At 44.8% G+C, this 121896-nt stretch overlaps 6 protein-coding genes across 10 annotated transcripts; 3 read left to right on the forward strand and 3 right to left on the reverse strand.

Annotated features, from left to right (window-relative positions):
- Positions 1-7786: 7786 nt before the first annotated feature.
- BATF3 (basic leucine zipper ATF-like transcription factor 3) lies at positions 7787-12856 on the reverse strand. 2 transcript variants are annotated; one of them, XM_066316165.1, is made up of 3 exons: positions 12188-12856; positions 10896-11000; positions 7787-8411 (listed from the first exon to the last, which is right to left on the reverse strand). In XM_066316165.1, the coding sequence occupies exons 1-3, from the start codon at positions 12251-12253 to the stop codon at positions 8226-8228; spliced, it is 357 nt and encodes a 118-aa protein (XP_066172262.1). In that variant the 5' UTR covers positions 12254-12856; the 3' UTR covers positions 7787-8225. The 2 variants fall into 2 exon arrangements, with proteins under 2 accessions (XP_066172262.1, XP_066172261.1); XM_066316164.1 differs by lacking the exon at positions 12188-12856 and adding an exon at positions 11617-11745.
- Positions 12857-15755: 2899 nt separating this feature from the next.
- Positions 15756-25432, reverse strand: NSL1 (NSL1 component of MIS12 kinetochore complex). The gene is made up of 6 exons (XM_066316167.1): positions 25148-25432; positions 24864-24948; positions 23029-23159; positions 20519-20573; positions 17835-17902; positions 15756-17261 (listed from the first exon to the last, which is right to left on the reverse strand). Exons 1-6 carry the CDS (start codon positions 25430-25432, stop codon positions 16983-16985), a joined length of 903 nt encoding a protein of 300 aa, XP_066172264.1. The 3' UTR covers positions 15756-16982.
- TATDN3 (TatD DNase domain containing 3) lies at positions 25398-30008 on the forward strand. Of its 3 annotated transcripts, none has more exons than XM_066316168.1 (10): positions 25400-25484; positions 25554-25586; positions 25676-25749; positions 25938-26022; positions 26706-26768; positions 27817-27926; positions 28326-28381; positions 28596-28708; positions 29469-29549; positions 29826-30008. In XM_066316168.1, exons 1-10 carry the CDS (start codon positions 25431-25433, stop codon positions 29967-29969), a joined length of 813 nt encoding a protein of 270 aa, XP_066172265.1. In that variant the 5' UTR covers positions 25400-25430; the 3' UTR covers positions 29970-30008. The 3 variants fall into 3 exon arrangements, with proteins under 3 accessions (XP_066172267.1, XP_066172265.1, XP_066172266.1); XM_066316169.1 differs by having other exon boundaries at positions 29472-29549; XM_066316170.1 differs by lacking the exon at positions 26706-26768 and having other exon boundaries at positions 25398-25484.
- A 16480-nt stretch (positions 30009-46488) lies between these two features.
- FLVCR1 (FLVCR choline and heme transporter 1) lies at positions 46489-61554 on the forward strand. Its single transcript, XM_066316171.1, has 10 exons — positions 46489-47148; positions 50219-50363; positions 50932-51072; positions 51359-51426; positions 51671-51774; positions 52926-53036; positions 54088-54193; positions 54412-54523; positions 55004-55071; positions 56462-61554. The coding sequence occupies exons 1-10, from the start codon at positions 46489-46491 to the stop codon at positions 56522-56524; spliced, it is 1578 nt and encodes a 525-aa protein (XP_066172268.1). The 3' UTR covers positions 56525-61554.
- A 9030-nt stretch (positions 61555-70584) lies between these two features.
- VASH2 (vasohibin 2) lies at positions 70585-103482 on the forward strand. Its single transcript, XM_066316172.1, has 7 exons — positions 70585-70921; positions 76111-76199; positions 78459-78515; positions 86797-86871; positions 94787-95168; positions 97023-97138; positions 101626-103482. Exons 1-7 carry the CDS (start codon positions 70628-70630, stop codon positions 101693-101695), a joined length of 1083 nt encoding a protein of 360 aa, XP_066172269.1. The 5' UTR covers positions 70585-70627; the 3' UTR covers positions 101696-103482.
- A 1409-nt stretch (positions 103483-104891) lies between these two features.
- On the reverse strand, positions 104892-120682 carry ANGEL2 (angel homolog 2). 2 transcript variants are annotated; one of them, XM_066316175.1, is made up of 9 exons: positions 120597-120682; positions 118424-118854; positions 116024-116277; positions 114741-114810; positions 112597-113018; positions 111503-111629; positions 110780-110840; positions 108777-108940; positions 104892-105691 (listed from the first exon to the last, which is right to left on the reverse strand). In XM_066316175.1, the coding sequence occupies exons 2-9, from the start codon at positions 118845-118847 to the stop codon at positions 105537-105539; spliced, it is 1677 nt and encodes a 558-aa protein (XP_066172272.1). In that variant the 5' UTR covers positions 118848-118854; positions 120597-120682; the 3' UTR covers positions 104892-105536. The 2 variants fall into 2 exon arrangements, with proteins under 2 accessions (XP_066172272.1, XP_066172270.1); XM_066316173.1 differs by having other exon boundaries at positions 120475-120613.
- Between the last annotated feature and the right edge of the window lie 1214 nt (positions 120683-121896).

A 121896-nucleotide genomic window follows, 5' to 3' on the forward strand; every position in this document is an offset into this window, starting at 1 on the left:
ATAGATTTTTATTAAGAAATATTATTAATAATTAACAAATATTAATTAAAATTTGCAACAGTTTAATATCCTTGTGACATCATTTGTGATAGTGTATTCCAAAATTTTTGAGAGCAGACCAGGAAAATGACAGCTAAGAGTCTCTGTATATGCATTTGATGTCAGATATTGAAATAAAAATGAAATTAAAACACATAATCTAGTTTTTCTTTTGAATGTATACACCTGGTACTTAATAAGTAAAATAATTTCATTTTCTTGAACATTATAAAATGTATAATGTGGTGCCAAAGTAATTATCTACAAATGTATGTTGTTTTGTGAATGTGTAGTTGGAGGTGTACAGAATAAAGCCTCAAATGAATAACAATGGAAAACCAGTTAGTGGGAAGTGTGGGAATTGTTTTTCATGTGAATTAAGTGGAATATTTGGAGCTTTGCAAAATATGAATCAAAATTATATAAAAAAGCTGATAAAATAATAATTTGGGGTAGAAATGTTTTGATTACACAGTCTCTTAACACGATAGCAAAAATACAGGTGTGTTCACATGTGAGTGTCATTCAGCATTTCTCACAAAAGGCCTGACTGCTTATGCAACTTTATATTCCAGCCCTCAATCACCCATATTCCCATTTATGCTTCTCTACTTGAATTGTGTCCACAGGAAGACCCTGTTCTTGCTGTAAGCTGCTCTGCATGGGCTGACTTCACTGATTCTTTGATCTGAAACTCCAGATGGAAGAAGGGTGAAAGCACCAGCAGGACAAAGGTTCACACACACAGGAAGGCTCCCTCAACATTTTATTCACCTGGAAAACAGGACAATGCCCAAGCTGTGGTCAGTAATTTCCTCACCTGTATGATTAAAAAGACTCTTTCAAACTTGGTTGTTCTTGGCTATTAATGAAGTCCTTAAACAGAGCTGATGAATCACCAACCCCTAGAACAGCATGAGCAAGGGTGCTTAACCTCTCAGTGCACTGACAAAATAGGTCCTGAGTCCATACTGGAACTTAGCAAACAAATAGGATGACCAGAATTGACAAGGGAAATTTCTAGCTTATGTACTATTGTCATTTACTGTAAGAAATGAAAGAAAAAAAAATATTCATCTCTAGAGATTATTTACCTCGCAACCCAATAGTGCACTTGGAAATTACTGTACCCTAAAACAGCTCTGATAAGCAAAGCTGAAACTCAAATAGCTAAAAGGGAACTAAAAGAGTTCTTGCTTAGTATCAAATCCTGTTTTAAAACTTTCTGCTCTTAAGACATCCTGTTTATATATTTAATCAATGAACTGGATGTAAGACAAACAAAAATGCATATTTGCAAAGTTGGAGTAACTCAGCTTGTAAAGTAAACAGCTAAACAGCTTGGGAAATTCCCCAAATTCCTGCTAGATTTTGTTTCTGTTTCTCTGTGAACACTGTTCTAATTTTTTTTCTGGGAACATATCATGGTTCAATGGTAGGCATTTAGAAAACTCCCTTTCTTTTCTACTCTTTCCTTACATGGATCTAATCAAAGAATTCAATTTGGTAAGAGACTCTGCCTCTGACAAAACCTTACATCTGACCTCCAGTCAAAATGAGTTTCTGGATAATGAAATCTTCGGGGATTGCTTTGTTTGTTTTAATGTCTGCTTTCTTTTAAAGTTCAATTGCAAGCCTTCTCCAAAGAAAATAAGGACATTGGGGCAGGGAGAAATATTTTGGATCACCAGCATACTCAATTCATCCCACATGAAATACCTGACCTTCATCTTAAAACTAAGTGGGTTGCACAGGCACATGCCAACCCACAAAATTGCTCATATGCACCATTTCTGCTGGAAGGCTTTTGATATCTGTCTTCTGACAGGTAGAAACTTCTTCACCTACCTAGCTAAAAAACAAGCACAAGTAATACCTATTTTTTCTTTTACTAACCCTACTACTTCTCTATGGCAGTTCTTTCCCTTACATGATCTTTACCCTGATGTTATTATATAGACAATGATCACACCACTTTCCAGACTTTGTCTCTGAAGTCTCAAAAAATACAAAGGATTCTTTATTCCCCTAACCCTCCCAGTAGCCCTTCTATGTACCTGTACTAGTTTTGGTTCATCTTTCTTTATCATGGTTGAGCAGAAATGTATGCAGGCAGTATTTCAGATGAGGTTTGGCCAGACTATCACATAATTATGTTGACATTTCTCTCTTCAAGAACACAAATAAAGAAATAACCCCATCACTATGCACCTGAGGACCTATTTTTCTTTCTTTTTCCTCCACTGCATTGGTGCCTCAGCATCAGTTGCTAATATGCTTTTGCTCCTTCGTTGCATTGGCGTTTCCAACTCAGGAGTCTCTACCTTGGGACAGAAACTCTTGTGTATTGTTCTTCCAGTTTGTGACTGTACACTTTGCATCGTGGCAGGATGCTAGATAGTCTCATCTAGGTTCCCTTGTCCCCAAAAGACTGGAGAAGATGATTTTTCAGGGTTCCTTCCAACATGGGCTGTCCCGTGACTCTCTGAGTCTGTGAATAATGGCATTTCTATTCCCTTCTGCAAGGTCATGCAGTCTCTTTTGCAGGATAATTCAGTCTTCTTCTGCAGTAATGGTCCCTTTGTATCCAAAGTCTTTACCAAAGATACTAAACAAGAGAGGTCTGTGATCAGTCCTTGAGAACTTCCACTTATAAACCATTTCTTAAGCTAATTCTTTTCAAAAAGAACTTCTGCCATTTTCCTTCAGCTAATTCTACTTTTTCAATAGCTAGTCCTATTTTTCAATTCCTGCACAACTTCTCCAGCTGAAGAAATTGTATCTTATATGGCATTGCATCAAATATCTAAGCAGAGTCTTGTTGCCTATTCCTTATTGTCAATTATTTACCTAAGACAGACAGTAAATTAGCACTCTCAAGATTTAGTTTATAATGGGAAGGCAAATTTTAGTAATCTGCTTATCCCAAGAGAGACTACGTACAACCCTTGCTTAGAATTTCAAGAGCTTTAATATTTTAATAATTTAGAATAATGAAAACACGATAGCAAGCTCATTATGAGACAGGTAAAGGACAAAGTTCTTCCACCTGACTGAGACATGTATCCACACTGTGTTCCGAGGGGAATGGGCTGGGTACACTTACTTGGACTGCAGCCAGATGGGCGTAGCAAGCTTTGCCAGCAGTCCAGAGAACTTTCTAAACACATACAATAAAAGCTCTCCTACTGCAAATTTAAAGCAAACACACCTTTTACAGATGTCATTTCCTCTTTGGCTCCATGAAGAAGCTACTTCAGGATGAGATAAGCTGTGACACTGAAGCATGGTAGCCATTCACTGCTGATTCCACAAATGAATGTTTTCATTCTACAGCAAGACCTCCGTGGTTTAGCTTTTCCAGTTCTAAAGAGAACAGTAATGATTCCTTTACAGCAGACCAAACTCATAATTAGCAGGAAACAGGTTATTTGCAAAAGCTATGCCAGCTATTTTCACAATACATTTGATGTCATGATTTCAAAATTCTGCAGTGAGAAAAGATTCCTACTCTACCATTAGAGTTTGTTTGTTTGTTTTTTTCCCATAGGCGCTATGTAGGAAAAAAACACCTGAATGACTGCCAGAAATGGAGCATGCAATCCCAGGGATGATTGTTACTACGGTTTCTTTATTAAGAATTACCCACTTGCAGTGAGCCTGTAGCTACTCCTGAGTTAAATATTACCCAAGTGAGTAAGCAAAGTCCTGCATGTCCTCTGAGGCAGCTGTAGGGCTGTTTCTACTTCCAGTGAAATCAATGTAAATCCCACATTTCTGCAAAGAATGAATCCAAATTCTTTCACTCCCTTAATGGATGTGTGCCCACACCACATGCTGTATGTACATGTAAGATGTTTCTTCAGTGACCACTTGACAGTAACCCAGGGTTTACAAACAGAAAATTCCAATCCCCCTATAAAGAGAATAACATTTAGTCTTTGTGACAGTAAATAAACTCCCCACTTCTCCTGCTAATCAGACACGCTTCCTTCCTGTAACAGGAATTATATCACTGCACTGATGGGAAGAAGAGCAAAGGGATTTTTTTAATGGTTGCTTTATCTATCACTTTCACTGACACAGAAATTCTAGACTGATTCACAGATGGAAACCCCAAATGCCATGCAGCAAAGCATTCATCTATGGTCAGGAAAAAGTATGGGTTTGATAGGTTTCAGTAAAGGTTTTGCCACCTTTAAGTACTTTTCCAAAGACTGCACAGACATCTTCCTTAGTACCCAAGTGACAAAACAAAGCACACATCAACACCTTTAATCATATGCAGGGCATACCAGTGAAATGCAACTTCTATATGGCCCTACAGATTAGCCTTGATCCTCTAATACTGATTCCATTAAGTGATATTGTCACCAAGCTATGTAGAAACAGAAGGAAACAGGAAGGAAAAAAAAAAAAAAAAAAAGTGGCATTTGAAATAATGAGAATACAAAGGCTAATGCAAGCACGAACTGCAGATGAGATAAAGAGGCATTGCAGAAGGAGCGCCCAATTACAGTCACTAGTACCAGGGCAAAGAAGGGAAAGTCTGTAGAACAGGCTGGTTCAAATTTGTTTTTTGAAAATATGTACTTTCAGTGAGACTGGATGAGTACATGAAGGCACTTATAAATGTTCACAGGCATGAATGTAAAATACCAGTGGGAAGGAGCAAGACTTTCTAATAAGCTCTCTTGAGGTATAACAATTGATCTCTGTTACACGAGCAGTTCTGGGAAGCTTGACTTTGCCTTTCTGTTGATTTTTTTTAGCTTTGGAGGCGAAAGCTAACTTTTAAAAATATAATCATTTTCAATCCGATCAACTAAACCCAAAAGAAATTAATAGATAAATAGCTGAATTGGACCCAGTCTGTTCCTAGAATAAATACTTCTGTCTGTAAGTTTGAAGTAAGCACTTTGCTTCTTCATTAGACTCATAGAAAATGCAAAAAACCGAAATTCACACAAACTGAATCTGGACAAACTGTAGCCTTCACTGTGAACCTAAGAGGCAAAATCCAGCTTTGTTAGCAACCCTCATCTACATGACACATCCACAAAAAGACTGCGATTCACAGTGTGCCTCACATGAACCATGATCTGAATATAGAAAAGATCTTCCCTATTTACCTGCATCTGAAAATCATGTGGATGTAATACAAAACCACACTTTTGTGGGGTACGAGTCAAACCAACTGGAAGCTTTTTGCATCAAGAGGGATTTTAGCCATATATAGATGTGAAACCTTTTTTTAATGGTGTAACACTGCTGCAGAAGGAGAGGTTTGGATCTGAAAAAGATTTTTCTGTTGCTTCCTTAACAAATGGGCTTTTTCCTTTCTGTTCTCCTTTCTGGTTCCCTATTCACGTAAAAATTATCCCAGGCTCCAGAAGATGCTTTCTGTTTTGAAGGTTCCTGTAAATCAATATCCTTACGAACAGCTCCTGCAAAAAGCGTAATCACTGCGTGTGTAGGGACACATAAGCCTGTGCTTTAGCAGCTCGTGGTCCTTGTTGACTCATGATTAAGCTATGACATTAATCTATAAATATATCAGAATGTTGGACTTAAGTGGCTTGGGATACTAATTTTGCTCTCTTCTTTTACTTGAGGCTCCCAGCTGCCTTTGAACATTAGTCACACAATATACTGATTGGTGAGGTGCCTTAGTAATCTACCAAATAAAAGAATGATGCAAAAGGCCCTTTGGAAATATTCCTGGGAAAAAAAGTGATGCAAGAGATGGAGGAAGAAGCAACCCATGCCCTACTGTTACTAATAGACATGATGCACAGGAAGAGCTGGAGCTATACCCTGAGGTTGCGTAAAATAAGCGGGGACAGTGAGGGCTCCCACAGGGCTCCCAGCCCTTCCAAGGAACAGCAACATGTTCTTGGACTTAGGTTGTTGTCTCCATCACACAACATTGCTGAGAACTCTGCTGTCTTCCCCTGCACACTCTGCATAGACACTATACAGTTAATAAAGCAATGAAATCCAGTGCGAAAACCATGGATTAAAACTTTTACTGCAGAACAAGAACAGCACTTATGGATGGGGAGTGTACCACAGAAATTGCAAATGACACCAAGTGATAAGCTGGAGTCAGTTTCTAGACGGAAGTTTAGAAGAATAAATATGTAAGGAGGAGGATTTTACACAGGGAACTAGATTCCTACTTCTAGAAGAGAGCATCTGTGGAACAAAAATCTTTAGAAGGATTCTGCTGGGATTGGCTGTTTTGGAACTAGCTGATCTTTCCTCCCATTTTTGAGGGTCCACAGGGCTCCATATGTTAGATCAGCTTTGTACAGTCCTGATCCAAATTAGATACTTTCCAGCCAGCTGCACATACCTAGTTAAGAGACAGGAAACATTTCCTCTCTCCCTTCATCCTAAATTATGACGGATTTTCCCAGAGTGAATGTTGTTGATTTCCACCATGCTACTCCTTCTCCACTGCATCCCCACTCTGCCCAAACAGTGGTCTCCAGTGCCTGAGGGAATGTGGGTGTGTGGATGAATATTTGCAAAAGAGCTTCCTTTGTTAAGGGTGACACACATAATAGTTTCAAGGACATTACCCAAAATGTGTATCTTGAACTGTACTGAGACTTTTGTTTTCCTAGGCAAGGAGTGCAGCAGATTCTCTTCATGGGATGACTCAGTTCTTACAGGACCATAAGGAACTTTGAAGACAGCATTTAGGCTGCAGATGCACATCCTGGAAATTCTCTTGGGAACAACCTAACAAATAATTTGAAGAAACCAACAGCTCATCTGAGTTTCTAGCCTAAGACAATAGTACAAGAGAGACCTTTAGAAGGCAAAGTTGACTACATCATTTCCCAAATTCTGTCTTGGCATTGACCAGCAATGCACCATTCCACTAAAGAAACAAAGAAGAAAAAAAAGGTTTAAAAAATTAAAACTCAGACATATCAGATCATACTCTGCTGAAAAATACTGTGATCCTGGTAAGTGGAGAAATTAATCCCATGAGTTTAATGGAAAAAAATCCAAATGCTGAAATGAGAGAGCTGGCAATGGGGAGGAGATTTTTATTATCCAAAGGTGCTCTTTGACTGGGAAATACTGTGAGAAAAAGACTCTTTGCTGGATCCCAAGCTACAGCAAGTACATTTCTAGAGCCCGACACTACTCGGAATCTTCAGAGAAAGTAAACACAATTTTCTGTGTATTTCTCAGTAACATTGCAATCATACTTCCTTTTTGTAACTAAAAAGTTAAAGAAAACAAAATGTTTTTCTTTTAAACAATTATAAAACGCCTTCAGTGTGGACACAGAACGAAATGCTTAGCAAAATTCAATCCACAGACATAATCGTCCAGAGGCAATAAGCAAGATTATTTGTTCATTTCCAGTGGGTGCATTAGAGGAGTAAATTTTAAAATCTGCTTTTTAAAATAATGTTTAAAATCATCTAACTCTGTTTGCTTTTCTTCCACACAGCGCAGACAATCATCATCAGAAACTGGCCAAGCCGTATTTTAGTATATAAAACACTCCAAGGACTAATGCCAGCAGGACTGATGATTTGGAATATTAAAGACTAAGAAAACTCTTTTGTTTTCACATGCTTCAGAAGAGGAACCAATGAAGAGGCGATAAGTAAATGATAGAACAACTAACAGGAAGGTTAGCATTAGACTTTGGCATTGACCAGCAAATGAAAAGCAAAGATGCTATAAAGACATTGATTATTAAAGAAGGTAGAGAACATTATAAAGATGAGACATCACTTTTATTAAAAAAACCTGTTTAGAGAGACAAAACCCAGCAGCCAGATCATGACATGCACAGGTGACAAGTGACAAAGGATTACTGGCAGTGGACTTGAGAGAGAAAGTCATCCCAGTCTGAGGTCAGTACTTTTCCCTGTCTACATTCCATCACTCCATAGTGGGCTGCCTGGCACTTTGACATTTTTAAAGGCAAAACCATGGCTTGAAGGGTCTACCAAGTTAGAAGCTGCTTTTCAAATTGTCTTTTTTTCCATACTGGTGTTTTCCTGAGATTCAGAAGGCTGTAACATTTCAACGTGGAAAAGAGCTGTGGGGTTGAGACCAGCCCTCTTGGATGGAAGAACTGAACACTAAGTAGGCAGTTCTTCAAACCTCCTGTTTCACACATCACATTCAGAGATGATTGAGGAGAGCACTCATCTTGGTAGGCAGCTGGCAAGTGCATCAGGCCTTGGTATGGTCACAAAGTTCATGGTGCAGTGCAATAGTGGACAGATCTTTTCATGATCCTTCAACACTTCACTCAAGTGTTTCATTTCATCTGTTAGCTTTCCAATTTCTCTTTTCAGGGAGGTATTTTCTTGCTCAAGAGACTCATATTCCTGGAAGGAGAGGAAAAGTAAAAAAAAAAAAAAACCAAAAACACCCAAAAACCCCCCCCCCAAAAACCCAAAACAAAACAACAACAACTACAACAAAAAACAACAAAAAACAAACAAACAAAAAACCACCAACCAACCCACAGTCAAAACATTCCTTTCGGTGCTTCCTACTACAACTTACAAAGTTCTGAGGAAAGACAGGCACAGCCTGGGTGCTGGAACAGGGCAAGTGCTTTATGACCTGTGCCCTCACCATGCTGTGATTCCTGTCATGGCCTTGAAGACCAGGAGGTGCCACTGGCCCTCAGGAGACCCTCCCAGGAGCCCAGGGCTGCAGCATGGATGGCTGTGTCCCCATGGTGGCCTCTTCCACCCCTGGCTGCCTCTGCTGGGAAGGACCAAAATGGACTCTGCATTGCAAGATCAGAGAAAATGAAAGCACTGACTGCCGAGAGGTGCTGGGAAAACACAGACCCTGGCACTGCTGGTGAGAGCAGAGCAGCCCCTGCTCTAGAGCAGTGCAGGGAAAAGCCATTTATCCAGGCTAGCACAACCTTCCACTGCTCCCTTCCACACCTGACAGAGCTTGTAACCTCCTGTATAGAAGCCCAAGAACTCAGGAGGAGGGAAGCATCATGCCAGCTTGATGCCAAACTCATTTTTTCACCAGAAGACCAGACCACTGCCTTGGTTATCCCTGACCTAGCTGTTTTTGAGCTAAGGCTTCTCTGGCAATAAATAAGGTGCTGTTAACTGCAGGGGAGTTTTGAGTTGCTCTGCAGCATACATGTAATGGATGCAAGACTCCTGCATCACATTTTTTGATAACTGTGTGTCCCAAGTGTCCCTGCTTCTAAGCCTTCTCACCCCAAAGAGAAGAGAACTAGAGGTTCAGAGCCAGCCCACTGAAAAACTGCAGATGGATGTCTCGCTGCTGGCCCAAGGCTCAATATCCACCCACTCAATCTCACCTCCCTGGGAAAGCTTCAGAGCAAACTTCAAAGCCTACAAGTGCATTAAAAGGCAGCAGGGAGAGCCTCTCATGCAATGTTCTTCTGGGCAGCCTGGCACTGCCTCTGCTCCCCTTTGCTGCAGAACTTTGGGCTCCCTACCCACCCTCACACCCTCCTGTCACCTCTCACAGAGTAAAATAGGCACAATCCTCCCAACACAGTATTGGAGCCAAACTCCAGCCACGTTGTCTGACCCTGATTGTCATTCTGCTCATCTCTTGTTGCCCCAAACCCCATGGTCCGGGGCTTTGGAATAAGTGTTGCTGTCCCATTGCTCTGTCCCATTTTCAGGGGCAAGACTGTCACATTGATCCTGCTAAGAATGAGTCTCTATTCAACCAGATCTGCTGACACCTGGCAAAACCTGTGTGCCTCAGAATGAAGATTCTCAGCACAAGGAAGATCCTCAGGTTCAGAAGGAACATCAGAGAGGCTGCAGGATGGCACAGGGCCCAAAAATGATTCCAAAGCCAGGGGTTACCCCCTTTCACAAGTACCCTGCACCTGGCTTTCTCAGGCGCTGACTCAGAGGAGAGCTGGGAAAAACCAAGCTCAAAACTCCCCACATTGTCCCTCTCAGTCTCTGCTAACTGCCGGCAGATCCTTCCACACTGAGAAAGAAAAAAGGTTGTGATGAACCTTCAGAGCTGAACAACTGACTCAGCCACAATGGCAGTGTGCTGCAAAACTCAAAATTGACAGTTACCCCAAAAGCTGGCTCCTGGCTACAAGAGCGCTTGTGTGAGGTAACATCCAAAACCAGAGAAAAGGGATCCCTGTCCTGCAGTGTTTGCACTGGGGACACAAGAAAACCACACCACATTGTGATATTAAGAGCTTCTGGAAGAATCAGTTGCTTTCATTTTATTTGTTTAAACACCCACTCTTACTTTTCAAAGCATACAAGTATAACAGCTACCCAAGCCGAGCTCTCACACTTGCAGGTTCCCAAGTTCCTAAGAAGGCTTATCAAGTGGGTATGTCTGGGGGACCCCGTTGCTGACACCACAGATTCTAGAACTGATTTAAGTTGCCAATGTATGGTCCCTTCCTCTTCCATCACCTCCTACCTTGTAAGACAGCAAGAATCCATCCACTGCCATAGCAAATGTGACAAGCTTAACACTAATACAGAAAAAAAAATGGTCCTGGTTTAGCCCAAAGGAGCCCTTTGATCCCATTCTTCGGGTGATCACAGAAAGAGCAAAAGATGGAGAATGAGGCAAGGACTGGACCATGTCTCTCTCTTCCTAGCAGCGTCACTGAAGGCAGAGCTGCACTGTCCAAGAGCAGCATCAGTGTCTGTGAGTTCCCAACCAAGCATCCCACTGCACACCTTTCTGTGCCTCACACCTACAGCTCTTTGAGCAGGATTAGTGTGAAGACAGGCCTGCTTAAGAATTCCTGTTTATTGTAAACTCCCGTGCTTGGTACCCAAGCCATGCCTGCAAAGCACCAAGTAGCCATTCACCTCGTGAAGTTTATCTGCTTTCTGAGTTTGCTTCTTCCGGCTCCTCTGCGCAGCAACTCGATTTTTTTCTCTCCTCCTTACTTTTCTGTCGTCTTCTTCATGACTCTGGAAGACATCAGCCAGAAACAATTTGCTAGTTTGCAAGGTGCACACAGAAGATGCCCGAAGTCGGGTGTGTAACTTTCTGAGAACGAATACTTCCAATTTCACAGCGCTGATCCTCAGTCTCCCAGAGACCGCATGGTCCCTGCAAAGAGCAGCGCATCCCTCTGCCCCACTGCACAGACGGACCCGAAGCGGAGGGGTGGAAGCCGGCAGGCTGCCCGGGGGATGCCGCAGAGCCCCGCGGGCAGGAGCGCTGCTGCCGATGGGGCAAGCTGGGTCCCCGAGCGGGGACCGGGCTCCCGCCCTGCCCGGCGGGCAGCACTTTACACCTGCCTCGCTCCAGCGCGGCCGGCGGGGCGGAGTGCGAGCAGCGGGGAGGAAATCCCTGCTCCCGTCCCGGCCGCCAGCGGCTGGGGAAAAGCCGCTGCTCGCGCCGTGCCCCCGGCAGCTGTCCGCACACCGCCCGCTCTCCCACCTGGGAAGAGCCAGCGCGGCGGCCGCCTCCCGGGAAAAGAAGGGCCGATGCCCTGGGGCGCCGGCACCCCGAGACGGCGCTGGCCGGCGTGACTCAGCCCCATGTGCCCGCCCGCAGCGCCGACCCCCGCCCGGTCCCTACCTGCTGGCCGCCCTCGGCCGCCGCGCCCCGGGGCAGCGCGCTGGCCCCCGCCGCCGCCGGGACGGGGCACGACATCCCGGCGCCGCCGAGCCGCCCGCAGGGCTCCCCCGGCCCGCGGGGGGTGCGACTGCACGGCGGCGGAGGGAAGGGAGTACAAGGGCAGGGCGGGCCGGGGCGGGCCGGGGCAGGGGACGCGCCGCCCCGGGCCGGGGGTGCCGCCGCCAGGTGCCGGGGCCGCCCACATGGCCGTCACATGGCGCCCGCCCGCCGCCGGAGCCCGGGACCACCCGGCCGCGGCCCGCGCTGCTTCCCCGCGGTGCCCGCCCCCCGGGACCGCCGCCTCTCGTCAGCCGCCGGGAGCCGGGGAAAGCCCGGGTCACGGCGCTGCCGGGCAGGAGCCGCCTGAAAATCCCCCCGGAGAGCCCCAGCCCCGGGGGCCGGATGGGCTCTGCGCCCCGCCGGGAGGCCCGACTCCCTCTTTCGCCTGCAGAAATAAACTCCCCGCGGTTTCTCTGCTCTCCAGGCTGCCCCCGGGAGCCGACCGTGCCCCCGAGTGTCTCCCGGCGCTCACCTCCGGCCGCTCCCGCCCGCCGCGCTCCTGGGACATCGGCTCTCTGAAGCGGCGGCAGCTCCGCATGAGGGACAGCCAGCTCAGCCCGGGGTCATGGGTGTGAGGGCACGGCACCCGTGCTGGGATAAAGCAATTTTCACTTTCGCTACTCGCCCTGTTCCTTTAAATAATAAGGAAATGCGACAGACTTCTTGTAAAGGCAAAGCCAGACAAAGACTGCTGGAAATACAGCTACTGCAGACAAAAATCTTTCTGTTCCACTATTCTGTCGAGAGTATTTTAACAGACTGAACACTGTTTCTTTTACCTCTTGGAACACCTTCCTTGCATTTTAATTGCACAGTTACCTTGGCCTTATGCTCTGAAAGGGGGTCTTTGCACTGCCAGCTGCTTCAACATCCTTGCTGTACTGCAAAAGAATTTGTAACTCTTGTACCTTCCTGGCTGTGCTTAAGTGACAGATGCAAACACATGACCGTGCTAGGAGGGTTCCTGCCCCAAACTGAGGGCAGTCAGTCATAAAGCCCCAGGTATCTCAATAAATCAGATACTTCCCTATTTTTCTGGTTTCCTCAGCAGCTTCAGTCATCCAGCTTTGATGAAGTTAAAAGAGTCAGCAAACTGAGTAAACATTGACTATCCTTCCAGGAAGATCTGGCTAATAGGTCATGCTAAAAGCGAGGGAGCCATGTTCCCCAGGAGTCTAAGAGTCAAACCGAAGTCTGTGCTCTGCCACAGGTTTCCTGGTAGGCTCTAGGACTGTGACTAGAAAACTTGAGTGTGACTTCCTCTGTTTGAAGCACATCTTCCCAGCTGTTCCACCTCAAAACAACTTGTGTTTCCACCCTCCAGGCTATCCAGGCATTTATTTGATTTTGTGCTTTTCCAAGAGCTTCTCCAACCCCGAAGGACCAAGTCCCTGTGAGTCTTCCCATCCTAACAGCTATGGGAAGGTAGCTGGTGACCACAACTGAGAAGCACACTCTTGCCAATATACTGTGACCTAACTTGCATCCCCAAACTGTGCTGGGTCTCCCAAGCATCTCACAGGACAGCCCCTTGGTTTCTTCAAAAGTAGTCTTAATTCTTTCTCCCTTTGTCATCTCATGTGCCAAGAGCAGGATGTTCACCAAGGGCTGCTCATGGAAGCAGCAGCAAGTTCAGTGCCACTCTCCAGGGGAATCCAAACCAGCACCTCCTGGGAAGCAGCCCTGGCCACCAGGCAGAGAGTTATTATTAATTGCTCTCAACTGCTCATTTGAAACAGCCTAATCTTGCATTAACTACACCTCATGCAGTTAAAGGAAAGCAGTACACAGGGCACGAGCAGAGACTTCGTTGGGACAGTTGCTTAAAAAGAGAGCACTGGGTTCTTGCTGCCTGTGTAGCTTAAGCTCAGTTGAAATAAACAGAAATCAGTATTTTCACAAGCTCGGGGAACAGGTATGTTCTCTTGCAATAAACGCTATAGACCACGTGGATAAAACACCTCAACAGCCCTCCGGAGTGATCTGTGGGAAAGAAAGTCCCCTTCGACAGAGGGACTTTGAACTCCCTGCCCCAGGAGCAATGCTGCCCCAAATGGCACCTGCACAAGCTACCTGACAAATCATGAGCAGCTCACCAAGAACTTATTAGCCCTGAATAAATATCCACTTCACTGAGTCATTCCCAGCAGCTGCAGAATAAGGTTTCCAGGATAACACAAGCATGGGACAAGCCAGGGGACAGTCCCCTTTAACCTGAACAGTCTGTTCTTGCTCAGAACAAATGACAAAGGAAATGACAAGTCAAAATTTGCTTGTGGGAACAAGTTTCTACTTAGTATTAAAGCTATCTCTGGTACATCTGTAGAAATGCCTACACAGTAATTCCAGATAGTGCAGCAGTAAAGGCAGAGCGTTTCTGTGCAGGAGAGAAAAAACAGCCCAGAAAGCAGCCTAGTCAGCTGAGCTTACATTTTATAATGGCAGTTTATCAATGATTTTTGTCTGCACTGAAGCAGCCTACACACATGCAGACTAGTCTCTGATCACAGCTTAGCACAGCACAGCTCTTCTGGAGCATGGCACATGCCAGAACTGGCTCTCAAAGTGTCCAGGCTTCCAAACAGATGTCAGGGTCCATGTGAAGATTTCTGGAAAATTAGTTTCTCCTTTAGTTTGTAATCCCCTTTGTTCAGAAAGTACACACAGCAAAAGGATGCGTGGATGCCGCTCCAATTTCCAAGTTTTTCTTGGCTGGGGATGGCCCAGCGTCATGAGCAAAAAGCACACTGCAGGCAGGACACACTAACAAACAGGGAGATGTTCTGCCTCGCCCCCAAAAGCCAGGAAGTTCAAACTCAGTTTGCAAATGAACCCAAGCATCAATCACCGTGGAGCTGTCTTACAAAATTCAAAGGCTATATAAAGAAAAACTACCAGACATTTCTTGATGCAATACCAATTCACCCCAAGTTAAAAATAAGAAGTTTGGCTGTTGTGACATTTCAGTAGAAGCCCGATTAGACATGTCTTGCACAACATTGCCAATTCCTATGAAAAGTTAACTTAAGGACAAAAGGCTACTGGAGTGGGGAAAAATGAAGTGTTTCGTATATTTCTGCCAATGGGAAAAACAGCTAGTTGCAGCCATCACTGACTGCAGAATTTTTTAATAACCATTTGATAAACTGAAAATGCTGAACACTCCAGTGTTTAGCTCATCATAGAACTCGCATTTAAAGGGAGGTTCTCCTTCCAGTGCTGCTTGGCAGAAAGTAACCATCAGATTTTTAAATTCGTGGTTTATACTCTGCACCTGGAATCCTGATTGCTTTATCTTTTTCTTTACAAAATCCATTTGGCCATCTTTTCCAGATGCATTTTTCTTCATCCACCCAGCTGCCATTGAAACACAGGCTATGGAATAAAGACCGACTGCTCTAACTCAGGGCATCCATTCCCACTTAATTGAGATCCTGCACAGGCCAACTATCCCTCAGTCTCTAAGTAGAAACATGTACTGTAGTGTGAATCTAGTAATTTATTTATTAAGTCTTAAACCACAGTGCTTTCCCTTTTTATTTCTCATGGCATGTGTCCTACCCCACCCATTTCTGGCGGAACTTCTTCAAAGACATACCTACTCGCAGCTATTTTCTGTACTTGCCTATCATGTGCAGAGAATCTACCTATTAACAGAGGAAATGGCCAAACACTGTAATAGCTACCCTACAAAACCTTGCAGGGCTCACCTTAGCCCAGCAACACCCAGGACCTGTATGAAGAAAGCCGTGGTGGGGATTTTCGATGCTGCGCAGAGCACGGGCACTCAAAATAGCGAGTGGCTGTGTGAGAAGGCGCCTGAGCCACAGGTTCCGCAGCTCCAGTCCCTCTCACATCCTGTCCTCTCCTACACCAGCAGCTTTGTAGCCCCGAGATTAATAACACTTGTGAGTTCAAAGGCAGTAAATGGAACTCCTTCAGCTACTCAAGCCAGAATTTAACACAGATGTCCTCTGAAGTATGCTCACTGCTCAGCCACCATCTATTCCAGGATTAGAAGTGACAATATTATCTGAAGCTTTGATCTTCCTTAGTTGATTTAATTTACTTCATATAAAAACACACATTTGTATATACAAGGACAGGAAAAATATTTACATATGATTACAAGTCATATACAAGTACAGATGCTCGCTTTTACAAAATAAATGATGCTAAAATCTGTTTTCTTGAAAATTATCAATCTCTTAGACATTAGGTTGGATCTGTTTTCTTAGCACCAAACATGTAATTAATAAAGCTTCTAAAACCCCCCTCCATTTACTGTGTAAGAAATATGTTACATACTAGATGGGAGTAGTTACTGCAGGCACAAGCAACCATAAACTAGAAAAAGTTATAAATGGTTAAGGCACAATGCTCAGTTTAGTAATTTGCAATCTTCTAGGTATTAATGAGTAAAAAAAACAAAAGTAAGCTAGCTCAAGTGAATACCATTTACTGGTAACCTGTACTGATCTTTAGTCAAACAACATAAATGCAAACACAACCCAAGTCAAGATCCTCTCATGGGTAGACACACTGTCCAGGAAAACCCCAAGCTGTGTAATTGGATTACATGAAATGAAATATTGGACCCTAAGATGTTAATGGTTGAATTCCTGTTCAGAAGAGCGCACTGCAAGTAAATACATAGAATTACTAAAACCCCAAGTTTGAACAAACATGACTATAAATAAGCCTAGATGACCTACATTCAGGAAAGGTAGACTAGCAGGGACTAATGTCACATGTGTGCATGGACTTTCATCAAATCAAATCACATCATATCTGGTGATTTCAATATGCTGCACTGTCAGTTAATTCATTAAATTAAAAGCCACCTGCCTCAGTAATTAATGAAAGTGCATTAGGAGAACTAGATATTCTCCAACCTCTTTAGAGAAATGCTGAGTGTAAATGAGCAGTTATAGTAGTTTCCTAGAAGACTGCCCACATACATAAAGCATGTACACGAACTCTGAGAAGCACAAGGACTCAGGCTAAAAACTGCAATGTAACTGCAAATGTAAGAGCAAAAAAGGAGTTAAATGGCAAATACACTTGCTGGATATTGGATGCTACTGATACGTGTAGGCTTTCATGTACTGACGGTGTGACAGCAAAACCAGAAATATTTAAAATGGCAAAGACTACAGAAGCTCCCATGTATAGCACTGAGGGGAGATGAGTTCTTAGAAAAAAGATGGAACACATGGAACCAAAGTGCAACTGAGATTCTAATGTGAAAACATAAAAGGAGAAATTCACGCGCTGAGAGTGATCTTCCTCCGCCGCAGTGGGTAGCGCCTTCTCTCAGGGGAACCTGGAGCTTTTCTTTTTTTCAGCAAAACATAAGGATTTTTACTGGAAACAGTTCCTGTTGGTGTGACTTCTCCTGGCGGTACTACGGTTTGGACGTTGTTTTCATCCTTTGCCTTGCAAGCAGAAAAGACTTCTTGCCGCAGCTTGCAGAGTTCCAAGGTTGGTTGCAAAGTTAATGCTTGGGAAAAACCTTCTGCTTTTTCTATGAGTGCTGAAATAGACTGCAAAAACAAACCCAAGTATCTCGAGTTACATGGGAAAATCGATGGTTATAAGGCATGCAATATGCTAATGAGATTCTGACAGGCACAAAAGCTTCAGTGTCTGCAGAGATGATGCTCAGGATGGCGGGTGAGGGCTGTGAACGCAGAGCTACCACCCCAACAGTGAGGTGTCTGCACTCATAAACCATGCAAAGGGTATGTCAATGTTCCCTCATGACATCTCTAAGCTCAGGAAGTATCACAGGAACACCCCAGCTGATGCCTAAGCAGGTACTGCAGTAACAAATGTCATGCTCCAGATGAAGTCGTACAGGTCTTCAAAAGATGTTCTGTTTTTCGTGCTTCAAGTTCCAAAATCTCAGTAAAAGTATTTCCTACAGCCACAGGGTAACCTCCCTTACTACCATGTGAGGGGGAGTGCTTAACAAACACAAGGATTTACCTACTTCTTAAGCACAGGCTTTTTTCTACCAAACTATAAGGAAGATGAGTTAGAACTCCCATTTTGTGACATATTACCAGATCAAAAAGATAAAAACATGTTTCTCTTGAAGCACACAGAGGTCTCACCTGCATTGCTTCGCTGATCTGTTTAGATGCCACTTCTGTTGCCTGCTTCAGATCTGCGATGTAAGCATCTACAGACAAACACAGCCCAAATCAACTTCTGAAAGAGAACTCTTTCCCCCATCACTCACTATCTGAAAATGGACAGAAAACCAGTAAAGCCCCTGTATAAAACCTAAACCTGCAGCACATCCCTTTCACTGTAACACTGAGGATGACAGCTAGTGTGGTTTATCACACTAGTATTATTCTTTATCACCCAAATTGCAGTAGCAGTCTCAAATACAGAAAGTTCTTACTTAGAAAACACAAAGCCAGTATTTGACATAAGAGAACAGCTGTAAAGAAATAATTACACAAAAGGATTTGTTTTCAGAACTTTTAAGCTCATATTACATTTGACAAAAACCACACAGAACACACAGAATAAACACCACTGTGGAGTACATGGCATGAATAAAACCCATTTTAAGGAGGGCAAATAAATCATCCTGTGTCTCCCATAGGTTGGCTTTTACAAAAATGGCTCCTTTTTTTTTTCTTCTGGCTTAACTTACCAGGCATTAACACCAAAAAGAACATTAAGTGTAAATAACATGAACTGCCTTAATTCTGCTGTGCTAATAAGGAAAGAAAAAAACCCTCCCGCTTTCAGGAACACTGAAGCAGGCAGCAAGTGCAGAACACCAGGAGGAATACAGCATATGATAACTGTAGTAGCAATATGATAAGATCACCAGTACTTGAATTCTGTATTCAAGAGTTAAACTCTAGGACATTATGAAACTGTTTTGCATGTTCTCCATCCACAAAATTTTAAATGAGCAGATTAGTATGCTTCTGGGAAGTAGAGAGCCTCACCTCCACTATGATTAGTTTTCTGTAGGGTTTCACCAGTGCCTGCAGTAGGACATGATAACAGGCGGTGCACAGACTCCTAAACCCTGCCAGGGTTAAACACAGCATTTTGTTTTGAAGTCGATCTTATTAGTGCTGCTGAAAGTATTTTAAAGTTAGTCACTGCATTCTAGCTCAGGGTTACAGTCATTTCCTACTGAAACATGGTAACCACCAAGAGATGGTGCTTGTTGAACTGTCCATGTGTCCAGTGTGCTGGTCAGAGCTGGTTTAGGGACACATGATCCCTACGTGAACACAGACACTAAAATGCACCACCATTCACTTTGGAAGAATAACCTGTCCAGAAGCAACCTCTTAAAACCCATCACAGAGCCCTATGGAAGGGCATTCTCTAAAAGAAGGATATGTCTGTAATGAAGCATTCTTACAATAGAGTATTTGGCATGAGGAGGCTGGTAACCTTATGAAATAGTGAAGATGGAGTTAAGTAAAAGTAGAAATAATTATTTGGATTATTACACAGAAAGACTGACACACAGTTAAGTGAAATTTGCCTGCAAGAGTTTGGCTTGACATAGATGGCATTATATTCCTCAGTGTTCAAGGCTTTCCAAAACATAGGGAAATGAAACAAGGAAATGAAAGGTATTGAGTAATCTAAACATTTTTGGTTTCTGGCCACTGTACTTGCTAAAATGGGATACATAAACTTCCCAAAGACTACATAATACCAAAATTCTGCACAAACTCCATGGTATCATTGCTACAACTTTGCTGTTACCAAACCCACAATATCATAGTGCAAGTTGCTACTAACTTGCAAGTAGTTGACTGACATCAGAAAAGCCTGGATTTGGACACTAGAAACCAATAGGAACTCAGATATAAAGTGACCCACTGTACTGCTCCTACTGGCTGCTTTGCTCCACAGGCTGGCACTGCTGGAAGCCATGTCTCCCATCTATGAAGAGGAAATGATGTCTAGAATGAAGTCAGATCAGCAGGGTGAGAACTGGAAGATTCAGCTCAGCTCCTCAAACTCTGAGCACCACTGCTTGTTACACTTACACCTTTACATCCTGCAGTAATTCACAGTGAGGGTTCTCACTTCTCAAATTAGAACTGCCCTGCTGAATTCTGTCATTTTTCAATACTTAACAACAGCCAACAGAAAACTTCCCATTTATTAAAGTCAGCCTTAAGAGAGCACATCCCAATCACCCTCTACAAAATCCATCACCTTGTTCCAAAGAGTCTGTACAAGATATCTTTCTAAAGCATGCAGCAAACTTACAATGTTGTTTGCAGCTCTGTTCCTTCATCAACCCTCACAAGATGGAATCTTATGTGTCCTACTTAGCAAGTTAGGAGAGTCAACACTGCCACCACTGAGTCCTACACTGGTTAAGAAGAGAGGCTGAAGCATTTCTAGTATTCATGTACAAGAACAGATGAAGTACAATGTCAGTGATCCATCCAGTTCCCCATGAGGCCTCCAGCAGTGATGAAGGAAAGAAGCAAGGAAGCCTTCTGGGGGCAGCTGTGTGACAATTTCTCCCCAGTACACACACACAGAGGCATTTGCCAGCTTTTTGCCTTTAAGTACAGTGCCTAACTGCAGGCAGCACTCAGAACAAGAGAAATGGACATGGTAAAACTCAGGCAGAAACACATTCACTTATGACAAACTTCTAGCTTCTTAGTCAATTTATAAACAGATAATTCTAAACAAGCTTAAAGAAAGAAAACTTCTTATACATTTACATTTAGCCAGTAAGTGAGGTGGTGTTTCCTCAGTACGGCTGCCCTCCCCACAGAATTTTTACCTTGAGAAGGTAGAGGTCTTATCTCTGCTGGTTTTACCACGGGCCGATAGAGCTTCTGCATATTAAATAAATAAATAAAAAAAAAAGGAAAAGAAAGAAAAACTATTAAATTATTAAATACCCCCTTGATTTAATAGATATCTAACACATATATAGCAGTCAGAACAATTGAGATGGTGGTGGAATTATTTAGCTCAAGAATGTATTAGAGGTGCAGTTTATAGATAGTTACTGAAAGCAGTATTCTGGTTAACACAGTTACTGTAAACAGATCTCCAGAATCTGCTCTAGTTTGCAAAATTCTAATTATTACAGCATGAGAACTAACATCCAGGCATTTTGGAAGAAGCATTGCCCCCTGCTGCACGACTGAGGAAAAAGAGCTGCTCCAGCTCCTCAGGAGCTGTTCACAGAACCAGCACGCTTTCACACAGCCACAAACTCCAACAAATGGCACATCAGGACAAAAAGATAAGAAAAAGAAACCACACTCTAACCCTGCAATTACTTACATAGAACTAAGAACACTCTCCTTCACAAACTGTGAGTCCTGTGACCTCACATCAGTTAACCGAGACATGAATTCAACTAATAACTGAATACAACCCACACTTCACTATATCAGAGGTGGAATTAGAAGCAGCTAACAGGGAGGAAGGAAACAAAGCAAGGCCAAGGGAACAGAAGTTAGATCACCTGCAAGTTAGTGTTCTCCACCTCAGAAGCCGTCCCTCAACCTTCTTCACGCAAAAGCAAGTAGGGGAAAATAAATTGTGCCTTGCTGTAGTTTTGCCAGAGAAACTTTTTCACAGTTCACACAACTTCTTAGCAAGTTTGCAGTAACAGCTCCAAGCAGAACAAACATGGCTTGCATTAGCCTCAAACTCTACAGAACATATTGACCGAAAACCCACAGGATGATCTCTTGCTTTGGCAATTACAAGGAGATCACCACAATAAATGAGTGGTTCTCTCCAGGTAAATCACATCTTCATGGCTGCTCTTTATGCCTCAGAAAGCATCACATGATTAGCTATGGTCATTAAAGAACACAAGAAATCCTCAACCAAAACCAAAGAAACCAATGGTACCTGTGCAGAAATAGCTGAGAAATGAAAAAAAAAAGGGGATAAGCATTTAGAGATAAACTAAGCTTTCCATATTTCTTACACGTGTTCTTATGTGTTCTTACTACATGTTCTTACAGGGATAAAATTAACTTTTGCAGACAATTTTAATTAAAATAATCATCTAGCTGTGGTGGTATAAACTTTGAAGAGATCACCAAGAGAAAAAAAGTAGCATGAGAGGCATTCCAAATAACTAATCCACTGTGGGACTCAGGTAGCAGAAAGACTAAAAGGTCTGGTTAAACCTTGGTGTTATGCAATAGCATCTATTTTACTTGATTTTGTTTGTTTTCCATACTTATACTGACAAATATAGTGACAAGTATATGTATATTCCATACGTATACTGACAAAACCGAGAGATCACAAAAGGCAATATATGTTAGAAAGTATCTCATGTGTAAGGCAAAAGTGTACCCAAGCGCTTTTTCCTTACCATAAAAATCACCTCTGCCTGGCCAACCTAGAGAGTTAACATTTATCAATTTCAGTCCTCAGAAATGCAATGGAGGTTCCTACACAACTTTCTAAATAAATCCCTGTCTTCTTTAGTGTAGAATAGCTGAAGTTGGAAAGGACCTTTAAACACTCTCCTGAAAGTTGGGCCAACTAGGGCAGGTTGCTCAGAGCCTCATCCAGTGCTTTTGAATATCTCCATGAATTTCTCCAAGGATGAAGACTCCACAGTTTCACTGGGCAACTTGTGCCAGTGTTTGACTTGGCCTCAGCCTCTTGTTTTTTTGCCAAAGGAATCCTGATTAAAAATGAGGTAAGCAAAAGGGACGCCTAACATAACTTCAGGGAAGAAATCCAGCAGCTGAGAACACAACTGGATTGTTTAATGCCAGTAATTACCCTGTGTGTCAAAAATCCCACAGAATTTACTGTGCTGATTCATTAATCCACACTGCCTTTTCCCCCGTGCATACTCTAAGTCTTCACTCCAGGTAGCTCCAAAGAAGTGCTTAGGAAGCCACTGATATTTTGTACAGTCCTACACTGCAGGTGATACTATTTATCTGTTATGTAGTGTAACATTTAGTACCTCAGCCAGCCCTTGGGCAAGCACTTCAGGAGCTCGGAAGATAAATAGGTGCCTATTGGCTTGTAAATCCTGAGTCACCAGGCTGAAGCAATCTGCTCCAGTTTGTGCCACAGACCCAATTCAGACACAAGTCACAAGGGTTTGTAGCAACCCTTAGTAGTTACTTAGTTTAAGTACTAAGTTTAACCCTTAGTCATTGAAGAACCAGTTAATGAAAAAAGCAATTTCATTTTATGATAAAGAATCAAAAGCAACCATGGGAAGGAGCCTAAAGGTCAACACTGGATGATCGATTTCTTAATGCAAAGGTTTTCTGAAAGTCTTAGGTTACTCACCAACATCTCTTGCTCTGCTTTCATGGTTTGGATGGCATGCACCAGGATCTTTTTAGGCCACTGTTTACGCCTAGTTGCTGTCTCTACTATTAATTCATCAAATTGATCCTCCAGAATTTTAATATTGGAATCTGAAAGCGACAAACACACATAGTTACTGTGGAATTCTCAGACTTTTTTTTTTTTTTTTGAGACAAACTTATCAAGAAAAAGAAGTTTTAGATCTCAAATTAAAAAAAAATTCATGCACGATTATCAACATGGAGATAAATTTATGTCTTGAATCTCCTCGCTAAGGCAATATAGAAACTGGAGCATAACTTGATGTTGGCCAGTCATTTTGAAGTAAATAAGCTGGGGGCAGGAAGACAGAGAACCAGTCAAGGAAAACAATAAGAAGTGTATTTCCCCACGAACTCTGAATCTGTGAAGGAAGTCTTATGAAGCAATGGCTATCTTTTAAGGAGAAAAATGGTTTATCTGTGTGATTTACAAGCATTAAACAAACTTGAACTGTACAAACACTACTTGGAATCCTAACTGGTTTTATATCACACAGTGCACAAATATGCAGTTTCACGTTTAAAGTCAATATGCAGTTCCCATTAATGTGTTGAGTATAACTTACAAGCCATGCAATGTTTTCAATCTAGTGGTAAAGAATGGATTTTGAGCACCCTCTCTGGGTCACTCCAGGCAGAATCAAGTGATTGCAAAACTCAGGAAGGAAAAGTCAAGGTTTTAAGAGTTCATGGGTTTGTTTTGGTTGTTTTAAGATCATTATGAAACCATTGAAATATAGACAGGAAAGGCTTAAGCCATTGGTCAACATAAACATGGAAGGCACAAATGCGAGATCTCTTGGTGACTCAAACTGGATCAGAGATAGGTACATGAGTAAATCTACATCAGATTAAAAAGCACAATATAGTCCTTACAATTACTTTATGCCAGCTGTGGGCAGATGACAGTGTCTCAGTTTTGCATTTTGCATCATGACATCAGTGCATTTTTGACCTTGTAGTCAAAGCAGCTGGAGTTTTATCATTCTAGAACTACAACTGCAGACACTCCACAGAATCAGAGAATAGTCTGGGTTGGAAGGGTGGATCACTTTTAAAGATGCTCTAGTCCAAGCCCCCTGCAATGAGCAGGTACACCTTGAACTAGATCACATTGCTCAGAGCCCACGCTTGCTCAGAGCTTCCTGACCAAAAAACTGTTCAACGTTTTCGGTTCAACAGCTCCACAGTGAGCTCAATGTATCTGTATTTTCAGCTCTAACTGCAAAAAGCATCAAGCTGCAGGCAAATCGCACCTAATGCCAACACAGGTGAGGGAATGAACCGCACTGAAATTTTCTTTGGACACCAGACTACCAAGAATCTCCACTACTGTTATACAAAAGACAGTAATTATGTAATAGAAACAATATATTTCTATATTTGTATCTTCATATAGCAATAATTTTCAACACTTAATCTGTATATTAAATAGCAGCAACAGACTGTCTCCTAGGGTTTTTTGATAGATCTTGGTCACGGCCCCCAACACTCAGGCTGGAAGGGCCCTCCAGACGCTGCTCACAGTAGGGTCAACGCCCATTTCAAAACAGGTTGTTCAGAACACTTCTGTCCAGACGGTTTTTGGAAGCCTCCAGTGCTGGACACAAGCTCTGAGCAGCCTTTCCCAATGTCCTGTTATCCTAAGAATGAGCTTTTACTTCCTTACATCAAGTCAGAACCTCTCCTTTCAATCGGTTCCCTTTTACCTCTGGACAAGACCAAACCAAAACAAACCCACCCAGCAGGAAGCGAATGGAAACCGCCGCCTACCGCTCTGCAGCCGGGAGTCATCCGCGGCCTCCTCCCAGGGCTGCCCGTTAATGGTGACGTTCTCCCGCACCGCTGTCTCGAAGTTCTGTAAGGCACAGAAAAGGAGAATCCATCCGTGCCTCCATGCACCCATCCATGCACCCATCCATCCCTCCCGCAGAAGAGCCCGTCCCGCCTCACGGCCCTGCCCGGGGCCAGCCGCACGCTCAGCCCGGGTGCCGAGCGCTGCCAGCGGGGCTGGCCGGGCCCTGTGCGGGCACAGCACGTTCCCGCTCCCCGCTCACCCAGAGCGCGTCTGCCTCTGCGGCGGCCCCGCCGGGCTGTCCCTGCGCCAGGGCCCGCACGAAGGGCGCGCACAGCTCCAGCACCGCGTTCAGCCCGCGCCGGGAGCAGCAGCGAACCCGCGGGTCCCGCCGCGCCTCCCCCGGCGCCGGCCCCGCTCCCGCCTGTGGCTCCGGCTCCGGGCCCGGCCCCGGCGCCGCCGCCATTTCCCGCCTGGGACGCGCGGAAAATGCCGGCCCGGAAGCGGAACCCGCGGCCGCCCGGCGCCTTCCCGCGGGGCGCGGCATGGCGGGGCCGGTGGACTGTCACTGCCACCTGGCCGCGCCCTGCTTCCAGCAGGTGAGGCTTGGCGGGCAGGGGGAGTCGCGGCCGCGGCCCCGGCGCTGAGGCGGTCCGTGTCTCTTGCAGGACGTGGCGGCCGTGGTGCGGGCGGCGGAGCAGGTGAGGCGGGGCCGGCCTGAGGGGACCCTCTCCCCGCGCCCCCGCCGCCCCGCCGGTCTCAGCGGGCCGGGGCTCTCTGTGTGCCGCAGGCGGCCGTGTCGGCGCTGGTGGTGGTGTCGGAGCGGGCGGGCGAGTTCCGGAGCGTCGTGGAGCTGTCTGAGAGGTGCGAGGCCGGCGGGGATCCCGTGTCCCGGGCGCGGGTCCGCGTCTTGGGGATTGACGGGGGAGCGCTGCCCTCCTCAGTCAGGCCGGCCCTTCTTGTCTTTAAACCAGGGCTCTCTGTGAGCGCTTGGCGGTAAACTTCGGTTCTCTGTGTTCTTTCACACTCTTCGCTATCTATTCCACGCCTAGATTTCCAGGGTTTGTTTTGCCATGCCTCGGAGTTCACCCCGTTCAAGAGGTTTCTCCAGAGGAGCAGCGCAGTGTTACTTTGGAGGTAAAACACGGTCTCTAAAACGCTGCTGGGACTTTTCAGGACAGACGACAGGTTGCTCCGGTCTGCCTGATTTACCTTCAGGTCTGCCCAGTGGTTTTTCTGCGCTCTGTAATGCGGGAGGCCCAGTGGACCAAATCCCAAGTTCTCTCAGCACATCCATTTGTCCCTGTCAGTCCTTAACGCAGAATTGCTCACTAGAGTCATCTGGCAAGATTACTGCAGTGAAATGGTTTTAAAAATCTCAAGTGTGCTTTGCTTACAGCAAACAGCATGTGCAGATGTTCCTTTGTTAACATGGGAACTGGAAGGCAACTGTTTGTGGCCTTATCCTAAAAATCTCAGGGAGCTGCCTGCAGCCATTTAATGTTACCAAGCTATTTATGGGCCTTGTTTTAATTACCTCTGCTGCTACTGTGAAAAATTAGCTTAGTATTTAGAATAAGGTGTATATAGATATAGATATAGATATAGATATGGAATGTAATATGTAATGAAATGGTTATTAAGTCAAGAAGATAAATCCTTCAGGCTTCTAAAATCTGAATGCACAGCTCACAGTAATGGCAGGTTCTAAAGCACAGAATTTCAGAACAGTGAAGGAAACACCAATTTAATTGTAATGCTGGGTTCAAAACCCTTTCCTCTTGTAAGGGCAGTGAGAGTTGCATCTTTTATTCTTGCAGGATCTGGATGCTGCACTGCCTCTTATAGAACTTTACAAAGACAGATTGGTGGGCATTGGAGAAGTAAGTGGAATTCCATAACTTGTTTAAATCTCTCCAGAAGCAGCTGTCACTGGAATTACAAAAACTGAGTCAATGCTTGTTTTTCTGTATGTGATAAGAATTGCTATCAGCTTGAACAAGCACTAAATCTGATTGGTAGTTCTCTTAATGTGCTTTCCTTTATAGATTTGCTTGATTCCTTCTTTTCCTTCATTATTGCTAGAAAATAGATGGAATTTATGCTGCTGGAGTCATTGAAAGATTACATACTTATGCTCTCTTGTGTTATACCCAAAAGCAGATCCTTCCTGCCTTCTTCTCTGACAAAGTTAGGCTAAGCTGTGATTTCAGTATGCCACACTGACTTGTACAGTTCTGGTTTCTAATCCTTCATCCTTCTATATCCATCTGCTGTCTCCTGTCTTACATTTGTTTATAAATGAATTGAGGCTTTAGGATGGAGTCTGCCCCTATTTGTGTGTTAGTACCAGAGGGATTTACATCTGGTTCTGTACTGGCTACAGATAAAGCAGGTTTTGGCAGAGCTTTGTGGCTAAATTTGCCATGTTGTACTGTATATGAAGGACTTCTGTTCGTCTAATTGAATGGGACTGCTTTGACAAACTTTAAATTTTGCCTGAACATATTTAGATCAAAAAACTATAGAATTAATGGGTAATTTTTGCTAGAGATTGGACTAAAGCTATGGGTTCAGGTCAGAAATTTTACTTGTACTAGAGATCCATATTAGAGACTTAATCTGACAGATTTATTATATATTCAGTAGAATATAAACCCCCAGAAAACCAGTTACAGACTAAAATGTTAAATACCCTTGTTAGCAGCTGTCTACCTGCAAATGCTTTCACAGCTGAAAAGCTTATTGTTGAGAATGCATTCTGTTTTTTTAGTTAGGCTGCAGCTGAGCTCATTTTAGTTGCAGTCTCTAGTATATGTACATTGAAATGCTTTGCAGTTTTGAAGCATGTTATGCCTTTGTATGTCTTAACGATGGTTTTCTTAAGTGTTAGGTCTGTAAAAGGTCTTTTTCCCTTCTCTTGTACTGTAGGTTGGACTAGATTTCACTCCCAGATTGGCTGGCACTGATGAACAGAAAGAAGGACAAAGACAGGTTTTGATAAAGCAGATTGAGCTGGCAAGAAGACTGGATTTGCCACTGTAGGTTTTAATTATACCAGAGGGAGAAAATGCCAGGTCTCAGTAACATGTTGAAACACTTCCCAGAATTTATGGTTATTAAGTTCCCAGAACTTTTTTTAGATGGATTAAACTGGCCTGACTGTACTGTCAGTCTCCAGTTTGAGATTTAATTACAGAATTTTTCTTATATTTGCACTTCTGTACAGACATCTTACGTGCCCTGTCCAATGCTATGTTGTTCCTATAGCTTCACTGTAGCTGAAAGGATTCATATATACATCCCTGGGTTTTTCTCTTGATAAAAGCTGTAATACAGATTAATTATTTTCATCCCAAGATACTGTTAGTTTGTTTGTGTTTGCCATAAAAAGGTGTTTGGCTAAATTTCCTAATGCTGGGCCTCTCCTTGCTGTGCAGAAATGTTCATTCCCGTTCAGCTGGGAGACCAACCATTAATCTCTTGAAGGAACAAGGTATGCTTTTAATGCATTTCCTCTGCCGTGGCTCTTGTCAGTAGGATTTCTCCAGTTGTGCCATGTCCTTACATCAGTTTGTGTGTGTTTAACTCAGGAGCAGTAGTGCAGAGTTTCAGTGTTAATTCTCTATGGGAGCAAAATCCCATTGGAGGCTGACATGGCAGCCCTGCTGTAACCCTGCTGATGATGTGGTTTGCTTTGTTTCTCCAAGGTGCTACCAGGGTGTTGCTCCACGCCTTTGATGGGAAGCCTTCTGTAGCCATGGAAGGGGTGAAAGCTGGATACTACTTCTCCATTCCTCCTTCCATTATAAGGAGTGAACAGGTAATGTTTTGTCCTGGTCCTGGCTGGGATCTGCTTCTCCATGCATTGCACATTTTTACTTTGGCTGAATTTCTGCCTGTGGCTTTTGCCTTAGCTGGACTTCAGAGGGAGAATTCTGGCTAGAACAGCTCAGCTGTTCCTGAGAAACAAGGGGGGTTTTCTCATTTTATTGTGGTTTCCGGTGAACTTTCTTCAGAAGACTCTGTCACTGCTCTGTTTTACAGAAGGGACATGACACGTAGAGAAGGAGTAGTTTCTGTGATAGGACCGCTTTCTGTGATAAGCTCAGGAAATGTGAGAGAGGAAAAAGTTTGATTTAAGTGGAGGGAGCATGAGGGATGGATATTAATGGGGATGAGGGAGGTATTTAGGGAGGAAGGAAAGCATACTGGGGTTGAGAAGTAAAGCAGAGAGGAGGAAAAGACAGACAAATATTATATGCACAGAAAACAGCAAATTAGAATTGCTCTGGCAGCTCTGTAACTGCAAGATAACTATGATTTAATAAATAACAATGAATTCAGTGTTGATGTAATAGTACTTCGGGTATTTAGAGAAAAGGAGAACCCTAATTTGAAGGGACTTCTTGAATAGCTCCCAGTGTTCTTGCTTCCATTCAGAAATCACTGATAAAGTATAAACAGTGGCACCAAAGTCTTTTGATGTTGCCTTTAAATGTAGGGAATATCTTCCCTTCATGTTTTTTTTCCCACAGGTTTAAGTGCATAAGGCATTTAATGGCTGTCTTATTTTCTTCAAGAAGCAGAAGCTTGTGAAACAGCTGCCTCTGGAAAATATGTGCTTGGAAACGGATTCTCCTGCTCTGGGGCCTGAAAAACAGGTAAATGCTGGGAGGGAGGGACTTCTGTGTAATTGTATCCAAACCTACACCTTGTGGAGGTCAGTTACTTGTGGCACAGGATAGTGAAGTAGTCTTAAGCATGGATACAAGAGAGGAAAGGGGCTATGGAGGGAACTTAATCCAGGAGGAATGGATACATGTCATTTTTCTGCCACTCATGCCACAATGTGACTGAAGCTGTGTCAGAAAGTACTGAATCTGAAACACTTGTGATCTCTAGGGGTCTGTAATTTGGTTGGTTGGTTTGTTTTTCAGGTGAGAAATGAACCCAAAAATATTTACATTGCTGCTGAATACATTGCCAAAATCAAAGGAATTCCAGTTGGAGAAGTTATAGAGGTGACTACACAGAATGCACTAAAAGTATTCCCCAAACTTCGGCAGTTTCTTCGGGTGTAGATTCAGAAACTGAAATACATGACGTTGCAGAAAGTATAACTTGTGGTGTAATTAATCAAACCAACGTACATCTTGTGTTAAGGTGGAGTTTTGCAGTTGGAAGTTCAAGAAACACAGAGTATTATATAGCTGGATAGGATGAAAATTGGGGATTTCTCAAAGGCCTTTGGTGTGCACTGTAATAATCTCTTGAATGTGATAACGACACCTTGTGTCATGTCTCATGAACAAATAATTTGTAAAGAAGAGCACCATAAAATTGTCAGTTCAGTTTCTCAGACTGCTTCCTAGCTGCCCCTAGTCTGGGAGATGGCTACTGCACAGTGCTTGATGCCTCCTTCACTCCTTATTTCTGCCAACTGAAACTCACATATTGTGGATCCTAGTCATGATAAGAAAGGTCCTGTTACAACAGGCAGACTACACATCCCTTTCTGGGCCATTAAAAAGCCCAGCTGGATGGACATTCTCTGTATTCTGGATTCTGAGTGGTGCAGAAGCAACATCTTTTCAAAACAGAGTTGGAAGGAAAGAATTATAGCCCTTCTACTACTCTCCTTTTCCTGTGTATAAAGTAATAGTTGCTAAGATCTTGGCTACTTTGAGAAGAATTTTCTTGGATTTTTAAAATACTTTATTTTTTTAAATTGTGATCAAAAAAAAAAGCCTGGGTTTGGTCTTAGTCCGAGGACTCACTCTTCTGACTGCTCAGGAGATACAGGATGTGAAAGGGAGACAAGCTCAGTTTTTTGATACCTTGGTGATGGTCTCTGTGGATTCAGCTATGTTATCCAGTGTCTTAAAACTGATTGTGGTCCTCCCTCTCAGCAACTGTGTGGATATGGGCTTGTGAAATACTGATCAAAACTCTGTTGATTGTAAACCAGCAGTTGAATGAGGTGGGTTTTACATGGTACCCAACTGTTCTGAGAGACACTAAGTGGAGGTTTTCTCACTGTGGGGAGTTTTACCAAGTCAATGAAGAAAATACACAAGTATTAACTTAATTCATGACCACCTCAGGGGGCAAGGGGCCAAGGCTTGCAATGTAAGTGATGCCGCATCCTAAAGTTTTGTTTTCCTCCACATTGTCATCCTCAGTTTCTTAAAACCACATTGTCAGGAGGTTTTGTTTTTTTTTTTTTGCTGTCTTTATGAGAACAGCTCAGTTCTGCCTTTTGACTAGAGGTAGCTTATTAAGTTTAAACATGTGTTCCTAAAAAGTTTACAGCCTGCAGCAAACAACCAAACTGGCATAATTTGTCTTTCTTACAACGTGTCTTTAAAGCAGCAAACACCTGGATCTTTGCTGAGTGTTTGATCCAGAGGAGTTAGAGCCATTCCTTAGCCTGGATCTACAGGCACTATTTCCACTAAATGAGGCGAAGGATGGAGTTTGCCTCCAGATGGTGCTAGGGAACAGGTGTGCAATAGAATATTAGTGTGATTCACTTAATGATTAATTATCATGTCATTGGAGATGTTAAACGTGTGATAGATACCAGGCAGCCTTACATATGCTTCCTGCTGCCTGTGTGTTGGGAAGTCTTCCAGTATTGCTTGGAAAAGCGATTATGTGAGAAGATGCTCCGGGTAAGTTGTCAGGCAGCATCCAAATGTTTGCAGTTTTGACCTCATTATTTTTCTCTATGGAATCCTTAGCACTGGATGAAACCCTTGGTTTTGCAAAAGGAGAATATTAAGTAGTCTCCTCAAAATCCCTGTCTGCAGGGGAGTGGCATTGCTCTGGTTCAGTCTTAGCCTTGCAGTAGGATGATTCCTGAGTGTTTGAATCCCTTTTGCTGTGGCAGAAACTTTTGACACACTCCCATCCTGCAGCTCCTGCGTGGGCAGGGCACTGCTGAGGGTGGGCAGCCCCCCAGAGGGCCATGGGGCTCTGGGATAGCCCTGGGCCTGCAGCAGCAGGCCTGGAGCTGCTTTTGGTGGTGCAGGAGTGCGGTTGAGGCTGGTGAAGGAGTCATGGAGTTGCTTCCCCATGGGCCAGGGAGAGCTGTCATTGCAGAGCCACAGGCAGGGCGAGCCTGGCAGGGACCCATGGCCAAACAAAACCCAGCCTTGTCCTCTCCTTAGACCAGTGGCGCCGAGCTAAGTCATGGAGTAGGTGACCTGGAATTCCAGAAGAGGAAAATGCAGTGTGACTCCCACGCTGCCTTGGCATCCCTGACACATAACAAGGGTCAGAAGCAGCACCTTTTCCCAGTGCTGCTGCTTTGGCTATGCCCCAGTCCCTGCAGTCAGTGCTGGGGGTGGGCAGCAGGCACTGGAAATAAAGTTGTTGCTCTGCACAGGAGACTCTTTAAGGTGCTCACTCAGGACCGGTGGTACTGCTGTGCAGTGAGGAGGAAGTGTGGCTTCTGAGCTGGAAAACCACTGATCCTCAGCAGTCATTCTGTAACTTTACCTCAAAAGGGGAATTTAACAGAAAGCTTGGATTTCTGCCTGCATTCCCAGGTTAACACCTGGCCTGGAGAGGCTGGGGAAGGCAGGATGGCTTTGGGGGAGCTGCATGGCTGCACACTGAAGCTCTTCATCTCACAAAGTTTGGCCTTAGGAACATCAGTGTGTGCTGAACCCTGTTGCCTCGCAGGGTGTCTGGGTAAACCATGCCTTTCCCTAGATAACATAGGAAGACGGAAGTGGCCAAGGATGCTTTGGAGGAAGAACACAGTGCAAATTTAGTTTTGGGGAAAGTTAGTGGCAACCCAAGTTTTCAGCCATGCCGTCAGTTTTGGAGGTCACAGACAGCCCAGGTAACCTCCATCTCAGAGAGAGAATGGCACAGATTGTCTGCAGCAGTGTGGAAAGCGATAGGTCTCAATCTCCATCATACCTTCAGCCGTCAGCTTTCCTTGGGATGCTACAAACAGCAGATCTGGCTCCACTTTGCAGGACTCGCCATGTCATTTTACCTTGCAGGATGTAAGTAGAGTGGAAAAAAAAAAACAAAACAGAAAGGGCTCTATCTGTGCTCACTGAATTAGTCTTTGGAGGGCTGCAGCTGGACCACCCTCCCAGGGCCTTTCTTCTGAAATTTGTTTTTGGCCATGGATTAACAGGGCCTGAATCACCTGAACTCTTGGGCAAAGTGCTCTGAGTTTTTCCAGAACCTGACATGGGAACAAATGAGGACATGGTGATACGGCCAAGTGGATGAAATGCTGCTCCTTCCTGCTGTTTATCATGATAAGAGTTTAGACAAATTGACTAAAGACTTTTACTGGAGGTGCTTCCAACAGACTCCTATGCAATGCATAGATAGGCTCTTAAGAGGCAAAAGCAAATAAATAAATGCCTGGAAATGCAACTTTCATTGCTTATGAAGTTCTGCTTTTGTTTGTTTTTTCATTAATGGAGACTGAGGTTCAACCCTCTGTTCCCATTACAAAGCAGGAAAGTGAATTTGGGAAAAGTCGCTGGCTTAGCATAAAGCTTTATTGTTCTCTTTGCTTTCTATATGCAGTACAAAGGTACTGCTGAGATCAAAGAAAGGATATGAATTGTCATGGCACCCAGTTGTCTCAACATTTTCCTCTTCAGCAGGTGGTTATCCATCTGCTCATTTTCCCTGCTGGGGTTGGCTTTTCTATTAGTGTGAATCTCTTGGGGCATGGGCATATAAACCCTGAGTGCACTGGGTGGTGGCCCCACCATGCAGGGAGTGCCAAGTGCCTCCTCCAGGAGCTGGTGTATTTTTTTGTCCCTTTGAGCTACTGTGAATGACAAAACAATGAGAAACCATAGTGAGGATGCTGATCCTGATGAGCCCTGGGGCAGGAGCTGATACCCATCTCCCCAGACGCTTGGTGCTGTGCTCAGGGATGCTGCTTGGTGCAAGCACAGGAGGTCAATGCCGCTACCCTGCTCAGGTCTGCTGATGAAAACGGGGGTGTGGTTCCCCTGAGGAAGCAGAGGTGATGAGGCACTCTGAGGTATGGCACGGAGGACAAGAAATCTGCAGGAGCACATCTGATGCCCTACCAAAGTGGCAGAATCCAAATATATGGGTTTTTATCTGTCTCGGTGAGGTAATACGCCTTGTACCTTGTGTCCAAGGGCAAGGCGAGGCGGCTGTGTGGTGTCTCTGGGCAGGGATCCAGGTAAGCCCAGCCTGCCACGGCAGAGCAGCGGCTGTGCTGAGGCTGAGCAACCCTTCAGCTGCCGGTACAAGGGCCAGTACCGCTGCCTGAATGACCACGAAGCAGCAGCAACGTGTGGGGAAGCGGGGCCACATCCCCCTGCTTTGGAAGTGCAGTAGGTGAGACACGGAAAAGTGACAGTGTGGGCAGTGTGACTGAGCCCCTGCTACCCCATTTATCACCGGGCAGACGGGCTGGGTGAGCGCACAGACTGTGCCTGGGCTGGAGGTTAAAGCCTGCCTCCAGTGCGGGGAGAGCTGTTTGTGCCCCCCACCCTGCCCACACCCTCCCGACCGAGCCAGTCATGCCGAGGAGCAGCAGAGCCCTCCCCGTGGCCGCTGTCCTCTCCATCTGCTGCCCGGTCCCCTCGGCCGCCTGCACCTCCTGCACCTGGGCCGCTCTGGCTGCCAGGGAATAGCAGCTGACGTGTCCCTGCCTCCCAGCGCCCCAAAAGTGTCCTGACTCCATCACTGTGTGTGGTGGGCTTCATACCACTGGGAGCAGAGCAGATGGGCAGCGCAGTGCCACAGTCCAGATGAGCTGCCCACGTGTATTTGGTATTTCTGTGACAGAGTGGACACCGGGTTTAATTTGTTTAGTGTTCCCACGTGGACTTTGCATCCGCTCTTTGGGCTGTGCCAGCGCTGTGTGCTTTGTCACCCAAGAGTGCAAATGGGTGCTGGGTTCCTTTCAGTGCCCAATCACACCCTAAAGTACATGATGCAACAATGATAGAAGTTGTTTCGCAAGCAGCACAGCCAATAATGCTTTTTTCCCCAAGGATGTATGATCTCACCACAGCAATCCCAATCTCCTACCCACGTCCTATGATGCTTCCATTACAGCCCAGCAATCTCAGTGCTGCATTTCCAGCTCTGTCTCCCTGATCTCTGTCATGGTACCACCAGCACTTCCATGTACCTTCTGGACTCAGCCCATCACAGTACTTTGGCTTTCTTCTGTGGTCCCTGTGACCTCCCTGCAATTCCCCATCTCTCTTCAACGGTGCCTCCCTGAGCCTGTTGGATTTTCATTTAGGCAAGATTAGTCTGGGTAGATCATGTTTGGATAGCTGCTAGCTATCAGACTCAGCAGCTGGGTTTGTGACTCCTCTTGGTGACCTTGAGAGGGAATGGAGACAGTGTCATCTACCTGTCCACAAACTCCCTTCAAGGGAATTTGTACCTCCAAGATGTTTGTCTCTTTGCCAAATTTGTTCACCATTGTCAAAACCTCTGAGTTGTGGATATGGACTAAGGGTCAGCCTGACTATGTTAAGTGAATTCCGTAGAAATGTGTGTACATGGGATGCTGCAAATCCTGTGTGGAATTAAACCCGTTGCTTGGAGTCTCTTAAGTGTACTCAGCCTTATGAGCACTGGTGAACCTGTGAAATGAAGGTGGGGTTATCTAGCAGGAAGGTCTGTCTTTGTGAAGTGCACTGCCTGGAGTGGGCAGCTTTGAAGTGCTGATTGGCACTGGCTTTACTGTTATAAACATATAGAGAGAGCATTTTTTTGCTCAGATCATTTCTGGACATACAACAAAGGGTGAGGAAGCAAACAAATGGAGCACTGTGGGAACAAATTAAATGGAGCACTATGTGGGGAGTTCCAATCACAACATCACCAGATAACTTCCCGTTTCTGTAGGGGTCATTATTCCCTCCTGGAAAAGTCAGGGTGGAAACTCAGCTCTGTTTAGAAGGAAAACTACACAGGACCTCTGTGCTGAGTTGAAGCAATGGTGAGTGCACATGCAGTGGGCTGATATGGTGTATAATGTGCACAAGCAGATGTCAGCAGTGTCCAAAATAATCCCTCCTGTGCTCCTGGTGAGTGCAGCACATCCACTGACCATCAACATGTGTGACATTTATCCAAAGATGCCGTTTCTTGACTAGCACATGTAGGCTGCTGCTGTTGTTCCAAAAGAGTTTCTTTCTCTTTCTTACACCTGGTGTTCAAGAGGCCAATCTACACACAGAGTTGAGGTATTTGTTTTATTTACAGTTCTGTGCAGAAAGCAAATCCAAAACACAGCCCTGTACCAGCCACTTTGGGGAAAGTAAACTCAACCCCAGTCCAAACTAGCACAAGAGCCCAAAGTGATGAAGGGCTTGGCTGAAAAGGCACTGATTTGTGGGACTGGTCTGGAAGGGTGGTTCAACAAGACCTGGCACTGACAACTGCTTTTCCTCTGGAAAGGACACCACTCAGGATGAGGCTGCCAGAGACCTATTAAAAGGTTTCTCAGAGGCTTCTCAGCACTTAAAAGATGAGGCTCAGTTCAGCCAAATGATGAAGAATGGGACCTTTCTTTTCTCACTAGCAGAATTACCTGGGCTAACATCCCTCCAACTCCCTTTGAATCTATCTTTTAATTTGGTTCTCAAAGGGCTGAGTAATTAGGTTATTTAGAAGCTGTCAGCACCACAGGAGACTGGTATCCTCTGTCCTGGACAGCCATTTTCATGGTCTGCTTTTCAAGTTGTACAATTATACAGTTCTGTATTGTGGCCTTGTTTGCCATGGCTCAGCTGGTTTATTACAGGCCATGGAATCTGTCCTGCTATGGAATCTGTCCTGCCCTTCAAGAAACACAAAGGTAAAACTGGTGGCCACTGATGGGGTAATCTACTCTGATTTCTGCAGAATCACAGAGTGCTTGATTTGGTTAGGTGGAAACTGTCTGAAGCTAGCTCATTGTAACCTCTGACTGCTTACATTCCTCTGCATGGATAGATATGAAATGTGTAGAGATTAAACCCCAAAAGTTCATTTTCTTGGCTAAACATCCAGGCAGGAGTAAAATGAAAATTGTAAAATCCCACAAGGGGGGGCATATTGATAGATGTCTGAAATGCTGGCTTCCTGAAATGAAGACATTGTAGGGAAGCTACTGAAACTACTTTAATCTGTGCCAGGTGTGTTTTTGCAGCTGTTATCACATATTCTTGATTTTCATTATTCATACATTACTATATTTCAAGGTTTGTTTTCTTTTGAAGGGTGCTGCTCTGTTTCTTCTTTGATAAAAGCTGCTGTCACTCCTGAGAAAATGAAGCTAGCAAAGGCATTAGATCCCCCCTTTTTGAAGTTCCTCACATTCCATGAAGTTTTAGATGACTTTTTTGTGTGGATTGGGCTGGACTTCACTTCATGGATTGTGTCCATGCCTCAGCAATGTGAGGAGCAGCAGAGAGCCCTTTGTGCTGCAGCTGGCACAGCAAAACAACTGGACTTGCCTGTAGGAGTCAGAAGCTTTGGTCACAGAGTGTCTCCTTTGTAGGTGGGATTTTAACTAGGTTCAACACCTGTTTCCTGCATCACAGCTCCACAGGCACCCCCTACAGAACTCTAGTGATTGTTTTGAAGTTTATCGAAGTGTTCAGTGGTTTAAGATGAAAAGATTAACATACTTGTGAGAACTTACATCTAGAAGCATGGTGTCTTTGCCAAAAGTGAACTAGAAAACTGTTCCTTTCCAGCTGTGCCTCTGATGGGGATGTGGGAGACTTCCTAGCCTTTTCCTCAAGATTCTCCCAAAGGAGATTTCTTTTTATGGTTCTTCATCTCAGAGGCTCTGGGGTGCTAGTTAGTACAGACCTAGTAACATAAGGAATCCCAAAGTACGCCTGAAAATTAGTGAAACAAAGACCAAGGAAAGTAACTTTGGGGGACAAGTGGTGAAGGTAGTGGAGCAAAACAGCCACTGCCATGGCATTACCCAGTAGAGTGGGATTTTTTTGAATTATGGAAGAAAGTATGATTTTGTGAGGTATTTTTTTTCTCCCTATGGACTATTTTAAGCAGATATGTATATGTCAAATTTTACTCATCTAATGGGGAAGAATCCTTTCCACTCATTAATAAACAATATCTTAAACATGACAGAAGAAAATAGGGCAGAAAAAAGTGCCATGGGCCTGGGAGAGAGGAAGCTGAGCAATTGCAGGAGACTTTTCCTGTATTTTTTAAGTCCCATTGTGGACCAGGAGGGTGCTAACTGAAAAATGTGCCCATTAGCAGTCCTTTGGTAAGTTAATTTGGTGGTCTTGCCTACCTACCAGTGGGCTGAGAGAATCTCAGCAGCCATCTCACCAAATGGAGGGCAGGGTTAACAAATTCAAGCTCTGCATTTTTCACTGGCTGTAGTACTGCTTAAAATCTTGGGGTGGTCTCACCCTGCTGCAAGAAAATTTGATACACAGGGTTTGGGTTGCTCAATTCTGCAGCCTGATCCCAGCTCCCTTGCTTTCATATGCACATGGTGGATGTTCAGGACATGCTGCTCCAAAACTTTGCTGGGGCACACTCTGTCATCCTAGAAAAGGTACACGCTAGTTATTATTTTTCTTTTCCTCTTGTCATTACTATTAGGTTAGTCCTTGCAGAGCTCCTGGAAGTCATTTCAGCAGGGCTATAATTGGATTGCATGAGCCTTGGCCTTTTGCTCCCTCTTCCAACTATCATTTTCCAGTATCTGAATCAGTGTAGAAGGAAAAGTATTACTAGCAGGGATGAGGAAGTGGCTGTGGCTGCCACAAAACATATCAATGCCCATGTTTCCCTTTGGAGTAATAATGAGACACTGGGATTTTTTTATTTGGGGAAAAAAAAAAAAAAAAAAAAAAAAAAAAAAAAAAAAAAAAAAAAAAAAAGAGAGAGAGAGAGAAGTCACCTAGCAGTTTGAAGCTAAGCCTCCTAAAGGCTGTTGTTTTGAAATGAAACTGCCCATTTTGAGACTAGAGGCACCTTTATTTTTCAGTACTCTCCAGATAAAAACAAACATTTCTACACTTCTTAAGGGAAAGCTTAATATGACATTCACAGTGAATTGGTTTGGTGCTTGTAAATAAAAGAAAATTTCCCAAATATCTAGGTATCTTCAGTTCCTCAAAAAATGCAACCTCTCCCAAGCCAACCACTTGTCAGGGAGTTCCACCTTCATCACCGTGCATCCCAGCATCACCCAGCTCTGCTCTTGCCCCAGGCTCTGGCTGCTCTATCACCTCCCTCTGGCCTGAGGAAGGGGAACAAGGCCTTTTGCTTCCAGCACTGACATCTATCCTGGCAGTAGCTGAGCTGACAGGAGACTTACCAAGACTGCCAAATTTGCCTAGGAAAAGGGAGGCAATCTGAGCTCTCCCCACCCCTTCACTTGGGCTGGGAGGAGGGATTCAGGGATGTTTCTGAGCACGGTACTCTGAAGCTGCCAGCCAGCTCATGGCTGTGATGGTCTTTCACCAGCGTGTGAAACTGCTCTGTGTCTTTCAGCAGCTCTGTGAGTCTGCCTTCTGGCATCCAACATCACCTTTGTCCTCTGCATAGCTCCCGGGGTTGTTGGACTGGACAGCCAGCAGAGAGGACAGAGCACTCAAAGCACAGTTATTCCCAGGACCCAAGTTATTTCCACTTCATTCCCCTCCTAAGGTTTCTAAAAGCTATGAACTGTTGGTACTGTCTGAGGTCATAAGGGACACAAATACTCTGTTCATACTGTGTTTGCAGTTCATTGGAAATGTAGGATTATCTCCAAAGGCTTAAACAGTCTGAATGCCATTCTGGCAGAGCTGGGATGTATTTTGCAAGTTGCTGTGTGGATAGCTGTAGTGAGACTTCTTCTCACGGGCCATTCTGTCATGTATCTTTTCCTGGCTGCACTGATGCAGATAAGAATAAATGGCCTCAAGTTGCACCAGGGGAGGTTTAGGTTGGATATTGGATAAGAAAAATGTCTTCACTGAAAGAGTTTTTGTGTGTTGGAAGAGGCAGCTCAGAGAAGTGCTGGAGTCACCATTGCTGGAGGTATTTAAAAGACATGTAGATGTGGCACTTGAGGGACATGGTTTAGTAGTGGACTTGGCAGTGCTGGGTTAATTGATCTTAAAGGTCTTTTTCAAAATAAATTTTGTCATCCTATATTTAAGAGCCACAGGGTACTCACAAGATAGAGAAATGATTTTCAGGTTGACACTACAGCTGTTGTGCTGATACCATATGACTGATTCTCCAGTAAAACACACCGATTAATGTGTCTGTGGATGCCAAATACAGGTGTACTACACCAAATCAGGGACATCAGGTGATAGGTGACTGCTGGAGGTGCCCTCCATTCTCTGTGGTGCCACCAGGAGCTGTGGTGCTGAGCTGGTCAGTGTGCAGTCTCGAGGTGGGAGCAGAAGGCCAGGCTCTCCCCTGCTCTCTAAACATCTGGATGAAGTAGATGTTGCCACTCACATACAGAAAGCTCTACGTGCTTTGGGGTTGTCCTGGCACAGGAGCTGCCCATTGTCCAGTGGTTGATATGGGCACTAAGTTTGTCTCCCCTGACAATAAAAGAGACAGAATTTTCTGCAAAAGAATCTGGGTTTGCAGCTAATCTGAAATAGTTTTTATCTTGTAGCTGTGATGGAAAAGACTACTGTTCACAAGGGTCTTTGGAGAACACTTGGAGTGCTTTCCCAACACAGTAGCTCCGTCAAGGAGAGTGCCTGGTGTCTGTCTGACTTCCTGTTAAAATGATTAACGTTCCTGGAATGTCAATGCATTTTCCATAATGCGCTCTCACAGCCAGGGTCTTGGCAGGAATCTTCTATTGTTACTCAGTCTAAACAAAACAAAACAAAAAATCCTACTGATTTTTATTTAAGTTGAGGTCAGCCAGCATCTTCCCCATCGAATGGATGTAGACCTTTAAAGGCTCTCTGCTTGCTGATAATCTCTTCAGAGAGAAATTGGGAACTTCAAGTTGTTATTAAATATTTGATTCTCCTCAATAGTAAAAGTAGCAACGTTTCTCAAGCTTGGGGGAACAATCTGTCCCTAAAATATGTTTTCATACCAGACTCTTAGTAGCTCCAAAATCACATGTCCCTTCCATTTAATTTTCAAAGGATCTGTGTGCACAGACCAGGCAGGTAAAGTGTAATGAATCAGGCAGTGAAAGAGAGTTACACAGTGGTGTTTTTTCAAGAGCATAGTGCTTTTTGTTGTAACTCTGAGACATCCTAGAAGTGAAGATTTTATTGTTGGTGCTCTGAAAGGTGGCTTCACCAGTTGATTGCTCATCATTCCTATGTAGATGGGCAGGGAGCAGGGGCTCTCAGTGGACATTCTGCATCCACAGAAGGCTACCTCTGACTTAGTCACTTGTGGTCCTGCTACATCCAACAGAGAAAACCCATGGGGAGCAATTCCTCTCACGTTACTGAATTATTATCAGCTGAGTTTCTAAGTGGAGTGTGTAAGTAGGATCCTGCCATATCTCCCAGGTGTGCTGCCTGGGATGGGGTGAACTGCAGCCCAGCAGCTCCTCGGGCTGAGGGGGAACACACATAGGTGTACACGTGCACAGCTCCTCCAATCCCTCCTGTTCCACAGCCCTCTGATGGTCCAGGTTGATGTCACTTAATCTTTCTCATAAAAGAGTTTTTTGTTATCTTTTAGTAAGGAAATGAACCCAAGACGTCAGGATTGCCAGACAGCACATTGCTGTGCTGATGTGTCAATGGAGGGAATCTGTGATGTGACACTGAAAATGCCTCCAAGCCTCTCCCCAAATTGAATAACCTTCCAGTGAGTGAGTGCTGATCAAAAATGAGAATGTTCATCTAAGACAAACCTTCTACAGATCATGCATTTTATTAACTGTTTTGTGGGCATGTATACTTCTCTTACTGTGTTTAAAGGATTCAGATGGAAGTTACGTTTTTTGTAATATATGAAGAGCCTGTTAATCTTGGAGAAAAATAACCCAATAAATTTTGCCAACTATATTTGTTGACATGATTATTTTTTGCATTAAAAATTTGTTTTGTGTCTTAATTTTTCTCCTGCTTGCTTTGGTAGGAAACTCAGGGGTAAAATTCCATTACATATGAATTTGATTGCTAGCTAAAAACAAACAAACCAACCAACAAACAAAAAGCAGATGGCATGCCAAGCAGAGGTACCAGATGTACATTTCTGCATCTTTTGTATGGATGGAGACACTCGGGAACACAAATTTCAATTGTTTACAGTACAGAAGTTAACTGCCCATATTTTAAAATTCAGAATTTTCTCTGATACTTAAGAGTGCACTTATATCTTATTGTCAGTGCATCAAAACATTGAACCCAGGTCATTGAGAGACATGCCTCCTGTGGGCAGTCATATTCCCAAACTGGGGTGGCCAGGCAAATTCCTGGAGCTACAAACAAATTTCAGGCAAGTGCCTTGAGTTGCAAATGCTTTTTCTTCAGTTGGGGGTTCTGGCTTTATCTTGGGGGGAGACTGGGCAAATGTAGCTGGAATGAGGACTGCATAGAAGGAAGAGGATGTTTACATTTTCTCTTGCATTCTCTCTGAACTTTCCACCAAGATATTTAAGCACGTGACTCTCCAACTACTTTATTTCAAGTCCAGCTTATTGAGGTTTGTTTAACATCCAGCTAAAATAGCTCATTTCTAGCTCAGTTGGAACTTCAGATCTTTTGTTCTGAAATCCCTTTCTTGAGCTGCTGTGGTTTTCTTTTTTAAACATCTTAGCTGGGAGACAAGGACCTGGTGCACTCCTGTCATGTAGGTTTTCTCTGCCTGGAGAGGTCAGCTTTTGCATTGAAAATCATAACCAAGAGATACTTGCATTATAAAATAAAATTTAATTTCTTTTTTTTTTGCAGACTGAGATTCATGGCCTGAAACATTAAAACCAGAAGATCTGGAAGTTTTAACTCTGTGTCTGATGTACATAAAATTTCTAGGGTTGTTTTAGAATTGCTGGAATTTTGCAAGATTCTACAACCTCCATTTCACACTCCTAACCTTGCCCCCATGTTTCCCAAAGACGGATTTACGTGTGGGGTTTTTGTGGGGGGCTTAGATACCATTTTGAGGTTTGGAAGGATAACATAACCAGGAATTGATACAACTGAGATAACCCAGCTAGGGGTGTCTAAAAGCTAGTAACACCCTGAAAGCACCACTCTACAGCTGAGTTTCCTGTATTTTGTGAAATGCCCTGGACTGAAACAAAAAGCCATTTCTGAGCCATTTTTTTGTAGAAAGATGCAGTGCCTGCAAGATGGATTTTTATTTTCAAAATAATTGTGAAGATACATTCTTCTTTCAATGGCACATATGCTACAGAAGGAACAACAACGCTACTGCAAGTAAGAATTCAGCATTTCTAATTGCTTTCTAACCTTCTCCAGCCTGAATATTTAAATGTTAGGTCCCTGCCTGACTTCTGGAATTTGGATGGAAGAAAATAATTTTTGTGGAGTAAATTAGTATAATTTACTTCCCAGTGACTGACTGATACATGAGAGGTATTTTTGCCTTTTCACAACATTCAGGAAAATAACTTTGTTAATGCTTGGATATATATGAGAAATTTCTGGCTCTATCACCAATAGGAGCATTCAGGAGAGCCTAAATTTTCAGTCAGAGGGTAAATTTCAAACAGATAGCTGCAAGTTTAAGCTGAACTGTGCTGTAAACCTTGACATCAGCGTTCTGGTTTTAGTTTCACAAATTGTCCAGGAAATGCAGAAGTCCAGGGACTCACATTTTAAGTGAACTGCTACAATGTTTCTCATGGGGTAACTTTCTCTTGCTGGGCAACTGTCCTTGGCTTTGCTTTTCGAACAAATGGCTATAAATCAGAAGTAATGCTCATGGAGCCTATGAAACACAGCAGGAGATAAATATCAAAGTTTTGCCTTCATGTTGTCAATTCGGTTTGCCTTTCCCTTTCTCTTTTAAGAAGCTGCTTCTGGAGATAAACGTCCCCAGGGTGCAAATAGGGTTGTACCTCATCAGAATCAAACTGGTTTGATTTCGCTGGAACCAGTGCACTGCAGCAAAGATGGATTCACCTCTGTGTTGATCTGTTGTAAACAAACTTTCTTCTTTCTGGAGAATAGTCTCATTCTAGGAGTTAGCCTGCATGCCCGTCCTCTTTCCACTGCCCTCCTTTTCCCCACAGCTCCCTGGTGTCTGGTTACTCCCTGCGTGCAGGAAGCACATGACACCGCGTGTGCCGGGCCATTGGGCGCTGGGGAAGACGGATGATGCTCTGTGGGTATGGCTGCGGTGAAACACAAGATGTGCCGGCCATTCTTAGCACGGGATGGATTTGCTCCGCCTCCTGTAAGCAGGCAAGGGTGCAACAGTAGGGAAAGCAAGAATGGGAGAACAAAGGCTGTTTTCCTCTGGTTTTAAGGAATAAATCTTTGGATGGACTATCTTTGGGTGGACTTTTGAGCTGGTCCAAAATTCGAGGGGAAAAAATGTTAAATAAAGTCAGCTGTAGGTCAGTGTTTGCGCCTTCTTCCAGAGCAAGGATAATTTAGGATGCTAACGCTACATTTATTCCACCCAGCCAAAGTGTCACAGCCCTTTCTCTGACCCTAAGGGCAACCCACAGCCTGTGCCAGAGATCATGAAGAGCCACTGCTGCAAGTACTGCCACAGACAGAGTCTCAGCTGTGTTTTCAGGATACAGTATTGGATGTTTAGGATATTCTTAAAGTGAAAGCCAGCTGCTCAGTTGCTTTAATAATGTTTGTACCAGTTCCTGCTATACCACTTCTGTTCCTATTTTTTTAAAAAAGCTCCATTGCTACAGTACTTAGAGTGGGCCAGGCAGAGGAACTGAGAGAAATTTACCAAGCATATGATCTTACAGAGGAAAACTAAAAATATAGCAGGCTCTTTTTTTGGCATGAATGAGAGAGGCAAGAAGGGCCTGAATCTGACATAGGTAACTTTTGTTTTAAAGAACAAATTTCTTGCACACACCTCTTACCTGCAAATTCAGGACTAAATTGCAGTAGTCTCTAAAATTCCGTGGTGCCTGCAATCATCACTATCATTGCTCAGCTGAGTGCTCAGAGAAAGCAAACGTAGCCAAATTAATGGTTTGAAGCATGCGTCCATATTATTATCCATACTGTAAATAAGATCAGGGACCATGGCCTTACATAGGTCAACTGGTCTTGAGTAAAATACCAGCTCCTAATTAGTGAGGCTACTTAAGACTGGTGGTCAAATGTATCCACAGCCCAGACAGATCTGATTAGGCTCTGACATACCCATGAACAATGAGCAGTGTGTTATTTGCTGAACACATTCCTAACGATTTCCCACAAGAATCAGTAAAATACTATTAACATAGTTAGCAAACTTAAATATTTCTGTGTTTTCTTATTATGCTTTGGAGAACAATCTGTCTCTTTATTAGGGGATACTGCCTGCAGCAGCAGAATTACAAACTGTGACAGGGGCTGCCAGACACTGCTCCTGTGCAGTCAGGAACTGGGTAGGGTTTGGGGGAAGATTGCTTACTGAAGAGATGTCTACCCGCCTCTGCACATGAGCCAGCGGCCACTTCTCTGGGGTATGTGTCAAATCAAATTGCAGAGGTTGAGTGGAAACAAGGAATGTTTTGCCTGCGGCTCTGGAGGCAATGAAGGACTGGGGTGGATGCACACGCCCTGGTAATGCACTGTACTGGCCACCCTCTGCTGCAAACTGGGCCTCTGTCTCTGCCCATCCGTCTCTCATCACTTCAGTACATTTCTCTGCATCACCACTTCGAGGGGACAAATCCTATTATGGCAGGGGAAGGTCCTGGATCTTCCCAGAGTGTGCAGGAAGTGGTGTGGCCTATGTGTCCCTGGCACAGATGGTGCAGCAGCTGAGGTGCCCTGCCCTGTGCCCAGGAAGAGGGTGAGGGATGAGCCACAAAGCACCAGGCTGTGCCCACCCAGCCTTGCCTGGGCCGGACACACCAGCTGCCAAAATGGTTACAGGGAGGAGGTGACGCTGCTCCTCCCTTGGAGATGTCATGGGAATGATTTACATCATTACCATCGCCCTGTTGCTCTCATGCAGCCAACAAAAGTCACACAGCCTTTGTAAGGTCAGTTTAAAAGTCTTCAAGAAGTGTGTGTATGAGTATCACTCAGATGTAGGGATGTGGAGACTGAGGTGGAGCAGGAGACGATCAGGAGTGCGGTGACTGCAGATAAGGAACCCCGAGAAAGATGGACAAAGAGAACGGGAGCAGAGGTGTGAACAAAACAACCATCTCTATCTCTGTGTATATCCACTCGCACGCACTCCCAACATCTCCCAGCAGCCCGGGCTGCAGTCCCGGCTCACCGGAGCCACGGCGGCGGCTCAGCTCGGCCCCGCGGGGCCGGACCCGCCTGCCCCCGGGCCGCCTCCCGCTCCTCCCGCTCCTCCCGCCGGGCCCGGCCCCGGGGCGGGGCGGCGGAGAGCGGAGCCAGAGCCAGGTGACCTTGGCAGGCAGAGGCGGGCTGAGCTCGCCGCCGCTGCCCGGGAAAACTGGGTGCGGAGACGGCCGAGATGGTGGAGGACGGCGGCGAGGAGGAGGCGGAGGGGGAGAGCGGGGAGATGCCGGCGGCCGCGGCGCCGCTGCAGCGCTGCAATGGCTTCCTGCCCGGCAAGGAGGCGGCGGGCGGCGGCCGGGCGGGCGGAGGGGAGCAGCCGGCCCCGGCGGCCCCGGCGGCCCCGGAGGCCGAGGCGATGCTGGCGGCGGGCGGCGGGCGGCCGGAGGCGCGGCTGGAGACGCGGCTGTCGCGGCGGCGGCTGGCGGTGCTGGCTGTTTTCAGCTGCTACTCGCTGGTGAACGCCTTCCAGTGGATCCAGTACAGCATCCTCAGCAACGTCTTCGCCGGCTTCTACGGCGTCACCTTCCCGCAGATCGACTGGCTGTCCATGGTGTACATGGTGGCCTACGTGCCGCTGATCCTGCCGGCCACCTGGCTGCTGGATGCCCGCGGGCTGCGGCTCACGGCGCTGCTGGGCGCGGGGCTGAACGCGCTGGGCGCCTGGCTCAAGTGCGGCAGCCTGGCCCCGCAGCGCTACCCGCTCACCCTGGCCGCCCAGGCCGTCTGCGCCGTCGCCCAGGTCTTCATCCTGGGGCTGCCCTCCCGCATCGCCTCCGTCTGGTTCGGCCCCACCGAGGTCTCCACCGCCTGCGCCGTGGCTGTGCTGGGCAACCAGGTAGGGCCGCGGGGGAGCCAGGGGGGCTTCGGAGAAGTGGGCTTCCTTGGCGTTCGGCATCGAGTTAAAAACGAGGTGCTTAAGTGGCAAATGGCTTTTCTCCAGGATATGGGGTTGGGAGAGTGGACAGGTGAGGAAGCGGGGCCAAGTGAGAGGTGATGCTGCGACCCGCGCTGCCCGGGCAGCCTGGCCGTGCCGGAGCCGGGCCGTGTGGCAGCGTGTGGCAGCTCACAGCCTTCCAGCAGCTGCCGGCAGTACATCGGTCGAGACCCTTTTCAGAAGTGGTCCCGCTCCACTTCCTCTTTCTCTTGCATTTTGGCACTCGGATTCATTTGGCTGAATTCACCCCCGGTTGGAGGCGTCTGAACTACGTGAACTTTCATGAAGAGCCCCAGCAACCACATATATTGGTTTCTGCTTTTCAAACTATGGCCTCCAATTGCCAGGTGCCAGTAGTCAATGCCTTGGTGACTCGTGAAGTTTTGTGTAACGCTGTGATAGTTCCAATAGTTCCAACATCACTGTTGGGAGCTGATAACTGAGTCACTGAGATTTCCTCAAGCTCCCTGGTCCTGGCCAGTTTCAGAGGGCTGGAACAGGTGTATCTGCAAGCACAGGTGCAGGTACGATACTTTTATTATAGTATAGTATAGTTAATATATTATATTACTATAGCCTTGGTCTCACCTCCTGCCATTGTCCCAGCTTTTTTTTTTTTTTTTTTTCCTCCTGTGGCATAAAATTGCTAAGATTCAAATCAGCATCACTGCTGCAGGCTGAGGGCATAGGTAAAGTTTGGTTAAGATAATGGGGGATTTGTTTTTTTATCACCTGAGTCTAATGATTTTATGTTTGTGCACTTCGGATTATGACAGCAATGACATTACATATTTACAGTTAGGGTGGTAACGCAGCTGATTCCTCATGAACTGACACCTGGCTGTTCACAGGTTTTCCCAAACTTTTTTTTTTTTTTTCCATCAAAGTTTCCCAGTGGACGAGTCAAGTGTCAATTTTGGACTGGAGATTTCAGAAATTGTTGGTTTTTTCAGCAGTGAGGCAAGAATTTTGGATCTGCATCCTGGTATCAGGTTAAAGGTTTCTTTGGCAGCTATATTTCCACTCTTCCTGACATGCACAAGTCCTCCGAGCAGCAAGAAGTTACCGGGTTTTCAGTTCTGCAGTAGAGTGTCAAGTGTCCAGCTTGGGGCCTGAAACTGATGCTTCACTTGGATGCTGAGATGTGGAGTTAAAGTGGTGCAGGACAGGAGCAGAACAGGGATCGTGTGGATGGGAACCACGAGAAAGATAGACAAGGGAAACAGGATCAGGATGTGAGCAAAATAAGCTGTGGTTATTTCTGGAGTGTATTCCCCTCCAGAAGCTAGGACTGATCTCAGTGTGCCTGCTGAAGTGCTTGCTGGTACTTTGTCAATAGAACAACAGAATTTCTGTATTCTCAGATTTTGCTTCTTGAAAAAAACCCTAAAAACTCTCAAAAGCTAGTTTGAAAGAGTGATAAGATGAGGAGTTTGGCACTTGGAAGTTAGAAGTAATATTGTCAGTGTATCCCATTGCAGTTCTCTCCTGCTTATGAGTTCCCGTTGGGTCTCACTGTACTAGATAATTGCACAAGGTGAACTATGTAACAAAACAGGTTGCTATAACCCACTCAGCTATTGGTCATCCGATTGCTTATCAGATACTGTGTGTAACTTCAGAGCTACGGCAAACACGGCTGGACAGCAGGCAGGGGAGGAACAGCGCAGTTATCAGAAATTAGATCTCATCCCTTTGAGATGCTGATCGTTTGCAGCTGGAGCACAAATCACTGGGAATGCAGCGATGTACCTGTCAAGGGTTGTCTGGGGTGCCAGATCTCCACAAGTATTTAGCATCTGAAATGTGGCTCACCAGACTCATTGGAACACTTTATTCTGGCCTTAACCTCTCTAATGGATAATGGAAACTCGACTTTGTTGGAACATTGTGGGTACTGTATTGGCTCCTGTTGGGGGAGGAAAAAAAAATACCTGAAGAAAAAAAGTAACTGTGTGCTCAGTTTATGTTTGTAGGGTTCATATACTGGAGCATGAGGACAAAAGGAGACAAATTCTTCCTGTGACTACTGGATACTGTGTCAATCTGATGGCCTGGGGGAATAAAAGGTAGCAAAACCCTCATCAGGTTATGCACAAAGGGTGCTTTGTAAGCACAGGGGCACACCTCTAATGTGCATGCTTTCTGATTGTTGGACTTGCTACTCTAACAGTCTTTGGTGCTCTTTTTTCATTGGATTTTACCTCAAATAAATGTTCCAACACTTTAAAATGTCATTTAGTTTGGGGGGAGCAGAAGACAGAATTTGGAGAATAGTCCAGGACTTGTTCCTTTATGTTTTAAAAAGCTTTTTATATATACCCAAAATTTCAGTCTCTGTTTTATGTCTCTTTAATGCAACATCAGTCGTTATGTTGGAATTTACTCCACATACAAACCCACTACTACTTCATTTTGTGATTTTTATTTATTTCCATTGCAATAATTGTTGGGTTTGGTCTTAATAAGGATATTTCTTTTCTGTTGCTTTTCTCTGCTCTGTCTGTTCTGCAGTAAACCTTGCAGTAAGGCTTTGCTACTGTAGTGGCAGAAGTATGACATCAAATGAAGAACATTTCTGCTAGAGTAGATGGAATCTTGGGCCATCTCTAGCCCTTCAGTTGCAGGATGACTGATACCAATTTATGTTCATGCGTGGTACTTTTGCTTTTCTGTGAAAGATTCTTGTATAAGTACAAAGATTCTTGGATAAGTACTATGTGTAGTGTAAATATGTACACTAAGTGTGGTATTGCAGTTCAGTTGAGAAATGAAAAGATTAAAACCTGAGTTATGGAAGAACTGGTTGTAAAACACCATCAAGACCAAGTGGCTTGGAAGTGTGATACTAAAGTTTCATTAATGCTTATTATGATCACAATTCTGAATTCTACCTGGTAAGACTTTTCACTTCTGTTAATTTTTATGTTCAGATGGAAATGATTTTTGGCTTTGTTTTCTTGCTTTACAGCTTGGTACTGCCATTGGCTTTTTGTTGCCACCTGTTTTGGTCCCAAATACACCAAATGATATTGACCTTATGGCACATAACATCGGCATCATGTTCTACGGAACAGCGATAGTGTCCACACTGTTGTTCTTCTTAACCGGAGTTGGTAAGTGTTTAAATTTCTGGAATTTGCGCACTGGCCATAGTGAGTGTTTGCAATGTCTCACTTAAAGCAGCTGACTGCTCAAAGTAGTTGAGCTTACACTTTTTCCAGTTTGTGTTCAATTACCTGTTGTGCCAGGGTTAAGCAACAACCATTTCACTCTATGTGGTGCTTCACATGGGGTGATTTCTTTCAGAATATTTAGTTCCCTTTGTTTCTTTGCTGTGAGGACCTGTGATATAAAGTGAATTCACTCTGTTCATCTTCTAATTTATATACAAAGGTCTTGATGTATTGTGGATGAAGTCTGTCTTTGACCATATTTTGGTAGCAAGCAGCTGCGACCAAATAACACATTCTTTGTGGATGTGACTTAGTTCTTCCATGAGAAAAATCTAGATTTTTTTTTTCTTGGAGTTGTTAAAGCTACAAGTCAATCTTATGAAATTCATCAAGCTGAAACACTTCTACCAAAAAAAAAAAAAAAAAAAAAAAAAAAAAAAAGAGAAATAAAAATAAGCACATTAGTTTGGTAGAAATTAATCAAAAAACGTTCCTTCTTTTTCCCTAGTTTTTGAAGAAAAGCCCAAATACCCTCCCAGTCACTCTCAAGCAGTCCTGCAAAGTAAACCTCCTGAGGATTACTCCTACAAGCAGTCCATTATTAACTTGTTCAAAAATATCCCGTTTATACTTTTGCTAATAAGTTATGGTAAGTGGTGCTATCTGCTTGTAATCTGGCAGAAAGGTTCAAATGCGGGCCAGAAGCACACAGAATTTTAATTGTGGGGTTTTTTTATGGGGGAGGGAGTGTCAAACTTATTTACTCAGGTGCCAGTGCTGGCAAATCTGTCAGGATGCAAAATACCATTTATGGGTCCAGTAAAGAGATTTTACCTGGTACATAAAAGGTTTTGTGTCAGAAGATGAATTCTTAAGGGTAACAAATCTGTATGGCTGCACCTGGAATGACTGAAGCTTTTTCCTTGCTACTGCAGGTATTATGACTGGGGCATTTTATTCTGTCTCCACATTACTAAACCAGATGATAGTAACTCATTATGAGGTAAGTTTCTTGGATCTTATCTTTCTCTTTTTCACTGTACATTTGCAGAGGTTTTATTTATTTTTTAGGTGCTATGTGTGCTCAGACATTTGGTTTCTTTTATACCTCTGTACAGTTTCTTGTACCATACAGGTGTGGGAGTCATAGGAATGTTTGTTCGCACTTATGACTGCCAAAGAGGGCTGAACTTGACTCTGAGTGGAAGCAAGTTATTAATGAGCACCATATAAATATTTGTTGAAAGGGAGAAGAAGTGAACGCTGGGAGAATTGGCTTGACACTGGTGGTGGCAGGAATGGTGGGTTCGATTATTTGTGGTTTGTGGCTGGATTACACTAAAACATACAAGTAAGTGTGGGTAGGCATGGATGGGGCTAGGGGTAGGAGAGTGGTGCAATTGCATTAGGAAAATACTCCAACCTGAGGGCTGAAATGAACTGCTGATGAAATGCAGTTTGTCCCTGATCTTTTAGTGGCCTTGTTGGAGACAAGTTTCTGAGGCTACAGCAAAAGCTTGAGACTGTTACTGGCTATTGGCCAAAAGAAATTAAAATGAGAGAGCAGAATGGAAAGATGGATTTGTTAGCTACTCCTGTCTCTTCAGGAGTTTAAGGCTAACAAGGAAAGCACTGTAGGTCTGACACACAGTGGCCAGGTGGCCCAGTGGGCTTCTTCTCCTGGGAAAGCATAAAGTCTCAAAGCCTTCCCTGCATTGTTTTGTAAAATGGCCAGCTGATATATCCTCAATTTTTTATGCTACTCCTGATCCTATTAGTAAGTGTAACATTTGCTTTTGATTCAGGGGATGACCATGGAGCAGAGCTCTGTTCTGGGGTAGGAGCTCCTGGGTCCATCATCCATGGTGTGGTGCCCCTAGGAGCGAGCACTGCCCTGGAGCTCTGTTTGTGATGGAGTAGTTCTCCCCTGTGACTCACTACATTATGTGCCTCTACAAGCCTTATTGATGTTAGTGCTGTAGATTGGCTTTGTTTCTGCACGTGTTTTAGCTTATAAATATGTGCTTTAAGAATTTGGAAGACACCCCTTCTTCCAGATTCAAAATAAATAGAACACTGTAATGAGATTTGTTTGACTTGCCTCTTTTATTGAGGCTGACTTTTATTGCTAATAGTGTTGGACTCAGCTGCTCCTGTGTTGATGTATTGTGTAATGGGCAGCACGGCAGAATGGCCAAGAGGTACAACATAGCAGAGAACTAAAACAGTCTTAAGGTAGTAGTATGTGCTGTGATTGTCCATTATTTGAGAGTCTGAGTAAGTGTCCTTAGCCGTGAGTGAAGCAGCCAGATGACCAAGACAATGAAGAGTTCAGGAAGGGACATGTGCTCTCTGCATGCTAAGTTTGAGGCAGAATTGCATGAAGCAAATTTTATAGCTTTAGAGTGGCTTATGTAATGTTCATACTATCCTTCCATGCTTCAGCAATGTGCTATGGCCTTCTATTAACAATGTTAATTTGTTGTTGTTGTTGGGTTGCAGGCAAACTACTTTGATTGTTTACATTCTCTCTTTCATTGGGTTGCTGGTATTTACCTTCACCCTGGACCTCGGATACCTTATAGTAGTGTTCGTGACTGGAGGAGTGCTTGGGTGAGCAATTAAAGAGCACTACAAGACCTACTGCACTTCTGTTCTGAAACATATTTAAATGTTTTACCTAGATAATTCTGCTGTGTACTCTGTCACCATGATCTCAGCCTATGCTTTAGACAGTACAAATAGAGTTTCACCTTCTGTTACATCAGAATAAAACTAAAGTAACTCACTTTTCAATAAATTTCGTTTACCACTTTTATGGACTTAAGAGAGGTCTCTATTGTGGTCAATTTGTTTGGTTCCAATTCAAAAAACTTGTCTGCAGGGAAGTTGAAGCTTTCTGTTGACCAGTGTGTAGGTGATAGGAGTTTAACTGAGCAGATCTGGGAAGACTGGCTTCCCTGCATTTTCATTAATCTATACTTTGATAGCCCGAGCAACATGCTGGTTGCTTTGTTCACTGTGCTCATGTATACCCCATCTAAAAGCCTCAAGAGGTGCTCAGGGTATGTTGCTGTATTCAGACACAGAAGTCAAGATAAAACCAGAAATGTCTTGAGAGTTTCAGTTTAAAACCCCATCAACCAACCTCAGCTGCATTAAGCCCCTTCTCCTCCCTTCTTTCATCGTTCCCCTCATCTTCTTCCATAGCAGCTTCCAGCAGGTGTTCAAGTGCATAGCTTCACTCCCTATTCATGGTCTCTTTTTGTTCTCCAGCGCAGATATTTGGGCTGATCAAATGATGATGTTTGTGTATGCCTTTCCTTTGAAAGTAATTGGCTTCAAATATGGAGTGGCTTATGGACTCGTTAGAAAAGGTTATTTCATATGTTTGGTGTTTATGGGAAACAGGACAAACATGTTTTAACAGCTTTGAACTAAAGAGAAAGATCTGTGGCTAAAATTCTTGGATCATGTTGAGGGAATGAAGCAGTCACTGTTATTGAATTATGAGTTAGGAATTATTGAATTATGTTGAGTCATGAACACATGACAGTTCGGAATACCAGCTAATTCATAATACCATGTGTGTATGTTAGGTTTTCTTAGCTGTAGTAAGAGATGAAGGCCACACCTGCCATCCTCTTACTCTCCTCTTCAACAGGTTCTTCATGACTGGCTATCTTCCACTTGGGTTTGAATTTGCTGTGGAAATTACATATCCAGAGTCTGAAGGCACTTCCTCAGGTCTCCTTAATGCATCAGCACAGGTAACAGCATTTTATTCCTTCAAGTGAAGTAATGTTCAGGAAGACCACTATGCTTGAGTCTAGGAAGGCTTTCTTAGACTTAGCTAAGTCTCTGTTTTGTTGTTATAGTCCTGGCTTTTTAAAAATTTGATTTCTGTAAGATGTGTCCTGGAACTTTTACGGGTAAAATGATGACTCTTTCCTGTGTGATCCTGATGAAGTTACTTGTTTGTTTATAGATATTTGGAATTGTCTTTACACTTGTCCAAGGAAAGCTCACAACAGACTACAGTCCTCGTGCAGGAAACATCTTTCTTTGTGCTTGGATTTTTGTGGGCATTATTTTAACAGGTAATTAGAAGTGCAAGTAATGGTTTCTCTTTAGTGTAAAAATGTAGATGATTTTAGATGATGTTGCTAATATATTGACAGCCATCTGACCCTCATGCCTTGAATTTGAGATAGATGTCCATCTCCAGAGTGGAGTGAGAAACGGGAACAAATGGAGGAAGTTTGCACTTTTCCAAATGCAGGAAATTGCTGATGCACTCTGGAACTGTGCCAGTGTTTACACATGTTGACTCACAAATGTGCTGGAAGTGCTGAAACTATCAAGCTTTTCTCTAAGTTCTTGTAGTTTAAAATACTTTATTGTCATCTCCTGCTTTATGTGCTTTGTGAGGAGCAAGTTCAAATTGTCAGTGAGTTCAAATTGCAAAGAGTGAATAGGATAGTTTTGAAAATGTGCTGGAAGCACCGTGCAAACATTTCCCTTGAAGTGCATGTCACTGCAAAGGTGTGAACCAGCTTTCCTTTTCCCTTCTTTTCCAGCCTTAATAAAATCAGATTTGCGAAGACACAATGTGAATTCAGGGATTATGAACTTGGACGTTAAAGCTGTAAGTGGTGACTCTTTTACCATGATTGTATACCTACTTGAATGCTTGACTTCTACTGGCATAAAAATATCAGCTGCAAAGGAGTAATTGACAAAATCTTATGGCTGATTCCATGCTGATTTTGAACAACAGAGCCACATGGGATGCTGCCCTCACATATCTGTTTTTCTCCTTAACTTCCATGAAAAAAACTGAAAAAACTTGTGCTCTCAGATTTTTTTTAAATTTTTAAATTTTTTTAATATTTGGATTTTAAGTGGCTAATAATATTATTTTATTGCTTAAATCTTAGTTTTTCATAATAGCAGGGTAGCACTGTGAAGCCTTTTTGTTCATTGGGTTATGAGGCCATCCTGTAGACTATGTATTTTATTTAAAATACTTGCAGTACCTTCAGATGCAGTCAGAGTCTGATAAACAGAAGCCATGCTGGAGTTTGTGCAGTACAGTGGTGCATAAAGAGCTGGGTTTGTTCTTCTGCTGACACTCTCAGTTTAAATGAAGAGTGAGCATAGCATTTCCTGATGATTATGAGGTTCCATGCTTCAGCAGCTTTTCCAAACTACTACATTTACTAGTAGAAATAAAGCTCTCAGTGGAAAATTTTTTCAGTGCTGTGGGTTTTTGATTGTTTGGATCAAGATAAGAGACAGCTTTTTGAAGTCAGACATTGCAAGATCCTCTGCCACGCTTCTTTTTGTGTAGGTGTCTTGCATGATCAGCAGCTTTTGATTGCCTGTGACCAACTGCACACTGTTAGGATCTGTATGAGGTTCAGAAACTTCTGAGCTGCTGCTGTCTGAGCTAACTTGAACCTAAGACCTGTGCAGCTGTGTGTGCTCAGCGTGACATTTCCCAGCCACGGTGGCATTTCACTGTGGGTTTCCCAGCAAGGGCTGGGCCTCTCTGGGGCTGTGCATGACTCATCTGCTTGTCATCATCACCTCGTTAATTAGCCTGGATGGACACACAGCTTCATTCATATTAGCCAGGGTGTAAGAAAAGCTGCCCTCTTTGCCCTGATGTTGCCATGCATGATTGAGACCTACCTGTGTTAATAATGTTCAAAATCCCTTTGATACTGAACCTTGATCAAGATTCTACTGTGGGTAAACGTAACGGAGAAAAAAAAGGGAAGTTAATCTTCATGTGACAAATATGCAGTAAATTTATAGAGTTATACTAAGAAACTAATTTCTATGTTTGGTCTCTTTATTACAAAAAGAAGGGAAAATAGGATTTTGTATAATTGCTTAATTGGGCTAATGAACTACATATACTCTTGGAGTCTAACCTAATAATTACCCAAGAATACTGAGTCTGAGAATAATTCTGTTGAATAACAGCTTAATTCCTGTTGTGTTTTTATTTTTCTTATCTCTCTCTTCAGGTACCAGTTGACAGTCCTGTAGAACCTGAAAGCACTACATTAAAGATTCAGTCAGCTTTATAAAGCTGCAGGAAGGTGACTTAGAAACGCACAAGTTTGGTTAAAAACAGAACAACGTGAGCTAGTGTAATCACTGGATTTGTGTGTACGAGTAGTAAAATGTGTTTGTTGATATTGGTAGTAGTTGTGTGTTGGAAGCTATGAAGATGCTCAGTTCATTTTGCCCAAGGTGCAAACAATTCACCTTTGTATGGAATATTTATTTTGACATTTTCAAGTTTTGCAGTTTCATTAGTAAAGAATGGTGTGAACACTCTCCACAGTAGGGAGACGTGCATTCAGGATGCATACTTGAAAAAAAATCAGGAATCTTGAAGTACAGTTGTTATGATCACAAATATATAATCTTTTCTTGTTCAGTCTTGCTGGTGCATTTCATAAGTCAAAGAGCAGGGAGATGCACAGCAGGAGGATGTTCACAAGTTTTTATTTTAAATGTGTCTGTATTTGAATATAAGCCAATGATTCCTTCTGGGAAAGTGATAGCACAATACTGAAAACAAGAGATGACGTGTGTGTTTTATACTGGCATCTGACATTTCTTTTGCCTTGAAACTTCTTTATAGATATCAGAAGGCAGACAAGAGAGAACACTGTTCTTGCTATAGCTTCATTGTAGCATTTCTGGGGAGATTGAAAAAGTTTCTCATTAGATAAATTGGAGAAAAAACATTTCTTATTAAATACAGTCAAAAGGAGGACAAAGGCCTTTGATATCTCTGTTGTGAAATATTTACAAGCAATGGAACACTACCACACAAGTTTCCTCCATGGAATATTTTGAGTCCTTTCTCAGTTAAAGAGAGCGGAGTACGTGTTTACAAAGAGCCAGTGCCTTTACTTTGTAAAGAAGATCCCTGCCTCATCTTGAGTTTAATCAGTGCTGCTGAAGAAATTCCATTTTGTGTGTTAAACCTCTAAATATTTGTGGAGTATCAGAAAATGTGTTCTGTCCTTTTTATGAATTGTATCACTTGTCGCATGTGAAATTCCTGTGCTTGTGTAACTTAAATCATGTCTTTTGCAGTTTGTTAAAAGCTGTGAAGATGACTGAAAGGAAAATAGTGATATTTTCACTTTCTTGGATCAAAAATTTTCTTTTATACCATCTTACCTGCAGAATGAGCAGACTTCATTAACAGTAACTTTTTGTTACTTCATTTATCTGTATTTGGGGTGGAGGTATCTCACTACAGTGCTTTTGAAAATTTTCTCGTTTACCTTGTGCTCTATCTACACACCCACGGAACTGACAGCACTACAATAATACTACTGCTGGGAAAATCAGACCTGGGTTAGTGGACTTTCTGAAAATATTTAATTTTTAGCTCAGCAAACTGACCATGTAAGCTCAGTGCCATCCATGATGCTGTGTCTTTGAGTTCCCACAGATGCAATGCCATCCAGAAGGTGGAATCTACTCGAAGTTTTCCTCGGATTACAGTTGGGGAGGGGGAATTATTGAACTCTGTGCTGGTTTCTGCTGGGCTAGTTCATTTTCTTCACAGTGGCTGTGTTTTGGATTTGTGCTGAACACAGGGTTGATAATAGAGAGATGTTTTTATCATTGCTGAGCAGGGCTTGCACAGAGCCAAGGCCTTTCCTGCTTTTCAGACGTCAGAGAAGGCGAGGAAGTTAGGAGTGTGTGGGAGGCTGGGAGGAGACACAGCCAGGACAGGTGACCCTGACTGCCCAAAGGGATATTCCAGACCATGTGACATCATGTTCAGTGTACACAGGGCGGGGCAGAAGGAGGAAGGGAGGGATGTTTGGAGGGACGGTGTTTTCTTCCCAAGTAGCCATCGCACTTGATGGGGATGGCTGAGCACCTGCCTGCCCATGGGAAGCAGTGAATTAATTCCTCGTTTTTCTTTGCTTGTGTGTGGGGCTTCTGCTTTCCCTATTAAGCTGCCTTTATCTCAACCCATGAGTTTTCCAGATTTTACCCTTCTGATTCCGTCCTCAATCCCATTGGTGGGGGATGGAGTGAGCAAGTGGCTGCCTGGGGCTTGGTGGATGGTTGGGGTAAACAACAACAAACTCCAAGATAATATCTAGGTACAACAAATATCATAAAAAGCTCCCCCCTCCCCTTATTTTGCTATAGACTCAGGAAAATCCTTTTGTATAAAAAGGGCCCTGAAAGCTTATCTTAGCCTCTAAATGTGATGATTTAAACACTTTGTATGATAAATGCTTTAGACAGGAGAAGACCTATCAGAATAAACTAAGCAGGCTTTGGAACACTTGCCTTGCCAAAGTGGGTTCAAATCTCTTTGCCAAGCCCAGTGCTAGGGAGAAAATAAATGGCCAGGCCTTGCTGCTCCTGGAGAGGTGAGCTCTTGAAGAGTCTGCTGCTGAAGTAACTGAATATAGGAAAATTACCTCTTGGCTATTCCAATGGCAGGCAAGGGTATAGGACTGAAAGTAGAGATGCTTTCATTATGTCAGTCCTTCACATGGAAGCTGCCCCATCAAGGGATGTACAAGTTTTCAGTCCTAGTGAGAAAAGTGAAAGTTTCTGCCTTGTGACATATGTGGGTGGCTTTTCCCTTTGGAAAAATTATAATAACATGTGCCAAAAAATATGTAAGTTTTTCAGCAAGATACAGAAAATATTTATGTTCATAGCCCATGGTTGCTTTGACTTTTGGTGTTGCAAAATCTTAACAAGATAATACATTTGTAATTTTGGGGAATTGTTTTCAAATAGAAAGTCTTTGTCAGTGTCTAGGGTGTTTGCTGACCTGTTCAGTACACACTGTTCAAAATCAAAGACTGAGTCTTTTTCTTTCTTTCTTAAAATTTAGTATTCAATTCCTTTTTTCACTACTAGTTTCTTTAGTTATGTTCAGCTGATTATTGAAAATATATTATAGTTCTGGCTCCTTGTGTTTTTTAATCTTCTGCCAAATTACTTGGCTACCTTCTGAAAAGGTTGAAACAAAATTTTGGCTTGTTGGAAACCATGCTGGGTCCCTGAAAGGAAATATTCCTAATAATGAAGGTTTAATTACATCCTGGATTTAATATTCTCCTTCTACAAGGAGCTTGAAAGCTGGAAACCCATGAGCTATTTTCAGGCAATGATAAAGTATTGAAATGAAAAGCTCAGTAACAGAATAAAGAGCAAATAAAGAGCAAATCAGTATTTTTTTTATGCATTAGCCTTATCATCCGTCAAGAAATTGAGGTTCTAGCTAATGGCAGGAATAAATTTGGAGTAGTTGAGGCTTTGTCGTCTTTGCTTTTAATTTTTGGGTTTTAGCAGGCAGCATCCACTCAATCAGACATAGAGTCATAGAATGTTAAGAGGTTGGAAGGGGCCTTAAAGATCATGTGGTCCCAACCCACCTGCCACAGGCAGAGACACCTCCCACTAAACAGGTTACTCAAGGCTCTGTCCACCCTGGGCTTGAACACTTACAGGGATGGGGTGTCCACAGCCTGCCTGGGCAACCTGTGCCAGTTCTTACCATCCTCACAGCAAAAACTTTATTCCTGATATCTAAATTAAATTTCCTCTCTTTCAGCTTGTACCTATTCCCTCTTTGTCCTATCACTACAATTCCTGACACAGAGTTCCTCCCACTTCCCTGTAGTCCCTCTTCAGATACTGGAAGGTTACTATGAGGTCTCCATGCAACCTTCTTAGCCTGGAAATCCCACATGCATCTGGAATTGGAAACAGGGCTTCTGACTTTTAGCCTTGAGATCCTGGCTCGGCCCCCCAGCAAGAGTAGAACTGGGGGCTAAAAATCCTAACTCTTTAAAAAGGTAATTGTATCATGAATGGAATTGCACCTCAAGTAGGAGAGGATGGTGTAAGAAACCAAGTGAGAAGAGGCATCCAAATCTCATGCACCAGCTTTTGCTTTTCAATTTGCTTTTATTTCAAGTGTTTCAGGAGAGCTCTAGCGGTTGCTAGAGAACACACAGTGGGTAGCATAAACAAGGGGACTGCCCCCAAGCTCCCAGGAGCTCAGCAGGTTGTGCAGATGATAACTTTCAGCTACAAAATTCAGAGATTAGCCTCAAAATTAGTTCTTATCTTTGTGTTTCTTCCCAGCCCCATTAAACTTCTGGTAATTTTAGTCGAAGAGACTCAGAGAACATTTTTATTTAGGATTCCTACCACGGCCTTAAACCCCTCATTTCTATTGGCTGGGTTTAAAAATACCAGACCTGTAGGGCATAGTCTGGAATTGCTGGTAGGTAAGTCCCTCAGAACAAGCATTTATAGATGTGTGCTTGTCTTTAGTAAGATCTCTTTCTGTTGCTAAAGGCCCGTGTTTTACAAGGAGGAAAGAACAAGGGAAACAGTAGCAAGAATACATGTGAATCATTTCAGATTAACAGGATTTTTCTAACTTCAGCCTCTTGGTAATCTCTTTGGTTCAAGGCAATACGTTGTTTCAGAGACAATCAGCGGAGTGTGTAATTAGAGCTGCCAGACCAGGTTGCCTAATGAAAAAATGTTTTTTTGGAGAAACACTTGGACTACCTTGTGCATCTACAACCAAGTGAAATTGGGTTGAGCTGTAAACATTGTTTTCCATTTGGTGAACTCACTGTGTGAATGGGAGTGTGTGACCTTTGCTCTTGTTGTCTTTCAGTACATGTATGTATCTCCTTCTCAAGTGTTACAGGTTATTAATGTTTCATGGAGCACAAGATGTCATTGTACACAATAATATGTGATTGCTGCAGCCCCACCATTTTGCAGTCTGTGAAGAAGAAGTGATGTTAATGCAGGAACTAGAATGAATTAAGCAAAAAAATTTCTTAAGAGAAATGTATTTCTGTGTAAGACCCATGTTGTTTACTGCTCATGTCTTTGTTCTACTCATGAAGATAACAAATATATTTCACTGTAATATTTTGGTTTTGTTAGTGTCCAATTCTTTGTTTCAAGAGAAAATTAAAAGTTCTTAATGAGTATTCTCTGATTGCAATACTGTATGTATGTGTATACCTGGATGGCGTTCATTCCTTACCATTATATGTTACTAATAAAGTGTATAATGCCTCAATTGATTTGAGCCAAGAGTAACATTTTTGACAGCTGTTAATACAGCTGCTAATCTAAAAGTCATTATGTTTTTTTCCTTAGAACCTGCCTTTTAATGTAGGAAAATGTGTAAGTGTATGACTTACTGTGTCATTAACAAACATGCATGTACAAGCAGAGTGCATGTATGCAGGGTATAGAAATTTATTCTACACAAGAGTTTTGGCATCCAGAGAAATTCTCCCAGGGCATGGAATTAAAGTACTAGTATTGGTAGTCGAGTTGTTTCCCCTTTGCTTTGGAAAAGGTCTGTGAGGAAAAGAAAGTACAAGTTAACCCTTAAACAGGGCGATCCAAAGGCAGCTTCTTGAGGGTGGTGCAGATATTATTTTAATACAGCACTTGGTTGCAGAGAGATTATCTGGGGAGAGAGAGAGTAGGATAACTTCTGAGACAGGATAAAAGTGAGACATTATATTCAGTTATGGCTAAAATCAGAGTTGTCTTCAGTGGGAGCACAGCAGAACCACTGTGAACACTCTGAGAGTTCTGTCACCCACCTTCAGGCATTTAGCCCAGGTCTGAACCAGGAAAATTTGAGGAACCTGCTTCAAAGTAAGTAGAGTTGTGGTAAGAAAATGTTTTAATTTTTTTTATCTCACTTCTCCACAAAGCTGGGATTCTCTCAGCTATTTTGGTATAGGAGATTCTTCACAGAAGGAGGTTGTACATGCTGCAGAACAGAGCAAACACAAGCCTTGTGTCATAAAGCAACAGTAATATGCAGTTCAACACTGGGATGAGCTTTCAGGTGGGTTCTTCGTTTTAAAGCCAGGACCACAAGGTCGTGTTCCTCTTGTGGTACCTCTATGAATGCTTCAGGCAATATCCCCATTTAGCACTGTAATTTAAGCATTCTCACAGCTAGGAATGAACAATCCCAGAAAATTATTATTGCCTTAAAGTTTCTTTGGCATTGGAGTTTTGGGGTTGGTGTTTTTTTTTCTTCTTTATTCTGGTTAGAGTCTTGGTCCTTCAAAGAAAACACTAGAAACCTCATCAGGTAAACGGGAGATGTGAAACCATCCCGGTTATGATTAATCAGATAATAATTTCCACAGCTGGGAGGAGGCCCTGTGATCCAAAGCTAACAAGTATTACCCCTTCCAGAAAGTGATGTGGTTTGTGTATTGATAAAAAAGGCAGATGCCTAACAGTCCAGCTGCTTCCTGGGCTGGAAAGGTTTCTTAGAAGTCTGCTGGATTTCCTTCTGTCTGTGCTTCACAATGAACTATCTGACCATGTTCTAAATCAATATTTACAGCTCTATTAAACAACAACGTTTCAGAAAACAAAACAATAATATCCTGAACTTTGTAGAAAGGACTTCAGTAGATATGTCACACATTGGCAATGGTTAGGCATAATTATTGATTTGTGAGTAATTATTTATTTGTGTGTAACGAGCTAATATCTGCTTAATATTAGGGATCAAAATTCAGTCGCTAGGCTGCCAATTTCCAGTGTTTCCTCAGTAAACTGCTTCTGCTTGTAACAGTGTTTAGACCATTAAAGAGGCAGTAAATAGCATTGGGCTAAAGGGCATTGTCAGTATTGTGGCCTTGTGTTACGAATTTCCAGAAATAGACATAAGATTGTATAAAAGCTATAAACTCCATGCAGATGGAAAAATCCCAGGGAAAGTATTGAAGGCTTCAAAAGTTATTCTAGCCTGCATTAGGCTGAATCAGAGAGTTCCCACTTTCTTTTTCCAGAATGGGGCAGTCCTAAGGTTTTTTAGATGTTGATCACTAGTATGGTTAAGGTAATAGAGGGACTGCAGATGACTGCAGAGTCAGTTATTATTTTAGAAAGCAAATTGTCCAGCTTGCTGCCAAGAGAAAAAGAAATTAAAATATAACAGTGCAGTTTCCAGGGCTGTGCATGGCTTTCTCTCCATTAAATATTGGAAGGCAACTTGATTTTCTCAGAATAATTCATCAGCTGTTTCTGAACAACCCTGCAGGCGTTAGACAGAATGTACATCCTGCATGGAATGAAGAGGCACTGTCCCACAGGAGTGAGAATGACTCACCCAGGGATCATTAACTGGCTCCAGGGGACTTGAATTTGTGTTATCTTCTGCTCACAATGAACAACTGAATTTTCTTCAGGCCCTCATGCTAAAAGCCTGAAATTCACTTAGAGGCTACTGCCTAAAGCCTAGAAATACCATGATTTCTCATCTTGTCACTGCCCCACTGAAGCTTCAAGAGGGTAGAGAAGCCCTCAGAAGCTCAGAATCTTGACAAAGTTATCCAAACCAGACTGTCACCAGGGGAGATACAGTGGTCTCCCAGCTTTTGGGGAACAGAATGCCCCATGATCAGTGTGCTTTTTCTCTGACCTACTCCATCTGCTTAGAATGTGAGAATCTCATGATGGTTGAAATGTCTGTGTGCACCAAGAGCATTAGGGAGTCTCCTTGAAGTCTGCAGCTTGCATGATTACACAGCATTCCTGGGTTTGATTCCAAAGCCAGAAGGTGCTCTGTAGGCTTCAGTTTGTTCTGAAAATGACTATCATTCATGTCATGGCAAATAATGAAGATGGCTGGAAAAAAGTAATTTTTCTCCGGATTACTGTATTTCCTTCAAGAGCTTTATTTTTGAAATGACCACGGCATTTGAATTTTACTGTCACCTTCAGGTGCTTCTGCAGCATTTTGATTACTCTTGAATCATCCTCTGGAAAGGAGGATTCTTAATCTGCAGAGCACTGTCTCCCAGGGATGCTTGAAGTGATGCTTCAGATCCAAAATTGTTTGACGAAATCATCAGTATCATGATGACAGCTTGTAGCACTGTGGCATTGAGAACAGTAAATCACATTTCTCTTTGCAGGTTTCACACAGCATCTCAGCTCAAAGGCTTTTGGTGTTTGGGCTTGTGTATGTTCTATTTCTAGGCTTAATAACTTTTTCAGTCTTTTTTTCTTTCTTCCTGGAAAGAAAATTCATTTGAGGAACTTTAATACATAAGGATGACATTAGATCAGTGTTTCCTAACCAGCATCATACTATTCCTAGAGGGCACAGGTTATCCCATAGCAGAACTAGATTGCCTAATTTATTTCTGATCAGCAGCAACAACTGTGTTTCTAACCTCAACTCAGGCAGGGATTTATTGCAGTACATTCCTCTCTCCACGCAGGCAGGGATGACTCAGGTGCTCACTTGGCAGTGGAACTAAGTCCTGACTCTCACCTTTGGTGCCACCACTGGCAGCTTCCTTGTGACAGGCTTGTGGGTGCTGACGATTGCTGAAAAGAAATCGCATTTCTAGGTAGGTAGCAGATTTTTTTCAGCCATTGCCTTTCTGGACTACCTGTTTTTATTTTATTTTATTTTATAAGCCAATATTTATGGAAGGTTACATTAGTGTTTTCTTGTTTTTGTAAGCAGAGCTTGCTGCAGAGAACAAATCATGTGATATGGTGTCAAGTAAGACCTTCACAGCAAACTGTATTGATGTAATTACTTTCCCAAGCTACTGCAATGTTTGAGACTGAAACTTTGGAACAAGACAGGAGCAAGGCAGCTAATTGGGAAGCTGATGTTGTACCACTCGGAAACAACAGTTTCACCTGTATCTGATGCTATCAGTTGTAGACCAGAGTGAGGTGACTGTAGGAAGTATGGAAAAGGCTATTTCACTGTCAGCAAAGGCTCAGTCAGCTTACTAGGACATGCTGACCTGCAACGAGGAGTGGAAAGTGAAAATTTGCAAACAAGTTTTGGGGAAGGTCTGATTTATAGGATTTTCATGACATTTTGGGTGAGGTTGTTTTTTTGGTCTGGGGTGTTTTTTTAATGCTTTAAAAAACATTTTTTAAAGCAAGGAAATCTCACCTGTTGGACTAGTCTGAGAACAACTGGAGCCCATCTAGTCCCATCTAAAATAACCACCATAATGATTTGTTGCAGTAGAATTATTGCAGGACTTCCAGGACTTGCTCAGGCATAACTCAAAACATGCTGCTGAAGTTCTTCATTGGTGCAGCCAAAGCAGCTGATGGCTGTTTTTTCTGCTAGACCATTGCAAAATAAACTGTGTGTTAAGAGTTCTCAGAAAGTGTTACCTTGGGGAAAGCTCCAAGGAAGCACACCCTCAAGCATTCCTTTTATGGCTTTTTTTTGTTGTTTTTTAAGACTGCATTACATATTTATTTTCCCAGTGACCACAGGGAAGTTTTATGAGTACAGAAAGTTGTTCTCATTGGTTATGCAAACCACTCCTGCAAACTTGTACCAGCTGCCATGCCCATATTGCCATGGTTACATCCTTATCACAGTTTGACCTTTAATTTCATTACTAAAAAAATCCCATTCCAGCATAACGTTCAATTTAGGAAAAAAAAAAGCAAAAACAAACAAACTTTATATTCCTTTCAAAGGATCAAATGAGGTCACTTTTCAGGAAATGGGCCAATATTTGCATTGCAATAATGCAATTTACTTACAGCAGGCAAACTTTCTTGACCTGTGTTTTTCTGCTGCCTCTGCAAAGCTGAAGCACCTCTGTAGGACTAACTATTCTGCACTGCAACTGCTTTGCTGGCTCCTAAATGCAGAAAAGGCCATTAAGATCACTTGGCCTGACTTTAGCAGAACAGTGTGCCCAAGCTGGTGTCAGGAAAATCCACAAACACCAGGGATTTACATCCAAAAAGGAGACAGAGGAGTCCTGCAACTTTATTTGAGTAAAGGAGAGAGTCCACCGGGCACACACCACCTTCACCCAGACCTTCACCCATCAAATAGTTTGTAAAGACATCAGCTTTCCTCTCACCGGGAACGTCCCCAGGCTTCAGGCTTTTGCACTGAGTGCTGCCAGCTGGAGGCACTGGGCACATTTTCTGCTCCACCAGTAGCTGATACTGGTACAGGGACCTTCAGTGAATGCAGAGCACTTAGTGTCCACTTTTACTGACCTGAGAAACAACCAAGTCCAGATCTGTCCTGTTACCATCTGATGGAAGGAAAGAGTAAAAGATAAACAAGCTTTTGGTTCCCAGCACTCCCTTGGATGGCAGCAGATTTGAACACCCCCTTCTTGCACAAAAGATAACTTCATCTGTTCCTAGGAGGGTTGGAACAAAATGTGTCTCCTGCCCCTGCTGGCTGGGCTGCCGGAGCAGCTCCCCTCTCCCTGCCTGCAGAGGCATCAAAGCCAATGCACCAAGGCTGTGCATTGTGGCGTGGCTGGGGCTCTGAGAAGAGTGCCACTGTGGACTGGGACCCGGGGAATTGCTACACGGCCTGGCTTGGAGGGCTCCAAGGTTGCAGAGCCAGGGCTGGCCAGGCAGGGCAGGGGCAAGGACAATCTGCTGACCAGCCCATCTTTTGCTGCAGTGCTGTTGCTGCTCTTGTTTCACTTCTGGGTTTGTTGCTCCTCTTGTGGCCCTTGTGCTCTGGCGGCACAAGGTAGCATTCCTGTTCAGTGAGATGTATTTTCACACAACAAGGTTTATTGATACCGGAGTCTGGACGAGGCTTTACAAAGGTCTTTCAAAATACTGGAGCTGTGCTGGAAAGAAAGATCTGCAGATCAGAAAACCACCGAATTTCAAAGCAGCAAAGCAGGAGCATGAGACCTCACAGGCCATGAGAAAGTAAATGACACCAGTCGTCTGTTCCCCAGCCTGGCTGCAGCTCCCTCTCCTGAGGCCAGGTCAGCCTGGAGCTGCTGCCCAGGAAAGCCTTCTCCTGCTGGCTCCTTGCCCAAGAAGGGCTGTTTGGAAACAATGGGTAATAGAGGAAGTGCTTTCCCAGACAAGCCCAAATAAATACGTGAATGAACTTCCTCTGCTCCATATCACAGAGCAGTGAGGGTTTGCTGTGTGGCTGGGCTGAATTCATTGCTGTTCGCATGAGGATCCTTTCAGAGGAGGAGGACACTGGCACTCCTTGTGGGGGCGTGGGGGTGGCACTTTGGAGAAGAAGTCTGTTTGGAAAAAAGTGCCCATGCTGATATCACCTTGCTGCCATGGTGCAAATTAAGAGCTATTAATTTTCCTGCACTTGGTTGTGTAATTGCACTGCAGGGCCTTTTGAATGCTGCATTTAAATGAGTCTGCAATTGGAAATAATGAAGGTTAAAACCCTCTTACATGATGATTGTATGATCAAATTAGTTCCTTTGACCCAGAAAGCAGCTGTGGTAGCAATGAGCTCTGCATTAGGAATAAGACTGTAGATTTGAGGTGCTGTTTAGAGCTAGATTTAGAAAGGCACATCCAAACAAAGTGACCAAATTTCAAAGTCAAACAGGTCTGGAACACTGGTTGGGCACAGAGGTTGGGCAGTAACCTGGTGTGAGAGGAAGACCTGCAAACAGAGCAGGAAGAAAGGCAGCTCTGCTGAGAGTCATGGTATCAAAATTAGGTGACCCCACGAGGTGAAAGCCATTGGATACTGGGGGCATGATGCATATCCCATCCTGCTTTTATTCATCTTGAATGTCTGTTCATAACTAATACCAGGGAGGGCTTTGGCTAATCCAAAGCAGCATTATTCTATTTTTACCTTATTTGTAGCTGGCAAGAGGGTTATTAAGACTTTCTCTTAGCTGTAGGGACTTAGGGACTCTCATTTCCTTAGGCTGTTGTTTCAAAGTTGCCTTTAGCTCCAGGACCTCTGTTAACTTCTGCCCTGCCTATCCAGCCTACAGCTGGCTTTGGACACACTGGCTGACCTCCGGGAGTTCAACGTGTCACTCTCCCGTCTGAGCATCAGGGAGGAGGTGGTAAGAATTTTCTTTCTTTCAGTCCTGACTGGAAGTGGTCTGAATGCTGCAGACTGCTATGAACAGAGCTGTGGTGTCCGAACCTTGCCATACCCCTTACCTGTCTGTCCAGGGAGAGTCCTTCCCTCTGCCATGGAGCATGCCCTGACATGGTGGATGCAGGAGGCTTTGAACTGCAAAGCACATAGCATCACTCTAATCTTCACCATTCCAGGGTGGCTAAGAAGTGGGTGGGTGTAGGAAAACACAATTTCCTGGCTGCTCTGGGCAGTGAAGCAGCACTGAGCAAGGCTGTGACGGCCTCAACCTGGTTGCCTGTTCCAACAGGGAGCAAGGCTCTGGGATATATGTGGCTGTCAGCTTGAGTATCACCATCCTTGAGGATGACATTCTGCTGTGTAATCCCAGCACTCCAGGCTCTGTTACATGCAGTGTGCCCCTCAGCTGCTCACACATGGATGCCACCACCTGCACAGTCCCACTAGTTCTAAAACCCAGGTCTCAATGATTTTCAGGCTTTCCCCTGGCTCTGCTCCCGTGGACTCACAGACTTTCTTGGCCTTCCTTTCCTTGCACTGAGACTCTCTTGGCTCCTTGAGAGCCCTCTCCTCTGTGTCTACAGCCATCTGCAGCCTCTCTGGGGCTCTGTGTTTCATCATCTCCCGTTGGGAGCTCATCTTGGTGCTCTCACATCTTGCTGATGTTCAGCATCATCTGCGCTCCAGAAGGAGAGGCTGTGCTTCCCCTGGGATCCTGCTCCTGCTTCCAAGCCCAGCAGGGTGCGTCTGGGTGCGGGGGTGTGTGTGCATCTTCTCTGCCCAGCATGGATGCACATTTTCCTTCCAAATGCAGCATTTGCTTGATAATTAGGGAAATGCAGGATGTAGTGGAGAGGGTGAAGACTTCACAGCAGCTCCAAATCCACCCTGACCTTTACCCCTTTCCCCCGGTTTGTGTCGCCATTTACACGCAGAGCCCCCACATTCAGCTCGGAGGCTTTCCTACACCCAAGTCTCTTGGGCTGAAAGCTGACACTGGGCATGCCATGTAAGCTGAAGCCCTTGATTTGCTTCAGCTGATGGAACAGCTTTTCGCTGTCGTCCCTCCTGTTAAACCCCCTGATGAGATTCTGGCATACCATGTGGCCAGGGGACAGCAGGGAGGATTACGGCTAGGACTCTCAGAGACATCGGCTCCTGTGGAGAGCGATTAGCAACTCAACATACACCCCTGGCTCCTGAGAGCCTTCGGGAAGCTGATTAGGGCACCGCAGAAATTTATTCCTGTCTGGGAGCAGGGGAGATCAGAGTGGCAGCAGATTCTGAGTGCATGGGCAGGAGACGCGAGCAATGTTTTTCAGAATATTTGTATCCGATGGGGCGTCACTCGGAGCTCTAGGAGATGTATTAAACTGTCTAGGAGATGTATTGAAATGAAGAGGTGAAAAATCCCTTCCGAGGGCGGCCGTAGCCGTCAGGGCACAGTGGCCGCTGGAGAGGGCAGCACGGCCAGCTCTCTGCCCGGGCCCGGGGCGCTCCTCTGCCCACCCCTCACAAGCGCCTGGCGCCTCTCTCAGAGCGCTTTGCCTTCAGGCCGGGATGTCACTGCTACCGCCGTACCGCTGAGTGCTTAGCAGGGAATCTTCCAGCTCTGTTGGGAAGGACGGAACAGCCCGGCTTTCTCCGATGAGGAGTTTCATCCTCCGGCGTCCATCACGCCGTGGGGACCGGGACTCACGGCGGGGCTCGGGCTGGGCTCGAGCTGGGCTGTGTTAGACTTGAAGGCAACCCCTCGGCTGGGCTGGGCCGGGCTGGACCTGGCTCGGCTCGGCTCGGCTGCGGGCGAAAGCGCTCCAGCTGCGCCGCCCGCTTGTGGTGTCTGGGACTGTCCGGCAGGGGGCGCCTCCCGGCGGCGTCTCAGCCAGTGGCGGCCCACCCCGCCCCGCTGGCCCCGCCCCTCTTTGTTGCGGCAGCCAATGGGGGCGCTCCGCGGGCGGGCGGGCGGCCGGTCGCGCGGTAACGCGCGGCATGGCGCGCGGCGCGGGGCGCGCCCCCAGCGCGGCCGCGGCCGGTACCGGGGTCGGGACGGGGCCCCCGGAGCGAGCGGGACGCCGCGGCTAGCGAGGGACCGCCCCCGCCAGCCTCCTTCGCGCGCCCGTCACAGGCGCGCACACAGACATTTACATAAAGAGCGGCCGAGCGGCGTCGAGGCCGTGGGGTGCATCCCGGCAGCGGTCCCGGTCTCGGTCTCGGTCCCGGTCCCGGGCATGGCCGCAGGGCCGTGACGGGCATGGCGGGCGGCGGCAGCGGCCGCGGGAGCAGCCGGCGTGCGGCGGCCGGCAAGGAGGGGGGCCGGTCGCGGAGCGCCCAGCCGCGGGCGGCGGGCGGCGGCGGGAGCGGCGGGGGCTCGGAGGAGGAGGAGCAGGAGCAGCAGCGGGACGGCGGCTCGCTCTTCTTGGTGAACAAGAGCGGCTTCCCCATGGACGGGCAGACCTGGGAGCGGATGTGGGGGCACGTGGAGCGGGTGCATCCCGACGGCGGTGCCGTGGCGGCGGCCATCCGGAGCGCCACCCGCCTGGCTCGGGTAAGGCGAAGCCCCCGTGTGTCCCCGCGTGCGCGAGCAGCCGGTGACACGGAGCCCCAGGTGCGGCGGCTGCCCCCAGGTGCGGAGGCCCCGGGGCCGGCGGGAGGGTGTGACACCGCAGCCCGGAGGATGCTCTCGGGGCAGCGCGGAGAAGGATGGGGCGTCCCCTGAACGGGGTGCGGGGGCTGCTTAGGGGCTGCAGCTGCTCTCCTGGCGAACAAGCAGGAAGAAAATGACTCCTTTTAGCTTGGGAGGAAAAAAGCAGAAAAGAAGAGTTAAAAGAAACCTTCAGGGGCTGAGTGAAGCACTTTGTGCAATTTAAAGCGGGTTTTTCTTTTCCTTTTGGAACACAGGCATTTCCTTAAACGCGGCGTTGTTCCTCAAATGTAACGAGGGGTTTGAAGCTCAGACATTTCATTTCCAGTATGTGGAAAGATTCCAAATGCTTTTGTCTGGTATGTTCCTCAGTACAAGCCCCAAACAGCTCTGCCTCACCCAAATCTTTTTTCCTCCAGCCACCAAATACATTGTTGACGTCTGCTGTTGTTCCAAGGCTTCTCGACACTGTGCTGTATTACTGATCACAATGTCTTTAACACTCTCTCCTTTGGCAGACTTTGAGCTTGATTCACTCCTTGCATCAGGCAGCATTAATGTGAGCTGACCGCTGAAGTCTGGGTTGATTCATACCCCTCTGAGTGCCGGGGTGAGATGGTTGGACTGCTGCTGTCGTGCTCCAAGCTGTCAGTGATACTGACATGAACCATATGCCTGTTCTGTTCTTGGAGTAGAAAGGAAATTCTGTGCACAGGGAAGTTGGAAGCTTATTGCGTAGGGCTGTATTGAGAAGATGCTTGTGAAATAAGATGTGGGCTGAAAAGGCCTATCATCTCTCTTCTGCAGTGTTAATCCAGTGCAGGTGCAAAAGGGACGATCTCCCTCTGCTCTGCTCTCCTTGTTCTGGAACCAGCCTTTGTTTGGATGGGGCAGCATATCCAGCTAAAGAACAATCAGGTTATGCTGAGTTTGTGGTTCCTTGGTGTGGTTCATCTTGTACTTCCACAAGCACAGGAGGTGGAAATGAAGGGGTAGGCAGAGGGCAGAACTTCTTGTTTCAGCAGCCTGACCAGCTTAGGCCAGTCTAGATGGCCTGCAAGCCCATTTGATGTTAAGAGATGGCAAAGCACGTGCTGGACTGGACTTTCATCCTTTACTTTCCAGCTCCAAAGCATGTAATTTTTACTGGTGACAGCTGTGGTGACTGACAAAGCGCCTGGTGAGAGACATGTCAGTGGCTCCAGTGTGCTGGCCTGCACACTATTCCTGTGGGAATGTCCCAGAGAGCACTGCCCATGGCTTTTTCCTCAGTGCCACAGCTCTGGGCTGACTCTCTGTAGCATGTGCGTAAGCTGGGCTGCATAGCTGGGCAGAATAAAAATTGTTTTGGAATCTGCCTGGCCAAACCATTTGATGGTGATGCTCAGTGCCCAGTGCTGTAGGAGTTGTACTCCTCCAGCATTGCTCAGAAGCAAAATCTCTGTTACAGTGATTAATTTCTTCAGGGGCAGGAGGACCTGGTGCCCTCTGTGATTAAGTAGCTCTTGCTGGCTAAGCGTGGGACCTCTGGGGTTGGAGAGTAGTTTGAGGATTTCCTGGGCCTTATTAGGGACAACACAGCTCAGGTGAGCAAATGAAGGTTAGGAGCAGGGGTTGTTGTTGTTGTGGGTTGTTTTTTTGGGGTTTTTTTGGTGGTTTTTTTTTTTGTGGTGTTTTTTTTTTTTTTTTTTGCCACAAAGTGGTAGTGGATTACCAAAGTTGTAGTGGTAATTTCTGGGTCAGAGTAGGAATGTGAGTGGAGACTTGTTCATTAAATGGTGGTACAAATTTTCTTAATCAGCTTATGCTGCTGGGTGTGTGTCACCCTGCAAAAGACCAGGTACTCCTGTTTGGGAGTGATGAGGGAAACTTGTGCCTATGAGAAGATGATTTGTAATCTGCTTGCATTGATAGTTGGCTCAGGCTGAATGAGTGGCATGTGCAACTGCTCCATTTCTGCATGTGATCTGTTCTTAATCCCTAGTGATGGGAGAGAGTTTTCATCCCCTCTCCAAGAAGCTCCACTTGATTGCTCTAATCATCTTGGCATTAGTCTCTGCAATCATACACGCAGGGTGGTAAGTAGCTTCTGACTGTGTCAGTGAGGATGTCCTTACTGGAACAAATGCACACTGCAGAGGTCCAGGGCTGTGTCTCTCTCGGGAGGCAGAGTCCTTACAAAAAGCTGGCTTGTCTGCAAGGGCAGTTTTGGAACCAGAGGGTCCCCACCTCTGGCTGTTGGCTTGAGCGCTGGGAATAGTGCAGGCTTACAGTTTGGAAGGACTGTGCAGTTCTTTACCTGTACTGTGATCTTTGAAATACTTGGAGATTGTAATAAATTAAACCTCTCAGCAGCTTTGAGAACTCTTGCCTGTCAGCTTCATCCATGCTGAATAACAGTGTGCTTGCAGGGGGAGCTAGTAGAAAATGACTTTCTGGTCCTCAAGTGAGACAGTGGAATTGAATAAAATGAGTTTCACACAGGATGTCTGTGGTGAACTGCGACTACAGCATTTCCAGCCATGGGATGAGTCTCCAGCTCTGCCACGTGGTCTTGCACTGCAGCAGCTCCACTGTCTGGAGCTGCTATTCCTTGGAAAGACTGATATAAGGTCAAGGCTTTTCATCTGACTCGTCTCTGAATCTCACTTGCTTTACAAATTCATGGTCTGCAGTGCTGTGTCTGCATTTCCTCTTGCCATCCATTACCTCCTGCTACAAACCCTTGCCTGCTCCTTGCTGCTGTGGATGCATATCAGGAGCTGGAGGGCTGCGTTCTCAATCACAGCAAAGTTGTGCTTTACTTCACTTGTTGTATTGTGCAGCCCTGGCTTCTGTTCCATGCTGGATGGGTGCCCAGGATCAGTCCTCCTGCTGCTGGGGAAATCAGGAGGGGAAAAATGTTTGGGAATTTGGAAGTAGTGGGAGTGGTGTGTGGCTCCCCTGCCTGGCCTGGCTGGCAGCATGGTGTGTGTGTGTGTACTGGCTGCCCTGCACTGGAGAGAGGAGAGCAGTGCTGTCCTGTGGGGGCTCAGGCCTATGGATGATCCTCCCTTCTTGCCTGAGATCTGGAGGGGCTTGGATCTCCTGGCTCAGCAGGCCTGCTGAGGTAACTGGAATATGTTCTAGCCAGTGGGAAAACCCTGGTTCTCTTTCCTAGGCTATGCTCTGGTATCTGACACGATCATCGTCCTTGGATAATGTGATCCCCTTACCTTGAAGATGGGAAACACCTCATTGGAGGTCTGAACCTGTCACCTCTGCTGTGGGTTTCAGGAAGGGCTGTGTCTGTCACACTGGTGCTCTATTCCTATGGAGTGCTGTCCTGGGTCTCACAGCAGGGTGAGGGCTGGGGAAAGGATGAAATCCCCACCTCTGCAGCAGCCAGGCCCCTCACTGGCTGGGGCTCCCATTGCCTCAGTGTCTTGTGTAAGTGAAATGCATGCACCTAGAGCTTCTGTATCTTGGAAGCAAAGGACTGAGTATATTGGAGCAGAAATGGCCACCCTGGGAAGGTGTGACAGCCCAGCCATAATTCCCTTTGTCAGCTCCTTACTGCTTCTGAAGCTTGAGCCTTATCTGGTGTGCTGAGTTCAAGTCTGCCTTTGTGCTGGAAGGGACAAGGTGAGTAATTCATCCAGCCCAAAGGGGCTGTGTGAGAAAGGAACCTGTGGAACCAAAAACATGCCTTTAATGAAGAGCTTAGGCATGAAAATCATGATTAAGAAGCACTAATGAGTCTTGCTCATAACTCCCAGTGGTGAGAGGAGAAAGCCCATGTGTGCAGGCGCCTGTGTAGCGCTGGGATGGCGGGGGCGATCTGGAAGCCTTGCCATCTGCTTGCCACTTACAGTATGTCTTTCTGTGCCAGTAGTGTAGGAATGTCTGGTTTGGTGTTTTTTTCCCCCTTTCTCCAAGGTGTATATACTGCTTGACTGTAGTAACTCACTACGTGTAGTAAATGCTGGGTTTTGTTGCCTTGGTATTACTGGTGCTCATTCTCTAAAAGCAAACACACAATCCTAACGGAGGTGGGAACCGGACAGGAAAGTCTCTGTGGCAGAGATGGCCCCATACCACCTGAACTTGCTGTTCTTATCAGTAATTGCTGACTTGAAGTGTATTAAGGATGGTGATATGTTACTTTATGAGCTTTAAATTACGGTTACAACGATGTGGGCCGTCAGATGCTTTTCTTTGCACCTTGTCGCAGCTGCCCAAATTGCTGGTTCCTGAATTCGAGTCTGCATTAATATTCAAATAAACTGCTTCCTCCACTGTGAGAATTATGCTAACTTCTTTTTATCCATGCTGCCCACTGTAGTATCTGCTGACCCCATATTTTGCTGTCTCATCCCTGAAATAAGTGGACTTGAGACAAGACTGTGCCCCCTTCCTGCTTGGTTGCAGGCTCGGGAACCAAATAGCTGTGGGGATTAAACATGGATTGAGGGCCTGCCTTCTTAAAATGCTTAGGCACAAGCAGATGTCTTATGAGATTTTGGAAAAATCCCATTATGTTGCCAGTCTATATCTTTAAGTGTCTTAATGTCATTAAATATTTGGGTCCCAGGTGGTCTTCTAGGTACTGTGCTCTCCCTCCCCAGCAAGTGTGCTGCAGACACATGGCAGATGGGGAAATTATGCAGCCCGGGATCCTTGTCTCCTTTTATCTTTCTCTTGCAGTAAAAGAGGCCAAAAATTAGACTTGAAATGGCTTCCTAGGGGAGGAAGAACAGCAGAGTCAGTACTGGAACTCTGCTCATCCAAACTGCCCTGTGCTAGGAGGGAAAATGGGAAGCATAGGCTTTCTGTGCTGGGCTGCCTACCTGCATAGGGTGATGTTTGAGGGATGCTGGCAGCTCTGATGATCAGCCTGCCATGGCTTCTCTGTGCAGGGACAGGGCTGGCTCTGCTGCTGGGGCAGCCCCTGTGGTCAGCAGGATGACTTTGCCTGATGCTTGAGTTCACGTGGAGCTTAAGCCATCTGTGCTGCCGCGCTGTGTTGCACTAAGCACATGCGAGTAAATCACTTATCTGCTCTGCGGGGAGCTGTGGGAGTCTAACCTCTTTATCTTTTTTCTTGTGTCCAGCCCTCGGTGCCGCCAGTGCCAAACTACAAGCTCTCCATGTCAATCCCAGAATGGCTCCAGGCAATACAGACCTACATGAAGATGCTGCAGTATCCTTCTCCAGCGTGTGGCCTCCAGAAAGAAGGCTGACTTATGCCTGGTGTGATTTAACAGCGCTTTACTGAAGCTTTAGCTGGTTGCAAGGGCTTGGGATCATTTGGGGGTAAAAGGATGCCTCCAGGGATTTGTGATAGCACCAGCAGTACTGAGCTTGTCATAGCAATCCTCTGGGAGATGTAATTAACTTTAAATTATACTGAAAAATTTAACTGAAGTGTCATTGGTAGGAATAGAAGTGCTTATTTTGAAGTTGATTTATGAGGATATTATGTTCAGATCATGATGCCTGGAGAAATAATATGGCATCTTGTCATAAGGCAACTAAGAAGAGAGTCAGTGTTGTGGCAAACCCTTTCTCCCTCTGCCTTGGCAGCTCCTGTAGGTTCCCTGAGGATTGCCTGTGTGCTCAGCCTGCAGGGAGTGCTTGTCACTGCGCTGGGGGGCACAAGCAGCTGTCCTGACCCCAAGGTGGGCAGGCTTGCCTGTCATGCAGGAACTGACCAAAGGAATCTCCCTTCCAAATGTCTCACCTTGCTTGGGGGATTCATCAGGGATCTACACATCAGTCTGGTCTCTCTGCCACTGCCCCATGCCCAATTCCTGACTTTCCATTGCTGACGGATAATTTCAGAGAACATTGCTGGCCCAGATGCTGCTCTTCTGTTTCCTTTTTTCCTAAACTCTGCCTTCTTGTCTGTGTGTGTGGGGAAGCTGTGGGGATGAGGAATGAGTGTAAAGTCCTGGTAAGGATTAAGAAAGGATATGGGTGGCAGCTGGAAGAACATCCAAAAATAGCAGGCGTGGTTAGCTTGGTGGGGAGCTGTGGTTGGGATCAAGGCTGCAGCAGCTGTCGTGGAGAGGGATGCTGGGGCCTGCCTGCTCTGCAGGGGGACAGTGCATTTCTCTTCTTTATGGTAGCCACTTGGCCAGGACAAGAGGCTTGTTGCTCCCTGGGATTGTGCCAGGGAGGATAACGTGTCATACAGAGCTCCAAAAATTACATTCTCCCCCACCTCATCCTGTAGTGGTTTTGAAATCCTGCATTTTGCTACGTAGCAGGAGCTGGCCTTAGTCACGGGGTTTGGATCTGTGTTCAGAAAAGCTTTGGAGTGGGCTGGGGAGCAGCATCTGAGCTTCCTCTGAGGGCTGAAAGAGGATGTATGCTTTGTGCAGAGCACCCTGAAAGGGCCTCAGGAGTTAGGCTTTGAAGGCAGAAGGGAAGTAAAGCCTTGTTTGTTGAGCACTCTGAACTGTAACTGAAGACAGTTCAGAGCCTCCTGGTGAGAGCTGGAGTTTTTATTTAGGCTATAGTTATACATCCAGCAGCTGTGCTATTGCAAGCAATTCTTTGCTTCCATGGGGTCACCTGCTTGTGCCCTGGTATCTGCCTTGGTATCACCAGTTTTACTGGCATGAACATTATGATGGAAATAGAATTTGGGTACTGGGTTAAGAAAGAGGTTCAACTGGAAAAGTAACCTAGGAAAAGTAAGGGCAGTGTGATTTTTTTTTTTTTTTTTTTCCCAGAACTTTATTGGGTTTTTCGTTTTTACTGGACAGATTTTTTTTTCCTGGTCTGATTTGTTGCGTTGCTGCTTGGACAGTAATGCTCAAGGAGCAGGGAAGAAGCTGCTTTTGGTGATGCTGCCATGTGGCAGCTTGTGCTTCTAGGCAAGTGGTGCTGAGATTTGTTTGACTGTCTGCTGGCAACATTTGTGATGAACTTTTCTACTATTAGTGTTAGCTGATGACCTTGACTTGCACTTAGCTGGTTGTTTTCATTTCAAGACCATTGTATTTTTTAGAGAATGGTTTATATTTTCTAAGTGTGAATGGATGCACCTGCAATGGTTTTGGCTGACAGGTCATAGGTGAGCCATGTGGATGATGGAATTAAAAGATTTCTAAAGAAAATCAGTTTTTTCAGTCCATAGGTTATGTTGATTAATTTGTGTAGGCTATGAAAGCTTTCTCTTGCCCAGGTGGGAGACTTCTTTTCAAACTTGTGGCCTAGTAGTGGGTGGGACCTAGTGTTACTTTAAATGGTCGGCCTTAATACTTGACTCTGCACCGAGTGCTGTTCATAGGTCATATAAAAAGAAAAGTGAAAAGTTTTGCTTTGTGTTTCATATCTGAAACAGAAACTACCTGTTTTGTGTTTTAACAGGAACGCAGAAATTTGCCTTTTAAGCAGTGTTATTTTATTGCTTGACTATTCAAGTTACTTTCCTTTAACAGGCAAAATACAGATACAATCACACAGGAACACAGTTCTTCGAGATCAGAAAAACCAGACCTCTAAGTGGGTAAGTGTCGCTGGAATTGGTCCAGTGCCCTTGTCCCTGATCACCTGGCATTTGAGCACTGGAGCACCATGGCATGGGAGGGCTGTCTCCTCTGTGCCACAGCTCCTCTGGCAGAGCCAAAGCTGCCTCTGTTGCTGCCTTTGTGAGGAGTGTCCTGCTTGCTGCGGGGTGGCAAATGGACCATCAAGACCCAAGGAGTGGAAGGGCTGTTCTTGCTCAGCAGCTGTGTGGGAGCTGCTTGGCTGCAGGCCAGAGCTGCATGCACAGGGGTGGGGGAAACTCTCTGCTTGTTGGTGTTGGGCTGGGAGGGCTGGGCTGTTTTTCTGTAAACTAAATAAGTCCTGATATTCTGGTTGTGCTGAAATGCCCTTTGAGGGTGGTAGGAAGGGATTAGCCATGCAAAATGCAGCAGGAGTTTTGACATCCTGGGCACAGTAGTTTTCCCTGGGGGCTCACGGTGGGCTGTTTAAAATGTGTCCATGCTTCTGCCTTGCTGCCTATCTTGCTGTTCTATCCATGTGGTGGACTTGTGCTGGCTAGTGATGAGATGTACAGTGTAAGTATAAACACATGCCCAGGGAGCCTGGCAGTAGAGAACTGGGGTCTCTTGCACGTTAGAACTGCATCATGCTTAGGACAGCTCTTTAACAGAACCTAGTAAATTAGCTGGTATGGGCAGGAGGGGTGTTGACAACATTATGCTTTTGTTTTAGGGTGAAATTTAGATAAGCAGAATATAATTACTCACATAGACTGGTCTGTCTCTAGATTTTCCCAGCTCTCTGTCATTAAACTAATGGTCTTTCACTCTAAAATTCCAGTTCCCATCTCAGCTTTGTGCTTCAGGTTTTCATCTTGCTGACAGCAATCCTTCTCACCTCCTTTATCTAATGTTCACTGCTCTAGTGGAACTAGTTTAAAACAAATCTTGTGCCTTGAATGATAGATGGGTTTACAGAAGCTTAAACCAATTTTCAAGCTGCTCGCTCATTTTTAAATTTGTCCCATTACTTTTTTCAAAGGATGAAAATGAATTATGCTCAGCACTTACCACTTAAAAGGTCGTTGTCTTCCTGGGCTGGATAAAAGCCTGGCTTATGAGGATGGTGCTCTTTCCTAGAAGGGAACAGATACAGTGCTCACAGCTGGAGATGTGCCTGTGGCTTTGAATCATCTCCCAGGTGGAGCCCTTTCCTCTATTTATCTGCCTTAGTGTTTGCTTGTGATCTGACTCCTCTCCTTTTTGCTGCTTGGACCTTCTTGGAATGGGGTGGCAGGACTTCTGTGCAGTTAAGGATGGTGCCCCTGGAAATGGTCCAACCCCTCAAGGGCTGCCAGTTTTCCAGGCACAGTTGCCTGAACGTGGTGTCTGCTAGACTTTAACAGTGTGAAGTCCTGAGACCTGTGCTGCTTTGCTCCTGGGTTGCGTAGATGGGAGTGCTGGGAGGCACGGAGCTGTCAGGAGCACGTATTGCTGCCCAGATCCTGTTCTACTGCTGTAGGGCTCTAACGCTTGCCTGGTCTTGGATTCTCCAATTTTGAGGAGAATGTGTGCAAGGCTATCTGAAGTTCCTGTCATTTTTATGAAACCAAAATTCCAGTAGTTTTTGTGAAACTTACAGTTTATGGTTTAGATTTCAGATCTTTTAAAATTTATGTGGCCAGTCAGGAGGATGGGACCAAATGCTATTTTCAGTGGTGCCCAGTGACAGGACAAGGAGCAGTGGGCAGAAACTCAAAGTTTCATCTGAGTATGAGGAAAAGAATTTTTACTTTAAGGCTGGCAGAGCACTGGAACAGGCTGCCTGTAGAGGTTATGGAGTCTCCTTCTGTGGAGATATTCAAAACCTACCTGTGCAACCTGCTCCAAATAAACCTGCTTTAGCAGGAGGGCTGTGCAGATGGTCTCCAGAGGTCCCTTCCAACCCCGGCTTTGGTGATTCTGTGTGAACAATGAGGTGATTGCCCTGTAATGTTGAAGTGTGCAGGAAAGCTTCCGTTTCCTTCATCTGGTGTGAGGCCAGTTTTCATCAAAGCTGAAAAATCACCTACCCCTCCCAAGTTTTTTCTTCCTGGGAAGTGTGTTCTACTTTGCAAGAAATCTGCTCCCGCATGGCAGTGACAGGTGTCTTGTGCTGAGGTGACAGGAGCTGCTCTGAGAAATTTCTGTGGTGTAAAAGGCATCACTTGCTGCAACACAGCATTTGCAAATTGGTCAGGCAAGATGCTGAAAGCTCCAATTGCCAATGGCTCTTGAAAAATGAGGCTGTTCCCAGAGCTTTATTGACACTAAATATATTGCTGATTTCATAATATGAGGGCTCAAAGCTAATGAAAGTATTACAAGATCTTTGGCAGCCTTTCTTTAAGACAGCAGTGGCTGGACACAAAGAAGCTGAGTACTAGATGGAATTTGAATATTCATAAATTCATGTGAAAGTGTCCTAAAGCAGCTGGGGCATATTAATGAGTTTTTCTATTATGGAGAGAGGACTAGATATTGTAGAGATTTACTGCCAGCATCAGTGTGATGTAGGAGAAAATAAAAATGCGTGGCTGAGCATACGAAGAAGAGCATAAATTATCTATAGGAACTCATTAAGGGATATAGTCTTGCTATAACTCAGTATTTACAATCTCTTTAAGAAAAAGTCAATCTTACTATCAACTTAACTTCTAGAGTGCCAGACACCACGTGGATTTGTCTAGACTACAGATAGCACTTTTGGAAATGTTAGATTTCTGTTGGCGTAGCTGTGTGAGTTGGGGTGGCAGAGCTGTGAACCTGTAAACTTTGTGTGCTGTTCTTGTTGTACTGGCAAACTGTGTCTGAAAATGTGCCTGGGTCTCACCTCTCCTGATTTGCAGAAAATCCAAATTTATGGGTGTATATACATCCACCGAAGCAGTGTTTTGCAAATGCAGGTATCCTGGGACAGTGCCCTTCATGGGCTTCATGATGTACCTTTTTGTACTAAATAGGTAAAGGGCACTCTGTGAAGTTCAGCTCTGCTGATCCATGTGTGTATGCATGTGATGTGAATGTTTCAGACACCAGTAGGACTGGTTTTCCTTTTCCCATGCAGGATTATGCTGGCTAAACCTATATTATACTTTTGTTGGTATGAGCAGTCTGATAAAAAATGGTATTTTTGACTGACATAGCCATTCTTTTAAAAAGTTCCAGGGTTAGTTCATGTAAGAGCTTCAAGAAAAAGGAAAAAAGCGTACATCTGGGTATCTAGTAATATCTGTAACTATGAATTCAATGTCAACAAGCTGTTACTACTGGGTTTACAAGGAGAGATAAGCCCTCTGGAAGCTTCTGTTCTAGGATGCAGGCATGAAGCACAGTGAGAAACAAATCTCTTTGTCCTCCCCAGAGGATCTGGGGAGGTGCAGTATTGTACTGTTCCTTCCAGTTAAGTTGAACAGGGCGACCTACAACTGAAGCAGAAACTGATGTTTGGGTAGGTTCTGTGGTCCCTGAGAAATTAGAGTCCAGAAGCTGCTCTGTGAGGAGGGAGAGGCGTTCAGTGGCTGCAGATATAATGTGTAATCTATGGCAGTAAAGGAGGTGATAGGAGCTGTCACGTGGCAGCAATGCAACCAAATAACAGGGAAGGGGAGACTGGGAATAATACTGTTTCCACACACCATGTTATTAAGGAGCACTGATGGGGCTGTAAAGAAAAATGGGCTCATACCATTTCCAGACAATAGACTGCAGAAGGCATTTGAACATCTGCTTCTCTCTGGCACAAAGGGGGAATGTTACAGATACGGTGTGGTGTTCAGCGTGTGGTGGAAGTGCTTTTGCTGTTGAAACACTGTTTTTGAGAAGATTCACAAGATTCATATCTCCTCTACTGTTTTATCTCCTTTTGGTTCCTGCTGATGCCTTTTGCTTCTCTCTTGGCTTCATCATCATGAGTGAAACTGTCAGGAGCCTTAGAAAAACTTGGGAGAGGGAGATTTTATGCACTTCATGCAAAATTCATGGGTCTGTACGAGGAGAATTTTGTGGGAAAATGTACTGGAGGTTCTCAATAATAATAATAAAAAAAAATTCAGTCTCGTGGGAGTCTTTCTGGTGAAGGTAATGGGGGAGCCTCTCCTGAGCACGGTCATCCCTGAAGGGACTCCAGTGTGGTTGGTGCCAGCTGGTGAGATCCTCCTGAAAACACTGAGAGAAATTTGAAACAATTAAGAAGGAGGTATCACTGTCTGCCAAGGTCTTGAGGGAGGAACAAACAGCCTATTCCTGTTGGCTACATTTGTTAGAGGCAGAAGTGTTCACTGTGGTCTGGAATAGAGATCTGCCTGGCAGACATCAGATAGTGGTGTAAATGCCACAGAGCACTGCACGGTGCTTGTCCTTGACTGTAGCAGTCTCCCCTGAGTTCCTGGAAGAGATGGGCTGCCCCCAGTGCTCACTGGAGTGTGGGGAGAGGTAGATTGTGGGCTAATTCCCAGCTGTCTGATAGAAGACTGTAAAGAATAGCTATATATGTGGGCTCTTCTCAGGTAACTTTCAAGATTTAAAGAAAATCCCAGAAGCAAACCCTGCGAAGGCAGGGGACTGAAATGCTTGGTGCTTTTTTTCATTCTTTTCTGCCTTCCTTAAATCTCCTTTCACAAGTTTAACTGCAGAGTTTCTGGTCACTATTAATGTCTGAGACAGTGTGATAAGAATTTAGGAGTGAGGGAAAAGAGGGAAAGGACAAATCAAAGAGTACCTGTAATGAGCTGTTTTCAAATGAGCTGAATGCTCTGTCATTTGCCATAGGTCATTTGCCATAGATCCCTTAGAGAACTGACAAGCAGCCTGTAACCATTAATAATTGTGTTAGAGAACATGGGGAGGGTGGGTGCTGAGAAGGGCAAAGATAGCAGTCTTTAAAAAACAATAAAGGAAAAGATAAGTTTAGGAACTTTGAGTTTATCTGCAGTTCAAGGGAAGGGAAAGGCAACATTAATATTGTTGGGCACAGTTTGTTTCTGAGAATGAACGTGTAAGAGCTTTTGTCAACAAGGTAGAAGATGTGGATGTAGTAACTCCTTGGTTTAGTGTGGCTTTTGATAAGGCCACATCTTATCTCTGCAGATAAGGTAGGGACCTTGAGTCTAAATAAAACTATTTAGTGTAAGGACCCAACTTGGTGAAAGGCAGCACATAGAAAGTGGCACTTTGCCAATCTTGCCTAGCAGAGATTGTCAGTTGGGGTGTGCAGTGTCTGTCCTAGCTCAGTTTTTCCTTAATGGTTGGGAAAGACTAGTTGTTTGCTGATGGATGGTTTGCAGTCCAGGCAGGACAAGGTGACAAGGCTTTGAAAAGTGAAACTGGGATATTCAGAGTGATCTCTTTGGCTGGAGCAAACAGGAGATAATTTAGTGAGGGCAAATGCATAGGAGGGTTTGGGAATAGCCAGCTGTAGAGAGCAAAAGGCTAGTTTTGCAAAGAGGAAGCTGAGCTTAAAAGAATAAAAGAAACCAAACAAAATTCACTAAAAAGGCCTAGCCAAAAAATCCCCACCTTTTACTTCCCAACCAACCCACAAAAAAAAAAAAAAAACCCGACAAAAGCACCAACAAAAAGCCACCAGAGTCTGATTCAGTGTGGGCCATCAGAGAAAAGCCAATAGCACACTGGCTTGGTTGTAAATATGCACTGAAAGTTGGATTCAGAAGGAAATTGGTCTGTTTGTACTTTGTGGGCTTAGCCAAAGGACTATTAAGAAGTGACTTGGTTGAAGGGATTGCAAAATTGAAAGAAACAAACATTGTCCTAAAATCATAACCTCAGGGGGAAGCTTTCAGGGGAGTGAGGGAAGAATGAAATAAAAATCTGTGTCTGCTTTCTCATTTTTACAGAGGAGAGGGTCAGTTACAGTCTTTTGCATATACAGATGTCTGTAGCAAGAGGAGAGATGATGAATCGTCTCCATGCCCACTGTGGAGAACAGAAATAGCGCCTGATTTAATTTGCAAAAAGGGAAGGATTTAGTTTAAACATCGGGGGACCTTCTTACATGCAAGGTTAAGTATAGGATAGATTAGTTGGTGGGTTCCCAGGCTTTTGAGAAGCCAGTTGAAAGCAGACTGAAAAATAATCTGTAAGGAGTGATTTAGATTTGATTTATGCTACCTTGGGCAGAGCAGTGGCTTGGGGATTCTCCAGGGGCTCTGCTTCCCATACAAACACAGGGTTTAAGGCCATGCTTTGACTCGAGTTTGTTAAAAGTGGAAGAAAAACTCTCAGTGGCTCTTGAACTGGGTCATGCACATAAACCCTGTGGTCTGTGCTGTAAATGCAGAGAGAAAGCAAACTGTTTGCAGAGCACTCACCAGGATTCCAGGGTGGATGTGTGGGGGGGCACAGCCTGCCCCAGGAGTGCAGGTGGGTGCTGGTTTGCTGACCACTGGTGGTGCCTCCTGAGCGAGGCTGCCCTCGTCACTGTCCTGCTCCATTGGTACCTCTGAGCTGCCAGGTCCTGCTGCAGCTCCTGGATCCAGGTGCAGGTTACTGTGTGTGCCTGAAGAGGAGATGCTGCCCCTGCCTCTCAGACCGTGTTAATGAAGCACAGGTCACACCAAATGGCTTGCAGATAAATGGTTTCATAACTTGACATTTTTCCTCATGATGCTCATGCATAATCAGCTCCTTTTTTTTTTTTTTTTTTTTTTTTGGGTTTTTTTGTCACTCCTATGCAGTTAGAAGATAGGAAATTCAGTGGATTATCTTGTTTATGGGTACCTCCCATGCCTCATCTGCACATAGCACTTGTGAGACAGAGACAGGGCTTTGCAGTGGCCACTGCGGTGACCAGCAGGGCGCCTCTGTGGGGGATGAAGGAGCCCCATTGTGTGCTCTCCCCGGGGCTGCTCTGTGCTTCCAGCAGTTCTCTGGGCTTCTGTGGCTGATTGTGAGTGTGGAGGAGGCAGGCAAACTCTAATTAGTCCTCTGTACTGCAGGCAGAGTGTAAGGGGTGGTTGTTTACAAATGAAAAGATAATTTCTAACTTGGATAAATGGGACATGAAATGGCTGTGACAGGCTATAATAGCACTGGAAGCTCTGTTGTCACTTGCATTCAACACAAGGTTTAAAAGGCATTAGGTGGGTGAATCAGAAAGTGGGGGAAACAGGCTCTGATGGTTTCAGATGCATATTTTCATAATCTTCTCTAATACAAATATTTTTATCATTTAATGTTGTATTTCCTTAGAGCAGGGATCTGTTTACAAAGCTGTTCCTAGAGAAAGGATATGGATAGAGAAGACTGCAAAATAAGTTATCCTTTGGCTTAGTTTTGAGCTGCACTTTTTTGGGGGGGTGTTTTTTTGGTGTGGCATTGGATGTGACTCTTCTAGCCTTTTTTAGGCTGCTTCCAGTATTTTTTATTTTTTTTTTTTCAAACTGTCCAGGATTTCAGGATCTGTTTCTGGAAGGGGGTGGGTTAAGTGCTGGGTTAATAGTGCAGTGGCAGTCTGACATAATAGCTTTCTCAGCTGACCTGAGGTTGGTTGTTGCTTCTCACAGTGTTGTCCCTATCAAATAACTGTACTCCAGAGGTAGTGTCTAGATGATAACTAAACTTTAGGAACTTGCAAAATCCTGGGCATGTGTAGTTTCCTGCACTCCTGCAGGAAATTGTGCGGATTTTGCCACTTTTCCTGTCTGAAGGAGATGTAGAGCAGCAGCAGGACAATAACTCAGTTTGCAGGGGTCTGAAGTGTCTGTGTTGGTAGAGCTTTCTACAGAGCAAGCTTTGATAAGAGGGAAATAAATTCTGGTCTGCAGCCACAGCTCTGGGATTATGGAGGCATCTGTGGCTTTTAGGGGGGCCATGTAACCATCCTCTCTCTCCTGCTTGGTTTGTTTTTCCTCCAGAGGAGAGCCAGGGTTATTTTGAAAATAAGCTAAACTCAATCCTGCTCTGGGATTTCCATGACTGCCAGCTCATGCAGTTCAGCAGGGCTTTGTGTTCCAGTCTGAAGTGATGCTTGGGGAGTTGCTGCGAGAGGCAGACTGCATTCCTCCCATCCACCTTCAGAGGCTGGAAGGCACTGGGATGGCAGATATATATATTTTTTTCCCCCAGTCATCCTCCAGAAGTTAACAGGACTCTTAACAAGTCACTGAAGGGGAGAATCAAGATCACTAGCTCTTGCTGAGATAAGAACTGGAGGTGCCTGGCTCTTGGTCTATGAGAAGACCTTTTGATTCCTGACAATTGCTCTAGCTGGAAGGACTGAAAACTGTTTTGTTTCTGTTCTAGGTTAATGGAGACAGCAAAAGAAATGACCAGGGAGTCCTTACCTATCAAATGCCTTGAAGCAGTTATCCTGGGGATGTATCCTTTCACATGCCTGTGACTTTTTCCACTGCAGCTCTGTTTAACACATTGCCTCTCACGGATGGTGTCTGAGAGGATTGCAGCCCAAGGTGAGTGCCAGCAGCTTGGGGAGCTGCCCTGGTATTCATCACCAAGTTGCTGAATTGCCTGGGCTTGTGGTGAGAGTTGGGATGGTGTGTGCCAGTTCACAAGTGGTGTGGTTTGGCCATGCAGACTGCCTCCTGCCTTGGTAACCTGCATAATGTCAGGATCTCACCCAAAGTGCCCAGATAAGTACCTGTCTACACAATACTTGTTTTCTTTGTTAGCGTTTCTCTGTTGGTTGTTGTTGGAGCCGTGTAACACCCGAGGAGTGTGGGCTCTGTTCTGTTTGTCTGATGTTTGCTTAGCCAAGTCGTGTTAGCTTTGTCTCTGAACTCGCAGCTGTGCTTTGTGCAGAGATGTCTGCATTACTGTTCAGCATCTGAGCTTCCCCTTAACATAATGTTTGCTTCCTACTCAGTCTTCAGTCATTTAGACACTGACTTGCTTTTCCACCCTCTGGTGCTGTCACTGATAAATCAACCTGCTCCATCCTAAAACACTGGAGGAGGACAGGGCAGGGCTGCAGGAACAGGTTTCCAGACACATCTTGTCAGAAATGATCAAGTTTCATTTAAAACAGATCCCAATTAAAAATAAGCTCCGAAGCAAACCATTGCCTGGGATGTCTCTGCAGCGTTTTGCAGGCTGCTGCTGCCCCCTCCCGTGGGAGAAGGAGCTGGCAGAGCCTGGCAGGTGAAGAATCCATGGCTGCTAGGGCGAGGGAAGGGGATGGGCTGAGCAACGTGTGCCAGGAATGGGCCTCGGGTTCCAGTCTGAGAGCTGGCTCTGGCCGACAGGGTTTCCCCCTGGGCATGCTGACAGGCTCTGCATGCAGCAGGAGGGATGGGGGTCTTGGGGGCTTAATGTCAACAAGAGACTCAAAGCCCTTCCAGAAGGAGAAATCATAGAATATCCTGAGTTGGAAGGAACCCACAAGAACCATGGAAGTTCAGGCCCTGTGTTGTCCAAATGCTTCTCAAGCTCTGTCAGGCTGGTGCTGTCACCACTGCCCTGGGGAGTCTGTTCTGGGGCCCAACCATCCTCTGGGTGAAGAACCCTTTCCTAATATTCAACCTAAACCTTCCTGACACAGTTTCAGGCCATTCCCTCAGGTGCTGTCACTGGGCACCTCAGAGAAGAGGTCAGTGCCTGCCCCTCCTCTTCCCTCATGAGGAAGTTGTAATTGCAATGTGGTCTCCCCTTAGTCTCCTCCATGCTGAACAAGCCAGGTCACCTCAGCCACTCCTTGTATGGCTTCCCCTGAAGGACCATCTTTATTGCCCTCTTTTGGATGCTCTCTAATAGATTGTTATCATTTTTCTGTTGTGGATCCCAGAACTGCCCCCAGCACTCGAGATGAGGCTGCCCCAGTGCAGAGCAGGGGAGACAATCCCCTCCCTTGCCCAGCTGTGATGCTGTGCCTTGATGCCCCCCAGGACAGGGGTGTCCCTCCTGTCTGCCAGGGCACTGCTGACTCATGTTCCCTCTCTGTGGTCATGCTCTCCAGTCTCTCATTCCCCAGTCTATCCACACAACTGGGTGTGCCCTGTCCCAGGTGCAGAATCTGGCACTTCCCTGGTTAAACTTCATAGGCTGGTGATTGCCCAACTTTCCAATTTGTCAAGGTCTGTCTGCAGGGCCTCTCTGCCCTTGAGGGAGTCAGCAGCTCCTCCCAATTTTGTGTCATCAGCAAACTTACTAAGCATACCTTTGAGTCTTGCATCCAAGTAATTTGTGAAGATGTTGAACCAGCCTTAAAATGGAGCCCTGTAGAACCCCACTAGTGAGTGGTTGTCAGCCTCATGCAACCCCATTTGCTGTAACTCTTTGTGTCTGACCCTTGAGCCTCTTGCTCCTCCATTGTGTTATGTATTTCTCTACCTGTGTTCTGGATATTTTGTCCAAGAGCATACTGGGAGTAACAATATTGAAAGCTTTCATAAAGCCCAAAAAGTTTACATTAACTGAATTCCCTTTAAGTGATGTCAGTGGATCTGTTATGCTTGCCCTTGTGTCAGGGTTGTGTCCCAAACTATCTGAGGATGAAAGGAATAGGCAAAGTAATCCCCAGGTGGAGCTGATGCTGTTCAGCAGTGTCAGTGTGGCTTGCAGTGCTGTATTTCTAGCAGTGAACTGATTATTCCACATATCACAGGAGCAAAGGGTGATTAGTGGCCTACAGATAACCGTGATAACCTAGAAGTGTTGTTGCTGGTTTTTTGCTTGCCTCAAACCTGACTTGTGGGTTCAGTTTGGTGGTTTTGGTTTTTATTTTTTTGGAGAAGTGAAGGAAGCATCTTTGGCATGGCATGTGGGGAAGTTTGCCTGTTTTGGTCAGCTGTGAGATTTTGACCTTCAGCATTGCCCTCTGGATGGAGACATGGTCAAGCCAGCAGCATTCCAAGGTCAGGTGCTTTCCAGAGAAGATGTGCTTACCTCTCCTGAGTTTCCAGCCAGTGCCTTCACACATGCCTGAGATGAGCAGCCCTGTGTGTGTGTTAACCTGTGGTTCCATTCCATGTCTCTGGAAATAAGGTACTGCTGTGGTCTGTGTGCTGGCAGGCCTCGGATGTTGCTTGGATACTGAAAAAGCACAGCCCACTGCAGTGGACCCTCGGTGTGAGCCTTCCTTCAAAGGCTGGCTTGCACAGAGCAGCTTAGCGAGATGTCACTTTAATTGAGCTGCTCTCTGGCTTGTGCAACTGCCTTTTACTGTGTGACTTCTTATAAAATGCCTCTATAATCCCTCTTGATGCAGAATTAAGTTTTGCATAATTGCCTATGCACTTGATCTTGAAGCGTTTTTATAGAGCAGCGAGGTAAAGTGCTGAGCTACCCTGTCTGCAGACTCCACAGAAGCAGCTGCTCCGAGATGACCGAAAGCTCAAACAGATCTTCCAGTATTATTTTGCAGCAGTCTGCACAGCTCTTTTTCTCTCTGTAGCTGTCTGAACTGGCTTCATATCTCTCTGCTTACATGATGTGCTTGTCAGTGCATAACCAGAAGCATTCCTCCTGCTGTCTTCCCCAGGGCATTTCTCAGTTCAGTTGTAAATCAGCTGAGTAATGGTGCGTTCAGCCCACTCTTTCTGAGCAAAGATCCAATTGATTTGAGCTCATGAAAGAGAATAGTAAAACAAAAAGCGCCAAGGGAATTTTATCTGCATTGCATTCAGTTTATTAAAACGTGGAGAGCAAAATATCAGAGGGAGAGAGGGAAGCTGCACACTGCATCCCTCCTTGGGGAGTTTTGTGAGGCACGTCTGCATTGGCTGAGCATAAATCACTCCTGTTGCCTTCAGCATCCCCCTCATAGTTCATGTGAGGTAACACTTGGACCTGGGCAGGGTATCAGAGCCCCTGGCCAATAATATCATTAGACAGGGAAGAGGAGAGCAGAAGTGCCTCAGGACTAAGGAATTATTTAGTAGCTTCTGCACTGTTCCTCGTGTGGATGCAATCAGTGGCTGATGTTTATCACCACTGGAAACCTGGGTCCATCCATCTCCTCCAGGCCCGCAGGTACATTTCTGGGCTGGGAGAGAGTGTTTTCAATAAGAGGGAGAGTTTCTTGCAGTCATTGCAGGATATTGATGTCTGTGTAGTGCTCCTCTTTGACTCCTGCATGCTTGTCTATAGGTTGACCCACTTGCTAACTGAAATATAGGAGGAGAAAATCGTGCTGAATATCTACAGCCCTTGTGGTGGCTGTGAAGAGCTGGGAGAGAGCTTTTAATTGTTTACATTGTCATGGTCTAATCTTCAGATAGTCACCTCTCACTGTAGCCGAGCACTGGAGAGAAGATTTCTCAATCTAAGGGATGTCACCCTGGCAGTCCCGCTTTGGGAAGCTGAACCAGCTGCTTGAGCCTTTCCTGCATGGGCCCTGGAGCTGCCAGGGGGAACTCTGGGCCCTCTGTGTAGGCAACATCCAGATGTGGGCTCAGTAGCACTCTGCCTCACAGTAAGCAATCCCAAGCCCATGGGAAAAGCTGACCCCAGCTGGAAACCTCTGAGTGTTTGTTGCTGGTGGTTGGGGGCCCTCTGAGCAGTTACTTGGAAAAACAACTCTTCTGGTTTTACTGAGGCCTTATTGATGCTTTTGAAGTGTGAGATTTATTCTCCTCCTGCTCCACATGCTGCTCTGCACTAGCAGCTTCAGCATTGCTGATGTAACTAGAGCTGCTTCCTTGCTCCCCAGCCTGCTGCCATCCCTCCGACTTGGTGCTGCCCAGTGGCATTTGCTCATGGCCCCAGCCCATGGGAGTAGCAGGAGAGGGGAGAACCAGATACCCTGTAGTTTTCTGTGCTCATCTTGACCAGACTTCAGCAAAAACACCCTTACTGGGCTCTTAAGACATGAGGCGCTGCCCTTTTCAGGTATAGATTCCAGCACTTGCTCTTGTTAAACTTTATGTGGTTGGTGGTTGCCCGTCTCTCCAATTTGTTGAGGTCTCTCTGCAGCATCTCTCTGCTCTTGAAGGAGTCAACAGCTCTTCTCAGTTTGGTGCTGTCCTTTGAGTTCTGTGTCCATGTTGTTAATGAAGATGTTGAAGAGACCTGGGCTGAGGATGGAGCTCTGTAGACCCCTCTAGTGACTGGACTCAGGGCTGATGTTACCAATTTGCTAGCACTCTGCTGTGCCTGACCCTGTGAGCTCCTTGTGCTTCAGTTTCTGCCTGTTGCCCCTTGTCCTGTTGGTTTGCACCACTGAGAAGAGCCTGGCCCTTTGGTTGTCATGAAGACCCAGGAATTAGGAGACCACTGAGCTTTGCTGCAGCTGCTTTTGCCCTCTCCTGCTCTGCACTGCTTCTCTGTTGTGACATGTAATTCACTCCCTGACTCTCCATCCTGCAGTTCCAGTCCCAGCTCAGAAGTGTGATTACAGCTGCAGCATTGCTGCGTGCTTGCCTTTTGTTTGCCACAATACAGCTCTCCTTGGGCAGAGCAGAAAGGAAAAGCTCTAATAATGATGCATGGACGGAGGGGAAGATCTGATGTGCCTTTCCAGCCCATTTGCTGTGTATTTCATCTCGGGTGGGGACTCTCATTAACAGTCCCTCAGCAGAAGCAACCTGTACCTAAAGGTTAATTTCCACAGCGGTTGTTGCTGGGTTATTTGATGGTGGGTAATTTCTACCCTCAAAAGATTCTTTTATTCCTACTAAGTATTTAATGACATTAAATTGCAACTTCTCTGAGCCCTTGTGGCAGAAGTGTGTATGTGTGGCAGGTGTCCACCAAAGCTTTGTATGGACTTAACAGAAAGGCACTTGGGGAGCAGAGTGAAAACCCTTTCATAATGAGGGGGAAAAATAGTGGCGATGTTTGAAAGCTTCATAGGTGTTAATAAAAGATAGTGCTTTTTCAGTTACACAGAGTGATAAATACAATGGGCTTTTGCAAGAATCGATCTGTAGGACACAAATTATTGTAACATGACTTTGATGTACACAGGATGCACCTTTTAAGGCTTGAAGCAAGGTGACCTTTTAAATGAGGTGAGTGCGTGCTGAGTTTTCCAGTTGACATAATGGGGCTGGGCCCCATTCTGCCCTTGCAGTGTATTTATAATCTTTAATTATAGATCATCTACTGGTGGTGGGGTGAAGGTATTTTTCTCGGAGAAGCTAGTCCTAAGGCAGCAGTGATCCAGTGAGACCCCCTAAGGCAAATAGAGCTGTTTCTGTTCTGCATTGGTGACATCGGGGTGGGCTTTGCCTGTTGCTGCAGGGTGTCTCTGTTTGATGGCAGTGGGGCAGGAGGTGGCTGCACGTGGCCTTGGCTGGGTGACACGTGTGTGGTAGGGAGGTCTGTCCTCTGCTGGGCACAGTCTTCCAGACTCATGGTCATACAGCCAGTGACGTGCACCATGAGCTGAGCCCACAGTGTTGTCTGTTCTTTTACCCTCTAACACATTTTCTCCAGGCTGCTAAAGCTGATGACATCTAGCACTGAATGCAGCTAAACATGTTTGACATGGAACTGAAAGGCTTCCCTGTGGCTGTTCCAAAAATTCTGTGCCAATGTGTTTTTCTTGCCTGTTTTTTTTTTGTTTTGTTTTGTTTGTTTGTGAAACTCCTTGCTCTTGACTTCAGATCTTGTGCAGTTCATGAATCTATCTCTAAGTAGTTGATTTCTCCATTTACCAAGAAGCCAAAAGTTTGAATTGGTGAAATTAAACAAACACTGGGTGAAATATCCTCCTGAGAAAATGGTTTACAGAGAGATGAGAGCCACTGGATGCTTTTCATGCCTCCCTATAGAACAAAGAGGTGAAATGTGGGGTGCAGGCAGTGGTCAGCATCCCCGGGAGTCACACTGATGGTGAGGTGGTGGCATGTCAAGCTGGGCAGAACCAGAACTGAGCCCAAATTGTGTTTTACAGTCTTGATACAAAGGCTTTTTTGTGCTCTCAGTTTCCCAGCAGCTGTCAGGCAGCTGTGCTATGCAGGCAGGGGAGGAAGGCTGGTCACAGTAACATCCCAGGATATCTCAGCTGTGCGGTGGCTCTTGTTTCACTGCTGTTAAATACCTCCTTTTTGGGCATAAGCTAGGGAGAGGAGGGGATGCCGGTGATTCCCAGAGCAGAATCCTGGACAGGGCTGGTTCCTGCAGCTTCAGTGGGAACTGAGCCCGCTTCTCCATCTGTCAGGATGCCCCAACACTATCCTGGCAGTGCTGCCTTTTGGGCTGGTGTGTTTTGTAGTGGCAGCACCATGACCAACTGACTCAAGGGATGGCTCCAAGGTTACAGTGGGTGCCTCTGGCTGGAGTAATACCAGGCTGGAGCGTTTTGCTACAGCCTTTTCTGGTCATCCCTCCCCCACCTCCCAGGCATGGGTGGGGGCCTCAGCTGCAGAGGGGAAGGGCACCTGCTGTCCCAGGGGCCAGGTGCCAGCACGTGGAGCCAGGGTGAGTTTCAGCTTTCCAAGATTAGCAGCAGGGAGCTGCGTGCAACGTAGGTGCTGACGCAAAGCTGCTTGTGTGAGGGATTCTCAGCCTGTCCTTTCCCTGGCATGGGCCAGCAGCTTCCCAGGGAGGTGACCTGCACGTAACTCCCCTCTGAGATCACACATTACACTGTGCATGGAGCTTGGCCCTGGCCTCTGCACCTAGTGCCTTTGAAATGGCCAGTCAGTGATTCCAGGGACAGGGTTCGCTTAAGAGTGTTGTTTCTGACCATGCCTCTGCATTTATCTAATTCATTACTCATCTTGAACCTTTGGTTCCTCTCAGCAGTGTGTTACAAGGGTAACATGCTAAAACATTCTATATGAGGAGTGGCAATGTTGAGGGCCAGTTTACAGAAGGAAAGGCAGACTCCTTTATTCCTCGGAGAGGAATAAATCCAAAATTCTTAGTACTATTTGAAGACATGAGAAAATAAAGCTCAGTAAACTAAGTTGTATCAAACCCTCAAGAAAGGGAGGTAAACACTTTTCCCTTTGGAAGTGTGGGAGTTTGATGTTGGTATCAAATGGGGAGCTTCCACAGATCTAGGGAGGGTGGCCTCTCTTTGGGTGTGCTGACCTGAACAGTGTTGTGGTTTCTATCTTCCCCCTAAGTGTGATTAAGAGTCGTCTGTCTGAACCATCGCATCTTATTTTCCAAGCAATGAAATGGGCTTGGGCAGCATTGGCTGTATTTGGGCACAGCGAGAACAAGCTTGTGTTTACATGAAAGCCCTTTTCCCTGGCAGTTAAAAACCCCAAACCTGCTGAAGGTGTCTTGGAGGTGTCATTGTACCTACTGAAGGTGCTTTGCAGGCGTAGTTGTAGCTGCTGCTTTCCCAGCACCGTTGTTGCCTTGATGCTGTGCACCCCAGCTACTTAACAAACGGGCAGCCCTCCGTGGAACGATTCCCCATCAGCTTTAAAACCCACTTCTCAGGGAACTATTTTCATCACGTGGTGCTTGGGATTTACTGCAATGGCCGCTACGGCTCGCTGGGCATGAGCAGGCGATCGGATCTGATGGACAAACCTCTGACGTACCGAACTCTGAGCGACCTCATCTTCGACTTTGAAGACTCCTATAAAAAGTACTTGCATTCAGTCAAAAAAGTCAAAATCGGGTTGTACGTCCCGCACGAGCCGCACAGCTTCCAGCCCATCGAGTGGAAGCAGCTGGTCCTCAACGTGTCCAAAATGATGCGCACAGAAGTCAGAAAGGAGCTGGAGAAGTTTGCCAGGGATATGAGGATGAAGGTAGGTCTGTGCACGGGGGTGTTGGGCTCAGGAGGTGGTTGTGCCTTGCCCCATCCTGCAGAGATGGGTCTTGCTCTGTGTCAGCCTGAGATCATGCAGGTATCAGGTGTGCTGAGGGAGGTGCTTGCATCTGTCTTGGTGCTGCTTCCCCAGGATTTGGTGTGCTTTCCACCCTTTCCAGCTGTTCAGTTGAAGGATCTCTCCTTTAGCCTTGGAAACACTTGAACCCATACTTGTTCTTGGCTATCAGGGAGCTGTTGCCCATTTTGCTTTCCTCAGTGACTCCAGAAGAAGGTGGTTGGGAAGAATCAGTATGGCTGGGACTGGAACTGCTGCGAAGAGTGGCCTGGTTGCGGGTAGGGGTGTCTGCGTTTTCCACCTGAGCTGCAGGAGGTGCTATGGCACATCTGTGTCAGTGATTGCCTCTCCTTGCAGAACATGCCAGGGGGCTGATGTCCACCACCCTCAGCTAAATCGTAGTAGGTTATGTGGGAAAGGCAAGTATATCAACTCTCTGACAGACTGGTGCTTCCCTGCTGGTTGGTTGGACTGAAGAGCTCATTGGGAAACAACGAGGACACAGGGCAGGCTGCCAGGGGCCTGGAGGGTTTGGCTGCCCTTGGGCATGAGGGGTGTCCCTGACCGTGCCTCTGAGCCTGGCATGGGCAGGAGCTGTTTGTGGTCATGGTGGAAGCAGATTTGGTGCCTGTCCAGCTGGCTGCCAGCAGTGAGAGCAGAGCAGGTGTGTTGCTAAGTATGGGTCTGGCTCTTGTGGAGAGGTATGTGGCCTTGTGTCCAAGTTATTCTGGGCTCTTGTCCCCTTCCCTGCTAAAGAACGGCTCCTACGTAGCAGCCACGTGCCCTTTTGGCTGAGGCACCTGCCCCCTTGCCCTGACCTTGGGGTGAGCCTTGCCAGGGGCATTGTAGCCCCTGTGCTCTGCTGCCATCTCTCCTGCCCTGCCAAGGAGTTTTGAGGGCCACCTTGTACCATGTTACCACCTTAAGCGTATGGGCTTGATTACCGATGTAATTAAGTTTGGGCTTTTTCCCTCTCCTCTATTCATATGCTTTTAATACTATCCAGAGAGCAAACAGCTGAAGCAGGCTTGAGTTGAAGAAGTCCATATGGGTGGGAGACTGACTGAGTTTTGTATTTGCTTTTGATAGAGGGACCAGCTCTGTGTGTGCTGAGCTGTATGTGACACTGGGTCTAGGCCTGGTGAGTGCCTCAGGACCACAGCCCTGAACTTCTGAAGGCTGAAGGCCCTGCATCTGATCTTTCCCTCTAGTTACTACAGAATTCCGAGGGCTTCCATTGTGAGTGGGCTGAGTTTGGAGGATCAGGTCTTTAAAGCAGTCCAGAGTGTGAATGTAATGCTGATGGCCCTCTGATGTTGGAGGGCCTGGAGGATGGGGACAAGTTGGATACCTGCTGAAAAGCCTCACTGTCAGAGTTCAGCTGCCAGCCTGAGAGATGGTCAGCTCTGTTTGTTGAGAGAAAAGCTGGAGAGGGCAATTTGGCTGCCTGCGTTTCTTTCAGCTGAGGCTCAGAGCCATTTTTCTTATCTCTTGCTGCTGCCAGCTCTGAAGAAAGCCGTGGATGAGACAGTATTCATCTGGGAGCTGAACTGGTGACACCAACTAATTTTCGCAGGGGGCCCCTGAATAGCCATCACATGATAACAGCTTTGGGTTCTTCTAAACCTGGGCAGGGTTTGAATAAGCCCCAAGGCACTGAAGGCTCTTTGTGTGCCATCCCTGCTACTGTATGAGGCCCTTTATTTTAAATTTTTATTTGCAGTGAATCATTGCCTGTATTGAAGGCCACTTCTTTCCCTGCCCCCTCTCTCACAGATTCTGAAACCTTCAAGTGCCCACTCTCCGATGAAGGAGAGACCCCGGGGTAAGTCGCTGTCCCCTCACCGGAGGCAAGGCAGCCCTCAGAGACGGGCCTGCAGGAGGGACAAGTCGTGAGTATTCCTGACACCTGCCCTGCTGGGGCACAAGGGGAGGGTGGTGAGGTTATGTTGCTCTACAAAACTTCCCTGCTCACTGGCACATACAGGAAAACTGCAGCAGGTGCCTTAGCTACCAGAGAGGCTCCAGAAGCTGCTGGCACTGCTGATGTCCTGGCATTGCTGTGCTTCCTGCTGCCTGATGCCCCCTCCTTGCAGGGTCCTTGGACTGTGCAGCTTACAGAGACAGTTGAAAACTAAACTTGTCTTTCCAAAGAGACAACATTCCTTGAATTGTATTCTTTGATTTTAATCAGCTTAAAAAAACCCCGTGCCACTTTCCATGTGTGTCGTAGCTAAGAGTTGTTCTTTAGCTGTGTGGGGAAGGATGGATGCAATACCTCTAAATGGATAAAACTGTGCTTCCAGATCCACAGGCCTTTTACAGCCACTGGCAATTCAGACTCCCCTACCTTAGATGTGGAAGAGCTGAGTTCTAGCTGTAGTGCTCCGTGCCAGGAAGCTGACAACTGTGAAAGCCTATACGTAACCTAGATTAGTCACGTATTTATGATCATTGCTTTTTAAATAGGCTCCTAGACTACTGTCTCAGCACTTACTTATTTTAAAGCAGCTAACAAAGACATTAGACTAACCTTCTAAAGATAACTTCAAGATACATTAGCAGCAGATGATTTCACAGCAAGCTTTTGTTTTTACATGTTCATTCACACTCAGTCCACAGTGCTATGCTTTGGGCTTCGTCACTGAGAGCTCCTGGTTTAGTGCATGGATAATTATAGTTGTAATGGACTCAGCTGCTTCAGGCTTCTTCACCTCGTAGATTCTCTTTGAGGAACAGTTTCGTTTTTGGTAGCGCTTCTGCAGTTGCTGGAGTGGATCAAGTATTTCTGTTGAGGAGTGAGTGTCACTGGGCCTGGGAACTCTCCAGTTGAGGTGGTTTCCTGAAAGAGCTACTGGGCATGTCTGCGCTGCTCTGCAGTGACTGATCTCTGCTTGGCAGCTTTGCTTTTCCAGGACAGAAAGACAGGGAGTGTACAGATGGCCTTGCAGTGGCTTCAGTACCTGTTACCTGCTCAGTGGTTCTGCTCTGGTGCTCTGTATCAAGGGCAAATTATATGTAACTCAAAAATAAATCTTGCAGGACCCAGACACAGTGTGATGAGCTGTGAGCCCTGAAGGGGGGGGAATGGCATCCCCTGCTCAGGGATGAGCTGAGTGACACATGCCAGCACATGCAGCGGTTGACATACGGTGAGAGACACAACAGGAGAAATGGGGTAATCTTTTCTCCATATTGATGGATCTCTGAGAACCTGATGGAGTGAGAAGCCTTTGTTACACAGAGAATAGGAGAGAGAGTCAGGTTTGCTAGGCTTTAGACTGGAATCCTAGCTAAAGAATGGCTCTGTTTATAAACACTGTTTTGTATTTTTGTGGATCTCTTACTCATGTGCTGTAATTACAGCTTTCTTGAGCTTGCTGGGGAGGGGGACAGAAGTATTTTGCTCTAGTGTGAGCTGGCAGGGGCTGAATAACATATTCATTTGAAAGGCTTCACCTGCTGATGGCAAGCTGTTATTACAGCCTGGGTTTCGTCAACAGTGAAATTATATGGGCCTGCTGGGAGAAATCTCCCACTGAAGGATATGTGGAGTGGTGAACTAGAGTGTCTTGGCTGGATTGTTTCTGAAGGACAAAGGCTGAAACTGTGCTTAAGTATGCAAGAGGATTACATAGCTACAAACCTTTAACTTCTCATCCTTGTTGCTTCAGGTTTAATAGGTAAACCTTAGTGGTGGCTGCCAGCAAGCCCATGACAGCCTTTTAGCCTGGAAATGCAGCTGCAAGGCAGCTGGGGCACATTGCAGGACAGGTGGCAATGCACTACCCAGTACATGCCTGCTTAGGAGGCTAGTGTGTTGTCAAATTGCAGCTTGTTAACTGAGCTATGCAGCAGTCCTTGTGCTCTTAGCTCACAGCTGGTGTGATCCTGCATGAATACAGAGGATATGGACAGGGTAGTATGAATCTCATAAATCTGAAGCTTTACTGTGTCCAGTTGCCCATCCTCTAAAGTCCCAAAGCAGAAGGGTGCAGTAAAGTGCAGACCTGTGCTGGAACAGGCAGTGCAGTTTTTCATTCTCACCAGGAGTGCTTGGAGCTGGAGGGGTTTGGGAGAGTTGCTATGAATTTAGAAGAGAGGGTCATGCAGTAGCCTGGAGAATCTCTGCCCCTAAATGTTGACTTGCCAGATCTATTTCCTTTAAATTTCATGTTGAGGCTTAACATGCATGCTCTGTGATGGGCATGGCAACACTGGCCTTGTGTGCTTTCAGCCCAGTGTAGCTGCTGAAAGGGAAATTCTGCTAGTCTGTTTTATCAGGATGTACAAGGGAGCAGGATTACATTAGGATGTGTAAAATCAGGCAGCTCCAGTGCAGACAGCTCATGAATACTGTGTGAACACAGCTTGCTCACCTGCTCATGGCTAGGGTGCTTTGGACAGGAGGTGTGATCTGACAGGCCAGTAAAGCAGAGGCCCCTCTCCTCAGAGAGCGCATCTGGCATAAGGTCATTTGCCACCCAAGGAGAATGGGATCTATGGTGCTTCTGGTCCAAGTCTTGTCTTTTCCTGAAACTTAGGAAGGACAGTCTGTTTGTAGCTAAAAGCTACAGACAATTGTGGATGGGTGGAAATGGGCATGTCACCATGGGTGTACAGTGTCTTCTCATCTGTTGGATAATCAGAGAAGGTACTACCATCCAGGCATGCTTTAATTAAAACCTTATTTATAATATTGTGACTTTAATTAAAGGGAGGGTGAAAAATGTGTGAAGTGGATCTCTAAATTGGAGAGAGGAAGGAAAGACACTGGAAATTTCATACAGAGCATCTCTTGCTGGTCTGACTCCTACGCAAGCTGAGGGATGCAGCTTGTAGCTTGTTTACTGGTTAGTCAAATCCCATCTGCTCTGAAGGAATAATGTCAAAAAATGCAAACTATCTTACAGTGATTTCTTTAAGTGTGATCCCTTCCTGCAAGTGAGAGAGACCAGCAAAGATTCCTTCACTTCTGTGAAGTACTTAAACTGAGACAAACACGAGGCATGGTGCAGGGCAGTACTGCAGTGAGGATGGTGGGGTTACTATGGGAGGTGCTTAGATAAATGGCAAAAAGCAACAGGTTTCATTCAATGTGCTGCTAGGCAGAAGAGCATTAGCTGTCTATAGCAATGTCCCCAGCTCTCAAATGCTGTGCAGATTCTCAGCAGGGATCTGGTGTTAGCAGTTCCGCTCTTAAAAAGAAAAAATAAATTGAATCAAAGAATTAAAAAATATTTCAGAGGCTCAGTTGCACATGTTGTATGTGTGAGCTATACACCCCCAGTTCTTGGGGCTGCAGCAGTACTGGTGTGTGCTACAGGCAGGGCTGGGCTTTCTCTGGTTTCCAGCCTGCCTGTGGCACTGCTGCCTGCCCTGAGCTGCTCCAGCAGGAAGGGGCTGGCAGCCTGCAGCGGGGAGATAAGGGTCAGCCTGGCTGTGCAAGCTCAAGGGGTCACATCTGCTGCAGAGTGAGCAAAGAGTAAGCAAACAGAGCTGGAAACCAGGGCTGAGGAGCTGAAAGCACTGGAGTCATGATCAGCCTCCCATTGTACTACTGGGCTTTAGCTGTGTTTCTGCAAGGGAAGCAGACATGCTCTAGAGCACTAGAGAAATGTGTGCTTTAAACAATGTCTGTCTTTAGAAAAGCAAACAGACGGCTTAGTGTGAAAACAGCCAAGAGCCTGCAATAAGCTCGCAGATTAGACACTTCCACAGACTATAAATCAGCTGGATTTTTGGTTTGACAACTTTGTTGCAGGAGCTTTTCCTTTGATTGCTAAAAAGCTCAAGATTTTCCTTGGTTCAGGCTGCTGGAATACTTAAACAGCCTAACAGCATCCGTGTGTGTGATTACTCAGGTGAATGGTATCAGAATGCTGGGTGCCAGGAGACTGAAGGGAGTCCACCCTGTGTTTTGTATGGTGGGCTGCAGCCCTTGACACAGACCCAGCCAGGACGAAGCAGCAGGCTGGGAGAGCCAACAGGCACTGGCCATGTGAGAGGGCCTGCCTGTTTGCTCTCAGCTGTCTCAGCTTTATTCCAAAAGCTGGAGTCCTGCTCCGGGGTAGATGACAGGTGGGGTGTGTCTAGTTCTAGCTACTCATTTAGGCTCTCTCGAGTCAGGGGGAGGGGGTGCTTCAGGCTCCCATCCTGAATCCCAGCATGGCACAGCTTGTCCTTCACTGGTGCATGGCTTCAGAGGCAGCACACCAATAGTTCTATCACAGTGGCTCCTGCAGCAGATTTACCAGGGCTGTGTTAAGAAGCCAACATTAGCTCTATCCAGCCCTCTGAGGCGAGCTTTTCCCTGTGTGGCTGCTGTGCCCTGCGGGACCGCTGGTCAGCAGCGCCCTCTTCCCTCCCCTGTGCGCAGGCCGGCGGTGCGCGACAAGAAAGGAGACCTGGCGACACTCAACGAGGTGGGCTACCAGCTCCGCATCTGACACAGCCACGGCACCGACTCCAGAGGGCTTCCCGCTGCTGCCGCTGCACTTTACCTGCACTCCCTCGGAAGGAAAAAGGAATGGGACTGTTTATTAACTTATATACTCTCACAATAAAAGTTTTGACCTAGAGTATAGGGGGTAATTTTTTTTTGGTGGCAGTATTTATTTCAATTTAGAGAAAAGGCATCAGTGAAGAGAACCTAAAATTAAATTTGCCAGGATGAGATTTTTTTTTCTCTCCCATCATGTAGCAGGTGACTCCAGTGGTGTGAGTTTCTTCAAATATAATTTCCCTGTGCAAGTGTTAATTGCACTTGGCCTTGTGCTAGGTGATAGCACTGGAAAAGCTAATGAATCATATTCTTAGTATTAAGATGTGCTGGAGTGCAGTGAAATTAAAAGAAATCATATTCACTAATCTTTAATTCAGCAATAAAAGCAAGCAGTGCAGAAGTGGCATAAGTTTTTAAAGTATCAATATTACCTCACTAGACTTAATAGATATGCAAAACTGTCAGTATTATTGTTTTCTAACTAATTTGTACTGTTTCCCAGCATTACTGGGAGTATTAAAACAGCACTGGATGTTTTACTGCCACCTGTATTATTATTTTCTGCATGTTGCCGAAAGATGCTAAGTAATAGTAATATGCAAGTGTATTCTCAACACTGACATCTTGTTAGGCAAGATCCGGGGTTTGAGGTTTTTTAAATGATGATAATTGATGAATAATGACTTTTTAAACTTTCATAATTTTTTTATACTTTTGTCACAAGCTTTTAGTCTTTCTGAACTACTCCGCTGAAGCACAAAACATAGAGATTGCTGTTTTGTAGAGACAGCTTTTTTCTCATACATGTAGTATCTGGAATAATGGAAAAACTGTGGGAATTGCTAACCTGAGTCTATGTGCTTTTTCTCTCCACATTTATGTGCAAATTTGAACCTTGTCTTGGAAAGGCTGAGCAGTCTCTGATGGTGATGCCTCGACACCTTGTAATAAATCAGGCACGGCAGGCTGAAGTTCAGCTGTGCTGTGCAGGGAAGTTCTCCTACATGTGTTGTAGTAACAACTGTTTAGTCAGCCTTGAATAAAGAAGTATGGCTGAAACAGATGAAAATCAAGCTTGTCTGCTTCCTCCCTGCCGAGTTTTGTTGTAAGACTTGGCTAAGGACCTGTGATGGACAGCAGTGTTCTCAAGTGATGCAGTAAGACTTGCTGGGGTCCACCATTCGACTATGTGAAGTTCCCTGGAAGCATTTGAGTGCTGCATTCCTGGAAATGTTTCATTAGGTGCCTAAATATAAACTGGATTTTTCTACACGTCCAGCCTCTACCCTTTATGCTGTGCTCATAGATGATGCTGCCATGGGCCTGGTGTACCTCCCCTCCTGGGCACTTACTTTTTTTGGATCTCAATGAAGATGGATGCTGTTGTAGACTGACAGTAATGCTTTTTCAAACTGAATGATTTAAGCTCCTAGAATACTTCTATCAGCCAGAAAATGAATGAATGCAGAAGGAAAGAACTGCTTGTACACAAACCTTATTGCTCAGAAAACTGAATTTCACCTGCCTAGAACAGGACAAAAAGGCCAAAACCCAGCAACCTTCTACAGCCAGTGAAAAGCTTTCTACTAATTAAGATTTCAGAAGCTCTAGAAAGAAAACTTTTCAAAAGTGTGACACTTCTTTATCCCAATTTACCATATCAATAACAGGAAGGCCTTTCCCATCCCTCTTTCTCTAAAACTTTTCCACTCCTGTATTCAAAGTAAGGTGTGGTTTTTTTTTTTTTTTTTTTTTTTTTTTTTTTTTTTTTTTTTTTTTTGTTAAGGCGTGAAGCTGAAGAGAGGGAAATACTTTTTTGGTAAACATTTTTGTGTAATGTGACATCAGCTGCAGAGTTTCGGTTTCAAACTTTGTGCTGCCCAGTGTCTTGTGACCTAAACAATTTTTTTATACCTTCTCATGGATAAAATGATGTGGAAAAACTTTTACTCAGCTGTATCATATAGCACAATGTTATCTGTTATGTTGCAAGTTTTTTTCTATGAACCCATGGTTTACTTCAGCTCAAATAATGGTTGTATATAGTTTCTACCCTTGTCCAGCACAATTTATTTTCTATTAACTGATACTGAAGCTTTTTAATGATGTAGAGGTGTGTTGACAAATTGCTTTTGGTTCTTGTTTAAAGTTCTGCTGAAATATTCTCTTGAAACTTGCTTATGATGGCATTTGTCTTAAGTGTGGTTCAAGTGACAGCAAAGTGGTCAAATAGTATAGAAAAACATGCATGACTTTTTGGGCTTTTTCTCATCACTTGTATAGGCACAGCATGAAATGTCAATAAAAGTATCATGGTAGTCTTTTTTTTAATGACATACTTGTCTTTTTGTCCTTGCTCTTACCAAAGGTTGCTACAATGGAACAATATTTTTAGCAGTAACCTGGATGGACCCAGAAATCTGTTGCCTCTATCTAAGTATGCTGGCATCTATGAGATTACTCAGATGCTTGAAATCAGACAGCATCCAGGATCAAACAGGTGTCATCCTCAGCATCAACCTGAGTGTTAACAGGCAGAAGAAAGATCTGTAGTTACTGTGACAAAAGTAGCCCCCTCCAAATTCTGAATGTTTTGGCAGGTGATCATATTTTGTAATGGAACACTGAGGAACTTCTTTGATTCAATGGGTTCTTTGGTTACTACCAGTCTACTTCCTGCATTATTCTCCAAGAACAAAGTAATTACAGTTATCTGCAGTCAGGGAAAGGGAACATAGATGAAAATTCCATTACTGCTTCTGGGAGACAAATGTGTCTGAATGGGTGCAGGTTTTCCAGCAGTACAGTGAAAAGCAATTCTGTTACTTCAAAGTTGGTCCTACATCCTTGTGTAGTTTGACCAAGTTACAAGGTTTGTTTCCAACCCCTCTGTTTCCTATTCAGGCAGTCTGGTGGTTTTTTAATTACTTTGTAAACCGTATTTTATACAGGATGTCTGAGTGCACAGTGAGAGTAATATACAATCTTGCTAATGTTAATACCTTAGGAATCTGGCATTTTAATAACAAAATGGAAAAAAACCCACCCTGTCACTGGTGGTTGAATATGTATAAAACCTCAAGATAGCAAGGGCTAATATTTTTTCTCCTCCTATAATAGATTAATTAAGTTTCCTGTGCTGTGCTCATTAAGCTTAGCTTTACTTCAGATATTTAAAAAAATATTTCAGTGAGTAATACCTCTATTTCATCCCTTAGAATTTTAAGCAGCAAATTCTTAAAGCATAAATATTTGCCTATATGCCTTTCTTGCTTTGAAACTTCCATCTTGCAGCCTCTGCACTGAGAACACTGAGTAAATTCCTTTGCAGAAGTGTTAAGATGGAAGTGTCCACAGAGCACAGTGGTAGTAAACCATTATTTTCAACTCATTACAAAATGCTGCAGGCATGCAAACACATTCTCCTTTGCTTGAAGAAACACACAGTTCTCAGAATAGTCCTTTTTACTGTGATTTACAATAAAAATAATTTACAACATATCCATGAAAAATAATGCCATTTTGAGTCGGCACAGATGTTTTCCTTTATCAAAGAGGAAGCTAATGTAAAATCTTCTCTTTTTCTCCCTAAAAGACTTCATAAAGTAAATGAAACAGCTTTTTTGTTTAAAAAAAGAGGAAACTTCCTTTAGAAAGTCTACTTTACGCAACACTAACACATCAGCATGCAGGTAAGCTCATTTAAACCGGACCAGCAGTGCTTGAATTAACCTTTAAAAAAATAATCATCCCATGAAGAGAGAAGGTAAAAGGAACTTTGGATATTACCGTTCAATAAGCCTGAACTCTGCTAGCAGTGGCAGGTGGTCAGAAGAGTTCTTTTCATTGGGAAGACCATTAACAGTCCAAAGATCTTTCTCTGTTAGAAGTGCCAACCTGCCAAGAAGTTTCAGACCTCCACAAAAAGATTCCTCTGCTCCTGTTAGAATAAACAAACCGAAAGGAAATGTTCATCAGTGTGGGCTAAATATCACACATTCATACAGATGCAGAAGGAGGAAAACGGTATGGCAGCAACAATCCAAAGCTGTTACTGTTCCCTGCAAAATCACCACCACGACAGTTCAGAAATTCTTTTACGGCTCTCAGAGTAGAGTTTCATCAGTAGAGCTCAAAGCATTCAGAAGGATACTATATTGCAGAGGGGTAAATAGAAGTAAAAAGGAAAATTAATTTATTTGTTCATTGTAACTTCTCTGAAAAAGCCTCATATAATCCAGTCCATTACTTTAGACAACAGCCTTGCTAAACAGAGCTGACACTTACAAAATTAAGTATCTTTTTAGAGATGCTGGTTCACATAACATTTTATTTCTGTATCCTCAAGCACACCACTCCCCAGCAGGCAGGACATACAGACACTTTTGCTCATAAGGATGAAGGGATTGTAGCTTTCTATTCCCTTTCTAACTGTTCACCATAAGAAAAAGATCTCCATTATCTCCTGCTACCTCTTCCTATAACTACCTAAGAAACCCACGCCCACCTCCCTCCCCTGATGAAACACCACACTGCTCATGCCAGAGTGGAACACAACTCAAGCCTTGCAATTACCACACAATTACACAGAATGGTTTGGGTTGGAAGGGATCTTAGGGACCAATCTAGTTCCAACCCCCTTGCCATGGGCAAGAGACACTTTCCACTAGAGCACATTGCTCAGACCTCCATCCAGGGAGGATGGCCTTAGATGCTTTCAGGGATGGGGCAGTGCTGGTCCCAGTACTGATCCCTGAGGGATGCCATTTGTCTCCACCAGGACACTGAGCCATTAATGGCAACTGTTTGTTTCCAGCCAAATCATGGAGTGGTGCAGCCATGAAATCCGTCTCTCCGGCTGCTGGGCAGGACTGTGTCAAATGCCTTGCACAAGTCCAGGTAGATAGCATCAGTTCTTCCCTTTTCCACAATTGCTGTAACCCTGCCACTAAAGGCCACTAGGTTTGTCAGGCACAATGTGCCCGTCATCAAAGAGCAACCAGCTTTTTCAGCTCAGGTGGAGAAGTTTCACTGAGATCCTTCCATGATGTAAAATTTAGATTTCCTGAGCTATGTATCCAAGTTAGACAACTGCTCAGCAACCCTACCTACTGCTTTCAGCGTGCAGAGATGATACTGGGCAAGTTTAGTGCTTTCAGCACCAGCACAAACTGCAGCTGTAACTTTTGACAGAAATACTTTCTGTGTGAAAGTTCTCAAAAAATTCAGAACTTCCTGGCTGAACCTGGTAATGGCTTCCCAAGAGATATTTAAAAGGACTATCCAGCAACTGCTGAATTCAGAGAGTTCAACACCTTCATCCTTTGCCATCTGCCAGTTTTCCAGCCCTTTAACAATGCAGCAGCTGTTTGCTGCTCTAAAGAAAAGCTTTTTTACTGCAAAGATCTCTTGGCAGCTCTAGAGCACATGTCCACCAGGTCTTGAGGCAAATTTATCATTTGGAACAGCACCTGCATATCTACAAAGGAGCAGTTTGTTGTCACAGAGAGTCTGGTCTCCATATAGTGATCAGTGTCACTCAGAACACACAGCAAAATTGTGCCCTGCAGGACTGAGGTAGACACTGAACCCTGATTACAGGAAATCCTGTATACCAACCTAAATATTTGGCTAAATGTGGCAGAATAAAGCATAAATATTTTAAAATAAAACTCTTTAAATGGAAAAAAAATCAGTGAGCCCAGACCCCATTTAAAATTCACAGACTTTGGCAACTTTAAATACAGAGGCCCAGGTCCTTAGAAAACTGAAAATCCAAACCATAGCCTTATTTCTAAGAGCTCATGAATAAAAACTATACTAGTTTAAAGTAGTTGGAAAATTCAAGTTCCATTCTGTACTGTGATGTGGGAACAATCTATTTGAAAAGCAAGTGCAAAAAGAAAAAAAAGTGCTGTATCTCTGCTGGAGTAATGATGGTGCAAAAAATACATCAACAGGTGAATTAGGATTAAATTTGTGCAGGGATGCACTTTGCAATCATACAGCTTCTATTAAATCCCATGGCATTCAGAAGTCATTTAAATATTTCCCATATTGTGGTTTTTCAGTCAAAGCTTTTGTATTTGCCATTTTACATTAAGGTAGTATTTACTGTGCATGTTATGACAAATGAGACTTTAGTGAATTGACTCAATGAATTTTAACAATCTAGTCTAAAGTTATGAGAGATGAAGGTGGTGTTTTCATTCCACATACTGAAAACAATGTTACTTTATAAAAATCAGTTGTACTCTACAGCGGGAGCAGGAATGGAATCCAGGTTTCTTTGCTCCAGTTCTGCAGAGACGTTTATGTGCTATGTTTGGCACTGCACTGATGTTTGTTGATGGCATAAAATGCAGAACTCGTGAGGGCATGGAAAGCAAACTGCTCAGAAGCACCCACAGACCGAGTCCCAGAACAGAAAAGCATGGAGAAACACTGTGATACCCATCACAAAATTCCCACAGAGGTACGGCGACTTGCTTGCACCATCTGGTGACTTTTAGCTGCAACTGCAAACCCGAGAGTGACAGCTGGGCCTGTGCCAGTGACCGTGCTCAGAGCAAAGGCCAAGAGCCTCTTACTTGGCAGAAATTACTGCAAGACAAGCTGAGAATTAAATTGTCATGAAATGGTTCGTTTATCAGTTTTAATGCACATCACAAATTGCTGTTCCCCATTGTGTTGATCAGATGTTTGGGAACACTGCCTTGCTGTATGTCTGGGCTTTATCACTGACAGCACTACTTCTGAGGTGCTACTTCCAGTGCAGCTTCCCTGAGACAGGAGCTACAGAATTCTTCAGTCAGATGAAAAGGTTTGCCCTGTGTGGCACTACACGTGCAGCTGTGGTGAGCTGACAAGGCCAGCCACATTTCTCAGGTAACAGCTGACAATCAAAGCACTACCATGAACCTCTGGGGTACTTCACATGGAAGAAATTATCATTACACTTCTCTTACAACAGCCAACATCTATTCTTGTTTAGCATTTATGAAAATTAGAAGTTGCTTTTTTACCTGGCTGGGCAGCAGTACCATCATTTGCTGCAGAATAGAAAATATAATCCACGGTGACAGCACTTCGGGAGTGACAAGTCGTCACTTCTGGTACCCCAGTTTCAGGGAAGTAATGGGAATAGACTGAAGACAGTTTAAAATGGTGCCGCAGTTTCGAAGACAACCTCAAGAGACATCAAAGAAAAAAAAATTATTTTCTTGCATTACCAGGAAGGAATAAGCAATGAAGAAATACCAAATAGTTCCTGATCACAAACAAAATGAATTATCTGGATATGGAAACTCTCCTGCAAGCCATCCCAAAGCCTTTTGTGTGAGAGGCCTAAAACTCTGAAGGCAAAATGCAAGCAGCATTCTCAAGTAAAAGAGCTGATCAGAACTGGCTTAGCTGACACTTTAATTATAGATAGCTTTCAATTCCATATTCCTTCTGTAAGCATTCACATGTCCTCACTCAGCAATCTCCCCCTGACATGCAGCCAGAAATGTCCATGAAAGCAACTCAAACGAAAGCAACAAAACAAATTCATCTAACCAGGCCCTTCAGCATAAGGAGAAATTCAGATTTTTAGAGGGTTTTTTTCCTCCTCCAAGCTAGGGGTGTCAAGCTTTCAAGTTAGCTATGATTATGTCTTTCTTCCACTCAGGCTCCCATTTTCTGTCTCCCCATCATTTGTGTGTTCCTCTTCAGTTTAGCTCAACTTGTCTCACCTGTCTTTTCAATCTTGAAAGCAAACTGCAAAACTGCACCTTTCAGCAAAAGAACTGTCTCTCAGACATTTGCTTCCACCATCTCTGCAAGTCATCCATCCCTCAGCTGTACCTGCCTCATCTTGCATTTTAAACCTGGGCTGCAATGTGTTCTAGTTGAAACCCAAGCAATTAAAAAAAAATCAGCATGTTACATTGCCTGATTCAGAGCAGAGACAAACATGCCAGTTGGTACAACACAGACAAGTAATTTCTGCTTTTGTTACATGACATCTCTTTTAAGATGAGGAGAAAAAACCCTGAGAGAAGCATTCAGCATGCTATGGATTCAAACTGTAGCATAGGGTTTCCTGTTTGTTATCTGCTTCTCTCAGAAACGCCATGACACCTTTTCCATCACCAAGTATCACCAGGGGTTCTAATATGACTATCTGTAGTGATACCAAGATCTCATTTCTGGTAAGAAATGGCTGACTTGGAGCCTGACATCCCATGCGTACATTTAGGGCAATTTCCTCCTATGCCTTACTTTATATGCCTTTACCACTTTGTCAAATGCAAAGATATTCTTGCCTTCAAAATGCAGTCACATTTTCCTCCTTAGCATTCTAGCCATGGCTTCCTCCTTCTGAGTGAAAATTGCACTGCCAAATCCATAATACTCTCCATTTCTCAGACTCAAAGAACTTAAATTCTCCCACAAAACTCAGGACAAGGAAGATTTTATGACCTTTCCAGTTCCTTTCCTTTCTTCATCCCATTTTACACTGTATTACAGGATTTTACTACACCCATAAACCAGTGTATCAAAAACAATAAAAAGAGACAAGTGCCAATTAGCAGCTGGACAACACTGATTTATTTTTTCCTCTCCCTCTTTTAAAACACGGCTTCTGCAACTGGACTGAAGTTCACGTGTCTCTTGCAATGTCCCTACAGAGGATAATGTTCTGTTTATGTCAAGAAGTGATTAAAAAAAGGCCAGAAGCAGTCTTTTAATAAGCAAACAGAAAGTACCCTCTAAACAGCACTGACACCTCAGCCTTGCATTGTGAAAAAATATCTGCAAGTTCCTGAAAGGACACACATTCCATTATTGCCAGTTCTAGTCTTTTGCTGTCGGATCAGTCTTTTCATGTTTAAATGAGCAATGATATTTTTGCCAAAAGGGCAAACTGAGTTGGGTGATCACCAGGTACCCACGGCTGGAATCAGATATAAATTTGGTCTAAAACCAAAACCAGCCCCCAAGTATCCAGCCAAGGGCTTCCATATTTTCCCCCAATACATACTTTTCAGATGCTATTACAATCTCCTGAGTGTTGTCCAGTTTTCCTGCTTCCAATTTTTCTCCTGCAAAATAAAAACAAATTGAATTTACATTTAAAATAGGATATAAGTGAGACCACTACTTAAGAGCTACAGGAAAAAAAGAGTATCTTTAGGTACGCTTATTTTTTGCATAAGGCAAGATACAATTCACCAAGCTGGATTAAATTCTTCTCTTCCATTACTAACATCCCCTCTAAAGGCTCTTTTATATTATGTCTCATTCACTTATAACTGTTTTTTCTGTCAAAGGAAAAAACAGTGGATGAAAGATGTAGCCATACTCAGCAAGGAATCAGTTGCTTTTCCCAATTGTTCCATGAAGTCCCAACACTACAGTTCATAAACACTGAGGCAGAATACAGGTTCACACTATGTCCATGTGCTGCATTCCTTCACCTCCCTCTTCCCAGTCACAGCACAGCTGGCTTTCAGGATGCAAACACAGGAGTTTAAACATTACACACCATCTCCTGAAGGGAAATTTCTAACTATTATCTTGTAAAGATTCAAATTTGCAAAGTTTATGTGAATAAATCACTGTGCACTCTAATGAGCCCAACAAGGAAGTTTTATAAGCTCAAGACTCACTGTTTTCCCCCCACTAAAACAGAAAGTATGGTTTTCAGTACTAGCTGAATGATACTTTCAAAGGCTCACACAAATGAATTAATCCAAAAACTGACCTGCATTTTCTTCCTTTTGTTGCTGTTTTATTTCATATACACAGTTTTGTGAAATACCTAATTTTTTTGGCCAAATGGGAATAGATAAAATTCTTTGTCCCCTTGGAAACTGTTCTTGTCCAGAGACCTGAGAAAGACAACACAAGCTTTTTTCAGACAGAAATCTGATTATAAAAACTTAGAAAAATTAGACCAAACAAACCTGAAATAAGTGAGCATTTTTGTAGAGCCTAAAGAAAAAGGCCCAACCCCTTAGAATAACTCATTATAAAAGAGTCAAATCCCTGTAAAAATAACACCCTTTATGTACATTCACTCTGTTTACCCTTACCAAGTTCTTTGCAGGTACCAAATTTTTCCAGATGGTTCTTGTGACACTGGGACACTTCCAAAGACACTTTTAGCAATGTGACAGCACTGGCTCAGCATACAGAGCTACCCAAGCACAGCTTCAGGATGCTGATCCTTCTGGGAGCAAGCCAAGTCAAATGGGGGCTTGAACCAGGTCCCCACTAGCAAAGAACACTCGGCAGGACTATTTTGCAGTCATGTTTTCTCATTTTATGTAGTTCAGTCACTCCTATTACATAGCATGTGACACATCCAACAGCTGCATACAAGAGCTGACAACAAAGCATCTTTTAACATGAAATAGTTGAGGTTCAGCATCTAATTGCAGCTTTGCTTTTACAATTACTGTAGCCACTAAGTTTATCTACAGTAAGTCACCTTCCCACAGAGTACACAGCAGGTTTTTGATTAAGTGATTATTTTATCCTACTTAAAGACCAGGACACTTAAACAGTGATAAAATCATCCAAACACAGCGATGCAATCATCCTGTGGAGTCACTACATCTCAGGAATGATTGTTGGTGAGTTTTTCCTTTCAGGATGCTGGGAGAGGATACAATATTCCCTAAGGCACAGCTAATATATCCAAGCTTATTTAACTGCAGTAACTTTTGCTTTGCAGGCTGCAGAGAGGGTACTAAGAGAGGCACTGCAATGGAAACAATCACAGCAGCACTCATATATTTCTCTTTAATCAGCATTAACCATTTTTTTTTGTGAGAAGTGAGAAGCACAGCCTACCTTCCCTATAGCAAGTCCTTCATAATTTAACTTTCCTTCCTTTATAAATCTGTACAGTGGAGAGCCAGGAACAGAATTGAAGTCCCCACAGATGATAATTGGGCAGAAGGAGCCATCCTTCTGAGGGGCAACACTGGCAATCTCTGCCAGGAGCATTGCAAGCTGGGTCAGTTTGATGTCCCCTCTCCTTGGGTTGTACAGCAGGTGTGTATTGGCAATACAGATGGCAGCATTGGCTTTACAGTGAAATCTGGGCTGCAGCAGCAACACCAATCCAACGTTGTCCCTGTCCAAGAGTGGGATATCATGGCGAAAAAATTCCACAGGGTTTGAGGAAATCAGGCTGAATTTGGAAGTTTTGAAGCAAATGGCACAGCCATCAGGTTTTCTGCCTGTCCTCATTTTATACTCACAGTGATACCCTGCAAGAAAGGCAATTAAGAACATAAAATACTATTGTATAAATAGAGATTTTAAACCAATAAAAATCAGAAAAATCTCATGCTGCTTGTCTCTCATGACAGTCAACCCCCAGCCTGAGGTACCAAAGTCTGTATGGAGTTCGCAGAAACTTGTGTGCACTTTTCTTTCTGCCCTAATGTGAGCTGAAGGGAGGCAGGAGAAGAAGCCTGGTCCAATACCTTTTGCAATGTGTAAACATCTACATACTCTTAAGATACCAGTCATGTTCTTATCTCCTTATCTGGAAAAAAACCCAAAACAAAGCAACAAAGAAACCCCTACAAGGCACATAAAAGTGGCCTTGTGCATTGAAGTTTTTTCTGGATGTTACAAGAGTGGCTTAGGAGTAATACCAGTGAAGCATTACCAATCAAAAGCCTTAATCATGCTAAGTCATTAGTCAATGTCTAAAATGATTCACGGAACAAAGGTCTCAACCATATTTACATAATTATGCAATTATCCAGTGAGCAGCAAGTGGCAAGCTTTCACCAAGGAAACAGAGACACTTATCAAATGGCAGCACTGGAGTTCAAACAAGTCTATCTAGAAACAGTGATTTGCCAATTTCTTCATTTTATGTAGAGGTGATTTAAACAAAATTTGAACAAGACCTTATCTATGTAAGGGGAAAAAGCAGATCTTGAAGTAGTATCTGGTTTTTGCCATTTTTAAATGTTCTCTGCCTTGCCCAGACCATATGAATTCATGAAGTACAGTCTTAGTGAAGTAGTGAGCTCACACCAGTGCTGGAACAGGGGATTCCAATTCCCCTCTCCCAGATTCAGGCCATGTTGCTCCTGCCATTTGTTGTGACACTGCTAACTCAGTAAGCCAACAGAAAACTAACCCAGAAAAATAAAGTTAGTCTGGAGAGTATTCTGCTGGACTGGGGGATTTCACTAGTGAGTGCCAGAACTAGCCCAGGATAAGGGGCAGGACATGCATCTGGGAGTTATGGATGGGGAAAGGAAGAGCTAAAGCAAGCTCCAGATCCTCCTGTACAGTACCTACACGCTCACTTGCCCCCACAAGCCTGGCCTCGCAGTGTTGTTTCATGTTTCAAGTGGATTTCAGTCAGTACTGCCATCACTCTCTTCTTTGCAACACTCAATTCTGGGAGCTAGACTACCTCAACTAAGTGAAAATGAAAAGTGTCAGTCCAGTGCTGTTCCTTTACCATGTCCTCCTGGCATCAGATAAGAACCAGTGCCAGGACGGAAGTGGGGCCCTGGGCCTGGCAGCTGATGCAGGGCACAAAAGATTTAAATCAGTTTAAACCACCATGGAATCAACTCTAAGCAACATGTTCCTTCCATAAAATCACATGAGGGATAGTGACAAGACAGTATATTCAGGCTGACTGACAGCACTTGTATAAAAACCTAACGGATATATACTAACCATGGATAACATTTCGTGCTGATATTTGGAAGGTTTTGAGGCAGAAAAAACAGAAGAGCTACTCAACAGGAATACTGGTAAAAAAGATAAAGGTAGTTTGGAGACAGCACTTGATAAATTTATAAAGAGAGGATACACAACATTGTAGCATGTGATGACAAGACTTGATTCTCTAATCTATGAGAGGGTTTTTTGAGGACACTAGTACTGAGCTCCCGAAGGGTAACAAGTTACCCTTGCAGGGGAGAAGACAATGAGTCCTAAGAGTTTCATCATACCCAGGGATTCCAAACTTGACTTGATCTCTGTCCTGTAGTGGTCTTCTTGGACTTCTTGTAAGCAGAGCACCTAAGGCACATTAAAATACATTAGTAAGTACATGAAAATGTTACCACAGCATATCTCTGTTGGCCAGCCTGTACATTAAAAACAAAACAAACTCTGAAGCTTTTTGCCTCCATAATCTCACAAAAGAATTCACTCTTCTATAGAAAATGCTCCATAAGATTATGAAGAAGGCCTCAGTTCCTCCCACCCTTTTTCAGACAGATATTTTCAGAGGTGAGATGAAATTCAGTCGAAATAGTAACTTGCTACCACATTCTCAGCAGTTCAGGGGAAGGCTCAGGGGGAAGGGATGAAGAGGCAAATGGCCTCCTACAGGGTGGAAAACAGGCTTTCATATTATAAGAACCTGGACCAAAGATCAAACTGAAAATATTCATTTAAGAGAGTTCACAGAATCACAGAATATTTTGAGTTGGAATGGACCCACAAGAACCATTGAGTCCAGCTCTAGCAGTGACCATGTTTAGCCTTCCCCCAGCACACTGCAGTAACAGATTTTCAACCACCACTGGGTTCCCAAAGGGGAACAAGTTACCCCTGCTCACTGAACTGCAGCAACACATTCCACTTGCCCAGCTGACATCAGCTCACTCAAGGTCTCAAGGGAGAGTCAAATCCCAAGCAACATTCTGAAATCTCTGCTTCACTTAAGGTTACATTCCCAACCAATGAAATAGTTAAAAAATCTATGTCCCTTAGCAAGAGACTTCTCTGTGGAAAGGGCACCTGCATCTCCCAGGGTGTGACAGCAGCTGGTCCTCTCAGAAAGCTATCCAAGATATCTCATTGTAAAGATAAATGCATACAGGATGTATACATTTATTAGGAAGAAAGGAAGAGCTTGAAGGGGACTTTAATTTCCAGATTCCTGGCTATGTACTAACATAACTGCATTTTTCAATTAGTACAAGGCTATTTTTCTGTGGCTTCCCTAATACAACTACTTTTTTTTCAGTACTGTTTTCTGACAAAACAGGATAGATTCTATCACTAAACTTTTGTTGGTCTGAACAAGGTCTGAGGCAAAATTTTACTGACTTGACTTCCTAATTAAGATTTACAACAATTTATGTATCCTCAAAAACAAACAATAAACTCTACAGCAAACCAAAACCACAGCAGTGTTTTTTCAGACCCCAGTACAGAGTAGCAGAATTTGCTACTTCAGTTTATCAGTTCCTAAGAAATATCCACATGCTTATTTTCTACTCACATCTGCATCCAGCTCTTTGATTTCTTGTAGGATGTTGGGAAATCTGTATGTCCAGAATAGCAATCGCTGCCTGCAGTGTTTGTACAGGTGAGAGTTGCCTTCCAACAAATTCTGTGAGAGAATATTGTAGGACATGACTGTAAAATCAAATGTTGCCTCACTTCCTGTACTGCTTTGGTCAGATCCTTTATCTTTAGCTATTTTCATTGTTTTACTCTGCTGACAGAAATATTCCCAGTGTCTTTTGATGGTTCCTGTTAAAAGCACAAGAAAAAAGTTATGTTATGGACCATATGACTTCTTACTGCTCTTGGAAATCATTCTTTCAGTCAGACAGCTTTCTAACTTTCAAATCTCCTAAATAATTCTAAAAGCTTATTCAATCAGCAGTGATTCAGATCCTCTGTTTAAGATAGATTTTATATTAAAAACATCAGTAAAAAAAAATAAATCAAACAAACAGCCTCAAAACAAACAGCACAAAACCATTATAATGCCCTGGATTTCAACTGCTTTGAAACTGAGGAACTGGCATGTTCTAAGGAGACTGTTGCAAACACACTACACCCTCTGCTCCTGTAGAAGGGCTACCAAACTGGTGAGCCAAATCCAGTCTGTTGGGAGTCCTACACTGCCTTGTGCCACTACAAGCTCTCTGCCTCCTCAGCAGAGAAGGTGCATGCCGGTCTGGGATACCGGCAGCTTATGGGCACCTTAGGGCAGCATATGGGCACCTTGCTGATCTCTGTATCCATGACTAACAAAGGGTTAGGAACCCATCAGTCACCTCCAGCCCATGTACAGTCTGTAAAACTCAGCCATAAGTTGCAACAGGAGACCCAAAACAAATAATGAACCCAATTTCCCTCAGTGAGTTGAGAAATCAAGAAATTATTAAGTCTCAGAATTACCAAGAACTTCTGAAAAAGCTTCCTTCACTTTTCTGCCATTTTTAATTTTGTACTTACTATTAGTAAGAAAATTCATAATAACATATCTGTCCATCATTAAGCTTTCAATTACTTTTTAAGAAATATATATTTCCACTTAAAAACTCACAAAGATACTTTTCACCCTTTATATCTGACCTCATCTGAGTGCAAGCTGAGGTCCAGTTACCTGTGCTAACAACCAGTGGCAGACTGCAGCTACAGCTGTCACCATCTGTCCTATTTGGGTAGTAATTTTCGTTGCTGTGCTTAGATTATTCAGGACTTTACAGTGTTTGCAATGAACAGAGCAAGGCTTTAAGCTCTCTTTCTGTGATGGGAGAGAAGCCACATTGCTCCTCAGCAGTACCTTTAATCAGCATCACCTTACAAAGGGTGGCTGGGAGGGACCACATGCCGACCACACCCCCAGATAAAGGGTTGTCAGGCAGAGTTAAGAGAGGACTCAGTAATTAAGGCATGAAGCCAAGGCCCTTCTTTTGGCTCTTGAAGATGAATATGATGTTTCTAAGCCTTCAGGGTATTTGTGTCCAAAAATCCCTTTGGGATGCTGATAGCATCCATTGCCCTTTTTAGTCATAACAGAATTTCCAATTTATTTTGCTAAGGAAGTGATTTATGCAAGAAGGCAACAATTTTGACTGTGCCCCTCTATTTGCCTCACACTAGACAAAACCGTAAATATACACAAGACTCAGTAAAATATTTGGATACTATGTACAAGATTGTATCTCTATTAAGCTAACACAGACACTTTGAAGTTTCATAGAAGTTTGTTACTGAGTCCAGTAGACCACCCTGCACTTCTTCCTGTATTTATCTGGAAAAGCACACGTGCTGCTCGCTCCCTGAGGTGATCTGACACAAAACTTGCTAACATGCCAGTGGCAGAATACAGCTGTAAGAACACAATCACACAAGCAAGCACCATTAAAAGCTCAGTCCATTAATTTTCAGTTTTCTAGGTCACAGATAACTCAACTGGTCTGGAAAGAAACCAGTTCATGTCCAGTAGGGTTTATGAGCTCAGGCAGAGCACAAGGAATGAAGTTATACAGTTGCCAGCCCAGGTCAGCCCTGCAGCCAAATATTTTTGCTTTTTAGAGCTTCCAAGTTAACAGAAATGACCTGGTGACAGAGACATGAGAGAGTGTTGTCTGAAACATGCTCAGGACTCCCCAAGTTGGGCAATCCCTCACACAACTGACTGTGTTCTACTGCCAAGTGCAGTGAACCTAGTTCTGGTAGACTGTTTGACAGCACAAAACACAAGTTTGCAGACTAAACAGCATTACAAAACTGGACCATTTTTAAGACACGTTTTCTGGGAGGGGTGCCAAGAAAAACAGTAACTCAAAAGGAGCAGGCACTACTGCTCACAACTCTAACTCATTTGGTGTATTTAGCATTACAAATAAACACAAAAAATGAGAAAAAAACCATCTTCTACCTTTCTTGCTGCCATGTTTTTCTTCATTCTGTGCTACAGAAAGACAAGATTCTTCATTCTGATTAGACAAGTTTGTTTCTTGTTCCAGAGTTGAAGTATCATCCTGGCCACTGAGTCTCCTCTTCTTTGTCAATGGTTCTTCTCCCTCAGATTTCATACTGGGGTTGGGTAGGTGAAAGCAACAGCTTTGTGTGTAGTTATCAAGATACCAATTCGAGTTCTGAAATTGTCTCCAAGGTCCAAAAAATGGAGGGAATCTCCAGTTTGCTGAAAAATCAGCTGAAATAGGAAACGAGGCCCAGGGAGGAAAGTGTCCGGCCCATCTCATACAGCTAGAAACTGGGCTGTTGAAGGCGAGTATCTGGGAGCCACTCCAGTGGGTGAGCCAGTCTCTGCCCAGCCTCTGCACATGGCGGGGCAGCATGGAGTGTCTACCAAAAAAAAAGCACAAGTTTCATTACTGGTATACAACTACATCTGCTTATAGAAAGCTGTGAAGGCAAAGTCATCCTTACACAGGACTTACACTCCTTCTGTACAAGTAAATGCATACAAGATATTCAAACACTTATAAACAAGGTATTTAAACATTTATCTAAATTATATGGAAAATGGGACTTTGCAAAGTGCTATTGCACCCTCTTCCCCCCCTCAGATTTACAAGTGCCATTTAGTGTCCAAACCCTATCCATCTCAGAGCCTATTTACAAATTATTTTCTGCCTTGTTCAATTAAAGTGTCAGATCTTTCAAGCAACCAGAGGAAGAACCTTTACAAAAGGTCATTTTTTCATGCTGCATTAACTTTATCATAAGGCTATTTTTAAGCAATGAGAAGACCACTTTCCTGCAAGCAGTCAGAACTTTGTTTGGAAAGCCATTGATTTGGCTCAAATCCCAGTGCCAACACAACAGGGAAATAAAGGTACTAAGTCTCAATGCATCACTAGCACCAGCCTAAGATTAAATCTGTATTCTTATTTCTTTATTTCTTTTCCAGGAGAGCAAACCATGGCTCGGCAACTAAAGCCATGAAAAAAATGTGTTGTGGTGGTGTTTTTTTTTTTTTTTTTCCCCTCTTTAGAAGAAGAAAGAAATCTGTCTCTCAACAAAATCATGGGAAGGAAGGCTGCGTGACAATATCATCTCAGCTTCCTTACTGTTTAAATAAGGTGTATTTTTGAGCTTATAAGCAAAAGATAAAGCTTGGTATGCCTGAAGTTGCACTGAAGTGTGAACCTCCTAGCTGCCATTCAGCCAAGCAAATAAGCCAAAATACAGAATCACTGAATCATAGAACATGCTGAGCTGGAAGGGACCCGCAATGACCATCGAGTCCAACCCCTGGCCCTGCACAGGACACCCCAAGAGTCACACCATGTGCCTGAGAACCTTGTCCAAAGGTTCCCTGAGCTGTCAGGCTGCTGCTGTGACCACTGCCCTGGGGAGCCTGTTCTGGGGCCCAGCCACCCTCTGGGTGAAGAACTTTCTTCTAATATCCGACCTGAACCTGCCCTGACACAACTTCACGGCATTCCCTCGGGTCCTCTCACTGGGCACCGCAGAGAAAAGATCAGTGCCGGCCCCTCCTCTTCCCTTCATAGGGAAGTTGTAGGCTGCCATGAGGTCTCCAGTCTCCTCCAGGATGAAAATTACCTCGACTGCTCCTCGCAGGGATTCCCCTCAAAGCCCTTCACCATCTCCACTGCCCTCCCTCGGACACCCTCTAATCGCTAATACACCTTTGAGCAAAACCCGCTTGTCCTGAAATGACCCTTTTTTTCCGCCACAGCGCACCAGATGTACTCCGGCAGACACAAAAACAAAACACTCGCGCGGACACCACAGCATTACTATGGAACAAAAAGAGGCATCGCTCCTTTACAAAAGCCCCCTGAAACACTCGCTTTGCAGAAAAACACTGAGAAACTGCTCCCTCCTAAACCCCCGGCCCCGCAGCCCCGGCAGCAGAACGCCCCACGCCGCGCTCTGTTTACCGCGGCCCTGCTCGGCCTAATGGCGGGCACCGAACACCAGCCCATCCCCGGTTACCTCCCGGCGGGCCCGGGCCCCGCTGCCGGCCCCGCGCAGCCCCGCCGCCCCCCGAGGGGGTCAGCCCAGGGCAGCGCCAGCTCCGGCCGCCGCGCTCCGGCCGCCCCGCCGCCGCCTCAGACCCCGCTCGGGCTGCGGCCGCGCCGCGCCCTCCCGCTCGCTCCTGGGACTTGTAGTCCGAGGGCCGGGCCCGCGGCCATGTTGAGTGCGGGCAGCCGACGCCGAGGCCCGGCCGCCATCTCGGCCCCGGGCGGGTGACGCCCCCGAGCCCCGCTCCCCGCCGGGGCCGAGCCCGGGCACCGCCCGCGCCGGAGCGCCGTAAAAGCGGCACTGATTGCGGGCTTTTGGAGCGTTTATATGGAGGGAACTCTGTGTTCGTGCAGTACAGTCTCCACCCACAGGGTGGTCAGGCAGTACAAAAGGCTCCCCAGGGCAGTGGTCACAGCACCAGGCCTAGCACAATTCAAGAGGCATTTGGACAACGCTCTCGGGCACATGATGTGCCCCCCGAGGATGTCCTGTGCTGGGCCAGGGGTCGGAGTCAGATGGAGTCCTTGTGGGTCCCTTCCAACTCAGCATATTCTGTGATGGTTTCCATACGTGGTCTTCTCTCTGGGATCACCGTGTGTTCCTGCACGGTCAAAGGGGCTGAGAAAGAGCTGTAGTATATTTCAAGGTGCCGTAGTACATTTCAAAGGGCAGCAGCACCATGCTTTGTGTTTGCAGAAGAAAACCAAACCCCATTCACCCAAGCAAGTATTCCAGCATTGTCAGGTTGTAAAATGCAGCTGAGGGTGCTCTGCTGAGGAGACCTGCCCACGCTGCAGACCCCGCTGACAGACCCACCGCTGCTCACCAGCTGCAGAAACAATCCTCAGCCTCTGCCGATGTTGCTTTTACCAGCTGCAGAAACAATCCTCAGCCTCTGCCGATGTTGTTTCAATAAGCACTTAGAAGGCTTTCTTGAGGTCTTCTGAGGACAGGGGAAATGCTGGCCTTGTTTACTGTAAGGAAAATGTAGCACAATGCACATGAAAAATTATAGTGCTGAATAGTGCAGATGCTGTGCAGGAACTGTAATCAAGTAAAACACTGTTTCTCTGCATTCCTTTTATATCTGTCATTAAAAGTGACTTTAAATAACATTTGAAGTTTTACCAGGAGTGGTAGAGAAGACTGGAATTGAAATAATCCAGCGATGAGCACGCTAGTGAGGCAACGTGTCAGATCCACTTTGAGCTTTCCATTTCTTGGACACAAGTTCCTGGTTAAAGGTAAAATACCCATCCATTTTCTCTTTGTTTCTTCACCATATAGGAGTGAAACTACTAGCCCCATAACAATGTGAAATAAAGGATCTCCCAACTGCATTTTCAAAACCATCTTGTTTTGGTAGCTTGTTCTTTTCTGAATTATTGTATT

This window comes from Sylvia atricapilla, chromosome 3, assembly GCF_009819655.1.
Source record: "Sylvia atricapilla isolate bSylAtr1 chromosome 3, bSylAtr1.pri, whole genome shotgun sequence".
NCBI lineage: Eukaryota > Metazoa > Chordata > Aves > Passeriformes > Sylviidae > Sylvia > Sylvia atricapilla.

Bases quoted from the DNA above. Each gene is read 5' to 3' on its own strand.
- BATF3 (XM_066316164.1), bottom strand. From the start codon at position 11,691: ATGTCGTGCCCCGTCCCGGCGGCGGCGGGGGCCAGCGCGCTGCCCCGG. The intron at 11,001-11,616 runs GTAGGGACCGGG...GATGTCTTCCAG, and splicing joins CGGCCGAGGGCGGCCAGCAG to AGTCATGAAGAAGACGACAG. The intron at 8,412-10,895 runs GTGAATGGCTAC...CTCTCCTTCCAG, and splicing joins AAGCAGATAAACTTCACGAG to GAATATGAGTCTCTTGAGCA.
- FLVCR1 (XM_066316171.1), top strand. From the start codon at position 46,489: ATGGTGGAGGACGGCGGCGAGGAGGAGGCGGAGGGGGAGAGCGGGGAG. The intron at 50,364-50,931 runs GTAAGTGTTTAA...CTTTTTCCCTAG, and splicing joins GTTCTTCTTAACCGGAGTTG to TTTTTGAAGAAAAGCCCAAA. The intron at 55,072-56,461 runs GTAAGTGGTGAC...CTCTCTCTTCAG, and splicing joins TGAACTTGGACGTTAAAGCT to GTACCAGTTGACAGTCCTGT.
- VASH2 (XM_066316172.1), top strand. From the start codon at position 70,628: ATGGCGGGCGGCGGCAGCGGCCGCGGGAGCAGCCGGCGTGCGGCGGCC. The intron at 78,516-86,796 runs GTAAGTGTCGCT...TTTCTGTTCTAG, and splicing joins AAAACCAGACCTCTAAGTGG to GTTAATGGAGACAGCAAAAG. The intron at 95,169-97,022 runs GTAGGTCTGTGC...CCTCTCTCACAG, and splicing joins CCAGGGATATGAGGATGAAG to ATTCTGAAACCTTCAAGTGC.
- TATDN3 (XM_066316168.1), top strand. From the start codon at position 25,431: ATGGCGGGGCCGGTGGACTGTCACTGCCACCTGGCCGCGCCCTGCTTC. The intron at 26,769-27,816 runs GTAAGTGGAATT...CTTGTACTGTAG, and splicing joins GATTGGTGGGCATTGGAGAA to GTTGGACTAGATTTCACTCC. The intron at 27,927-28,325 runs GTAGGTTTTAAT...CTTGCTGTGCAG, and splicing joins AGAAGACTGGATTTGCCACT to AAATGTTCATTCCCGTTCAG.
- NSL1 (XM_066316167.1), bottom strand. From the start codon at position 25,432: ATGCCGCGCCCCGCGGGAAGGCGCCGGGCGGCCGCGGGTTCCGCTTCC. The intron at 23,160-24,863 runs GTAGGCGGCGGT...TGTCGCTTTCAG, and splicing joins TGACTCCCGGCTGCAGAGCG to ATTCCAATATTAAAATTCTG. The intron at 17,262-17,834 runs GTGAGACCTCTG...TTGTTTTTGCAG, and splicing joins AGATCAGCGAAGCAATGCAG to TCTATTTCAGCACTCATAGA.
- ANGEL2 (XM_066316175.1), bottom strand. From the start codon at position 118,847: ATGCTGCCCCGCCATGTGCAGAGGCTGGGCAGAGACTGGCTCACCCAC. The intron at 108,941-110,779 runs GTATGTATTGGG...ATGTCTCTTGAG, and splicing joins ATTGTAATAGCATCTGAAAA to GTTGTCTTCGAAACTGCGGC. The intron at 105,692-108,776 runs GTAAAAAAGCAA...TTATTCTAACAG, and splicing joins TGGTACTGCTGCCCAGCCAG to GAGCAGAGGAATCTTTTTGT.